The 144179-nt window shown below is 43.2% G+C and overlaps 4 protein-coding genes across 13 annotated transcripts; 2 read left to right on the top strand and 2 right to left on the bottom strand.

Annotated features, from left to right (window-relative positions):
* Positions 1-52868: 52868 nt before the first annotated feature.
* On the bottom strand, positions 52869-70356 carry LOC106577449 (inhibitor of growth protein 2). Of its 8 annotated transcripts, none has more exons than XM_045701266.1 (4): positions 70040-70356; positions 63491-63674; positions 59158-59266; positions 52871-54107 (listed from the first exon to the last, which is right to left on the bottom strand). In XM_045701266.1, the coding sequence occupies exons 3-4, from the start codon at positions 59165-59167 to the stop codon at positions 53401-53403; spliced, it is 717 nt and encodes a 238-aa protein (XP_045557222.1). In that variant the 5' UTR covers positions 59168-59266; positions 63491-63674; positions 70040-70356; the 3' UTR covers positions 52871-53400. The 8 variants fall into 8 exon arrangements, with proteins under 8 accessions (XP_014010905.1, XP_045557222.1, XP_014010909.1 ...); XM_014155433.2 differs by lacking the exon at positions 59158-59266 and adding an exon at positions 54487-54550 and having other exon boundaries at positions 52872-54107; XM_045701265.1 differs by lacking the exon at positions 63491-63674 and adding an exon at positions 54487-54550 and having other exon boundaries at positions 52873-54107.
* An 8699-nt stretch (positions 70357-79055) lies between these two features.
* On the top strand, positions 79056-81606 carry LOC106577451 (uncharacterized). Its single transcript, XM_014155437.2, has 7 exons — positions 79056-79198; positions 79467-79645; positions 79877-79987; positions 80166-80219; positions 80412-80573; positions 80934-81059; positions 81256-81606. Exons 1-7 carry the CDS (start codon positions 79192-79194, stop codon positions 81289-81291), a joined length of 675 nt encoding a protein of 224 aa, XP_014010912.1. The 5' UTR covers positions 79056-79191; the 3' UTR covers positions 81292-81606.
* slx1b (SLX1 homolog B, structure-specific endonuclease subunit) lies at positions 81594-91137 on the bottom strand. Of its 2 annotated transcripts, XM_014155436.2 has the most exons (5): positions 90378-91133; positions 90216-90267; positions 84140-84460; positions 82193-82405; positions 81594-82022 (listed from the first exon to the last, which is right to left on the bottom strand). In XM_014155436.2, exons 1-5 carry the CDS (start codon positions 90548-90550, stop codon positions 81993-81995), a joined length of 789 nt encoding a protein of 262 aa, XP_014010911.1. In that variant the 5' UTR covers positions 90551-91133; the 3' UTR covers positions 81594-81992. The 2 variants fall into 2 exon arrangements, with proteins under 2 accessions (XP_014010911.1, XP_045557219.1); XM_045701263.1 differs by lacking the exon at positions 90216-90267 and having other exon boundaries at positions 90378-91137.
* Positions 91138-91568: 431 nt separating this feature from the next.
* zgc:112271 (BolA-like protein 2) lies at positions 91569-93827 on the top strand. 2 transcript variants are annotated; one of them, XM_014155411.2, is made up of 3 exons: positions 91569-91743; positions 93056-93153; positions 93267-93827. In XM_014155411.2, the coding sequence occupies exons 1-3, from the start codon at positions 91681-91683 to the stop codon at positions 93364-93366; spliced, it is 261 nt and encodes an 86-aa protein (XP_014010886.1). In that variant the 5' UTR covers positions 91569-91680; the 3' UTR covers positions 93367-93827.
* The last annotated feature ends 50352 nt before the right edge of the window (positions 93828-144179 follow it).

Raw genomic sequence — 144179 nt, 5'->3', positions numbered from 1 at the left:
GGACAGCTTTTTTCCATCTACGTAACATTGCAAAAATCAGAAACTTTCTGTCCAAAAATGACGCAGAAAAATTCATCCATGCCTTTGTTACTTCTAGGTTGTACTACTACAATGCTCTACTTTCCGGCTACCCGGATAAAGCACTAAATAAACTTCAGCTAGTGCTAAATACGGCTGCTAGAATCCTGACTAGAACCAAAAAACTTGATCATATTACTCCAGTGTTAGCCTCCCTACACTGGCTTCCTGTTAAGGCAAGGGCTGATTTCAAGGTTTTACTGCTAACCTATAAAGCATTACAAAGGCTTGCTCCTACCTATCTTTCCGATTTGGTCCTGCCGTACATACCTACACGTACGCTACGGTCACAAGACGCGGGCCTCCTATTGCTATACTCGGCCTTATCTCGGGATGGTAAGTTGCTGGTTGGAGATATCCCTCCAGTGGTGTGGGGGATGTTCCTTTGGCAAAGTAGGTGGGGTTATATCCTACCTGTTTGGCCCTGTCCGGGGGTTTCATCGGATGGGGCCACAGTGTCTCCTGACCCCTCCTGTCTCAGCCTCCAGTATTTATGCTGCAGTAGTTTATGTGTCGGGGGCCTAGGGTCAGTCTGTCACATCTGGAGTAGTTTTGTATTTTCTGGTGTCCTGTGTGAATTTAAATATGCTCTCTCTAATTCTCTTTCTTTCTTACTCTCTCTCTCGGAGGACCTGAGCCCTAGGACCATGCCTCAGGACGACCTGGCTTGATGACTCCTTGCTGTCCCCAGTTCACCTGGCCGTGCTGCTGCTCCAGTTCAAACTGTTCTGCCTGCGGCTATGGAACCCTGACCTGTTCACCGGATGTGCTACCTGTCCCAGACCTGCTGTTTTCAACTCTCTAGAGACAGCAGGAGCGGTAGAGATACTCTCAAAGATCGGCTATGAAAAAGCCAACTGACACTTACTCTTGTGTTACTGACTTGTTGCACCCTCGACAACTACTTTGATTATTATTATTTGACCATGCTGGTCATTTATGAACACTTGGCCATGTGCTGTTATAATCTCCACCCGGCACAGCCAGAAGAGGACTGGCCACCCTTCATAGCCTGGTTCCTCTCTAGGTTTCTTCCTAGGTTTTGGCCTTTCTAGGGAGTTTTTCCTAGCCACCGTGCTTCTACACCTGCATTGCTTGCTGTTTGGGGTTTTAGGCTGGGTCTCTGTACTGAGATATCAGCTGATGTAAGAAGGGCTATATAAATACATTTGATTTGATGATCTACAGGAGATTTACTTCAACTACAGCGTTAAACATTTGTTTGCAATTTTGCATACCGCATCAAGCAATTTAATTGTAACTGTTTGAAGTTTGTTCCCGTTTTGAAAAGCTAATAATCCACTTTGTTGTTAATACATATTTATTATACCAATATCATTAGAATCATTATAGAGCTCTGGGGGCTCTGAGACTTGTGATACATAGGTTCATCAGAGTTTATTATTGAACAATAAAATAGTTTAAATATCTTCCCTGTTCATATGATTTCTGTTCTTGCATGCAGCAAACATTCAGCATCATGGAATTTAGGAACCACTTTCCATATCTTTTGCAGCCTAGTATCTAGCACCGATCATGCCCCAACGCATGCGGCTCACCTAATCTAACAACCTTTCCAAAATTGAAGAACCATAGCACAAACCTTGCAAGATCATTTAACCTATGTATCACAAGTCTCAGAGCCCCCAGTAATCTATAATGAATCTAATGATATTGGTATCAAATCTGTATTAATATCAGTATCATCCTTATGGATCATTCTCATAACTCGTCCTCAGGTCTCTAACCGCCACATAACACGCAAGCATGAGGTTGGACACGCAGAACCGTGATTCCATGACATGCGGGCACGAGTGATTATTCACGGCTTAAATTACAGCCGATAAATGAGAGGCAGACACTCCGCTCCCAGTGACGCTCACGAGGAACAAGCCCGGCCCTCGTGGGGGCTTCCGCCAGGGACATCAGCGGAATGGAAAGGGGCCCTGACACAGGGATGTCCAGCAGGGCTTGGACGGTCTGGGCGACCCGAGACAGACCCTCACCATCCAGGATCAGCTGGGTGGGACACAGGGTGTCCTGGGGTGGGGGGGGAGGCAGAGATCACACACTGTGCCGAGCGTGCACGTTAATGCTCCTTGGTTGGGGTCTGAGCAGATTATTTGTTGCGATTGCAAACATAATAAAATGGTGGTCCGATAGTCCAGGATTATGAGGAAAAACATTAAGATCCACAACATTTATTCCATGGGACAAAACTAGGTCCAGAGTATGACTGTGGCAGTGAGTAGGTCCAGAGACATGTTGGACAAAACCCACTGAGTCGATGATGGCTCCGAAAGCCTTTTGGAGTGGGTCTGTGGACTTTTCCATGTGAATATTAAAGTCACCAAGAATTTGAATATGATCTGCGATGACTACAAGGTCCGATAGGAATTCAGGGAACTCAGTGAGGAACGCTGCATATGGCCCAGGAGGCCTGTAAACAGTAGCTATAAAAAGTGATTGAGTGGGCTGCATAGATTTCATGACTAGAAGCTCAAAAGACGAAAACGTAGGTTTTTTTTTTGTAAATTGAAATTTGCTATCGTAAATGTTAGCAACACCTCCGCCTTTGCGGGATGCGCGGGGGATATGGTCACTAGTGTAACCAGGGAGTGAGGCCTCATTTAACACAGTAAATTCATCAGGCTTAAGCCATGTTTCAGTCAGGCCAATCACATCAAGATTATGATCAGTGATTAGTTAATTGACTATAACTGCCTTTGAAGTGAGGGATCTAACATTAAGTAGTCCTATTTTGAGATGTGAGGTATCACAATCTCTTTCAATAATGGCAGGGATGGAGGAGGTCTTTATACTAGTGAGATTGCTAATGCGAACACCGCCATCTTTAATTTTGCCCAACCTAGGTCGAGGCACAGACACGGTCTCAATGGGGATAGCTGAGCTGACTACACTGACTGTGCTAGTGGCAGACTCCACTAAGCTGGCAGGCTGGCTAACAGCCTGCTGCCTGGCCTGCACCCTATTTCATTGTGGAGCTAGAGGAGTTAGAGCCCTGTCTATCTTCGTAGATAAGATGAGAGCACCCCTCCAGCTAGGATGGAGTCCGTAGATGTCACCATGACCAAGACTCATGAACAATGTCAAACTCCGAAACTTGTTAGACGACACTGGACAAGCCCATACCCATCCTGGAGTTCAAAGTGCTCTTCCTCCTTTACCTTTACTTGTGAGTTAGTATTTGATTAACTCATTTGCTCAAATATTGCTCTAAAACCACCAATGTGGATATACACTCAGTGGCCAGTTTATTTGGTACACCCATCTAGTACCGTGTCTCCCCACCTTTACCTCCAGAACAGCCTGCATTCTCTGGGGAAAGGGTTCTACAAGGTGTGGCATTCAAATGTTTTAAGGGACCTAATGTATGCCAGGAAAACATTCCCCACATCATTACACCACTGCCACCAGCCTGTACCATTGACACCAGACAGGATGTTTACAGGCCTCCTGGGCAGTAGTCATGGCAGAACCTTGTAGTCATGGCAGATAATATTCAGAGTTTTGGTGACTTTAATATTCACATGGAAAAGTCCACAGACCCACTCCAAAAGGCTTTCGGAGCCATCCTCGACTCAGTGGGTGTTGTCCAACATTTCTCCGGACATACACATTGCCACAGTCATACCCTGGATCTAATTATTTCCCGTGTGATGAATATTGTGGATCTTGAAGTTTTTCCTCAATCCTGGACTATCGGACCACCATTTCATTATGTTTGCAATTGCAACAAATAATCTGCTCAGACCCCAACCAAGGATCCAAAAGCCATGCTATAAATTCTCTGACAACCCAAAGACTCCTAGATGCCCTTCCGGACTCCCTTCTCCTACCCAAGGATGTCGGGGTACAAATATCGGTTAACCACCTAACTGAGGATCTGAATTTAACTTGTGTAATACCCTAGATGCAGTCGCACACCTAAAATAAAAATCATTTTTCACAAGAAATTAGCTCCCTGGTGTACAGAAAATACCTGAACCCTGAAGCAAGCTTCCAGAAAATTGGAACGGAAATGGAGTTCCACCGTCTTTCGACTAGCTTGGAAAGACAGTACCATGCAATATCGAAGAGTCCTCACTGCTGCTCGATCATCCTATTTTTCCAACCTTATTTGTGGATTATTTTGATACTGTCACAAAGCTAACTAAAAAGCAGCATTCACCAAGAGAGGATGGCATTCACTTCACCATTGATGAATTCATGACTTCTTCGATGAAAAGATCATGATCATTAGAAAGCAAATTACAGACTCCTCTTTGAATCTGCGTATATCTCCAATACTCAGTTGTCCTGAGTCTGCACAGAACTGCCAGGACCTTGGATCAATGGAGACACTTCAGTTTTTTCATCCTGTATCACTTGACGCGTTCATGGAAATAATCATGGCCTCCAAACCTTCAAGCTGCATACTGGACCCTATTCCAACTAAACTACTGAAAGTGCTACTTCCTGTGCTTGGCCCTCCTATGTTGAACATAATAAACGGCTCCCTATCCTCTAGATGTGTACCAAATTCACTAAAAGTGGCAGTAATAAAGCCTCACTTGAAAAAGACAAACCTTGTCCCGGAAAATGTAAAAAACTATCGGCCTATATCGAATCTCCCATTCCTCTCAAAAAAAATGAAAAAGCTATTGCGTAGCAACTCACTGCCTTCCTGAAGACAAATAATGTATTCGAAACACTTCAATCTGGTTTTAGACCCCAACATAGCACTGAGACTGCACTTGTGAAGGTTACCTTTAATGCCGTCAGACCAAGGCTCTGGATCTGTCCTTGTACTCCTAGACCTTAGTGCTTCTTTTGACACCATCGATCACCACATTCTTTTGGAGAGATTGGAAATCCTAATTGGTCTGCATGGACAAGTTCTTGCCTGGTTTAGATCTTATCTGTAGGAAAGATATCAGTTTGTCTCTGTGGATGGTTTGTCCTCTGACAAATCAATTGTAAGTTTTGGCGTTCCCCAAGGTTACATTTTAGGACCATTATTGTTTTCACTATATATTATACCTTTTGGTGATGTCATTCGGAAACACATTGTCAACTTGCAATGCTATGCGGACGACACACCGCTTTACATTTCGATGAAACATGGTGAAGCCCCAAAATTGTCTAACCTGGAAGCCTGTGTTTCAGACATAAGGAAGTGGATGGCAGCAAATGTTTTACTTTCAAACTCGGACAAAACAGATGCTAGTTCTAGGTCCCAAGAAACAAAGAGATCTGCTGTTGGATCTGGAAATTAATCTTGATGGTTGTAGTCGTCTCAAATAAAACTGTGAAGGACCTCAGCATTACTCTGAACCCTGATCTCTCTTTTGACGAACATGTAAATAATATTTAAAGGACAGCTTTTTTCCATCTTCGTAACATTGCAAAAATCAGAAACGTTTTGTCCAAAAATTATGCAGAAAAGCTAATCCATACTTTTGTTACTTCTAGATTAAACTACTGCAATGCTCTACTCTCCAGCTACCCAGATAAAGCACTAAATAAACTTCAGTTAGTGCTAAACACGGCTGCTAGAATCTTGACTACAACCCCAAAAAGGTATCATATGTTACTCCAGTGCTAGCCTCTCTACACTGGCTTCCTGTTAAGGCTAGGGTTAATTTCAAGGTTTTACTGCTAGCCTACAATGCATTACATTTGCTTGCTTCTACCTATCGCTCCAATTTGGTCCTGCCGTACATACCTACACGTACTCTACGGTCACAAGACACAGGGCTACTTATTGTTCCTAGAATTTCTAAGCAAACAGCTGGAGGCTTTCTCCTATAGAGCTCCATTTTAATGGAATGGTCTGCCTATCCATGTGAGAGAGACAGACTCGGTCTCGACCTTTACAGTGGTTCCTCTATTAAAAGTTATGAGCTTATGCTATGACTGTTTGTGGTAGATGGTGGCATTCTGTCATTTCACCACACTATCACAAGGGGGAGTTAGAACGCTGATCTAACTGTAGTCTAAACTGTGGTAAGTAACCTCTATGGGCTAGGCGGGACGTAATCGTCCCACCTACGCAACAGCCAGTGTAATCCCGTGGCGCGATTTTCAAATACCTTAAAAATCCTATTACTTAAATTTTTCAAACATATGACTATTTTACAGCTATTTAAAGACAAGACTCTCGTTAATCTAACCACACTGTCCGATTTCAAAAAGGCTTTACAATGAAAGCAAAACAATAGATTATGTCAGCAGAGTACCCAGCCAGAAATAATCAGACACCCATTTTTCAAGCCAGCATATAATGTCACAAAAACCCAGAAGACAGCTAAATGCAGCACTAACCTTTGATGATCTTCATCAGATGACACACCTAGGACATTATGTTATACAATACATGCATGTTTTGTTCAATCAAGTTCATATTTATATCAAAAACCAGCTTTTTACATTAGCATGTGACGTTCAGAACTAGCATACCCCCCGCAAACTTCCGGGGAATTTACTAACAATTTACTAAATTACTCACGATAAACGTTCACAAAAAGCATAACAATTATTTTAAGAATTATAGATACAGAACTCCTCTATGCACTCGATATGTTCGATTTTAAAATAGCTTTTTGGTGAAAGCACATTTTGCAATATTCTAAGTACATAGCCCAGCTATCACGGGCTAGCTATTTAGACACCCGGCAAGTTTAGCCTTCACCAAAACAGAGGTGAAGGCTAAACAGGTTAACCTGTTAGGGCTAGGGGGCAGCATTGACACGGCTGGATAAAAAACATACCCGATTTAATCTGGTTACCACTCCTACCCAGTAACTAGAATATGCATATACTTATTACATATGGATAGAAAACACCCTACATTTTCTAAAACTGTTTGAATGGTGTCTGTGAGTATAACAGAACTCAAATGGCAGGTCAAAACCTGAGAGATTCCTTTACAGGAAGTGGCCTGTCTGACCATTTGTTGAACTTCTTTTCCATCTCTATCATTTACTAAGGATCTCTGCTCTAACGTGACACTTCCCACGTCGTCCATAGGCGCTCAGAGCCCGGGAAAAAACAGAATGTCGTCATTCCAGCCCCAGGCTGAAACACATTATCGCCTTTCTCAAGTGGCCGATCAAGGGACACTGGCTTATGCGCGTGACCCCGACCGCCCCCGCCTTTGGGATTTTTTCCTCTGTTTGCCGAAAAGGAGATTCCCTGTCGGAATATTATCGCTTTTCTACAAGAAAAATGTCGTAAAAATTGATTTTAAACAGCAGTTGACATGCTTCGAAGTACGGTAATGGAATATTTAGAATTTTTTTGTCACGAATTGCGCCATGCGCGCGACCCTTCTTTACCATTTCGGATAGTGTCTGGAACGCTCGAACAAAACGCCGCTATTCGGATATAACGATGGATTATTTTGGACCAAACCAACATTTGTTATTGAAGTAGCAGTCCTGGGAGTGCATTCTGACGAAGACAACAAAAGGTAATCAAACTTTTATAATAGTAAATATGATTATGGTGAGTGCTAAACTTGCCGGGTGTCTAAATAGCTAGCCCGTGATAGCTGGGCTATGTACTTAGAATATTGCAAAATGTGCTTTCACCAAAAAGCTATTTTAAAATCGGACATATCGAGTGCATAGAGGAGGTCTGTATCTATAATTCTTAAAATAATTGTTATGCTTTTTGTGAACGTTTATCGTGAGTAATTTAGTAAAATGTTAGCGAATTCCCCGGAAGTTTGCTAGTTCTGAACGTCACATGCTAATGTAAAAAGCTGGTTTTTGATATAAATATGAACTTGATTGAACAAAACATGCATGTATTGTATAACATAATGTCCTAGGGTTGTCATCTGATGAAGATCATCAAAGGTGAGTGCTGCATTTAGCTGTCTTCTGGGTTTTGGTGACATTATATGCTGGCTTGAAAAATGGGTGTCTGATTATTTCTGGCTTGGTACTCTGCTGACATAATCTAATGTTTTGCTTTCGTTGTAAAGCCTTTTTGAAATCGGACAGTGTGGTTAGATTAACGAGAGTCTTGTCTTTAAATGGCTGTAAAATAGTCATATGTTTGAGAAATTGAAGTAATAGGATTTTTAAGGTTTTGAAAATCGCGCCACAGGATAGCAGTGGCTGTTACGTAGGTGGGATGAATTCGTCCCGCCTAGCCTAGAGAGGTTAATGGAGCCGTTTTTAGTCTGAGAGTCTCTCCTCTGGCATTAGAGTCCTGCATCAGGCAACAACAACAAAAACTGTCGGTGGTCCTGGAGTTGACCTCTTGCATCTAGACGTTCCGCTAGCGGAACGCCTCACCAAATATCCAATGGAAGAACGTGGCGCGAAATATAAATACCTCAAATGCAATAATTTCAATTTTTCAACCATATGACTATTTTACACCATTTGAAAGATAAGACTCTCATTAATCCAACCACATTGTCCGATTTCAAAAAGGCATTACAGCGAAAGCAAAACATTAGATTATGTTAGGAGAGTACACAGCCAGAAATAATCACACAGCCATTTTCAAAGCAAGCATATATGTCACAAAAACCCAAAACACAGCTAAATGCAGCACTAACCTTTGATGATCTTCATCAGATGACACTCCTAGGACATTATGTTATACAATACATGCATGTTTTGTTCAATCAAGTTCATATTTATATCAAAAAACAGCTTTTTACATTAGCATGTGATGTTCAGAACTAGCATTCCCACCCAAAACTTTTACAAAGTTTTTTTTACTAAATTACTCATCATTAACGTTGACAAAATATATAACAATTATTTTAAGAATTATAGATACAGAACTCCTTTATGCAATCGCTATGTCAGATTTTAAAATAGCTTTTCGGCGAAAGCACATTTTGCAATATTCTGAGTACATAGCTCAGCCATCACCAGGCTAGCTATTCAGTCACCCGCCAACTTCGGGGCTCACTAAACTCAGAATTACTATTAGAAAAATTGTATTACCTTTGCTGTTCTTCGTCAGAATGCACTCCCAGGACTGCTACTTCCACAACAAATGTTGTTTTTGTTCCAAATAATCCATAGTTATGTCCAAATACCCCCGTTTTGTTCGTGCGTTCAGGTCAATATCCAAAGGGTAACGCGTGAGCGCATTTCCAGCCAAAAAATTCAAAATGTTCCATTACCGTACTTAGAAGCATGTCAAACGCTGTTTAAAATCAATTTTTATGATATTTTTCTCGTAAAATAGCGATAATATTCCAACCGGACAATGCTGTATTCATTCAAAAGAAAAAATGGCGTGATCTCGTGACCGCGCATCTCCAATCTCTTTGTCACCAGGCAGTCCACTGACAAACTGTGCTCCTGTTATCTGCCCAGAGACAGGAGACGCCTCAATCTGGTTTCTGAAGGCTTTAGAGAGCCAATGGAAGCCTTAGAAAGTGTCACGTATCAGCTCAGATACTGTAGTTTTGATAGAGAAGCAACAGAAGGACTACAAATTCGCAGACAGGCCACTTCAGGTTTTTGCCTGCCATATGAGTTCCGTTATACTCACAGACACCATTCAAACAGTTTTAGAAACTTCAGAGTGTTTTCTATCCAAATCTACTAATAATATGCATATTCTCGTTTCTGGGCAAGAGTAGTAACCAGTTTAAATCGGGTACGTTTTTTATTCGGCCGTGAAAATACTGCCCCCTATCCCAGACAGGTTTTAAGAGAGAACTTGGGTAAATACAATGGGGGAATTTCACTTGACATGTGGACTGACGATTTTCCCAAAAGTAGGCACGTTGGGCTTCTGGTTTCTCTCCCTATAAAAACAGAAATAAATACTTAAAAATAACAAACTGGCTTTATTTACAAATGAATAAGAATATCTCTGACCCAAATGTATTACTTGGGCCTCGGGCCGACTCTGGTTTGAGTTATCTGGAAGATGATTACACGGGCTGCTTTATATAATTAACATTTCATCATTTATTTATTTTTCCATATTTTCTCATTGTTTCTGTGATCAAAAAATACAATTAACTTTTAAATTAAATTCTTTAAGAGTCCTGTTTAAGCAGTATTTTAATATTTTAGTATTTTGATACTTTGTGCAAGGAAATTGATCAGCATTAAAAAAAACTTTGTGGATGGGGCCTCGCGAGTGGCGCAGTGGGCTAAGTCACTGCGCGTTGCTACAGATGTTGGTTTGATACCCATGCCGGCTGCGTCCGGGAGACCCATGAGACAACGCACAATTGGCCCAGCATCATCCGGGTTAGGGGAGGGTTTGGCTGGCTTGGCGGTGGGCTTTTGGTATTTCTCCCTCTAAAAACAGGGAGAGAAAACAAGCGTAGCAGGATGTGAATTCTGCAAACAACGTTTCTAGGATGGGCTATTAGCAGGACAATATACTTTTTCCTTTTATTCAGATTACAACCGCTCACTTTCAGTTATTTTAAAACAAAATCATCTCCAAAATATCGTTATTTTTTAAACAAGGACTTGAAAATTAGATCGTGAACTCTGCAAACAATGTTTCCAGTCCGAGAATGAGAATGGTAAATGACTGTAATTAATACATTCATTCAATACATTGGAATACAAAATAAGCCATCCATCCACCCATTATGGGCTATTAGCAGGACAATAGACTCTTGCCAAGAGGGTAGGGGGAGAATTTGATGCCAAACAAATTTGATCAGGTTTAAATCAGGAGACTTACAAGGTATACTGTAGGTTTACCGTAGGTGTTGTAGGTCTTTTATTTATTTTGGTGCTACCCGTTCCAGGGCTTCTTCATGTGGCTTCTTCATCAACATCTTTATGCTTTCATTAATAAAATAATGATAAAAATACTCTTGCCAGCTTTGATCCATGCCTGGGACTGCAGGACACACATTTCTTTGTTTGTCAGACGAATCATTGGGTTGAAACTACAGAACAGTACAAAATAAGAGAACACACATGGTTAATCTTCTGAAAAAATATAATATATATATTGGTCATATTGGTTATGGCTCCCGAGTGGTGCAGTGGTCTAAGGCACTGCATCTCAGTGCAAGAGGAATCTCTACAGTCCCTGGTTCAAATCCAGGCTGTATCACATCCGGCTGTGATTGGGAGTCCAATAGGGCGGCGCACAATTGGCCCAGCGTCATCTGGGTTTCGCCGGGGTAGGCCGTCAATGTAAATAAGAATTTGTTCTTAACTGACTTGCCTAGTTAAATAAAGGTTACATTTAAAAATAAATGTGCAATTTTGTAATGTCTTTTTGTTTGGTAAATGGTTTTGTAAATATGAATTCACATTTGTGGTGCCACTAAATAAACAATAATTATTTAAATCAATATTGTCAATATTGGTATTATTAATAAAATGTTTTTTCATAATGGAGGGAGGGTGGACAGGGAGATAAAAAATGAATCCCAAAAGGTTCTTTGCGGAACCATTATAAAGGGGGCTTCGAATAACTTTTTTCAAGGGTTCTTCGAAGAACTTATAGGGGTTCCCCACAGTTTCAATTTGAAGAACCCCTTAAAGGATACTCCAGGAACATTTTCTTTTTAGAGTGTAGGAGTAAATGTCAGTTGGCTTTTCATAGCGAGCATTCAGAGGTCAAGCAAGTGCTTGAGAGAGAGAAAAAATATCAAAACACACACAGTAATGCGTGTTAATGAGTTCAGAGAGCCGATCTGTTATCCAATGATTCGTTTAATAGCCCGGCTACTGTGTGAAAATCCCCCCAAAAAAGCAATAGCCTACCCGTGTGTGGTCAACTATTTCAACACCATTTCGCGCTGCTCTGAGACATGCAAGACTACCTAAATAACATATACATTTTAAAACCATTTTTTTATTAACCCTGCATTATAATTGTATAAAAGCCCCTTAGATATTCATTTAGAATCCTCTAAATTGAATTAGATCTACTACTGTACAAAGACATTTTATGGATGTGCCAGTATTTTCATTTAAAGATTCCGGTAAAGAAATGTGTATGTGGAGGGGTAACTTTCTTCACCAGTTCTCTTACCATTTTGTACAATTGTGTGATTAGCCTACCAGTTGGTGTAACTAATGTTAATTCTCTTGAGAGGAATTTTGCTCTTCACTATCACAATATTAAAAACTTGCAAATGCATTCATGAATTAAATCGCTTTAGCCAACATGTTGCGGTTCATCTGATGAAGGTTTGACTCGATCTTTTAGCCCAGGACGATAGTAAGATACACTACAAGAAAGGGTCGGAAGGCCATCTAACAAGTGCAGATCAGAGGGCCATCAAGTGAAACAGACCAATGAAGCATGGGTAAACGGCGAGAGTATCTATGACTCTCTAAGGACTCGGTAGGGTAGGGGGCCCATGCCCTCCGTTTCTCCCATCCCTTTGCGCGGGGTTCTGGGCCGGGAGGGTTGGGAGGGTGGCTTCGGCTCTCGCCCTAGCTCGGATCCCCACATCTCCATGTCGCCTGGGTTGCGCCAAACCGGCTCCATCCCCCCTTTCCCCGTTAGACACGGCCGCATGACGCACCCCCTTTCCTCGTTAGGCACAGCCGCATGTCGCACCCACAATATCAAGGTGCACATGGGCCTATTTATAGTGAATATGAATTTTAAGGGCAGAAATTATTAAATATTAAAGCATTAGAGTTTTAAGAATTGTGTGTGTTCAATTATTTGTGTCATTTAAAGCATATTGAAGTTAGAAGCAATAGGATTTGTAGCCTACTCCCGACCGGTCACGTTGTACAGCGCCATCATTTCCTAATGGAAACACTGAGGATTTCGTTTTTCATCTTCATTAAGATCCATTTCTTAAAATCAATCCCATATACTATGTTCTTACAAAAAAGGTTTTAAATTCTCTAGTACAGCCAATATTAAAGACTATCAAATGCTTCTCAAACTAGCACTAACTAGCATTAATGGCAACAATGGCTGACAATTAAATAACGTACCACAATAACGTGCCCGCAAGGTGTGCTGCAGTATGACGCAAGTTTTACATGAAGAATTACTGTAAGTCTTTACTAATTACTCTCTTCAGTAGGTTCTATGATTGAGTATAGTCTGGCCCAGGGGTGCAAAGGTGAACGGAATGGCACTGGAGCGACGAATCGCCCTTGCTTGTCTGCCTGTGGCTATGGAACCCTGACCTGTTCACAGGATGTGCTACCTTGTCCAGGACCTGCTGTTTTTGACTCTCTCTCTCCCGCACCTGCTGTCTCGACCTCTGATTCACCCTGCTGGTTATCTATGAACATTTGAACATCTTGAAGAATAATCTGGCCTTAATGGCCATGTATAGTGCCTTGCGAAAGTATTCACCCCCCTTGGCATTTTTACTATTTTGTTTTGTTACAACCTGGAATTAAAATGGATTTTTGGGGGGTTTGTAACATTTGATTTACACAACATGCCTACCACTTTGAAGATGCAAAATATTTTTTATAGTGAAACAAACTAGAAATAAGACAAAAAAACCCTGAAAACTTGAGTTTGCATAACTATTCACCCCCCCAAGTCAATTATTTGTATAGCCACCTTTATCATCAATTACAGCTGCAAGTCTCTTGGGGTATGTCTCTATAAGCTTGGCACATCTAGCCACTGATATTCCTGCCCATTCTTCAAGGCAAAACTGCTCCAGCTCCTTCAAGTAGTAAAGGAATTACAAAAGTCTGAAATAGCGATAAAATTCATCACTTACCTTTGATGATCTTCATATGGTTGCAGTCACAAGAGTCCCAGCTACACAATAAATGTTCATTTTGTTTGATAAAGTCCCTTTTTATATCCCAAAAACTCTGTTTTGTTGGCATGTTTTGTTCAGTAATCCACAGGCTCAAAGGCGGTCAAATCATGCAGACGAATACATCCTAATAGTACCGGTAAAGTTCATTGAAACATGTCAAACGATGTGTATAATTAATCCTCAGGTTGTCAATTGTCTAAATAATCGATAATATTTAAACCGGACAATAGCGTATTCAAATGAATGGAAAAACAACGAAGGGCGCGCAATCGGTCACGCACGCAAACCAGCTCTGCGTTCTTCCTCAGTCCACTGAGAGAAAGGTCTCATTCTTCTTCATTTTTCAGAAAACCTGCAAATCCTGAAAGCCTGAAACAATGTCTAAAGACTGTTGACATCTAGTGGAAGCCATAGGAAGTGCAATCTGGGTCCTAACCCATTAGAAACTCTGTAGGCATTCAATTGAAAAGTACCCATATCAAAGAATCCCACTTCCTGGATGGATTTTCCTCAGGTTTTTGCCTGCCATATCAGCTCTGTTATACTCACAGACATTATTTTAACAGTTTTGGAGACTTTAGACTGTTTTCTATCCAAATCTACCAATACATGCATATCCTAGCTTCTGGGCCTGAGTAACAGGCAGTTTACTTTGGGCACGCTACTCATCCAGATGTCGAAATACTGCCCCCTGGCCATAAGAAGTTTTAAGTAACGATGGACTGTTGTTTCTCTTTGCTTATTTGAGCTGTTCTTGGCATAATATGGACTTGGTCTTTTACCAAATAGGGCTATCTTCTGTAAACCATCCCTACCTTCTCACAACACAACTGATTGGCTCAAATACATTAAGAAGGAAAGAAATTCCACAAATTAACTTTTAAGAAGGTACACCTGTTAATTGAAAGGCATTCCAGGTGACTACCTCATGAAAAGGTTTGAGAGAATGCCAAGAGTGTGCAAAGCGGTCATCAAGGAAAAGGATGGCTACTTCAAAGAATCTCAAATATGAAATATATTTTGATTTAACACTTTTTTGGTTACTACATGTCTCCAATTGTGCTATTTCATAGTTTTGATGTCTTCACTATTATTCTAAAATGTAAAAATAAAATAAAATAAAGAAAAACCATTGAATGAGTAGGTGTGTCCAAACCTTTGACTGGTACTGTATATATTGTATATTGCAAATATGGTACAAATCAGGGGTGCAAAGCTCTTGGAGACTCACCCAGAAAGACTCACAGCTGTAATTGCTGCCAAAGGTGATTCTAACATGTATAGTGAATACTTATGTAAATTAGATATTTCTATATTTCATTTTCAATACATTTGAAAAAAAAATGTAAAAACATGTTTTCACTTTGTTGTTATGGGGTATTGTCTGTAGCTGGGTGAGATGATAAAAAACTATAATTTAATCCATTTGGAATTCAGGCTGTTAGAAAACAAAATGATGAATAAGTTAAGGGGTATGAACACTTTCTGAAGGCACTGTATATCTGCAAGAAAGTGATAAATGAGCGACTCTTTGAAAGGGGGTCTTTTTTTTTTTTTTTATCGCTATCATGCTGTAATCGTCAGTTTCTCAGACCAAATCTTCATTCTTGCTTAAACAAAGCAATCTGATCATGCTCCAGTAAAAAACACCCTACAGGGAATGCAAAATAATGGCTTCTGAAAAGCACCTATACATTGTCCAATCAACATCCACATATTGATTTCATTCTTTGGATCTTTATTCAAACACAAACACACTTGGAATAAAATGCTCTTTCAGTGTCTTGTTGCAGGTTGTGCAATGTTCAAAAATGTGTGAGAGATTAGCATTAATGTGTGTTTATTAATTGTGGGGTCAAGTCTGGATAGTTGTACAAATGCAAATAGCTGAGATTGGATATTTCAGCACCATGGACAGCAGCCATATCGGAATAGCGAGATCTGTCATTCAGCACCACATGACAGTAGACAGCGGCCATCTCATGTGAAGTTGGCACTGGGGAAATCCCATGTAATGAGAAACGAGGCCTAGGAGGCAAAAAGACTGAAGGAGAAGACTCCCACAGGAACTCTGTGCTAAACTGTTCTGCCATATTCATTTCAAATGTTACATCTTTCGATTTGTAAATAATAGGGAATACATCTGCAAATAATTGAAACTGACTTATCAAACTACACTGTACAGCTTTAGTGTGTCAGTGCATCATAGGTACAACTGTTAGCAATTCCGTTCTCAAATGTCTGTTTAATGTGAGAAACAAAATGAAAAACAACTGTTAGACTATTTCAATGCGGACTGTCATGCATTTTTACTATTACCAACAAGACAACGAAGTGATGGTCTTTATGCGCCATGGAGAATTATAATGGATACTTTCCCAACACCAAAAGTTCCCACGCTGAGCGATATTGTTTACTACACTATTATGCATACAATCCAAGTCATACGTTTATTGTCATTCATGCTCTTATATACTCACATACTCACATTCTATTTTGTGCCAAACATTGCCTACAACTCAATTCTAAGTGCTGCATATTGGACAACTCCAGTCATTGGTCATTCGCGACTTTATGTCATTCCTGTTTATCTCTAGAACATCCCGTTTATCTATAGCGCTGCATTTCTTCCCCAGCTTACCATGGATAGGGTTTGATGCATTCCGGAGTTCACTTATGGTCCCACAAAGGTCATCTTGGAGATATTCATTTTAGCATAATGTAAATGCCTGTGCATAATGTGCATAAAAAAAGCATAATTATTTTCATTCTCTTCAAAGGAATTCTGTAGAAGCAGCCTTTATTTTCAGACTCTGCAGGCCTGCTGGGAGGAAACATATTAGAATAAACATGTAAGATTCATCCCACAAAAACATAAACAACAGAAAGAGTTTTATTTCAAGACAGTTTAGAGAAGTTGGTCATAAGAGTTCTTAATATCACTTGCAAATTGTGAGGCATGAACAGTTGTGAAATGTTGCTAGATGCCCTTCTGAAAGCGCATGATATGGTATTTCGTGGCACGGTCTCACACCTTACCTCATCTTGCAGAAGAAGCTCATGGTCCACTATCTGCTGCTCCAGAATCAAGGCCAGGTCCCGCCCCATGTCACCACGGAGCACATGATCGACTGGCTGGTGTCTCAGGGCAAAAAAATCCCTTAGGGAGAGGTGAGTACCACGTCAGCACTCACCTTCACTGCCATTCCCTGCCACCAGCAACACTCCAGGAGGTGTGGGTAAAATAAACAACAGAACAATCGGAAGCCATGAAAGTTGAATTGCTCTGTGTTTTATTTGAAGGGTGTGAAAGGAAACCCTGGAGGAGGGGAACGACCTCGCTCGTCTGGCAAGAGAATGAGAGTTAGAGACATAAGAGTGAGCTCTTTACTAGCCTTTCAACAACTAGTTAGTACAGCAGAATAGATCTGTTGTGAAATTACACTAATGGGACTTCCTGTTTCCTACGGCAGGCCTGGGACGTAAACACTTGCCTAAAAATGATGAACATAGAGCACGAGGCTTTCTGCAAACTCCGCCGTTCCATGCACACCAACTCGCCAGCTTACGTGAGTTCCATGTACTGACCTGCATATGACTTGATTCATTTATCTACACATCTGGAACTATGCAGAAACAGACTAAGAAAGTGTTCTCTGTGAGCACATTGCACATCGTTTAGCTTTGTCTTCTTCTTTTTGTTGATTTCAGTGACCCTAAGGTCCACAGCATCGTGGAGAGAGCTGTGAGGAGCAATCTGGGCGAGCAGTCCAATGAACCCCGTAGCAACCTGCTCAGCCCATCCCAGGTGGTGGTGGAGGTGGTGCCCAGGCTCCTCCTGGCTTCAGCCAGAGGAAGGTCATTCAGAGCACCCATTCCTAATAAGCGGGATGGCCATGGACATGGTGGCGGCCAAAGTGGAGAAGCTTTCCTGCATGTTAAAGGACCCTTCCCCTCACATCCCTTTCTCCCGGGCTGCTGCTTTTGAATCTGTGCAGTCGATCCTCGGGAGAATTAGTCAGTCCTTCTCCACGGATGACCTCCAGGGCCCTTTTTATATGAGATCTGTCTGCGCCTTTGTGGCGGAAGCGGTGCAGAGATGCTTCCAGCCCCCTGCAGCCACCCTACCAGTCCCCCCTATCCTCGCGGTGGCCGTCTCCACCACACTACAGGTGCCTGTTGTGTTGACATCTTGGTGCCTTGTAGTAGTAGAGCTCATCAGGATTGTTGTTGTCACCCATAACACAGAGGCAGACCCGGCTTCTTCCCACCTGGAGGTTGTGGACATCACCCCTAAAACAGAGGCAGACCAGGCTTCTTCCCACCTGGAGGTTGTTGACATCACCGCTAACACAGAGGCAGATCCAGCTTCTTCACACCTTGAGGTTGTGAACATCACCCGTATCAGAGAGGCAGATTCGGCTTCTTTCCACCTGAATGTTGTGGACAACACCCCTAATACAGAGGCAGAGCCTATCTCTTCCCTCTTGGAGGTTGTGGACGTCATACCTGAAGAAAGGACTCTCACGATTGCTGTCTTCGCCACTCTGCCAGCTGACATCCAAGCAGGTGGGTAACACTTATAGAGAGCACTCTGACAGGTGCCATTTGTCATGACATCTTAGTAGAACCTTTCAGCTGGCCAGTGTTTAGAACCTACGGTTTGCATTTCTTTACATTCTGTACCTATTTTTTCCCTTTCCACAGGTTGTTGCTGTGGTCATCTCGGATGTCACCCCACACGTCACGTCACCAAGGATGTGACACTGGATGTTCCATGCAGAGCTTGGAAAGGGGTAGTCCAGCGATTTTTTTTGCAGGCTTTGGAGGGCAGTGTGCTGCTGCGCCTGCCACAAGGAAGAGGAGGAACAATATTAATTATTCATCAGACCTTCAGAAATGGGATTGAACCATAGACCATTAAATTATTTGCATTACAATTGGATTCAATTCTGCTTTTCTTCCGTGTAGTACTTAATTTCAGAACTTTTCTATAAACTTTCACTTTGCAAGTGTGGAGTAGGTTGTGTAAATAAGTGGGAAACAACCAAATTTTAATGCTTTTAATAATTTACTTCCTACATTAAATTTATTTTGTATTATTTGAGAACCAAAAAACGGAGGGCGCTCAATCAACATTGAGGTGCAACCACAAACTTTAATCACCATTGAAAAGGAAAAAGCGCAACTCTTGCTCACCATAAAAAAAATGCATTGTTTTATTCAAGCAACGTTAAAAGATTAACGTTTCGGCCTAGTCTATGACGATATGCAAGTTGTGTTAGCCAAGTAAAAGGGTGACCCAGACTCACCCTTGTTCTTGCAGACAGTGAAAAATTATGATTAAGTAAATGGGACTTTTCAATTCTTGAATAAAATCTTTAATGAACATGAATTGAAATACAATTGACTTGAGGATCAGAGCAGGCAGGCTGACTGGCTAGCCTTGAAGGCCCTCTGACTCTGTGTGGTTCATCTCAGCCAAGAGGTTGTGTGGGTTGTCTTTCTCTCTGTGGGTGTGAATCACTATGACCTCTCCCTCTGCCTGCCCATTGGCTGATTGATCAGAAGCCTTCTGCTCTTTCTTGCTCACATGAACAGGAGGAATGGCCTATTGGGTAACCTCCTCCTCTCCTCTATCTAACGCCTCTTCCACCTCCTCTTCCTGGCTGTGTTTGACTGAGGTCACTCGTTCTCTCTCCCTGGGTGTTGGATAGTTCCTCCTCCTCTGTGTCTTTGTGAGTTTGGAGGGAGTTATCCTTTTCCGGCTCCCTCTTTAAGGGTGTGCACCTTAATCTCTTTCGGTGTGTTGAGGGGTTCAGTGGTTTTGGAGGGAGTCTGAAATTTGATCTTTAGCGATGAGTGTGTTTGAATATGAATGAGCAGCAGTGTTGTGATGTGTCCTATCCCCCACTTGCAGGGTGATCTTCCTTGGCCTCATCACATGTCTCAGTGGCTCCTCCTACTTTTTCATCATCGCAGTCATTACATTTTAGGAGGGAGGGGGACACCACCATGGGACAGCCCACACTCATCAAAAAAATATATACTTTATTGCCAATCAGAAATGACTTACTTAGTCCTCTTCATCCCAGGTGGGAGATAAGGCCCCAAAAAGGCCTCAGTTAATGGTTGAAAATAACTTATTTCAGTGCCAAATAGTTACACTGAGTGTATAAAATATTAAGAACACCTGCTCTTTCCATGACATATACTGACCAGGTGAATCCAGGTTAAAGCTATAATCCCTTATGGATGTCACTAGTTAAATCCACTTAAATCAGTATAGATAAAGAGGAGGAGACAGGTTTAAAAAAAATATTGTAAGGCTTGAGACAATTGAGACATGGATTGTATGTGTGCCATTCAGAGGGTGAATGGGCAAGACAAAATATTTATGTGCCTTTCAACAGGGCATGGTAGTAGGTGCCAGGGGTACCAGTTTGTGTCAAGAACTGCAACGCTGTTGTTGTTTTTTTACACTCAACAGTTTCCCGTGTGTATCAAGAATGGTCCACCACTCAAAAGATATACAGCCAACTTGACACAACTGTGGGAAGCATTGGAGTCAACATGAGCCAGCATCCCTGTGAATGTTTTGTACACTCAGTACATCAATAGTATTAGTACCATGTTCTTGCCGTATCCTGCTCCAGCTTCCTGTAAAGCTGGAGCAGACTGCGAGGCAGGGGGAGGTGTAGGTGATGCCGTTGTCTGAAAACACAGGGTCCCACTCCCCAGCCAAGCAGGAGCAGTCACTGTTATACTCTGACAACACGCTGCCATCTTACACCAGGGGACCTGGGGGACAGAAAGAATGGCTGGCAATAATGATGTTTAAATAATTGTTGCTGAACTATCATTGACATAGGCACAGTGACAAAACAGCCAGGAATCCTGGCTCAGTAACAACCATACTGTGTATTCCCACAAGAGGGAGCCCTGGCACAAGCCCATGTGTGTTTTGGTCTAACTCTCCCTCGAACTCACTGATCAAACCTTTTGTTTTTATCAACCCACCAACCAACCAATCCGATGCATTTTTACCCATTGTAGGACACGGTCAGACCAGCCACCTGAACGTTGTCACACTTAGTGCCAGACTGCAGCGGGAGGAGGAGGTAGGCCATGAAGGAGGTGACGAAAGACAGCTGGGCTCCAGACACAACGCCAAGCGTATACCTCTTCATCAGTAGACCTCCCAGGAAAATCCCCACCGCACCCACGGGCAGGTTCAACTCACCTGGAAAAGTTATACTCACACATCTAAAGTGCTACCAGTGTGCTGGAGATTCATTTCCACTCATGTTCAACAAACCTACAGGGGATGGGAGAGAAACAATAAATAGTATTTCATGCCATTCAACATTAATGCTGAGGAGGGAACATTTCAGTTGGAGCATGTCCAGGTTTCTATGGCTTCGTTGAGACAGGCAGCCCAATTCTGTTATTTTTTTGAGTAATTGGTCTTTTGACCAGTCAGATATGCTCTGAAAAAGAGCTGATGCGAAAATATCTAATGTGATTGGTCAAAAGACCAATTAGTGGAAAAATATCATAATTGGGCTGCCTGTCTAAATGCATCCCTTGTCTCTCTGTTTCCTCACATCGATTACAGAGGGCTAAAAAGGATTGCGATCAAGAATCGTTACCCCCTACCCGATGTCCGCCGCCTTGGAGTTGGCCCTAGGAGCCCAATTCTTCACCAAACTGGACCTCCGCAATGCTTAAAATCTGATGAGAAACAGGGAGTGGTCATTGAGTATTTAGTCATGACCTTCAGGATATCGAACTCACTGGCAGTCTTTCAAGCATTGATCAATGACACTCTTAGGGATATGTTGAATCGGTTCGTCTTTGTTTACCTCGACGACATCCTGATCTTCTCCAAAAACCCTTCCGGGAACACATATGGCCCTGTCCCACCTCACTCAAGCAGGTTTTTGCTGGAATCCCGAGGCTGCCAGGGCGACCATAGAGCTCAAGTGACGTTTCACCTCCGGACCCATCCTCGTTCATCCTGATCCTACTCGTCCCTTTGTGGTAGAGGTGGACGCCTCGGACACCGGAGCTGGGGTGGTCCTTTCACAGCGGAACGAGGAGGACAAGAAACTGCACCCATGCGCCTTTCTCTCCAAGCGGTTCTCGCCAGCAGAACACAACTACGATGTAGGCAACCGGGAGCTCTTGGCAGTTAAGTGGGCCCTTGAGGGGTGGAGACACTGGTTGGAACCACTGCTTCATCTTCTGGTCTCTTCTCTGCACCTGGGTCCAACTTTACCACGTCACAGTTAAAGCATCTCTTAATCCCTTCTCTTAACATGTATGGCCCCAAAACATAATCAAGCAACTGACCAATTACGCAAGACTTTAGTTCTAAGTTAACTGAGATGAATCAACAACTGGATACATTTCTTTATTTCTAAAGTGAAACTGTCATCCGCATTGGAGTATCTCTACAAGTACAAGTTTATCCAGTATTTCAGTTGTTTTACCAACCCATGAAGAAGTGTGGCAGTCCTGTGAGGAGGGATCCTACAGCCATGAGGAAACAGGCCATAGCAATGAGCCTGGGCCGGTGCAGCTTCGCCCCAAAATGGCTGACCACAGCCAGGAAGAGCAGGTTACCTGCAAGAAAACACAACACTACAGTAGGCAGGAATCGCAAATTATAAATGCTGTTTTTATTTAAATTAAAATGGCATATCAGTTTGGATACTAGGCTGCAACAACATAGCAGCACATAAAACAATGTTAGGGGTTTAACAGTAGAGTCATGGACAAACGCCAGTCAATCAATTAATAGGAAGAACTACAAAACTGGACAGTATTGAAAGCAGACTCCGATTGAACCACAAAACAAATGGACCATACTGTAGTCTGTATCTGTTTTTTACTACATTAATTCTCAAGCAACTCAATGTTATTGTTGATACCCATCTCAAAGCTGCCGTCTATGAGTCCGATGAGAGAGCTGGACAGGTCAAAGTGTTTCTCTGAGTGATGGCACTCTTCATGCAGGTCCCTGACAGAGCTTTGGTGAAGGAGGCAAACGACAGGGCCACGATGAACTGCTGACAAACACGAGAGAACATTAGTGTGTGTTTGTCGGTGTGTATGTGCATGCGTGGATGCGTGTGCAGACAAAGTTCATGTGTAGCTGAGGTGGCCTGCAATAGTAAAAAGAACGGACACAAGTTTACGTCTGCAAAGTTCTGCCGCTTTCTTTATCCTGAAGAATGTTTTTTTTCTCTTGTTCAATTGTCTATTTTCTTGTTAGTACTTTTAAAATATTCACATCAAACAAGTGCACACTTTAAATTACACAACATAAATGCACTTTACCTACAGCAGGATTAAAAAATGTTCCACAAATAACCCTGTCTTCGTGTATGATTTAGACAAAATCCAGTACAAGTAAGCTACTCAGTAAACATAAGGTAAACTCACCCCATTCCATAAAAATGTGCGCAATCGCGACATTCAAATGAGGCTGCAAAGAAAACTAATGAGACTGTAGCGACTGTGTTGACTTCAAAATCTGGGGTGTGAAGTACGTTTCTATTCAAGCGTTGATCGACATGGTAATGGCTCTATAGTATTGGAGAAAGTTGAAAAAAACAGACCCTCCGTTACATCGTGACGTGTCATGCAGTAACGTACAGCACGCGTAAAGAAACTATTTCTCTCTTACAATCTCTCTCCACCAGGTGTAGCACTTCTCTCATCGTTTAAAAACAAGAAATTGACAGTGACGGGGGTAAAGGGGGATACCCAGTAATTTTTTGTGTCGTCAATGCAAGCTATCATGACTCTCAAAAGACAATGTTTACTTCTGAAGATCACTTTAGCACCGCCCTAAAAACCCGATTCAAATTCGACACAAACCTTCAAATAGTTATGTAATGACAAATTATATAAACTCTTTATAGTGTTTTATTTACATTTTAGAGGCGATAAGGTGATAAGTTGAACAGATCTAGTGAAAAGATGCAGTTTTCCCACACGACATCTCTCCTTCTCACTATCACGCATTTGTTTCGCTCCCCCACCCGCCATTTTTAAAAAGACCCGACGGAGCTCATTGCCTTCGTGAATTATGCAGAAACGGGCAGCGTAGAGGTCATGTCATTAATTTTGTTGGAAATTGTGCTTTACAATGGTATTGACATTACAGTTGATCTGGAAGTATTATGTTTTTGGGGCGCTAAGGCGATGTACAAAAGTGAGTGAGTTTACGTTAGTCTCTATGACTCGTAAATCATTTTTTTACCTCAGCTAGCATCCAAGCTAACATATACTCTCACTCAATGTAAATCACGTTCTTCTTTCACTCAGTTCGGCACAAAGCCAAACAAAACCTTTCCTAACGTGATATCTTGACAAAGTTGTTAAATAGCATGTTATTACATATTCTGTATATATTTGAACGTTTGGAAGTTCTATTACATACCTGTAATAGTAAAAAGAACAGACACAAGTTTACCTCTGAAAAGTGCTGATGCTATCCTTATTCTGCAGAATGGTGCGAGCTTGGCCAGAACTTTCTGTTTCTCCTGCTACAACAGTGCAACAGCGCCATCTATTGGCCTGATGGGCTGCTAACTCTAAAGTATGAAGAAAATACAATTTAGATTAATTAAGACAAATACATAAACAAATTGGGGGAAAATAAATAATAAATGGGTGTCTGTTTTTAGTGACTTTGTTTTCAACCCATTACACATGCACAATTGTACATGTGCATTTTAAAGCATTATTAAGAACCTTGAGTGTGGAACTGCAGAGGTGTTTGGTGGCCTGCTTGTCAGGGACACAGCTCCTGTTGGCTGGTCAGCTTCACTCTGTCCTCTGCTGAGTCACCCATCCTATCCAGTCAGATACGCAAAAAACCACATGAATTTCACATGTGAACACGGGAAGTGTTCCAAAAACATGTTTTCATGTAATCTTATGTGAAGATAATGTCATAACATGTTAAACAACATGTGATTGCGTTAAACTACACATGTAAAAACGTCATCACGTTGTGTTCCAAAACATGTTTTCACATGATTTCACATAAAATGTAAGTTGAAATCATGTGATTTTCAAATTGTGAAATCATGTGGTTTTTCTGTAAGGGCAGGAATATAAGATGCATTTTGATGTTATGTTTGATGTTACATGATCTTGAAAATGCAATGTTCTTTGAGGTTCTTCAATGTTCCTTTCCATGTATTTTCCATTTTACTTTCCCTCAGTCCTTTTCACTTTCCTTGGCAAAACAAGCTCTGTCTCTGTCAAGACTAATTCAGAGCCACTATGAATTGAAAGGAGCTTCTGGCGGATTTTAAACCATTCAACAATTAGTTTTATAATGAAGAGTAGACCCAACTAAACACCCTTGATTCTTTACAACACACATTGAATGCCAAAATCTCAAATTTGGATTGATTTCCACCAGTGTAAGGTCCATTGCTCATGTTTCTTGGCCCAAGGAAGTCTCTTCTTATTATTGGTGTCCGTCCTTTAGTAGTGTTTTCAATGGAGCAATTTGACCATGAAGGCCTGATTTACGCAGTCTCCTCTGAACAGTGCATGTTGAGATGTGTATTTTTCTTGAACTCTGTGAAGCATTTATTTGGGCTGCAATCTGAGGTGCAGTTAACTATACTGAACTTATCATCTGCAGTGGAGGTAACTCTGGGTCTTCCTTTCCTGTGGTAGTCCTCATGAGAGACAGTTTCATCATAGAGCTTCATGGTTTTTGCAACTGCACTAGAAGAAACTTTCAAAGTTCTTGAAATTTTCCAAATTGACTGACCTTCATGTCTTAAGTAACGATGAACTGTTGTTTCTCTTTGCTTATTTGAGCTGTTCTTGACATAATATGGACTTGGTCTTTTACCAAATAGGGCTATCTTCTGTCAACCATCCCTACCTTCTCACAACACAACTGATTGGCTCAAATGCATTAACAAGGAAAGAAATTCCACAAATTAACTTTTAAGAAGCCACTTTCTACCACTCTAAACTCCAAGCATCTGCCTCTAACCCTAGGAAGCTCTTTGCTACCTTCTCCTCCCTCCTTAATCCTCCTCCCCCTCCCCCCCCCTCCTCCCTCTCTGCGGATGACTTCGTCAACCATTTTGAAAAGAAGGTTGACGACATCCGATCCTCGTTTGCTAAGTCAAACGACACTGCTGGTCCTGCTCACACTGCCCTACCCTGTGCTTTGACCTCTTTCTCCCCTCTCTCTCCAGATGAACTCTCGCGTCTTGTGACGGCCGGCCGCCCAACAACCTGCCCACTTGACCCTATCCCCTCCTCTCTTCTCCAGACCATTTCCGGAGACCTTCTCCCCTACCTCACCTCGCTCATCAACGCATCCTTGACCGCTGGCTACGTCCCTTCCGTCTTCAAGAGAGCGAGAGTTGCACCCCTTCTGAAAAAAACCTACACTCGATCCCTCCGATGTCAACAACTACAGGCCAGTATCCCTTCTTTCCTTTCTCTCCAAAACTCTTGAACGCGCCGTGCTTGGCCAGCTCTCTTGCTATCTCTCTCAGAATGACCTTCTTGATCCTAATCAGTCAGGTTTCAAGACTGGGCATTCAACTGAGACTGCTCTTCTCTGTGTCACGGAGGCTCTCCGCACTGCTAAAGCTAACTCTCTCTCCTCTGCTCTCATCCTTCTAGACCTATCTGCTGCCTTTGATACCGTGAACCATCAGATCCTCCTCTCCACCCTCTCCGAGCTGGGCATCTCCGGCACCGCGCACGCTTGGATTGCGTCCTACCTGACAGGTCGCTCCTACCAGGTGGCGTGGCGAGAATCTGTCTCCGCACCACGTGCTCTCACCACTGGTGTCCCCCAGGGCTCTGTTCTTGGCCCACTCCTATTCTCGCTATACACCAAGTCACTTGGCTCTGTCATATCCTCACATGGTCTCTCATATCATTGCTATGCAGACGACACACAATTAATCTTCTCCTTTCCCCCTTCTGACAACCAGGTGGCGAATCGCATCTCTGCATGTCTGGCAGACATATCAGTGTGGATGACGGATCACCACCTGAAGCTGAACCTCGGCAAGACGGAGCTGCTCTTCCTCCCGGGGAAGGACTGCCCGTTCCATGATCTCGCCATCACGGTTGACAACTCCCTTGTGTCCTCCTCCCAGAGTGCTAAGAGCCTTGGCGTGACCCTGGACAACACCCTGTCGTTCTCCACCAACATCAAGGCGGTGACCCGATCCTGTAGGTTCATGCTCTACAACATTCGCAGAGTACGACCCTGCCTCACACAGGAAGCGGCGCAGGTCCTAATCCAGGCACTTGTCATCTCCCGTCTGGATTACTGCAACTCGCTGTTGGCTGGGCTCCCTGCCTGTGCCATTAAACCCCTACAACTCATCCAGAACGCCGCAGCCCGTCTGGTGTTCAACCTTCCCAAGTTCTCTCACGTCACCCCGCTCCTCCGCTCTCTCCACTGGCTTCCAGTCGAAGCTCGCATCCGCTACAAGACCATGGTGCTTGCCTACGGAGCTGTGAGGGGAACGGCACCTCCGTACCTTCAGGCTCTGATCAGGCCCTACACCCAAACAAGGGCACTCCGTTCATCCACCTCTGGCCTGCTCGCCTCCCTACCTCTGAGGAAGCACAGTTCCCGCTCAGCCCAGTCAAAACTGTTCGCTGCTCTGGCACCCCAATGGTGGAACAAGCTCCCTCACGACGCCAGGACAGCGGAGTCAATCACCACCTTCCGGAGACACCTGAAACCCCACCTCTTCAAGGAATACCTGGGATAGGATAAAGTAATCCTTCTAACCCCCCCCCTTAAAAGATTTAGATGCACTATTGTAAAGTGGTTGTTCCACTGGATATTATAGGTGAATGCACCAATTTGTAAGTCGCTCTGGATAAGAGCGTCTGCTAAATGACTAAAATGTAAATGTAAATGTAAGAAGGTAAACCTGTTAATTGAAATGCTTTCCAGGTGACTACCTCATGAAAAGGTTTGAGAGAATGCCAAGAGTGTGCAAAGCAGTCATCAAGGAAAAGGGTGACTACTTTGAAGAATCTGAAATATAAAATATATTTTGATTTGTTTATTACATTTATTTGTTATACCACACTACCACCAGGTGGATACCACTGGAACGTCCTGCCCCAGAACTCACACGCGCCACATTCCGACCAAGGGCCCTGTTCGCGAACAGCCAGGTGGCCCCCGTACTGCCCTTGGGCCCCGTGTGAGTTTGGGTATGGATTCTAAAAACGCCCCCTGTAGGAACACTACCTTCCCTTTGATGTGGATATTGTGTGTGTTCTGTATACACCCCGTGTCCTCCGGGTCAAACTGTCACTCCTTCACTAAATCCCCAATGAGCACATGTGGGACAGTATGTGTGTGCACAGCCTTTGCAGATATATTTCTTACACCTGCGGCACACAGTATGTGTTTTACAGTCCTTTGGTGGGCAGATCTGACATATCTTCCTCTTACTTGCCCCAGCTGGGGCAGTGGCTAGGGCAGCTGGCTCCTCAGGTTGATCATGAGATCTAGCCCTGTGAACAGCTTTCACAAGTGCTGCAGATGCTTCTGTGCGGGGGAGATGCTCCCTTCTTTCAATGAATGGAGTTACAAGTGCCTTTCCCAGCTGCTCCAGGAACACCCTCCTCTTGTTCCGCTTACGAGGCATCCAGCTAGAGTTGATCTCTCTCCATATGACAAAGGCATTGTAGGAGGAAACATCAATAATGTTATGGAAGATGACCAGGGGCCAGCGGGCAGTCTTCCTTCTGCAGCTGTACGTTCCAATCACCTTATCTAGGTTGTCCACACCTCCTTTGTTGCAGTTGTAGTCTAGGATGATGGCTGGCTTCCTGTCCTGGTGATTGCTAATTTCAGCCTCTGTGTGCTGTGTGCTCAGAAGTAACACATTCTTGTTTTTCTTGGGGAGGTAGGAAACTAGAGTGGTGGTGGGCATGAAGGCAAATGTTGATGAGCAGCAGTATACCAGCAGCATACCACCCTGCATCCCACTGCTGGCTTGCTTCTGAAGCTAAGCAGGGTTGGTCCTGGTCAGTCCCTGGATGGGAGACCTGATGCTGCTGCAAGTGGTGTTGGAGGGCCAGTAGGAGGCACTCTTTCCTCTGGTCTAAAAAATATCCCAATGCCCCAGGGCAGTGACACTTTTTCTAGCTTGCTGGGCATGTACTGCCGGGAAGGACAACGACCTTTGGCAAGAAGAGATTAGAATCATCGGTAATTATTAGTATCGGTGTCGGCAGAAGCAGTCACAGACATCAGTGGTGAAAATCACTTTTATTATATATATTAAATCAAATGTATAAAGCCCTTCTTACATCGGCTGATATTACATCAACTGATGTCTCATAATGGTGCACAGAAACCCAGCCTAAAACCCCAAACAGCAAGCAATGCAGGCGTAGAAGCCCGGTGGCTAGGAAAACTCCCTAGAAAGGACAGAACCTAGGAAGAACCCTAGATATACCTAGATATACTACCTCTGAATGGAACCAGATGCTCATCCACTGTCACGTTAGGCCCTGGGTTGTAGAGGACTGGCAGCCGCTCGACCCACTTGTCCCAGACCTCTCTTATGGCTGCCTGTTTGTCCATCGCACGTCTTGCCGGTCTCGACTCACGGTCATCAAATCGTAGCAGTCTTGAGTAAGTGTGAAAGCGCTTGAGTGGCATCGTGGCACGGAAAATGGCCCTTCCACTCTCTGCATCCCATAGACTAGCTGCAGCCTCACCTCGGGACCTGTATAGACCTACTAAGATTAGCAGCCCTATGTAGGCATGCATGTCAGTCTCATCCATCCCTTTCCAGCTGTCTCCATATTTTCGAAACCCCTCCAGATTTGTCATGTCCAGGATGATTTTCTCTATTGCTGGTGTGATGAACAGGTAGAATGTTGAGACGATGTCATGGGCATGGGAAACGGCATATGTTGTGGGTCCTGGGGTCATCTCCATGACCTTATGTTCTGCCATCCTTTCCTATGATATGCTACCTAGGACCATTTGATTTTGACGTTTTTTGATAGGAAGGTCTCTCTTTCAGCTTGAGGGATATCGTCTTCTTCTTCTGAAGATGATGCATCATGCTCTGGGTTGTATTCCTCCCCATCTTCATCTTCTGACACATCCTCCACTTCCTCTTCAGAATCAGAGTAGTCTTGCTGGACATTTGAAAATATCTGTTCTAGAACCTGTTCAGCAGTGAAACGCACAGTCATGACTTCAGCCCCTTGGAGAAGACCACATGTACGGACATGTACGGACGTGTACCCATGACAATATTAGTATCTTGTCTTTCCTTCAGCTTACATGGATACATGACTAAAGGCAACAGTTCACTTTTGTACTACTGGTGTCAGTCTGGACATGTACGGACGTGTACCCATGACAATATTAGTACCTTGTCTTTCCTACATTTTACATGGATACATGAATAAAGGCAACAGTTCACTTTTGTACTACTGGGGTCAGTCTAGGACTGGTCATCACATTTCAAGTTCAATAATATCATAGAGGGGATTTTTTTCACTGCTCCACATGTCTGGACATGTACGGACGTGTAGTTCACTTGTGTACTACTGGGGTCAGTCTAGGACAGGTCATCGCATTTTCAAGTTGAATAATATCATGGAGGGGATTGGTTTCACTGATTCATGTGTCTGGACATGTACGGACGTGTACGGACGTGTACCGATGACCCGAGGACAGCGGGAGGGTTGATCCCAGTGGCGGATCATTTTGACCCAGGGACAGCGGGAGGGTTTTGAACACAAGGGCGGGTCATTTTGACCCAAGGACAGTGGAGGGGTTGATCACAGTGGTGGGTCAACATGACCTGAGGACAGCAGGAGGGTTAAACGGCTATTTGAGTTCCATGAAATTTCAGCACCCCCCAGTGGTGACAATTGGAACGCTCTGATTCAGAAACTGAGGACATCCCAATCCCTGGGATGTGGACTGTGTGTGTTTGGGTATTGATCCCCGGTTAAAGACAGTCTCACTGCCTCCTTCTCAAAACTGATCCAACAATACAAAAATAAAATAACACTTGGTTCAACACAGTGTCGGGTGAGCATCATGCACATCGTGAGCAACTTCACCTCGGTGTGCTTGTTCATGTGCTTTCTCATCATCTCCATCTAATGTTCCTCTCATGTCCTGTTTTATCCGGCCTAGGTAATGGTCGCTGCAATTATCTGGTGCATGGGTGGTGTTGCATTGAGAGTAAGTTTCCGTTTCTAAGTTTTTGTGTCTGATGCAGCAAATTAAATAGGTGTCATGGATAACAACATAGTTCATTGCTGCTGGTTACAGCACAGACAAGGGTTGCTAGATGAGAGTGGAATAACTGCGGATGACAGTGGAAATCGGCGAGCTACAACACAGGACCTGTGATATGAAACACAGCCACCCATTTTCCCCGATCGCTATTCTCTTCTCTCTCAACCTCTCTCTGTAACCAGACCTTATGCCACTGAATCACTCTGGCAATTGCTAGATTTATTGCATTCATCACAAATCCCCGTCTCATGGAGTGAATTGGGAAAGTTGCTTGGCAAGACTGACTAATTAAATGTGTATCTGTCAAGGGAGATATATTCTATATTTCCCTCCCAGTGTAAACACTAACTTCCGCCTGTCACTACAATTTGTACATTAATGCAGATTGCTACTGCTCCTCTGTAAATCAGGGGAGTGTAACGACTATACTATGTGGGATATGAAACACTGTGCGGTATGTCTTGCATAGTAATGACGGGGTAGATGGCGGGGTTACGAGGGAGGAGAGGACAGGAGGTCTGCTTCGGTTATCCGATGGGTTTGGTGAGAACGTGGAGCAAGGTGTTGTCAGAGTGACTGACTGGGCAGAGTTTGCTGTGCCGAGGAATGGTTTCCCCGGCTTAACTTTCTTTACTTCATTTGCCGTATGACTTGTTGTACTACACCATGAGACGGTTTGCTGAGGAAGCTGTTCGTAAATACAGGGATGTGACGGGAGAGGAGCTCTCAGTGACACGCACTCTCGAGGTTAGTTCCTCATGTGGTCCCGGTGACCCTCGTCTAGACATCTAGATATTGAGGGCTCTAACTGGTGTAGCCTCCTTCCGAACCTTTCGGCGTCGGCTGAGACCAGCTTCCAATATGACATGCGTGCCTTCCTGGAGTCTTTGGACATGGATACGAACTGTACCTGGGCTATGGGGTTGCTGTAATGTACACTGTGGTGCTGTTGTTTCTTTTTGTTTTCTTCTTGGTTTTGTTCTTATTCTCATTCTTCTCAACTGATCCTTGCTCCGACGCTTGCGTCCCACCTACTCAACAGCCAGTGTAATCCCGTGGTGCGTTATTCAAATTCCTCAAAAATGCAAAAACTTCAATTTTTCAAACATATGACTATTTTACACCATTTTAAAGACAAGACTCTCGTTAATCTAACCACACTGTCCGATTTCAAAAAGGCTTTACAACGAAAGCAAAACATTAGATTATGTCAGCAGAGTACCCAGCCAGAAATAATCAGACACCCATTTTTCAAGCTAGCATATAATGTCACATAAACCCAAACCACAGCTAAATGTAGCACTAACCTTTGATGATCTTCATCAGATGACAACCCTAGGACATTATGTTATACAATACATGCATGTTTTGTTCAAACAAGTTCATATTTATATCAAAAACCAGCTTTTTACATTAGCATGTGACTAGCATGTGACTAGCATTCCCACCGAACACTGCCGGTGAATTTACTAAATTACTCACGATAAACGTTCACAAAAAGCATAACAATTATTTTAAGAATTATAGATACAGAGCTCCTCTATGCACTCGATATGTCCGATTTTAAAATAGCTTTTCGGTGAAAGCACATTTTGCAATATTCTCAGTAGATAGCCCGGCATCACAGGGCTAGCTATTTAGACACCCAGCAAGTTTAGCACTCACCAAAGTCAGATTTACTATAAGAAAAATTTTATTACCTTTGCTGTCTTCGTCAGAATGCACTCCCAGGACTTCTACTTCAATTTACAAATGTTGGTTTGGTTCAAAATAATCCATAGTTATATCCAAATAGCGGCGTTTTGTTCGTGCGTTCTAGACACTATCCGAAGTGTAAATAAGGGTGACGAGCATGGCGCAATTCGTGACAAAAGATTTCTAAATATTCCATTACCGTACTTCGAAGCATGTCAACCGCTGTTTAAAATCAATTTTTATGCCATTTTTCTCGTAAAAAAGCGATAATATTCCGACCGGGAATCTGCGTTTAGGTAAAAAGAGGAAAGAAAACAAAGCATTCGGTCGACGCGGGCACGCGCCTGAGTCTCACAGTACTGTAACCAGCCACTACCCAAACGCGCTACTTTGTTTCAACCAGAGCCTGCAAAGCCACGATTCAGCTTTTTGCCGCCTTCTGAGAACCCATTGGAGCCGTAGGAAGTGTCACGTAACAGCAGAGATCCTTTGTAATGGATAGAGATGGCAAAGAAGGCCAAGAAATGGTCAGACAGGGTCCTTCCTGTACAGAATCTTCTCAGGTTTTGGCCTGCCAAATGAGTTCTGTTATACTCACAGACACCATTCAAACAGTTTTAGAACCTTTGGAGTGTTTTCTATCCAAAGCTAATAATTATATGCATATTCTAGTTTCTGGGCAGGAGTAATAATCAGATTAAATCGGGTACGTTTTTTATCCGGGTGTGAAAATATTGCCCCCTATCCATAACAGGTTCAAATCAATTTTTATGCCATTTTTCTCATAAAAAAGCGATAATATTCCGACCGGGAATCTGCGTTTAGGTAAACAGACGAAATAAAATAAAGCATGGGGTCGACTCGGGCACGCACCTAAGCCCATAGTACTCTGATCGGCCACTTGCCAAACACGATAAAGTGTTTCAGCCAGAGGCTGCCTCGATATCGTTCAGCTTTTTCCCGGGCTCTGAGAGCCTATGGGAGCCGTAGGAAGTGTCACGTTATAGCAAAGATCCTCAGTCTTCAATAAAAAGAGCCAAGATGAAACACAACTTGTCAGACAGGCCACTTCCTGCATGGAATCTTCTCAGGTTTTGGCCTGCCATATGAGTTCTGTTATACTCACAGACACCATTCAAACAGTTTTAGAAACTTTAGGGTGTTTTCTATCCAAAGCCAATAATTATATGCATATTCTAGTTACTGGGCAGGAGTAGTAACCAGATTAAATCGGGTATGTTTTTTATCCGGCCGTGTCAATACTGCCCCCTAGCCCTAACAGGTTAATGTGTGCCATTTGTATGTAGATATATCAAATCAAATGTATTTATATAGCCCTTCTTACATCAGCTGATATCTCAAAGTGCTGTACAGAAACCCAGCCTAAAACCCCAAACAGCAAGCAATGCAGGTGTAGAAGCACAGTGGCTAGGAACAACTCCCTAGGAAGGCCAAAACCTAGGAAGAAACCTAGAGAGGAACCAGGCTATTAGGGGTGGCCAGCCCTCTTCTGGCTGTGCCGGGTGGAGATTATAACAGCACATGGACAAGATGTTCAAATGTTCATAAATGACCAGCATGGTCAAATAATAATATTCACAGTTGTCGAGGGTATAACAAGTCAGCACCTCAAGAGTAAATGTCAGTTGGCTTTTCATAGCCGATCATTGAGAGTATCTCTACCGCTCCTGCTGTCTCTAGAGAGTTGAAAACAGCAGGTCTGGGACAGGTAGCATGTCCGGTGAACAGGTCAGGGTTCCATAGCCGCAGGCAGAACAGTTGAAACTGGAGCAGCAGCACGGCCAGGTGGACTGGGGACAGCAAGGAGTCATCATGTCAGGTAGTCCTGAGGCATGGTCCTAGGGCTCAGGTCCTCCGAGAGAGAGAAAGAGAGAATTAGAGAGAGCATACTTAAATTGACACAGGACACCGGATAAGACAGGAGAAATACTCCAGATATAACAGACTGACCCTAGCCCCCCGACACATAAACTACTGCAGACTAAATACAGGAGGCTGAGACAGGAGGGGTCAGGAGACACTGTGGCCCCATCCGACGATACCCCCGGACAGGGCCAAACAGGAAGGATACAACCCCACTCACTTTGCCAAAGCACAGGCCCCACACCACTAGAGGGATATCGTCAACCACCAACTTACCATCCTGAGACAAGGCCGAGTATAGCCCACAAAGATCTCTGCCACGGCACAACCCAAGGGGGGGGCAACCCAGACAGGAAGACCACGTCAGTGACTCAACCCACTCAAGTGACGCACCCCTCCTAGGGACGGCATGGAAGAACACCAATAAGCCAGTGACTCAGCCCCTGTAATAGGGTTAGAGGCAAAGAATCCCAGTGGAGAGAGGGGAACCAGCCAGGCAGAGACAGCAAGGGCGGTTCGTTGCTCCAGAGCCTTTCCGTTCACCTTCACACTCCTGGGCCAGACTACACTCAATCATAGGACCCACTGAAGAGATGAGTCTTCAGTAAAGACTTAAAGGTTGAGACCGAGTCTGCATCTCTCACATGGGTAGGCAGACTATTCCATAAAAATGGAGCTCTATAGGAGAAAGCCCTGCCTCCAGCTGTTTATTAGAAATTCTAGGGACAATTAGGAGGCCCGCGTCTTGTGACCATAGCGTACGTGTAGGTATGTACGGCAGGACCAAATCGGAAAAATAGGTAGGAGCAAACCCATGTAATGCTTTGTAGGTTAGCAGTAAAACCTTGAAATCAGACCTTGCCTTAACAGGAAGCCAGTGTAGGGAGGCTAACACTGGAGTAATATGATCAAATTTTTTGGTTCTAGTCAGGATTCTAGCAGCCGTATTTAGCACTAACTGAAGTTTATTTAGTGCTTTATCCGGGTAGCCGGAAAGTAGAGCATTGCAGTAGTCCAACCTAGAAGTAACAAAAGCATGGATTAATTTTTCTGCATCATTTGTGGACAGAAAGTTTCTGATTTTTGCAATGTTACGTAGATGGAAAAAAGCTGCCCTTGAAACAGTCTTGATATGTTCTTCAAAAGAGAGATCAGGGTCCAGAGTCACGCCGAGGTCCTTCACAGTTTTATTTGAGACGACTGTACAACCATCAAGATTAATTGTCAGATTTAACAGAAGATCTCTTTGTTTCTTGGGACCTAGAACAAGCATCTCTGTTTTGTCCGAGTTTAAAAGTAGAACATTTGCAGCCATCCACTTCCTTATGTCTGAAACACAGGCTTCTAGCGAGAGCAATTTTGGAGCTTCACCATGTTTCATTGAAATGTACAGCTGTCATCCGCATAGCAGTGAAATTTAACATTATGTTTTCGAATATACACTTCAATCCACACTGCAAACTGGGCCTTCTAGTGTATTTCTCTGCATTCAATAACAAGGTTCGGATGAAATAAACTGATAGACGTTTCACTTAGTGCTTAGTGTTCTTGTTATCATTCATGGCCAGTGACCGTGCATACTGATAAGTTCCAGCTCACGCCTGATTACCCAAATGGTACTTTGCTAGTGTGACACTGTTTATCATGTGAGAGATGGAGAGATTAGAACTGAGGGGTTGTATCACTTGGCCACAGTCCACATTACATAAGCCTTTGTGGGGAGCTCATGCAGAAGGGAAGGAACATATGAGATGCTTGTATATAAAACGCCTGAACGGGGATGTGCGCTACACTGTGGCAGTGCACAAGAGTAGTCAGCTTGAAAGGAAGGGTGATTGTAGTGGCAAGTTACGGAGAGAACACTTATTTATCTCTGAAGCACACATTCTCCTCTCACACTCTCACAACCCCTGGTTTGACTGCATGTCTATTTCATTAAATTTTCCATCACAAACATATTGGATTCAGAAACCGGAAACTATTCATTCTGCTCCTCATATTCCACCGCCGACTCCACTGATAGTCTTGATAGTATACCAACTCAGGAGACGTATCTAGAGGAAGATGATGTGTGTGGTGGGTGTCACTAATCAACTGCAATAACTTTATTCATTGCTTAGCATGGTGGTACCCGTGCCTTCCTTTGCATGTTTTCGTTCCTATTACGTCGGTGAATTGAGCTTCAGTCCCTCTTTATCCCTCTCCCTATCTCTGTCTCCCTTTAGTGTTCTGCTCTAATTGTCAAAAGTATGACACGCCTGTAGTTCGCTATAAGTTCGGATCCTTCGCCATTGCCATGGCTGCGTTGTTCTTACTTTCTGGGTGAGATGGGTTCTTAAATTCTTTCTCTCCTCATGATTCTCTCCCATTTCTGGTGGGCTGCTGCTGCCATCTGCCTGGTGGGCTGCTGCATTTACCCATTCTTCAAGAATGAGTGTCTGGACACAGTCTACCACTGCCCTAGCTGCAACGCTTCTCTGGTTGTAATAAAGAAGTGAAGTGCAGCAGCCATATGACCCGGACACCTGTACGGTTTCATATGAAACCTAAACCTGTGAATGTGTTTTTCTATGTTCCTATTCATATTCTTTTCTGTTGAACATGTGTCAATATTCACATAGATACCACAAGTTGATGCACGACACACACATCTATATCGCTGTGACAAGTGAGAAAACACAGAGGGGGATTGCACGATCACACAGGAGCCTATTCTGCTATTTGTACGATTGTTCCCTTGTTGTGTCCAGTGTATTTTTCAGTTCGAAAAATGAATAAACAAAAGACAAAAAAGAAAACGTGTTACATAACAATTCATTCGAAGGAGACGTAGGGTCTATCCTGGAGGGACTGCTGTTGACATTGTTTTAATTTCTTCTAAAGCGCAGGGTCAGGTGAATTGCTGATGCAGCTCCTGAGAACGGGCTGTAACCACAACACACGACACACTCAGGGTTCCTTGAAAATTATAATAATAGTCACACCAATTAACCTGTTAGGGCTAGGGGGCAGTATTGACACGGCTGGATAAAAAACGTACCCGATTTAATCTGGTTACTACTCCTTCCCAGTAACTAGAATATGCATATAATTATTGGCTTTGGATAGAAAACACCCTAAAGTTTCTAAAACTGTTTGAATGGTGTCTGTGAGTATAACAGAACTCATATGGCAGGCAAAAACCTGAGAAGATTTCATGCAGGAAGTGGCCTGTCTGACAAGGTGTCGTTCTTCTTGTCTCTGTTTATTGAAGAGTGAGGATCTTAGCTGTCCCGTGACACTTCCTACGGCTGCCATAGGTTCTCAGAAGGCGGCAAAACGCTGAATCGTGGCTTTGCAGGCTCTGGCTGAAACAAAGTAGCGCGTTTGGGTAGTGGCTGGTTACAGTACTGTGAGACTCAGGCTCGTGCCCGCGTCGACCGAAAGCTTTGTTTTCTTTCCTCTGTTTAGCTAAATGGACATTCCCGGTCGGAATATTATCGCTTTTTTTACGAGAAAAATGGCATAAAAATGGATTTTAAACAGCGGTTGGCATGCTTCGAAGTACGGTAATGGAATATTTAGATTTTTTTTGTCACGAATTGCGCCATGCGCACAACCCTGATTTACCATTTTGGATAGTGTCTGGGACGCACGAACAAAACGCCGCTATTCGGATATAACGATGGATTATTTTGGACCAAACCAACATTTGTTATTGAAGTAGCAGTCCTGGGAGTGCATTCTGACGAAGACAACAAAAGGTAATCAAACTTTTATAATAGTAAATCTGATATTGGTGAGTGCTAAACTTGCCGGGTGTCTAAATAGCTAGCCCATGATGGCTGGGCTATGTACTTAGAATATTGCAAAATGTGCTTTCACCAAAAAGCTATTTTAAAATCGGACATATCGAGTGCATAGAGGAGTTCTGTATCTATAATTCTTAAAATAATTGTTATGCTTTTTGTGAACGTTTATCGTGAGTAATTTAGTAAATTGTTAGTGAATTCGCCGGAAGTTTGCGGGGGGTATGCTAGTTCTGAACGTCACATGCTAATGTAAAAAGCTGGTTTTTGATATAAATATGAACTTGATTGAACAAAACATGCATGTATTGTATAACATAATGTCCTAGGGTTGTCATCTGATGAAGATCATCAAAGGTTAGTGCTGCATTTAGCTGTCTTCTGGGTTTTTGTGACATTATATGCTAGCTTGAAAAATGGGTGTATGATTATTTCTGGCTTGGTACTCTGCTGACATAATCTAATGTTTTGCTTTCGTTGTAAAGCCTTTTTGAAATCGGACAGTGTGGTTAGATTAACGAGAGTCTTGTCTTTAAATAGCTGTAAAATAGTCATATGTTTGAGAAATTGAAGTAATAGCATTTCAAAGGTTTTGAAAATCGCGCCACAGGATTCAACTGGCTGGTACGTATGTGGGACGAATTCGTCCCGCCTGCCCCAGAGAGGTTAACTAAGGCCTTCGGTGGCCTGCAGGCTGACAGCCGTAGGGCGTGCAATTTGGGTGCATTCCAGCTCTTCGCTCCCCTTGTTTCTCAGCGCAGGTGGTGGCGTCAGAGAGGCTGGAGTTCCTTACATGAAGCTGGATTGTGAATTGTAAGGGTTGATGCTTCTGCTCATGTAGTCTCGAGTTGAGGGGGGTATAGTCACTGCCTCCGGGATGTGTTTCTGAACATCAACCAGGATTCTTTCGTGCTTCCCCTTTAGGACGGTCGAAGTCAGCACCATGGTCACCACGTACATGATGTAGATTATGATGTTGAACACAGTGATAGCGCACTCCATGTTATGCGCATTGCTGATCAGAGGTTGGTACAGTCACGGAAATGAACAGCTCAATGTTCATCATAATGAGGCATGCCAGCATGGTCCTGGTGCTCTTGGTGGACTCCGGACCCCTGTAGGAGCCCTCGGAGTCATCCATTTTCCATTTGCTCTTGGAGGCGAAGGAGCTGAGCGCTATGCTCACGACCAAGCCAAGGCACCCAAGCATGATGAGGGCTATCATCGAGTGGATGTAAGCATACTTATAGTCCGGTCTGCCCTCGGAAGGAGGCAATGGTGTGGAGTCTGCGTCCAGCCTGCCCTTGGTCCTCGTTCCATGCTTGTTGTTGATGAAGTACAGAATGTTGTTGGGCATGGTCAGAATCCCCACATTGAGAGAGGTGATGACAGCGATGGAGGCTCCCAGCTTGCCCTGAAACGGGCCGCGCTCAGGATGGTGCCATTAGGGACGGCTGACATTCTGCTGTTAAACAAATCCTTGCTCGTGGATATCAGAGACTCGAAGAATCCCATGCTCGTTTTTTTGCGATTCATATCTGTCGTAGGGGATCCTTGGGTTTCCCCCCTTTCTGGTTTGTCCTTACTTACTTCCTCACGTTTCGACACTAGGAGTACCTTAACGGTGCCACTTTTTGGTTATCACAAAGGGATCCGGTTATCACAGCAACCTAACAATCCTAGAACATTTAAAACAATGAAGCTCCAAGACCCTGTGATCGAGTTCCGAGGCTCAGGTGGTGCGCTGTGTGCGAAGGCTCCGGCCATGGAGCGGGACTGGACGCCGTGCCTGTACTGGGCATCGGCGCAGAGGAAGGCTCCGGCCATGGAGCGGGAATGGACGCCGTGCCTGGACTGGGCATCGGCGCAGTGGAAGGCTCCAGCTATGGCACCGGCACTGGAAGCTCTGGACTGTGAACCGTCGCTGGAAGCTCTGAACTGTGAACCGTTGCTGGAGGTTCCGGGCTGTAGACCGTCGCTGGATGCTCTGGACTGTGAGCTGGCACAGGACGTACCAGGCTGGGGAGGCGCACTGAAGGCTTGGTGCGTGTAGCCGGCACAGGTTTCATCGGACTGAAGACATGCTCTTCAGGGCGAGTGCAGGGAGCCAGCACAGGATGTACCGGGCTGGGGAGGCGCACTGGAGGCCTGGTGCGTGGAGCCGGCACAGGTTTCACCGGACTGATGACACGCTCTTCAGGGCGAATGCGGGGAGCTGGCACAGGACATACCGGGCTGGAGAGGCGCACTGGAGGCCTGGTGCGTGGAGCCGGCACAGGTTTCACTGGACTGATGACACGCTCCTCAGGGCGAGTGCGGGGAGCCGGCACAGGACATACCGGGCTGGGAAGGCGCACTGGAGGCCTGGTGTGTGGAGCCGGCACAGGTTTCACCGGACTCTTCAGGGCGAGTGCGGGGAGCCGGCACAGGACGTACCGGGCTGAGGAGACGCTCTTCAGGGTGAATGCGTTGCAGAATACACCTAACCAACATCTCTCTCCGATCTCCCTCCTCACACTGCGCCATAGACTCCCTGACGGTCTCTGGCTCTCTCCTCGGCTCGAGCGACCGCCCCTTGTGCCCCCCCCAAAAAAATCTTGGGGTTTCTGTGGCCGCAGACGCCGACGTCGTCGCTGTCCTCCTATGCTCCAGCTCTCCTTTTCCTCCAGGGCACGCTGCTTGGTCCTGGCGTGGTGGGATATTCTGTCACGTTTGTCTTATACATAATGGGCGGACCAAGGCGCAGCGTGAGTAGAGTTCCACATATTTATTACAGTGAAACTAAAAACAACAAAGAATAAACGTACGTGCCATACATAAAGCACATAAGCACTAAACGAAACAATATCATTTACATTTACGTCATTTAGCAGATGCTCTTATCCAGAGCGACTTACAAATTGGTGCATTCACCTTATGATATCCAGTGGAACAACCACTTTAAAATAGTACATCTATATTTTTTTTTTTGGGGGGGGGGTAGAAGGATTACTTTATCCTATCCCAGGTATTCCTTAAAGAGGTGGGGTTTCAGGTGTCTCCGGAAGGTGGTGATTGACTCCGCTGTCCTGGCGTCGTGAGGGAGCTTGTTCCACCATTGGGGTGCAAGAGCAGCGAACAGTTTTGACTGGGCTGAGCGGGAACTGTGCTTCCGCAGAGGTAGGGAGGCCAGCAGGCCAGAGGTGGATGAACGCAGTGCCCTTCTTTGGGTGTAGGGACTGATCAGAGCCTGAAGGTACGGAGGTGCCGTTCCCCTCACAGCTCCGTAGGCAAGCACCATGGTCTTGTAGCAGATGCGAGCTTCAACTGGAAGCCAGTGGAGTGTGCGGAGGAGCGGGGTGATGTGAGAGAACTTGGGAAGGTTGAACACCAGACGGGCTGCGGCGTTCTGGATGAGTTGTAGGGGTTTAATGGCACGGGCAGGGAGCCCCGCCAACAGCGAGTTGCAGTAATCAGACGGGAGATGACAAGTGCCTGGATTAGGACCTGCGCCGCTTCCTGTGTAAGGCAGGGTCGTACTCTGCGAATGTTGTAGAGCATGAACCTACAGGATCGGATCACCGCCTTGATGTTAGCGGAGAACGACAGGGTGTTGTCCAGGGTCACGCCAAGGTTCTTAGCACTCTGGGAGGAGGACACAATGGAGATGTCAACCGTGATGGCGAGATCATGGAACGGGCAGTCCTTCCCCGGGAGGAAGAGCAGCTCCGTCTTGCCGAGGTTCAGCTTCAGGTGGTGATCCGTCATCCACACTGATATGTCTGCCAGACATGCAGAGATGCGATTCGCCACCTGGTTATCAGAAGGGGGAAAGGAGAAGATTAATTGTGTGTTGTCTGCGTAGCAATGATAGGAGAGACCATGTGAGGATATGACAGAGCCAAGTGACTTGGTGTATAGCGAGAATAGGAGAGGGCCTAGAACTGAGCCCTGGGGGACACCAGTGGTGAGAGCACGTGGTGCGGAGACGGATTCTCGCCACGCCACCTGGTAGGAGCGACCTGTCAGGTAGGACGCAATCCAAGAGTGAGCCGTGCCGGAGATGCCCAACTCGGAGAGGGTGGAGAGGAGGATCTGATGGTTCACAGTATCAAAGGCAGCAGATAGGTCTAGAAGGATGAGAGCAGAGGAGAGAGAGTTAGCTTTAGCAGTGCGGAGAGCCTCCGTGACACAGAGAAGAGCAGTCCCAGTTGAATGACCAGTCTTGAAACCTGACTGATTTGGATCAAGAAGGTCATTCTGAGAGAGATAGCAAGAGAGCTGGCCAAGGACAGCACGTTCAAGAGTTTTGGAGAGAAAAGAAAGAAGGGATACTGGTCTGTAGTTGTTGACATCGGAGGGATCGAATGTAGGTTTTTTGAGAAGGGTTGCAACTCTCGCTCTCTTGAAGATGAAAGGGACGTAGCCAGCGGTCAAGGATGAGTTGATGAGGTAAGGGGGAAGGTCTCCAGAAATGGTCTGGAGAAGAGAGGAGAGGATAGGGTCAAGCGGGCAGGTTGTTGGGCGGCCGGCCCTCACAAGTCGCAAGATTTCATCTGGAGAAAGAGGGGAGAAAGAGGTCAAAGCATAGGGTAGGGCAATGCGAGCAGGACCAGCGGTGTCGTTTGACTTAACAAACGAGGATCGGATGTCGTCAACCTTCTTTTCAAAATGGTTGACGAAGTCATCCGCAGAGAGGGAGGAGGGGGGGAGGATTCAGGAGGGAGGAGAAGGTGACAAAGAGCTTCCTAGGGTTTGAGGCAGATGCTTGGAATTTAGAGTGGTAGAAAGTGGCTTTAGCAGCAGAAACAGAGGAAGGAAATGTAGAGAGGAGGGAGTGAAAAGATGCCAGGTCCGCAGGGAGGCTAGTTTTCCTCCATTTCCGCTCGGCTGTCTGGAGCCCTGTTCTGTGAGCTCGCAATGAGTCGTCAAGCCATGGAGCAGGAGCGGAGGACCGAGCCGGCCGGGAGGATAGGGGACATAGAGAGTCAAAGGATGCAGAAAGGGAGGAGAGGAGGGTTGAGGAGGCAGAATCAGGAGATTGGTTGGAGAAGGATTGAGCAGAGGGAAGAGATGATAGGATGGAAGAGGAGAGAGTAGCAGGAGAGAGAGAGCGAAGGTTGCGACGGCGCAATACCATCTGAGTAGGGGCAGAGTGAGTAGTGTTGGAGGAGAGCGAGAGGGAAAAGGATACAAGGTAGTGGTCGGAGACTTGGAGGGGAGTTGCAATGAGATTAGTAGAAGAACAGCATCTAGTATAGATGAGGTCAAGCGTATTGCCTGCCTTGTGAGTAGGGGGGGACGGTGAGAGGGTGAGGTCAAAAGAGGAGAGGAATGGAAAGAAGGAGGCAGAGAGAAATGAGTCAAAGGTAGATGTAGGGAGGTTAAAGTCACCCAGAATTGTGAGGGGTGAGCCATCCTCAGGAAAGGAACTTATCAAGGCGTCAAGCTCATTGATGAACTCTCCAAGGGAACCTGGAGGGCGATAAATGATAAGGATGTTAAGCTTGAATGGGCTAGTGACTGTGACAGCATGGAATTCAAAGGAGGAGATAGACAGATGGGTCAGGGGAGAAAGAGAGAATGTCCACTTGGGAGAGATGAGGATTCCAGTGCCACCACCCCGCTGACCAGATGCTTTCGGGGTATGCGAGAACACGTGGTCAGACGAGGAGAGAGCAGTAGGAGTAGCAGTGTTTTCTGTGGTAATCCATGTTTCCGTCAGTGCCAAGAAGTCGAGGGACTGGAGGGTAGCATAGGCTGAGATGAACTCTGCCTTGTTGGCCGCAGACCGGCAGTTCCAGAGGCAGCCGGAGACCTGGAACTCCACGTGGGTTGTGCGCGCTGGGACCACCAGGTTAGAGTGGCAGCGGCCATGCGGTGTGAAGCGTTTGTATGGCCTGTGCAGAGAGGAGAGGACAGGGATAGACAGACACATAGTTGACAGGCTACAGGAGAGGCTACGCTAATGCAAAGGAGATTGGAATGAAAATTAACTAAACAACTGGAGAAGCGAGAGAGCAGGGCCTCCCTCACTAACCATTCACTGAAACTCAAATATAACTTTTCCAACTTCACTTTCGAAATTATAATTGATGTAAACTACAGTGGTTCAATGTTTCCAGGAATAGGCTCAAACTTAGTTTATTCAGCTAGATAACTTGGTACAGTATTCTTCCGTGAAACCCACCCAGTGCACCGTATCCTATGACGCCGTAGCTAACTAGCATCCAAATAACACACGGTTAGCACCAATACTTGGTTACAACAAACTACCAATGGATCATTCGTGTCCGTGTCTAGTTCCTTTCATAACGCAGAAGTAATTAAACGTTGGCTAGCTAACACAAAGTCAGTCCTGCTAGCTACACAAATAGACTACACAACTCGAAAGTTCAGAAAGTTAAGCTTATGTTGCAAAAATCTTATTGACTAAAAATGATACAGTACTGCTAGCTGGTAGAGTTGGCTAGCTAGCAGTAGCTGCGTTTACCTTTATCTTTGATATAAAGACAACTATGAAGCTAGCTAACATTACACTAATCAAATCGTTCCGTTGTAATGTATTTAGTTTCTACAGTACTGCTAGGTGGTAAAGTTGGCTAGCTAGCAGTGGCTGTGGTGTTGTGGTGTTGACGCCGTTTGGAAAACGGCGTCGCTGCGTCGCTTCGAACGAATACAGCGGCTAGCTAACCTTGTTAGTTTCTCAAAGTTAGTTTCTCAAAGCTACACCTTTAGCTACACCTTTATGCTTGATACAAAGACAGCACAACGCAGGTGGGAAAAGGACCACACTAAGTATGATCCCCAATTAGAGGCAATGATCATCAGCTGCCTCCAATTGGGAACCATACTCACACCAACATAGAAAATAAAAACTAGAACCCCCTAGTCACGCCCTGACCTAAAACACCATAGAGAACCCCGAGGGCTCTCTATGGTCAGGGCGTGACACTGCGGTTCTGTCTGGGGGTGTGCAGTGGGTAGAGGTACCTAAGGCTGTGGGACCTGTCCTCCTGGGTCAACGATCAGACCCTCACCTACAACGTCCACAACGTGAGGAGGGACAACACAGAGGAGGTCCTCCCCATGAGGAAACACCAACAGTAGGTTTTATCAAGAATATAGTATTTACTGTACTATTTTTCTGTATTGTTAATGTTTAAATAATATTGGTATTAGTATTTTCTGTGTTGTTTAAGTAGTACTGTGTATTTTTAAATATTCTTATTTTTGTTTCCGTTTTAGCATGTAATTGGGGACATCTCAATACTCTAAATGTATATCCTCCTCTCATCTCCTCTCCTTCATATTCACTGTTCTATTTACATGGCATAGACGAGATGTGTAGATACCTACTGGGAATTTGCTTCTCCTGCCCTGCCTTTCACATCAATGCAGTTGAAGGCGATGACAAGGAGGAAGGCAGCCACTTTAGACAATTAAGTTGTGCCCCAGGTATCTGCTTTGACGTCTTGATCTTTCCAGGGTCTCTGTCTCCCTCTGGTGACAGCTACGAGGTGTGCAGATCCCTACGGCTCTACACGGTGCAGGTCTGGAACCTGGCCAGGTCAAGGTTCACAGGGTGGCCAGTCAGAGTGGATTACGGTCTCCATGGCAACACCGACATGGCCTTGGCCCATGATATGAAGCTGTACATCCTGACAGACAGAGGGACAGCCACCTTCACTGACACCCCTTCACCCATATTCCAGGTCATCAACTAATTTATCAATTTGCCTGGTATCCATATTGAATCCACTCTGCTCTACACTGTTGTTTCACTTCATGGATTGAAGTCACCTCATTAGTTGACAGTAGTGTACCTGTAGTGAAATATGTGCTCTACATTTGTGACTGCCTAGGTTCGAGCTCAGGTCTCCTGCATGCAACGAGACTATGTTAACCCATTGAGCTAAAGCCTAGTCATTAAGCTTCTGTCACACTTGACTCCATAGACTCTGCTGGTCTATGACCTGTTCAAGAGAAGCTAGCTTAAGAGACAGTCTGGTCTTTACATCATCCCCTGTCCCCGACACAAATAAAGGCTCCTGGTCGAACAGCTACTCCTGGGCTTGTCTGAGACAAGGTGAGAGAGAGTCGGTTACTTGAAACAAGCACCAGCTAACTTAGTCCACTACCTGAAACACCACACTCCAAAAACAGTCCCTCGGAGTCAGTTACTTCAGAGCAATAATACCCTCTAGCATTCTTGCACAGAGGGTATTATTAATTCTTGCACAGCTCAACAATGTTGTGTTCATTGTTGCCCCTAATACGGTTTTCCCCATTGCTGTGAACCGGTTTTGGGATGTGGAAGGCTAACACTTTTTTTAAAACACTTATATTGTCATAACCTATTTTATTTGGACTGTTGGGTGTTATAGGGACCATCTGGTAGTGTGGGACCTAGAGTATGGGTATATCAAAGTGTCCAGCAGCACCGTCAGAGACAGGCAGTCCCGGATACTACCATCATTAAGGAGACCACAGGTAACAAAACCAGAGACTCTACCAGAAAAGTAGTGCAAGCTAAGCTATCTGTCCAAAAATCCAGCATAACTTGTTTTCAGTGTTACTATTTTATTACCTTGCTATTACCCTGTAGTCTAATGCTCTCAATAATTCTGAACACTCCAGTGTTGTAGCTGTAACAATATACACATTTATATTGCCCTGTGGATTACTATTAACCCTAGCTCAGGTGATGCCCTGGGAAGGAAGGACAGAGAGCCACTCTGCTAAGAAGAGGAGGACGAAAAGGGAGGCGCAAAAGGAGCAGCGCAGGTTGGACAGGGAGACATACAACTCCATAGACCAATACCTCCTCGGTGGGGACCAACAGGTAAAGTGTTTGTGTGTGCGCCATGTCTACTATTTTACTTGTGTGCTCTGAATATGTGGCTGGCTCTACAGAGTTTAACTAACCTATGTGATGTCTCTCCATCCCTCTGATCTCCTCTCTACCCCTCTCTATCAACTGGTGGTGTGTTCCTATTTCTCCCACCACCTCAATGTGTTCAGCGTGAAGTCCCAGGAACACCTCCATATCCTGGAGGCCAGGACGTCCTTGCTGACCCGCCACATCATCGCCCTCACTCACCCTGGGGGACATCTGGTCCTGGACAACTACAGCCAGGCTCAACATACACCCTACCTCACCCTCTGGGACCTGCAGAAAGGCACAGTATGTACAGTATCAAGCCAGATTCAAATAACTTTATTGTCCATCTGTGATCACTGTCGACACAATTGTCCATATATGTACACAAGCTACATTATTTGATCTCTCCCCACCCAATTTGTTTTAAATTATTGCATTTTTTAAACTTCTGAAGATAAGGAAATGATTGAAGAATGAGCCTGGAGTCTGTTGTGTGGCGATCACAGATGATGCCAGCAGAGTCGCCTTTGGGGTCACACAAGACTATCTCTGGCTACAGGAGCCTGAGGCTAGGAGTGTCCAACCAGATTTATATCCCTGAGAGAGGAGCAACATCCATTCTACTAGCAGGTAGGACAGAGATTACTTTGGAGTTTCATGCCATTTTTGCCTTTTTAGAGAAATGTGATGATTAGGTTTATGTGCACACATATGGTGCCTTTGGAAAGTATTGACACCCTTTATTTTTTCCACATTTGGTTGTATTACAGCCTGAATTTAAATTTCATTTAAAAAAAAATTACTGGCCTGAACACAATACCCATAATGTAAAAGTGGAATTATGTATTTTTTTCCAATTAATTCCAATCAATTGAGTTAATGTTTTCAACCCCTTTGTTATGGCAAGCCGAAATAAGTTCAGGAGGAGTAAAAATGTGCTTAACAATTTACATAATAAGTTGCATGGACTCTATTCTTAATTCCATTCCTTTACTTAGATTTGTGTGTATTGTTGTGAAATTGTTAGATATTACTGCACAGTTGGAGCTAGAAACACAAGCATTTCGCTACAGCCGCAATAACATCTCCTAAACATATGTATGCGACCAATAAAATTTGATTTGACATTAGTTGCATGGACTCACTGTGTGCAATAATAGTGTTTAACATGATTTTCATATAACTTCCTAATTTCTGTACCCCACATATACAATTATCTGTAAGGTCCCTCAGTCAAGCAGTGAATTTCAACCACAAAGATCAGGGAGGTTTTCCAATGCCTCGCAAAGAAGGGTGAAGTTATTAATTACACTTTGGATGGTGTATCAATACACCCAGTCACTACAAAGATACAGGCGTCCTTCATAACTCAGTTGCCGGAGAGGAAGGAAGCAGCTCAAGGATTTCACCGTGAGGCCTATGGTGACTTTAAAACAGTTATAGAGTTCATTGGCTGTGATAGAAAAATTAGGATGTATCAACATTGTAGTTACACCACAATACTAACTAAATTGACAGAGTGAAAAGAAGGAAGCCTGTACAGAATAAAAAGATTCCAAAACATGAATCTTGTTTACAACAAGGCACTAAAGTAATACTGCAAAGAATGTGGCAAAGCAATTAACTTTTGGTCATGAATACAAAGTGTTATGTTAGGGGCAAAACCAATACAACGCATTACTGAATACCACTACATATTCAAGCATAGTGGTGTCTGCATCTTGTCATGAGTATGCTTGTAATTGTTAAGGACTGGGGAGTTTTTCAGGATAAAAAAAATAAATGGAATGGCGCTAAACCCAGGAAAAACGTGGTTCAGTCTGATTTCTGCCAGACATTGGGAGATGAATTCACATTTCAGCATGACAATAATCTAAAACAGTAGGCAAAATCTACACTGGAGTTGCTTACCAAGAAGATTGTGAATGTTCCTGAGTGACCCAGTTACAGTTTTGGCTTAAATCTACCTGAAAATCGATGGCAAGACCTGAAAATGGTTGCCTAGCAATGATCATCAATTTATCAGATCTTAAAGAATGTTTTAAAGAATAATGGGCACGTTGCACAATCCAAGTGTGGAAAGCTATTAGAGACTAACTCAGAAATACCCACAGCTGTAATCACTGCCAAATGTGCTTCTACCAAGTATTGACTCAGGGGTGTAAATACTTATGTAAATGAGAGATTATTATAAAAAAAAATTTAATCGCTAAAATTTCTAAAAACATGTTTTCATTGTCATTATGGGGTATTGTGTTGAGATGGGTCAGAAATCGATTTCATCCATTTTGAATTCACGCTGTAACAATAAAATGTGGAAAAAGTCAATGGGTATTAATACTTTCTGAAGCCACGCTCACAGACAAGTGATAGTAACATGTGTGTTAGGTAAAAGTTGAGGGAGTTACAATTTGTTTATTTACTGAGTGCCACTAGTGTGTGACACCCAGGTGATAGTAAAGTGACAATTCATGGCATTTGTGTGTTGATTGTTCACACAGGTGAGCTGATCCTATTTGCCAGCCTGATGAGATCTACCAGTCTCTAAATCTAAACCAACCAACAAAATGTATGAAACAACACACCACTGAGTATGGACCTGCCGCTATGAAACGCAAAGCATGTAAGTTAGGTCAGTGAGAAAAGCTAAATCTAAGAGCCATTGTATGTCCTCTAGCTGTGCATATTCTGCATGTTTGGAGACCTTGAGGAACTCCTTGATTTCAGGCAACGACTCACTGAATCTCCCTAAAAATGTACCTCGGCTCAGCCACCTCGGCTCAGTGTGCTACGCTTCCGTCTCTCCTAAGTGAGCGCGAAATAGCCTCCGCTGTAGGCTTCTTGCTCAAATAGAACACAATCTTCATCGCAACATCCATCACCTCTTTCATGTTTAACATCTTCCTGCACAAAGCTTGCGGATGAATTACGCAATAATAACTAAAAGTTCGGGAAATAATAATCTCGTTTGCACAATGTAACGAACCCACTAATGCGGCCTACCATAGCGGGTGCCCCATTGGTAGTAATGGAGACAAGCTTACAAAAGGGCAGTTGGAATTTGTTAGCAAACTCCATAAAAGATGGAAAAATATCTTCGCCCCTTGTATGTCCTTGACTGTTGAACATTAAAACAAAGAGATTATAGGCATCGATTTGTGTGGCTGAATTTTAGTTAAAAGTATAATCTCACAATCGACTGGCAAGCACTCCACGATCGACCAGTAGATCACGATCGACTGGTTGGGCACCCCTGCTATAGGACCTGGAGGTCTGCAACATCCTGTCTGTCCTCTTCCCTGATACCCACGTCCAGTAGTAGCGAGGATGAAGACAAATTGGACAGCCAGAGACGCATGTAGGAGTGGAGTTTGTTTTGGGGAACTTTATTTCTTTGTGATACTCATGTTATTTATGAGTATTTGGAAATATCTTTACTTACTGAAACACTTCAGTTTAACAATATGACCTGAAAAGCAGAAGAATGGAATGTAAAATGTATATTTCAAGAAAAAGGATTCAAGTCAAATTTTATTGGTCGCATACACTTACTTAGCAGATGTTATTGCGGGTGTAGCGAAACCGATATAAAAGTAATAAATTGGTTCCCCTCTCACCAGTATAACTTTGTTTTAATGGATATACAGAAAACGTAGACTGTCTCCACAAATATGAAATCCCATTCCAGACAGACCATCACTTTTTAGCAAATTAGAGTGCTGCACCTGTGGATGGTCAATTGAAATGACAGTTGGGAAATCATAAAATAACCTAAAATATGAAATTCGTGTGAAATCCCAACTCAGATGAACACTTCACAGAAACAGCGCAAACTACCCCTCTCTCAGCCATACAAAATAAAAAACATTGCACAACCAGCTATTTAGCCCCGCCATGAATCGAGACGCACTGATTTGGGACAGACTTATTTAAAACACATAAGAAATTAAAAGCTTACTCAACTAAGAAAAATGGGCCAAACATAATGTATACATTTTTTACAAAAAGGACATCATTCATTCAGATACATTACATCAAATCAACATTTCCAAATTGGCTAGTAAGCCAAAATTTGCTTTTCGAGTTAACCTGTTAGGGCTAGGGGGCAGTATTGACACGGCTGGATAAAAAACGTACCCGATTTAATCTGGTTACTACTCCTGCCCAGTAACTAGAATATGCATATAATTATTGGCTTTGGATAGAAAACACCCTAAAGTTTCTAAAACTGTTTGAATGGTGTCTGAGTATAACAGAACTCATATGGCAGGCAAAAACCTGAGAAGATTTCATGCAGGAAGTGGCCTGTCTGACAAGGTGTCGTTCTTCTTGTCTCTGTTTATTGAAGAGTGAGGATCTTAGCTGTCCCGTGACACTTCCTACGGCTGCCATAGGTTCTCAGAAGGCGGCAAAATGTTGAATCATGGCTTTGCAGGCTCTGGCTGAAACAAAGTAGCGCGTTTGGGTAGTGGCTGGTTACAGTACTGTGAGACTCAGGCTCGTGCCCGCGTCGACCGAAAGCTTTGTTTTCTTTCCTCTGTTTAGCTAAATGGACATTCCCGGTCGGAATATTATCGCTTTTTTACGAGAAAAATGGCATAAAAATGGATTTTAAACAGCGGTTGACATGCTTAGAAGTACGGTAATGGAATATTTAGATTTTTTTTGTCACGAATTGCGCCATGCGCGCGACCCTGATTTACCATTTCGGATAGTGTCTGGGACGCACGAACAAAACGCCGCTACATTTACATTTAAGTCATTTAGCAGACGCTCTTATCCAGAGCGACTTACAAATTGGTGCATTCACCTTATAATATCCAGTGGAACAACCACTTTACAATAGTGCATCTAAATCTTTTAAGGGGGGTTAGAAGGATTACTTTATCCTATCCCAGGTATTCCTTAAAGAGGTGGGGTTTCAGGTGTCTCCGGAAGGTGGTGATTGACTCCGCTATTCGGATATAACGATGGATTATTTTGGACCAAACCAACATTTGTTATTGAAGTAGCAGTCCTGGGAGTGCATTCTGACGAAGACAACAAAAGGTAATCAAACTTTTGTAATAGTAAATCTGATATTGGTGAGTGCTAAACTTGCCGGGTGTCTAAATAGCTAGCCCGTGATGGCTGGGCTATGTACTTAGAATATTGCAAAATGTGCTTTCACCAAAAAGCTATTTTAAAATCGGACATGTCGAGTGCATAGAGGAGTTCTGTATCTATAATTCTTAAAATAATTATGCTTTTTGTGAACGTTTATCGTGAGTAATTTAGTAAATTGTTAGTGAATTCGCCGGAAGTTTGCGGGGGGTATGCTAGTTCTGAACGTGACATGCTAATGTAAAAAGCTGGTTTTTGATACAAATATGAACTTGATTGAACAAAACATGCATGTATTGTATAACAATGTCCTAGGGTTGTCATCTGATGAAGATCATCAAAGGTTAGTGCTGCATTTAGCTGTCTTCTGGGTTTTTGTGACATTATATGCTAGCTTGAAAAATGGGTGTCTGATTATTTCTGGCTTGGTACTCTGCTGACAATCTAATGTTTTGCTTTCGTTGTAAAGCCTTTTTGAAATCGGACAGTGTGGTTAGATTAACGAGAGTCTTGTCTTTAAATAGCTGTAAAATAGTCATATGTTTGAGAAATTGAAGTAATAGCATTTCAAAGGTTTTGAAAATCGCACCACAGGATTCAACTGGCTGTTACGTAGGTGGGACGAATTCGTCCCGCCTAGCCCAGAGAGGTTAAGTAACACAGGATACAGACAGAAGATGGCAGCTTAGGCGGAGGATCCTTACAGTCAACATCGGACTTCGCAAAACAACATTTAGGCTTCAGTGTGAGTCGCCAGTATTGTATCAGCACCAGTTCAGTATTGGTCAAGTCCTTTACTCAGAGTAAGCGCTGCTGGAAATAGTGTTCGCTTGCTCTCAGAACTTTACATTTCGTCATCCCTTGAATGAATCACTTTGGTAAACTCAACGCTCAGTTCAACAATGTTCCGAGAGGAAAGGGACAACGGACGGAGGACTTGTAACTACTACCTGGACCTCCGGTCCTTTTTGTTCTTGTCCAGGTTTTTGTCCATAGTCTTTTCGTTGTCCCCTCTGCACTTGGGACAGAACCACTTCCCCTTGGGCTTGTAGGTGAGCCCCACGCAGGAGAAGTGGAACCACTCGATGGGGCACGCGTCGTTATCGCAGCCGATCATCTCGCCGTATGACACCTGCTCGCACAGGCAGTAGGTGGGCTCATTGGGGTCGATGGTGAACTCCACGGGCGAGGAGTCGCGCTCCTGCTTGGCCTTGCGCTTCTTCTTCTTGGCCGACTTGGACCTTTTCTCCCGCGGCTGCAGGGGCAGCTCATCCGCCGGGTCGTCCATCACCGCTCCATTCCCCGAGGTGTGGTGGGAGTCACGGCTCTCACTGTTGCGCTGGCGTCTCGGCCGGCGTGCAGAGGAACGCTCGGCAGGGGTGGACACCGCCGCCTCCTGGACAGAACTGGAGCGCCGCTCGGTGATGACCCGCTCACTGATCTCGCTGGGCTCCTGGAGGCAGAGGGAGTCCATCTGGCGGGAACGGTTCTCTACCAGCTCAGTCATCTGGGTAACCACATGGATCTTCTCGTCGCCGAGCTCCTGGCTACTGATGAGGGCCCGCTGCAGCTGGATCTGAAGCCTCTTACGCTGTGCCGCATCCTGCTCGCCCTGGTAACGCTCGTAGACATCGTCAACCTCCTTCAGGACCTCTGCAAAGCACACAGAATAAGAAAAAAGTTGTCAGGATGGGTGTCTCCTGCATTTGTTTAGTTACTGAGTAGAATAATCATGAGGGATTAAATAATATGACACTAGCAGTCAGTGGGCAGGGAAAATGTAAGTGCTCATTAAGGACCCTGGTAGGAACAGGGGAAAAATGCATGATAAATTTGGTGAGCACAATTTTATGCATGTATAAAATAGCTACTGCAAAACTCTGGGAGCACTGGAAATCCCCTAATAGCAATCTGACAAACGAGTAATGAGCTGGAAAATGTGTGCCGGTGTCCTAGCTAGCAGCCTCAATGGCTGTGGGCACGGCCTGTAGGAAGTCACGTGTAGGCTTGGGCTGTATCCAGATTTTCATACCATCATTCTGTTCTTCTGCCATCCTGGGAAATACGGTATTACCAGCATAGAACACAAGGGGGCACTAAAATAAAAAATAAATAAAAAAACATTGGCCGTATATTACCAGAATGCTAACAAAATTAGCACAAGTAATTGCGAAATCACATACAAGCGAAAAATGATTAATTCCAAAGACAGGTAAATCCAGCTCATAGAAGCATAGCTAGTAGCTACCGAATGTCATTTTCGGTGAGTGTGGACATTTACAAGTGAAAAAGACAAATTGTCCAAATGAATAAAGTTGTGATTCATGGTTTTCTGATGGAAGCAGAGGGGAGAAGAATGGAGAGAGAAAAAAACACTAGTAGGAAGCATAGTGGGGGAAAAAAAGAAAAAAAAGGCAGCCGTACAGATAAAGAGCTGTTGGTGAGTAAACATATACTTTTGAATAGCATACAAGTGCAACATCAGTTCATGTGCGTCGCACAACAGACATTTAAGTGATAATGCCAGAGAAGCCGGTGTCTAGATGAAATATTGGCACGGGTGTTAAGTTGAGGGCCGGCAAGCAGTGCCAATATATCCTCCAAACACCGGCTTCTCGGGCATGATCACACACACGGTTACCAACATATTAAAATCATGATGACATTTTCATTTAAAACGTTAAATTTGATTAATTTATTCATACCATTTCATCCTTCCACAAGACATAGTCCCAACTAGGGTTGCACATTTTGGGGAATAATCAGAGGTGGAAACTTTGTAAATTAATATTAATACCATTTAAATGTAGATTTTTTTTTTTGCATTGGATATATTTACCATATCATATGGAGACAGAAACAAACCTTTAACCTTATCAGTAGACATAATTGCAAATAATTAAATCCTTCCAATAGAAATAAAATCAAATTTAATTTAATTAAAATGTGTCGACTCCTCACATGGGATGATTTCACTGAACAAAAGGGAATATTGAATGATCCATCGCATCTCCCAAAAACATTTTCAACATACATCTGTAAAATGATAGTCTATAAACTAAAGCTTTGGTTGTCTTCCTCTCAGGCGTCCATGTCTTCTCCCTGGACCTCCTCACTGTCCACCTCTTGAATATCATATTCTGAGACCTCATCTTCACTGTCACTTTACAACCTTGTTGAGGATGGCTCATTGTCAGGCTCAAAAAGCCTCAAATTTGCCCGGATGGCCACCAATTTTTTAACCCTTGTATTGGTCAGCTTGTTGCGTGCTTTGGTGTGTGTGTTCTCAAACAAGGACCAGATGCGCTGTGAGGCAACTGATGTTGGTGAGATTTGGAGGATGATGGAGGCATCAAGGGAAAGAGCCTCAGATCCACAAAAACCCTTCCACCAGGTGGCTGATGAGATATGTTGGCACGACTGCCATATTGCATCTCCATCCCAAAGCCCTTGCTTAGAAGTGTACTTCGCCAGACTGCCAAGAACCCTGTCCTCATCCAGGCCAAGGTGGCGAGACAGTAGTGATGACGCCATAGGCCTTGTTGATCTCTGCGTCAGACAGGATGCTCTTGCCAGCATACTTGGGGTCCAACATGTATGCTGCGGCGTGTATGGGCTTCAGGCAGAAGTCTTCACTTTTTGATGTATTTCAGAAGTGCAGTTTCCTCTGCTTGGAGCAACAGTGAAGTGGGCAGGGCAGTACGGATTTCTTCTCTTCCATCTGCAAGCAGAGTCTGAACATCAGACAGGATGGCATTGTCTTCCTCAATCCGTGCAATGGCTACTGCAATAGGTTTCAGCAGTTTCCGGAGACTGTCAAACATGATAACATCACCCCAACAAGCGTTGCTGGGCAGCTTCAATGCGGTGCACTTATTCTTCTCACTTTGCTTGGTGAGGTAGATTGCTGCGAGAACTTGATGACCCTTCACATACCTAAACATTTCCTTGGCCCTCTTATAGTGTGTATCCATTGTTTTCAGTGCCATGTTGTCCTTGAGGAGCAGATTGAATGCATGAGCAGCACAGCCAATGGGTGTGATGTGAGGGTAGAACTTCTCCACTTTAGACCAAGCAGCCTTCATGTTCACAGCATTGTCTGTCACCAATACAAATACCTTCTGTGGTCCAAGGTCATTGATGACTGTCTTCAGCTCATCTGCAATGTAGAGACAGCGTGTCTGTTGTCCCTCTTGTCTGTGCTCTTGTAGAATACTGGTTGAGGGGTGGAGATACAATGAGGGAAAAAAGTACTTGATCCCCTGCTGATTTTGTACGTTTGCCCACTGACAGAAATTATCAGTCTATAATTTTAATGGTAGGTTTATTTGAACAGTGAGAGACAGAATATCAAAGAAATCCAGAAAAAACATGTCAAAAATGTTATAAATTGATTTGCATTTTAATGAGGGAAATAAGTATTTCACCCCTCTGCAAAACATAACTTAGTACTTTGTGATTGCCAACAAGGGTTTTGCCACCGAGGGCAGACATTTCTTGTAGTTGACCACCAGGTTTGCACACATCTCAGGAGGGATTTTGTCCCACTCCTCTTTGCAGATCTTCTCCAAATCATTAAGGTTGAGGGTGACGTTTGGCAACTCGAACCTTCAGCTCCTTCCACAGATTTTCTATGGGATTAAGGTCTGGAGACTGGCTAGGCCACTCCAGGACCTTAATGTGCTTCTTCTTGAGCCACTCCTTTGTTGCCTTGGCCGTGTGTTTTGGGTCATTGTCATGCTGCAATACCCATCCACAACCCATTTTCAATGCCCTGGCTGAGGGAAGGAGGTTCTCACCCAAGATTTGACGGTACATGACCCTGTCCATCGTCCCTTTGATGCGGTGAAGTCGTCCTGTCCCCTTAGCAGAAAAACACCCCCAAAGCATAATGTTTCCACCTCCATGGTTGACGTTGGGGATGGTGTTCTTGGAGTCATAGGCAGCATTCCTCCTCCTCCAAACACGGCGAGTTGAGTTGATGCCAAAGAGCTCCATTTTGGTCTCATCTGACCACAACATTTTCACCGTTGTCCTCAATCATTCAGATGCTCATTGGCAAACTTCAGACGGGCATGTATATGTGCTTTCTTGAGCAGGGGACCTTGCGGGCGCTGCAGGATTTCAGTCCTTCACGGCGTAGTGTGTTACCAACTGTTTTCTTGGTGACTATGGTCCCAGCTGCCTTGAGATCATTGACAAGTTCCTCCCGTGTAGTTCTGGGCTGATTCCTCACCGTACTCATGATCATTGCAACTCCACGAGGTGAGATCTTGCATGGAGCCCCAGGCCGAGGGAGATTGACAGTTCTTTTGTTTCTTCCATTTGCGAATAATCGCACCAACTGTTGTCACCTTCTCACCAAGCTGCTTGGTGATGGTCTTGTAGCCCATTCCAGCTTTGTGTAGGTCTACAATCTTGTCCCTGACATCCTTGGAGAGCTCTTTGGTCTTGGCCATGGTGGAGAGTTTGGAATCTGATTGATTGATTGCTTCTGTGGACAGGTGTCTCTTATACAGGTCACAAACTGAGATTAGGAGCACTCCCTTTAAGAGTGTGCTCCTAATCTTGGCTCGTTACCTGTATAAAAGACACCTGGGAGCCAGAAATCTTTCAGATTGAGAGGGGGTCAAATACTTATTTCCCTCATTAAAATGCAAATCAATTTATAACATTTTTGACATGCGTTTTTGTTGTTCTGTCTCTCACTGTTCAAATAAACCTACCATTAAAATTATAGAGTGATAATTTCTTTGTCACGGGGCAAACGTACAAAATCAGCAGGGGATCAAATACTTTTCCCCCCCTCACTGTATAGTTAATTATTCCTTGCCCACGAACATTCGACCACCCATCAGAGATGATTGCAATATAGGTCTGCTTTCTCTATGATTTGCTTGACCTTCACTTGAACTCTGAACTCTGCATCCAGCAAATGATTAGATAAAGCATGTCTGGTTGGAGCAGTGCATACTGGGCAAAGTCCATTCAGAAATCTCTTCCAATACACGTTGCCTGTGAGCATCTGAGGTGAACCAGTTGCATACACAGCTCGAGCAAGACATTCAACATTTCTCTATGTTCCTCCATTGATTCAACAAAAACTTCTGATTCCAGGAGGACCATGAGCTGTTGCTATTGATAATGTGCCCGATTCATCATTTTCCCCTCGAATAGAAGTAGAGGGACTTTTGTCAGAGGTTGCTTGTTGTGAGCGCCGAGGGAACTTCATGCACTTGGCCAGATGATTCTGCATCTTTGTTGCATTCTTCACATATGATTTGGCACAGTATTTTCCCATGTACACAGCTTTTCCTTCTACATTAGCTGCAGTGAAATGTCTCCACACATCAGATGGTGCCCTTGGCACTATCCTGTAAAGATTATAATTTTTGGGGGTAAAAAATAAAAATACAATTCCATGTACAGATAAATAGTTAAGCAGTTATACAATTCCTCTGTAAGAAATGTTTTAAAATGAAACGTATGGAAACAGGTGAATTAACACTCAGCAGGCTCAAGCAAGCTAAAACCCACATGGTAGCAACAACTAACTAGCAGAAATTGTTAAGTTAGAAATGATTTAAATACACTTTGCTGTAGTCTACTATTTACTATTTTTTATTTCAATCATGTCACAAAAAAATAAAAAATAAAAAAAAAAAAAAAAATCACCCCACCCAGTATTGTAATCAAAACTTACCAGAAAGCATGTAGTCCTTGGCTCAGACAGTGTAGTGGTGTGGGCTCAATAGAATCTCATTAGTGTGCAAGATCTTGAGAATCAGCTGTACACGTGATGGAAGAATGCACTGCACATGTAATGGAAGAATGCATTGTTGCATGCAGAGGGTTGCAATTCCATTGAATTGGGGATAGTTTAACCAAAATATCCCACAATACCTAAGATTGCCTTGTGTATCCCACAAAAAAAAGGTTCCCTGTTATAAACTAACTTTTATGATGAATTTAAGCAAAAATTCCCAAAGTTCCCAGGATTAACTTCCCATGGAAAACTTCCGTAAAAATGGAAATTTACTGGAAAGTTTCTGATCCTTTGCAACCATAGTCCTGACACGAATCTAGGGTTTCTACCCAAGTCAGCTGGTCATTTGTTCTATCGATTGGTAGAGAAGTGACACAGTCGTTCAGTTCTTTTGTATCCACGGACGCGACCCAGTCGTTCGTTCTAAATGTTCTTTTGCCACACTGGCTGGCAACGTTCTTATCCCTTGTTTGCTTGCTAGCCAGCTAACTCAGTCACGTCAAAATTTGCAGCCAGAATAACAGAAAAGTAGCTGCGTTTGCATAAACTTTTCTAGCGTCATTTGGATACATCCATAACAATGAGCTAATGAAGCAAGAAAATGGCATAGAAAATGTGCTCACTCGTCAGGGCACTAGCCAACAACATCACCTCAGCTGAAGCTGGAAAGACTGCAAACTAGCTGCACTTCGTTTTGTTTGACATTTTTTCAATGACATTTCTTATATATAAAAATGATGCCAGCTGATTCATGATTTTGACTTGCTGAGAAACGCTGCCTGCCTCGTCCTGACATATTCATTACTATGTGACTGCTGGAGATCGAATTTGAATACTAAAACAATGTTGTAAATGTTGGAGAGACAGACAAGGTTTATACAATACAAAAGAAACGTGAGAATGTCTTGATACTTTTTATAATGGTCACGTTCGTAAATTGCTTGGCTGGGCTGATGAGACAGTGGATTGCACAGTCAGATGGAACAGAGTAAATAGGCATTTTTACATCATAGATTTAGCTGGTGGTAACTTGTGGAATAGACACCGGCTGGAATGCGGTTTTAACCTCTTTGGCCTAGGGGGCAGAAATTTGACATCTGGATGACAAGCATGCCCAAAGTAAACTGCCTGTTACTCAGGCCCAGAAGCTAGAATATGCATATAATTGGTAGATTTGGATAGAAAACACTAACTCTAAAGTTTCTAAAAAAACTTAAAATAATGTCTGCGAGTATAACAGAACTGATATGGCAGGCAAAAACCCCAAGGACAAACCATCCAGAAAAAGAGAATTCAGCCCACCACAGATTCCAAATGGCTGTCATTTTTAATATGAAGGGAAAACCTCCGATTGCAGTTTCTAGGGCTTCCACTAGATGTCAAGAATTTCAGGCTGGTTTTTGGAAAAATTTGCTAGAATTTGAAGTTTTTCTAAGTGGCTCCTATTTTGGCTGCAGTGTTTTCACACGTGTGGATGAGAGCGCATACTTGTTCATCTCCGGTAAAGACAATAACAATTCTCCGTCTTAAATTTGATCGTTTATTTACGTATTAGGGTACCTGAGGTTTGATTATAAACGATGTTTGACTTGTTTGGAGAAGTTTATAGGTAACGTTTGGGATTCATTTTGAAGGAGGAAAACCGGTGGATTATTGAATGAAGCGCGCCAGCTAAATTGAGTTTATGGTTATAAAGAAGGACTTTATCGAACAAAAGGACCAATTGTGATGTAGCTGGAACCTTTTGGAGTGCCAACAGAAGAAGATCTTCAGAGGTAAGGCATTTATTTTATCGCTATTTCTGACTTTCGTGGCGCACCTGCCTGGTTGGAAAATGTTTTTAATGCTTTTGTGTGCTGGGCACTGTCCTCAGATAATCGCATGGTGTGCTTTCGCCGTAAAGCCTTTTTGAAATCAAACAGCGGCTGGATTAACAAGAAGTTAAGCTTTATTCTGATGTATCACACCTGTATTTTCATGAATGTTAAATATGACTATTTCTGTAATTTCAGTTTCGCGCTCTGCAATTTCACCGGAAGTTGTCGAAATGGGACGCTAGCATCCCACTGATGCGCAAGAAGTTAACCAATCAGCATTCAGGATTAGGCCCACCCGTTGTATAAACAATGCTATGGACTCAACAGCTCCCGCATTCTCCAGTTAAATATTTACAAACAAAACTGGTTCAACTGTTCTGGGAAACTACGGTAAGCTTCATAATGTAAAATTATGTGACAGGTAAAATGAAGAACAGAATCTACTTTCTCTCTTAACGTATTGCACAAGTTGACAGGTGTAAAACTTAACTAGCCACAAAAATTCACATTTATTGAAATGTTAAAATATAGGTTGACAGTATTTCCCTTAATTAAAATATTTAAAAAATAAAAAATGAGGTAAAAAAAGACTGCAGTTTTGAAACTGCAGTCGACTATGGTACTTTGGACGCAGTAATTTCGTTTGGAAAGTATTCAGACCCCTTGACTTTTTCCACACTTTATTACGTTAGTCTTTTTTTTTTTTTATTCCACCAATCATGTTTTCAAATGTATTAAAAAAACAAAAACAGAAATAACTGATATAACTAAGTATTCGGACCCTTTGCTAGGAGACTTGAAATTGAGCTCAGGTGCATCCTGTTTCCATTGATCATCCTTAGGATGTTTCTACAACTTGATTGGAGTCCACCTGTGGTAATTTCAATTGATTGGACATGATTTGGAAATGCACACACCTGTCTATATAAGGTCCCACAGTTGACCGTGCATGTCAGCGCACAAACCAAACCATGAGGCCGAAGGAATTGTCCTTAGAGCTCCGAGACAGGATTGTGTCAAGGCACAAATCAGTGGAAGGGTACAACAACAACAAAAAAATGTCTGCAGCACTGAAGGTCCCCAAGAACTTAGTGGCCTCCATTCTTAAATGGAAGAAATGTGGAACCACCAAGACTCTTCATAGAGCTGTCCGCCCGGCAAACGGGGAAGAAGGGCCTTAGGAAGGTAACTAAGAACCCGATGGTCACTGACCGAGCTCTAAAGTTCCTCTGTGGAGATGAGAACCTTCCAGAAGGACAACCATCTCTGCAGCACTCCACCAAATCAGGCCTTTATGGTAGAGTGGCCAGACGGAAACCACTCCTCAGTAGAAAGGCACATGACAGCCCGCTTGGAGTTTGCCAAAACGCACTTAAAGGACTCTCTTGAATTCTTAGGCCTGCATGCCATCCGTGACATCTGGAGGAAACCTGGCACCATCCCTATGGTGAAGCATGATGGTGGAAAAATCAAGCTGTGGGGATGTTTTTCAGCAGCCGGAACTGGGAGACTAGTCAGGACTGAGGGAAAGATGAACAGAGCAAAGTATAGCAAGATCCTTATAGCAAGATCCTCCAGAGCGCTCAGGACCTCAGCCTGGGGCAAAGGTTCACATTCCAACAGTATAACAACCCTAAGCACACAGCCAATACAATGGAGGAGTGACTTCGGGACAAGTCTCTGAATGTCCTCGAGTGGCACAGCCAGAGACCGGACTTGAACCCGATCTAACATTTCTGGAGAGACCTGAATATAGCTGTGTAGCAATGCTCCCCATCCAACCTGACAGAGCTGGAGAGGATCTGCAGAGAAGAATGGAAGAAACTCCCCAAATACAGGTGTGCCAAGCTTGTAGCATCATATCCAAGGCTGTAATCGCTGCCAAAGGTGCTTCAACAAAAAAATAAAATCCTGTGTTTGCTTTGTCATTACTGGGTAGTGTTTAGAATAAGGAAGAAAAACAATTTAATTAATTTCAGGGTAAGGCTGCAATGTAACAAAATCTGAAAAAAGTCAAGGGGTCTGAATACTTTCCGAATGCACCAGCCACCCTAGTCAGACTATTCTCTCTGTTACCGCATTCCGGTACCAGAGCGCCAAGTCTAGGTCCAAAAGGATTAACAGCTTCTACTCCCAAGCCATAAGACTTCTGAACAGCTAATCAAATGGCTACGCAGACTATTTGCATTGACCCCCCCCCCATTTTTACACTGCTGCTACGCTGTTTATTATCTATGCATAGTCACTAGGGATGCACTGATTGAAATTTTGGCCCGATATTTTCCTTGCAAAAAAAAACAAAAAACAAAACCGATACCAGATATTTTACATTTTTGCGGCCTTAAGCACTCTAGTACAGTTAAATAGTTGAAACACACACACCAAAAAGTTAGTTGGCATTTACATTTGTCCCCAATACCAGTAAAACATCAAAACCTATTTCTTTCACTTACTTGCCGTTTCGTTCATTTGTCCAGTCTCAACCAGGATATCATGTCAAGCGGTGAAGTTTCAGCTCTGTCTGTGGCATCTCCGTCTGTGGCCTCTCGTCATCGGTGTGCGTTTCCATCTTGTCCAGCTGTGTCTAACATTTCACGTAAACCCTGTTTGTCTGCATCGAAATAGCGGTCCTTGTACCTAGCATCAAGCATGGTGGCAACACAGTAGAGGCTCAGAGAGAATGCCACCGAATCGCTTGTTCACAGCCTATAGTTGATTACTTTTCCAAATGAACAAAAATGCCAACACAGACCGTCGGGTTGAGCAGGCGTTTCAATGCCATGACAGGGTATCACGTCTGCTGAAGACGCAGTTGAGCTTATTTCTCGAGTCAGTTGTTCGAATGGAGCTAAGAGTGTTCATGTTTCAAACGTGATATTGAAATGTTAGCAGCGGAATGAGAACCAGCACATTCTTGAGCATGCAATATGGTTTTCCTCAGTATGAAATCCTCGTCGACCCACTGTGCTGTCAGACTCAATGCTCATGGGGCTGACGTCGCTGGTCCAAATGTCAGTCATGAAGCAATAGCAAGTAGCTCATGCATGCGAGTTTCAACAATACTGTATAACTCCGGTAGGGCAACATCTGAAAAATAGCACCTACTTGGTAGTGTGTACCGGTGCTCGACCCGTCGGCGAAAGCCAACATCATCCACAAAAGAGAACGGTTGATTGTCAAGGGCAATGAATTTTATTATCTTGGCGTTAGTCGATTTCGCCTTAGTTGTATTGCTGAAATGTTCTTACTCTTTCAAATGACTGCTCGATCCACACAGCAGGCAATTGTGGGCTAGGTTAGGAATGCTGTGTTGCATGGGTAGCGCTATATCAACCTACACCACTGTTCAACAGTTTGGGGTCACTTAGAAATGTCCTTGTTTTTTAAAGAAATGCACATTTTTTCCCCCATTAAAATATCAAATTGATCAGAAATAGTGTAGACATTGTAAATGTTGTAAATGACTATTTTAGCTGGGAACAGCTGATTTATGGAATATCTACATAGGCGTACAGAGGCCCATTATCAGCAACCATCACGGTCTGTGTTCCAATGGCACATTGTGTTAGCTAATCCAAGTTTATCACTTTAAAAGGCTAATTGATCATTAGAAAACCCTTTTGCAATTATGTTAGCACAGCTGAAAACTGTTCTGATTAAAGATGCAATAAAAAACTGGCCTTTAGACTAGTTGAGTATCTGGAGCATCAGAATTTGTGGGTTTGATTACAGGCTCAAAATGGCCAGAAACAAAGTACTTTCTAATGAAACTAGTCAGTCTATTCTTGTTCTGAGAAATGAAGGCCATTCCATGTGGGAATTGTGTCCTGAACGCACGAACAAAACGCCGCTATTTGGATATAACTATGGATTATTTGGAACCAAACAAACATTTGTTGTTGAAGTAGAAGTCCTGGGAGTGCATTCTGACGAAGAACAGCAAAGGTAATCAAATTTTTCTTATAGTAAATCTGAGTTTGGTGAGTGTCAAAATAGCTAGCCTGTGATGGCCGGGCTACGTACTCAGAATATTGCAAAATGTGCTTTCACCGAAAAGCTATTTTAAAATCGGACACCGCGATTGCATAAAGGAGTTCTGTATCTATAATTCTTAAAATAATTATGTTTTTTGTGAACATTTATCGTGAGTAATTTAATAAATTCACCGGAAGTGTTCGGTGGGAATGCTAGTTCTGAACGTCACATGCTAATGTAAAAAGCTGGTTGATATAAATATGAACTTGATTGAACAAAACATGCATGTATTGTATAACATAATGTCCTAAGATTGTCATCTGATGAAAATCATCAAAGGTTAGTGCTGCATTTAGCTGTGGTTTGGGTTTATGTGACATTATATGCTAGCTTGAAAAATGGGTGTCTGATTATTTCTGGCTGGGTACTCTCCTGACATAATCTAATGTTTTGCTTTCGTTGTAAAGCCTTTTTGAAATTGGACAGTGTGGTTAGATTAACGAGAGTCTTGTCTTAAATGGTGTAAAATAGTCATATGTTTGAAAAATCCGAAAACTTCCATTTTCGAGGAGTTTGTATTTCGCGCCACGCCCTATCATTGGATATTGGAGCGGTGTTCCGCTAGCGGAACGTCTAGATGTAAGAGGTTAATATTTTATCAACGTTTATGACGAGTATTTTTATAAATTGTAGTGCTGATTCACCGGCAGTTTTGGGGGAAATACATTTTCTGAACGTCACGCGCCAATGTAAAAATGTTTTGGGATATAAATATGAACTTGATAGAACAAAAAAATGCATGTATTGTCTAACAATGTCCTAGGAGTGACATCTGATGAAGATTGTCAAAGGTTAGTGCATAATTTTAGCTGGTTTTCTGCTTTTGGTGACGCCTGTCTTTGAATTGACAAAATGGCTGTGTAATTTTTTGTAAATGTACTGTCCTAACATAATCGAACTTTATGCTTTCGCCGTAAAGCCTCTTTGAAATCGGACAATGTGGTTAGATTAAGGAGATGTTTATCTTTCAAATGGTGTAAAATAGTTGATTGTTTGAGAAATTGAAATTATTAGATTTTTGCTGTTTCGAATTTCGCGCCGCTATCTTGCAAGCAATCCCGTTAGATGAGAGGAAGGGGTCCCAGAGGTTAGGCACGCCAACACTTTTAGTAATAATCGGCCAATTCCACTACCGATAGTCAGCATCCCTAACTAACACGTGCAGTGTTAAGGGCTTGTAAGTATGCATTTCACTGTAATGTCTGTTGTATTCGGCACATGCGACACATTTTATTTGAATTTAAATGACTATGAAGTGGCAGCTGCAGAGATGAACTGCGCATGGGTTTTGAAAGTAGACTAATTTGAGAAGGCCCAATTAATTTCAACAGTTTACATTTGAATTTTACTTAATTCTACCTAGAACAAGTGGCTTTGTGTTAGAGCCCATTTCTTCCTATTCAGTAAGAGGTAGGACTACATAATTGACAAAACTAGAGTGTACTATCCATTGATTTTGTCAGCCAATTCCTTCAGTCACCATGCACTCCTTAAATATCAGTGAATATGAAGTGCTTGATGTGTTAAGTTAAAACCAGGGCTTGAATTGAAGGGGTGAGGGTATTGTGGCTTTTGTTAAAGAAAATGACTAAAAGCATAGACCTACCCTTTTTTAGCTAAGTATTTGATAAGAAAAATATATATGGACCTGATTATATAAAGCGATCTATAACAACGCTTTATACTAGAAACAAGCTGTAAAATGCCGGGAAAAGACTATGCATATGGGATATTGGTTAGTCTATGACATTCAGAGGCTGTGCTACAACCTTCTATAGCCAAGGAGACCATTTTTTTTTTTAACTTTGCTTGGAAACTAATGTGTGATTCTGTCACTATCAATTGATGTTTGACATTTCAACAGGCTATTGAACAAAATACTAACTCCAAATCAGTCAGGAGCAAGCCTAAGGAGAAACAAAAATGTATTTAGGAAATAAATTGTGTAGCATTCGTGACACGCTACAGGCTGGCAGGAGTGCTCAGCATTAACAGCAGTTCAACAACATGCCTATAAAAATGACAATTTTAGGCTATATAAAATGAAAAAGAAATAATAATTATGAAAAAGAAATGCCTTAGGCTATACAGTGCCTTTTGAATTCACTTTTAGAAACTTGAGTTTGGCCAGTCTTTGGTTTGAGGATCATGCGCTGTTTGTTAAATTTAGCCTAGCAGATGCTATTATATTCCCATGCCCCAATCAGTCAACACAAATCTATTTTGTAACAACAATATCATGGAATAAAGTGAAAAAGAGTTTCCCAAATAAAAAAAGTTACAAGTGCATATAGGTCTACCTGATGACATGCGGCTGCTGTGTTAAAGAAATACCTTTTTCTCGATTTCATTGATGATCAGATACTTCAGATGTGGTTTTAAAAGATTGCTTGTCTCCAGTCATGTAAAACGACATCGAATTGCATGAAATGTGTTTATAAAAAGGCTAATTATTCTCGGAATACAAATAAGATATCCATTATAATAAAAACACTGCATGAATATCTTTTCACCCCTACCATTGTCTAGGGTGGTCAGTGACTCTGCAACCTTCTTTGTCAAGGCTGGTCTGTCCTAGGAGTGAGGATAAACGGTAGGCATGTTCTCTGCTATTTTTTTATTATTATTTTGGGTATATGGGAGGGTCACTTGTCTTTTTTCAAGCGTTCAGGGAGGGTCGGGTAAAAATGTATTTTACTCTAGGGAAGGCCATTATTATTTTTTTCCCAAAAGTCCGATTTTCTCCAGGTATCCCTCATCACAAATAACACAGTCCCTAACTTAAAAATGACTCATGGGGTACGACAGTTGAACAAAGCTCATCAGAACCCAAAAAATAAACTTGTTTTACTCCAATGGTTTGTAAATAAAATGTAAACAAATGCTATATAGCCTCAAAACATGGTTAAAACTATAATTGTGATATCAGGTATGGTCAATCCTTGCATCCATAGCCATCAATGAATTTGATAGTGATTACATTTCTCCAGCACCATCCTTTAGCTTTTTAACAAACAAGGTGTGGGGAGGCTGATTTTTTTTATAGTTTCTACTGCTGATTTAACAATCCCTTGAAAACGGCACGCAGTTGTCAATGGTTTTAGTGGAGCTGGGGATCTCCTTGCCCCCCACAGCAGCCAAATCGAATGCTCTGCACCGTATTGTGACGTTTTATTGAACGACCGACTCGCGTCATAAGGAATTCCCCTCGACCACACACACAAATTGGGGGAAACCAAGTTTTTTTTTTTTTTTACATTGACTCCTGCTGTAAAAGAGCTAACTTTGTTGTCGATGTTTAGTTATACAGAAATAACAAAACATGCCGAAAAGCTGCTGTGTTTGTTGTTCAATGTACCTACAATTCACAATGCTCCCACATAAGGAAACAGAGCCAGCGAGAAGAGCCCTGTGGCTTCAGACTATTCGGCATGGGAGAGTGGGAAATGTAGGGAATCCAAGGAGGATACATGTAGCTATGTGTGTGGAACACATTTAATCACAGGCAATACATTTGACTTGTTTAGTATAGTCCGTTTAACGCCACTCACTACTTGTCGCTGTATAATCCATTTGTGTTGTTGCTTGTCTTAGCTAGCTTAATGTTACGGACAGAAGCTAGCTAGCACTCACGTGGCTGCTAGCACCCTCATGAAAAGGGGCATGAGGGAAGCCTTGAAATAGGTTTTTCTAAGTAGTGAGAACACTCAGGAGCAAGCAAAGTTGAAATAAAATCTTGAGACATGTACTTAAATCTAGTTTTGTCATTGACTAAAACAAGCAGACAAGAAAATTAGGTTTGAAAAAGGTAAAGTTTTTGCTGCTAGCCAATTGGGTAAACTAGGTTACCACAGGTTGTTTTCCCCACAGGTGTGCGGGGTGTTCTAATAGCCGATTCAGGAAGTGACAAAACTTTCCGCCTGAACAGGCAATAATGTCTATCTGCACACTGCGGTTACTACATGCCGCACCCACTGCCATTGTGGATGCTAGCGCTGTCTCTGGCCCACACTCCAGTACCGTAGGCGGTAGTAATGCACCAACATTGGATGCCAACTGCCGAAAGAACACCACCAAAGGAGGATGCTGCTAGTTTGCTTGGGGACAACGGTACAGTATCCTCCACTCCCACCTGACGAGCACTGCTTTCCCAGTTTTGCTAACGTTACAGCGAGGAAAGTAGTTAGCTATGGTTGCCAACCCAACCTTCGTATGGCACTACTGGGCTGTGATTACCATAGGCATAAAAGGTTTGCAGTGTGGTTAAGTTTTTAATCCGATTTTTATAGAGAAATAGTACAAATAGGCAGGCTTAGCCAGTCTGAGTTCTAGAAAGTGGCCCGATGCTTACAAAAAAAATCCCAGTCCGAGTCCAAATTCCCAGTTGTCTTGAACGTACTAGTTTCGGAAATCACCGAGTTCCCTGTTGTTTTGAACGCGGCACTGGCAAAATTCTCGTACATGGCATATTTTCATCACCAGCGTTAAGAGCGGATTGCAATAACGACCATTTCGTTTTTTCTTTCTGTTAACAGTTAACGTTACTGTTACACTACGAATTTTATATTTGTTAGTAGGCAACACTATCAACAATAAATCAACATCCCTTGTAAAATAAATATAAAACGAATGCAGATAACAGGTTTGCCAACTCGAAAGAAAGCCGTTAAACGCCACAACACCCCTCTTGTCAAAATGGCTGATCCTCTGTAACTATATCAAGCCAACTCGGACCTGACACCGGGACATGTTGAGGATAACAAATTGAAGGCATACATCGTACTCGAAAGACTAAACTATCTATATTTCAGCACATAAAAAAAAAAACTTGCTTTCAATGCTAACTAGTGTGTGGAACATTAACTAAAGTGGATCGGGAATTTGCCAATCCAGCACACCCAGTTTTGGTAATTGTATCGTCAAACTCGCAAATCTCAGCACTAAAACAACGAGAGGAAAAACAATACCTTGATACTTTGAGTCAATTTCTCGCAGCAGAGAGACGTTTCTTTGTATATCCAAAGGCATGGACTCAACACATTCCAAATAATCCTCCACATAGCTGACCAGTTGTGACTTTTCCACGTTTGGATAGTGATGACCTAACATTGTTCCACCGATGCATTGAGACAATCAAGAAAACTTGTAAATAGATTTGAGATAATGCATTTTGTATGGTTTCTAATGGTTTTCTTGCGCCAGTATTGTTGCTTACTATATTCACTGGTCAGTTCACTTCAAACAGAACTGCACACAGTGCGCATGAGCACGGTGTATTCCTTTTATGGCAATGCACAGCGTTTTCGCATTTTACTTGACGGGGGGGATGGGCCATTCTTATTTCCAGCGTTTGGATTGGCTGTGAATAAAATAAAGGCCTCCTTTATTATTATGAACTTTTCCCGGGAAAGTAAACCATTAACTATTTTTAACACCATTGTTTTTTTTTAAATCATACTATTTTGGTCGACCGGTAAAATAGTTGTTCACTCCAAGTGAACGTCTGGAGGAAACCTGGTATCATCCCTACGGTGAAGCATGGTGGTGGCAGCATCATGCTGTAGAGATGGTTTTCAGTGGCAGGGACTGGGAGACTAGACAGGATCGAGGAAAAGATGAATGGAGCAAAGTACAGAGGGATCCTTGATGAAAACCTGCTCCTGAGCGCTCAGCACCTCAGACTGGGGTGGTTCACCTTCCAACAGGACAGGCCGTAATCGCTGCCAAAGATGCTTCAACAAAGTACATCTTTCAAACAAGATATTCAATGTCTGACAGGAAACCCCAAAAGCAATCATATTAAAATCAAATCAAATTGTATCGGTCACATGCGCCAAATACAACAGGTGTAGACTTTACTGTGAAATGCTTAGTTATGAGCCTATTACCAACAGTGCAGATTTAAAAAGTAGGACAAATATTTGCTAAATAAAAAAGTAAGTAACACAATAAAAACAATAACGAGGCTATATACAATGAGTACCACTACAGAGTCAATGTGCAGGGGTACGTGGTAATTGAGGTAATACAGTATGATCATGTGGGTAGGGGTAAAAGTGACTAAGCAATCAGGATATATAATAAACAGAGTAGCAGCAGTGTATGTGAAAGTGTGAATGTGTGTGGCGTCAATATGCATGTGTATGTAGTGTGTCATTGTAGAGTGTGTGGGTAGAGTCTATTGAGTGTGCATAGAGCCAGTGCAAGGGAGTTCGTGCAAAACAATTAAGAGAAATAAATATCAAATCGGGTCAATATAAATTGTCCGGGTAGCCATTTGGTTAACTGTTCAGCAGTCTTATGGCTTGGGGGTAGAAGCTGTTCAGGTGCCTTTTGTTCACAGACTTGGCACTCCGATACCTCTTGCAGTGCGGTAGCAGAGAAAACACTCTATGACTTGGATGGATAGAGTCTTTGAAAATTTCTAGGGCAGGGCTCTTCAACCCTGTTCCTGGAGAGCTACTGTCCTGTAGAATTTCAGTCCAACCCTAATCGAGCGCACCTGATTCTATCAGTTAACTGGTTGACAAGCTGAATCAGGTTAGTTACAGTTGGGGTTGGAGTGAAAGCTACAGGGGGTAGCTTTCCAGGAACAAGGTTGGAGACCCATGTTCTAGGGCCTGTCACGTCTGCTCCCGCTCTTCCCTCCCCCTGGCGCTTGAGGACGCCAGGTTGCCCTGCATCACGCACTCCTGCCATCCATCACGTACACCTCATCACGCGCATCAGTGATATTGGACTCATTCATCACATATTTGTCAGTTCCCTTGCTCTGTTCCCCGCTGCTGCATTAATTGTTTTTTGTCTTTGTATTAGTTTGCTGACGCTGTTCCTGTCTCGTTCCATGTCCGTTATACATTTACATTACATTTTAGTCATTTAGCAGACGCTCTTATCCAGAGCGACTTACAGTAGTGAATGCATACATTTCATACATTTAATTTCATGCTTTTTTTTTTGTACTGGCCCCCCCGTGGGAATTGAACCCACAACCCTGGCGTTGCAAACACCATGCTCTACCAACTGAGCCACAGGGAAGCCCACATGATCCTTCTAACAGAGAGTCGTAACCCCATCTGATGGCTAAACAAACACCAAGCTGAGGGTTGGTTGTGTGAACTTGGAACAAAACAATAGGGTTGAAAGAAGATCTGTCCAGTTTGTGAACCTATATATACACTGCTCAAAAAAATAAAGGGAACACTTAAACAACACATCCTAGATCTGAATGAAATAAATAATCTTATTAAACGCTTTTTTCTTTACATAGTTAAATGTGCTGACAACAAAATCACACAAAAATTATCAATGGAAATCCAATTTATCAACCCACGGAGGTCTGGATTTGGAGTCACACTCAAAATTAAAGTGGAAAAACACACTACAGGCTGATCCAACTTTGATGTAATGTCCTTAAAACAAGTCAAAATGAGGCTCAGTAGTGTGTGTGGCCTCCACGTGCCTGTATGACCTCCCTACAACGCCTGGGCATGCTCCTGATGAGGTGGCGGATGGTCTCCTGAGGGATCTCCTCCCAGACCTGGACTAAAGCATCCGCCAACTCCTGGACAGTCTGTGGTGCAACGTGGCGTTGGTGGATGGAGCGAGACATGATGTCCCAGATGTGCTCAATTGAATTCAGGTCTGGGGAACGGACGGGCCAGTCCATAGCATCAATGCCTTCCTCTTGCAGGAACTACCTGACACACTCCAGCCACATGAGGTCTAGCATTGTCTTGCATTAGGAGGAACCCAGGGCCAACCGCACCAGCATATGGTCTCACAAGGGGTCTGAGGATCTCATCTCGGTACCTAATGGCAGTCAGGCTACCTCTGGCGAGCACATGGAGGGCTGTGCGGCCCCCCAAAGAAATGCCACCCCACACCATGACTGACCCACCGCCAAACCGGTCATGCTGGAGGATGTTGCAGGCAGCAGAACGTTCTCCACGGCGTCTCCAGACTCTGTCACGTCTGTCACGTGCTCAGTGTGAACCTGCTTTCATCTGTGAAGAGCACAGGGCACCAGTGGCGAATTTGCCAATCTTGGTGTTCTCTGGCAAATGCCAAACGTCCTGCACGGTGTTGGGCTGTAAGCACAACCCCCACCTGTGGACGTCGGGCCCTCATACCACCCTCATGGAGTCTGTTTCTGACTGTTTGAGCAGACACATGCACATTTGTGGCCTGCTGGTGGTCATTTTGCAGGGCTCTGGCAGTGCTCCTCCTGCTCCTCCTTGCACAAAGGCGGAGGTAGCGGTCCTGCTGCTGGGTTGTTGCCCTCCTACGGCCTCCTCCACGTCTCCTGATGTACTGGCTTGTCTCCTGGTAGCGCCTCCATGCTCTGGACACTACGCTGACAGACACAGCAAACCTTCTTGCCACAGCTCGCATTGATGTGCCATCCTGGATGAGTTCCACTACCTGAGCCACTTGTGTGGGTTGTAGACTCCGTCTCATGCTACCACTAGAGTGAAAGCACTAACAGCATTCAAAAGTGACCAAAACATCAGCCAGGAAGCATAGGAACTGAGAAGTGGTCTGTGGTCACCCCCTGCAGAACCACTCCTTTATTGGGGGTGTCTTGCTTATTGCCTATAATTTCCACCTGTTGTCTATTCCATTTGCACAACAGCATGTGACATTTATTGTCAATCAGTGTTGCTTCCTAAGTGGACAGTTTGCTTTCACAGAAGTGTGATTGACTTGGAGTTACATTGTGTTGTTTAAGTGTTCCCTTTATTTTTTTGAGCAGTATATTAAATGTTTTACTCCCCGTGCCTGCTTCATCTCTCCAGCGTCAACTCGTGACAGGGCCTTCCTCTGACATCACCTGGAATAGAGGTCCTGGATGGCAGGGAGTTTGAACCCAGTGATGTACTGGGCCATACGCACTACCCTCTGTAGCACCCTGCGGTCGAATGCCGAGCAGTTACCATACCAAGGATGATGTAGCCAGTCAAGATGCTCTCAATGGTTCAGCTGAATAACTTTGAGGATTTGAGGGTCCATGGCAAATCTTCTCAGCATCCTGAGGGGAAGAGGTGTTGTCGTGCCCTCTTCACGACTGTGTTTGGAACAGGATTTTTTTATTTTACCTTTTATTTAACTAGGCAAGTCAGTTAAGAACAAATTCTTATTTTCAATGACGGCCTAGGAACATTGGGTTAACTGCCTTGTTCAGGGGCAGAACAACAGATTTGTACCTTGTCAGCTCAGGGATTCGATCTTGCAACCTTTCAGTTACTAGTCCAACGCTCTAACCACTAAGCTACGCTGCCGCCCCAGGATAGGTCTTTAGTGCCGCTCTACTACAGACCCGTCAATATGAAGGGGATGTGTTCAGCCCTCCGTTTCCTGTAGTCCATGATAAGTTCCTTTGTCTTGCTCACATTGAGGGAGAGGTTGTTGTCCTGGCACCACACTGCCAGGTCTCTGACCTCCTCCCTATAGGTTGTCTATAATCATTTCTACCACGTCATGCCGTCGGCAAACTTGATGATGTTGGAGTTGTGCGCGGCCACGCAGTCGTGAGTGATGAGGAGTACAGGAGGTGACTGAGCACACACCCCTGAGGGGCCCCGTGTTTAGGGTCAGTGTGGCAGATGTGTTGTTGCCTACCCTCACCACCTGGGGGCAGCCCATCAGGAAGCCCAGGATCCTGTTGCAGAGGGAGGTGTTCAGTCCCAGGGTCCTTAGCTTAGTGATGAGCTTGGAAGGCACAATGGTGTTGAACGCTGAGATGTAGTCAATGAACAGCACTCTCACGTAGGTGTTCCTTTTGTACAGGTGGGAAAGTGCAGTGTGGAGTGCAATTGAGATTTTGTCATCTGTGGATCTGTTGGGGCGGTATGTGAATTGGAGTGGATCCAGGGTTTCTGGGATGATGGTGTTGATGTGATCCATGACCAGCCTTTCAAAGCATTTCATGGCTACAGATGTGATTGCTACAGGAAAGTAGTCATTTAGACAGGTTGCATTGGTGTTCTTAGGCACAGCGAATATGGTGGTTTGTTGGAAACATACGTGCACTACCATTCAAAAGTTTGGCGTCACTTAGAAATGTCCTTGTTTTTGAAAGAAAAGCAAATTTTTTTGTCCATTAAAATAACATCAAATTGATCAGAAATACAGTGTAGACATTGTTAATGTTGTAAATGACTACTGTAGCTGGAAACGGCTGATTTTTAAAGGAATATCTACATAGGCGTACAGAGGCCCATTATCAGCAACCATCACTCCTGTGTTCCAATGGAAAGTTGTGTTAGCTAATCCAAGTTTATTGTTTTAAAAGGCTAATTGATCATTAGAAAACCCATTTGCAATTATATTAGCACAGCTGAAAACTGTTGTCCTGATTAAAGAAGCAACAAAACTGGCCTTCTTTAGACTAGTTGAGTATCTGGAGAGTCAGCATTTGTTGGTTTGATTACAGGCTCAAAATGGCCAGAAACAAAGGACTTTTTTCTGAAACTTGTCAGTCTATTCTTGTTCTGAGAAATGGCTATTCCATGCGAGAAATTGCCAACAAACTGAAGATATCGTGCAACGCTGTGTACTACTCTCTTCACAGAACAGCGCAAACTGGCTCCAACCATAATAGAAAGAGGAGTGGGAGGCCCTGGTGCACAACTGAGCAAGAGGACAAGTACATTAGAGTGTCTAGTTTGAGAAACAGACGCCTCACAAGTCCTCAACTGGAAGCTTCATTAAATATTACCCGCAAAACACCAGTCTCAACGTCAACAGTGAAGAGGCGACTCCAGTCTGCGATATGGCTTTTTCTTTGCAACTCTGCCTAGAAGGCCAGCATCCCGGAGTCACATCTTCACTGTTGATGTTGAGACTGGTGTTTTGCGGGTACTATTTCATGAAGCTGCCAGTTGAGGACTTGTGAGGTGTCTGTTTATCAGAGCGTACTGTAAGTTAAGAAAGAGTAGGTTGTTAAGTTTGATAGTTATGATAACAATAATGATACTAGTAAATCATAATTCCCCCCTCGAGGAATATATTTCAGGATGTAGAAGACATCCCCCCCAAGAAGTCACAGCATGTCACATCAGCATCCAGCTTTGCAGGAGTTTGATGTATGAATTGTGTATGTAGTATAAAAACTGTAGGAAATAGGTCCCAAAAAGTGTCAAGAATAATAAACAAGAAAAAGTATGAGCAATAACAATAGTGTGCTTTGCATGCTACAAGCACAGAAATAATAATACGTTTTCATATGTTATAAGAGAAAAAATATAATATACTGAATAACCAGCATCTTACCATCAAAACTAACACCCCACAGTTGTTTGAGAAATCTTGCTTTGGTAGGCCATGTGGTGTGAACAAGGTACAATTTTCAATAAAGGAATGACAATCAAATGGTACAGTTCAGTGGAATAATTTAAAGGAATATCTAACCTGAACATCATCCACACCAAAAGTCCTCCAAGTTCCAGGGGACAAGATCCGAGCAATGTTTCTGTCAACACAATGTATGTGAAAGTAAAGAAAAAGTACAATGCAACAGCTTTTTATACTTCAGCATGCATAACAGTTTTGAACACAGTTGGAACTGAATTAGCCCAAGTATTTTTCACAACATGTATGGGTATTGCTGGACTAGAACATTTATTTTCGACTGCAAACACACCATTTCTCACATCATTGCACTCACATGCCAAAAATCTTTCAAAGCAATGTGCATGCTTTCTTTGTAAATGTGTTTAAGTTTTTCTTATTTAACTTCAGTTTGCAATGTAGACAAGTTACAATTACTTTTCTTGACTTGCCATGTATGTTGGGACCAGGTGATTTCATTATTGTATATACTATGTGTAGGCTGTGTAGACTCACTATGTGTAACTAAGGGAATGGCATTAACAATACACATTTAGAGCCAGCCAAACACAGCAAGGCATACATTGAAGAAACACAGAAAATCAACGATCAAATCGATTGCATAACATTTAAACCTAGGCTTACTGCTCAAGTTGGCACATTTTTCCAAATAAGATTCCTCATTGTGAGCAATTAGCTAGCTCACGTGCAAATGGGTGCTAATTAACGCTATGCTAACATCGGTGCGGTAGTTGGTCATATAAAAATATACCACTGCACTGGTATAACATGAATATTACAAAGTACATTATGCATAATGACAGTCTCACTTCCATGGTTTATATTTTTATCCATGTAGGTTCGATTAAGATTTGCTTTTGTTGACGTTGATACCTTCGACGTTTACCTCAACTTGGGTGACCTTGAAGGAGACGGGAAGGGTTCGGGTTTAGCGCATTTGACTCCACCCACATTGAGTCCAGCCCGACGTTTGACTCTGCCCACATTGAGCCCGGCCCCGAACTGCACGCTGCAGTCAGGGGCTTCTCACAGGTCCTGATACAGGCTGCTCTCGTTGCTATCTCTGTCACACTGGCTGCCTACTGCTGCAAGGTGGTCTACTGTTGCTGCCCAGCTGCCAGAATGGTCAGTGTCAATAGAAATATAACATAAAGAATAGACACCATCATTCATGGAAAATAAAAGTTTGGTTGGAGTTTAAAACAACAGACTAGACCAGGTCGAAGTTTTAGTTTTGACTGCAGGCCCACAAATACTAGGCCTATGGTGTGTCTGAGCTGACTGGCCTATATTCCAATCATTTAAAATCAACTATCTGCATTAGAAGTTACTGTAGGACTATGTTATTACAACATGCTGATTATAACTTTTTATTTGAGCCTGTGATTTCCCTCTTTAATCGGGTGATCACAGTCCAAGTTCCTCCTGCTTAGCAATTAAGAAATATACAGTAATAAACTCAGTAAAAAAAGAAAAGGCCCTTTTTCAGGACCCTGTCTTTCAAAGATAATTTGTAAAAATCCAAATAACTTCACAGATCTTCATTGTAAAGGATTTAAAAACACTGTTTCCCATGCTTGTTCAATGAACCATAAACAATTAATGAACATGCACCTGTGGAACGGTCGTTAAGACACTAACAGCTTACAGATGGTAGGCAATTAAGGTCACAGTTATGAAAACTTAGGACCCTAAAGAGGCCTTTCTACTGACTCTGAAAAACACCAAAAGAAAGATGCCCAGGGTCCCTGCTCATCTGCGTGAACGTGCCTTAGGCATGCTGCAAGGAGGCATGAGGACTGCATATGTGGTCAGGGCAATAAATTGCAATGTCCGTACTGTGAGACACCTAAGACAGCGCTACAGGGAGACAGGATGGACAGCTGATCGTCCTTGCAGTGGCAGACCATGTGTAACACCTGCACAGGATCGGTACATCCGAACATCACACCTGCGGGACAGGTACAGGATGGCAACAACAACTGCCAGGAACGCACAAGGATGGCAACAACAACACCAGGAACGCACAATCCCTCCAGCAGTACTCAGACTGTCCGCAATAGGCTGAGAGAGGCTGGACTGAGGGCTTGTAGGCCTGTTGTAAGGCAGGTCCTCACCAGACATCACCGGCAACAACGTCGCCTATGGGCACAAACCCACCGTCGCAGGACAGTACTTAATGCAACTAATCAACCAGCAGAAACATGTATTTTTTTCCCCATTGACTGAAATATTGTATATGCCTGTACAGTATATGTCATTTCTGATTGCTAAGAGTAATATTGTGTTTCTTTTTGTAATAATTTTTTATTTATTTTTAAAAGAAATTGTATTGAGTTAACTTTTATGTTCTGTTATATTGCCAAATGTCCAAACTAGCCACGGTGTTTCTACATCTGAATTGCTTGCTGTTTGGGGTTTTAGGCTGGGTTTCTGTATAGCACCTTTTTTTTTTACATCGGCTGATGTAAATCGGGCTTTATAAATTAATTTCATTGATTGATTAATGTGCGACTCAAAACATACTGGTATTCTAGTAATAAGATGTATGATTATGGAATACAATTTCTGAAAATTGGTTAGCCTATGTGCATATACCACAACTTCGGAATGTAGGATCAAATTTCTCTCACTAGAGGGCAGACATTATGGAAAATAAAAGTTTACTGGGCGTTTACTCGTCTCATTTTATGTACTACATTCAAATCCAAAACGTAGGCTGTTTATTAAATAGGCTGTAGGATATCTCTGCAGCAACTCTGGGGAAATGGAAGGTAAATTGTTTTCGTATTGCATTTGTTTAGTTTAATTCAACCTACTAGGCTGCATAATTCCTTCAAAATGTCCGGATAATGTGGTCTACAAATGTAATTTCCAAACAAACGAAAACTAACCCTAAGAAATAACTTGGTTTATTTTTGTCCAATTCTGGATGGCTACCTTGGCCTATTGCCTAGAAGTTATGGTTATGTATAGGCTAAAACAGTTAGGGGTCTGTTTTCCATATTGGCATATGGGTTTCCATCCTCTATCCCGACGAAGTTGTTGCTGAAACTGGGGTTATTGCGGACTCACCCGCCAATTCACAACCTGCCGGCGACGTGAATGAAGAGAGAGGTTCCCTCTTCGATGTTACATTTCTGGACCGCGACTTTCCAGGTGCTGAGACCGAGACCCCGACCCGCAAGACCTACCAGGAGTTCCAGCCCAAAGCACTGGGGGTGTGTGAGTCTATTTTTGCGGAAGGCAAATCTAAGAAACAACTAAATCCTCATCAATTCCCTACAGAATAAGGCTATTTTACTAAACTACTGATATTGTATTCCATTGTTAATTGGTTCTCAATGACTTAACTTGATATAATAACGTTAAAATGCAAACATAAAACTGTTCTTCCTACTGCATTTATTCTGTAGGAATCTTGACTTTGTGGATATTTCTTCTCATCATAGGTCTCTCAGATCACTTTGGGTGTGTTTGTGCTCAACTCAGTTTATGTCAGTGTAGCCAACCGATTGGATCAGAGAAATGAAGAAGTAACCAGGGCGATAGGCTCCCTGTCTGTGAGTAGGATACTTCTCTATGCATGTCCTTGGCCGCTTATTAGGTTTATCAGTATGGTAAATAAATTCATGCTATTATTGAACAAGTGAAGAAAGCTATGATTTGTTCTTGTTTTTCCTTGCTATATCTTGACATGAAATGGGTGATTTTCAGCTAACTGTGCTGTGCTCTCTGTAGGCGATAGTGGCGGGAAGTGTGGCCATAGCAGCCCAGAGTCTTCATGTTCCCACAGTGAGTCATCATAGTCGGAACCCAGATCTGTTTGTGCTGTTTTGCCTACTCCTACAGTCAGTTGGCAAGAGAGCACAAACAGATCTGTAACCAGATCTGTGCTAAATTATCATATTTTCTAACTTAGATTACCCATTGCATTATATCTGGAAGACAAAAACATCTATTGTCTCATTTTCCTCGTCCTTTCAGCTGAAGGCGTGTCTGGGGACACAGCTAGCTACCTGCCTTATGGCCATGTTCAACGTGGTCGTCGTAGGAGGAAAGCTGTCTGACACCCACTTAGTGCCAGACTGCTGGCTTTTCACTGATTACAACAACACACATCATCACATCACCTGCGACAAGCTGATGGTGAGTCCCATAGAAATAGTGTTAGAACACAGACTATAAAGTATACTGTATATAAGGCCTATATAATGTATCTGTCCCAAGATCAACTATTTCAGCTGAATCTCAGTGAAAAGATTTGGGGAAGTTCTGGGGAAACTATTGTCTTGTACAGCTCAGAGACTTAGTAGTTGGTAGCAATCAGAACATCTGTATGTGTCAATCAAAGGTTGAAAGTTTGTTGATGGAATACATGAATATTAAAACACAATACAAATAGTGCTGTAGATGGTTAGAAAAGTAAACATAGCAACAGAATGGTAGCGTCATTCACTCATACCTCAAACTCTGTTTCTGTGTCTGCTATCGCCCACACCTACCCAGAATTCGGTGTATCCATTCTATGTCGAGTGGTTCCTCGTGCACGCAACTCTCCTCGGCATCTCTGTCACCCTGACTATCTACAGCTGCAAGCTGCTCCGCTTCTGCTCCCCTGCAGCACCCAGCAGGGTAAGAGTTCATTTCAAGAGCATGAGAATTTGAACACATGCCAAATGGTTTGACCAGATGCATGTTCCATACTCACATGCTCTCGTACACTTCACTGAAGCTATTTGATCACATACACAATGTATTTACAGTTTAGCTGCTATGTTTAATCTGAGAATGCTTTCATGGATGTTTAATCATGTTTTCTTTCTTAAAGCCTGTGGTCACTGCATATACTAGCCCTGCTCAGTGACAAGAGATGAGGTACATAGAAAGGAACCTAAAGCCATCATGAAGAGACACTGATGGGTCTATCTAGCCATGCACTTTTTTCAAATCTATTTGTCACTATGTTTTCTGTCTTGCACATACACTTGATGTTGATGATATGTCATATTATATGGTTGCCTTTTTTATGATATAGTTTTGTTATTTTGTTGTGTGTTCTGATGATAGAGTATGTCTGTTTAGATCTATATGGTCTCAGGTGCTATTTTAGTGATGGTTTTAAGGATTGAAACTTTGTGGGTACATCATATTGAAATAAACACTTCCTCAGGGGCAAAAACTTGTGCTTTCCTTGGCTCCAAAAGAAAGCATCTATGTTTTATTGGCTGTACATACAATACATATAGGTTTTACACACATTTAAAACTGCCTTATTCATGATTGTTTTTTAGTTAACAGATTCAATCTAAAAAGGGTTCAGATGCTGCATTAAAAACATTTTTCACACCAGATCAGCATGATTTTTGTGCAAACATTAAATCTTCTGACGGATCAATCAATTGATCAACCCTTTGCTGTTGCAGGAAAGTCCATTCAAGAGTAACTTGCTAGTCATTGATCTACTGTATTTCATCCTATCTTCGCAGTCTTTTCTCTGTGCAGTCATGGTGACTCGGTAGCAGTTCAAAGTTCATATTAGGAAGGTTCTGACTGATCACATTCAGATTAGATCTGCAGTTCATCTGTCCAATGGTTCTGTGAAACAACACCGATGCATTATTACAAGTCATATAACAGAAGTATCACAGATGCCTTAGGCCTTCATCCTAATATTTTTACTGTTAGTTATTGAGGCAAGTCTGAATTAATAAGTAAAATACAAAACACTGACAATCATAATTCCTACATTTGAATCCCCCACTTACTTGGGATGAGGATGTGTTCTCCTCCAGGTCTCCGTAACAGCCTTTCTTGTGGCGAATCAGACTCCCCCACAGTACTGAGCGACGGCAACCGGGACACTCCCCCTCCACAGGAAGGAGATGTGCGGCCTCACCCGTCAGAAAGTGTTTGGCTAAGCAAATCAGGTGGCTGGTCATGTGACATAAGGGATGGAGGCAGGTCATCTTATCTGCAGACTGAAAGGATTAAATTAATCAAGGTCCTGATGAGCAGTCAACTAGCTAAATGAGATGTTTTGATGCAGGGTTGGAACAAAACTCTGCGTCTTCAATGCTCTCCAGGACCAGAATTCGTGGCCACTGTACAGCTTTACTATACTGCTCAAAAAAATAAAGGGAACACTTAAACAACACATCCTAGATCTGAATGAAAGAAATAATCTTATTAAATACTTTTTTCTTTACATAGTTGAATGTGCTGACAACAAAATCACACAAAAATAATCAATGGAAATCCAATGTATCAACCCATGGAGGTCTGGATTTGGAGTCACACTCAAAATTAAAGTGGAAAACCACACTACAGGCTGATCCAACTTTGATGTAATGTCCTTAAAACAAGTCAAAATGAGGCTCAGTAGTGTGTGTGGCCTCCACGTGCCTGTATGACCTCCCTACAACGCCTGGGCATGCTCCTGATGAGGTGGCGGATGGTCTCCTGAGGGATCTCCTCCCAGACCTGGACTAAAGCATCCGCCAACTCCTGGACAGTCTGTGGTGCAACGTGGCGTTGGTGGATGGAGCGAGACATGATGTCCCAGATGTGCTCAATTGGATTCAGGTCTGGGGAACGGGCGGGCCAGTCCATAGCATCAATGCCTTCCTCTTGCAGGAACTGCTGACGCACTCCAGCCACATGAGGTCTAGCATTGTCTTGCATTAGGAGGAACCCAGGGCCAACCGCACCAGCATATGGTCTCACAAGGGGTCTGAGGATCTCATCTCGGTACCTAATGGCAGTCAGGCTACCTCTGGCGAGCACTGTGCGGCCCCCCCCCAAAGAAATGCCACTCCACACCATGACTGACCCACCGCCAAACCGGTCATGCTGGAGGATGTTGCAGGCAGCAGACCGTTCTCCACGGCGTCTCCAGACTCTGTCACGTCTGTCACATGCTCAGTTTGAACCTGCTTTCATCTGTGAAGAGCACAGGGCGCCAGTGGCGAATTTGCCAATCTTGGTGTTCTCTGGCAAATGCCAAACGTCCTGCACGGTGTTGGGCTGTAAGCACAACCCCCACCTGTGGACGTCGGGCCCTCATACCACCCTCATGGCGTCTGTTTCTGACCGTTTGAGCAGACACATGCACATTTGTGGCCTGCTGGAGGTCATTTTGCAGGGCTCTGGCAGTGCTTCTCCTGCTCCTCCTTGCACAAAGGCGGAGGTAGCGGTCCTAATGCTGGGTTGTTGCCCTCCTACGGCCTCCTCCACGTCTCCTGATGTACTGGCCTGTCTCCTGGTAGCGCCTCCATGCTCTGGACACTACGCTGACAGACACAGCAAACCTTCTTGCCACAGCTCGCATTGATGTGCCATCCTGGATGAGCTGCACTACCTGAGCCCCTTGTGTGGGTTGTAGACTCCGTCTCATGCTACCACTAGAGTGAAAGCACCGCCAGCATTCAAAAGTGACCAAAACATCAGCCAGGAAGCATAGGAACTGAGAAGTGGTCTGTGGTCCCCACCTGCAGAACCACTCCTTTATTGGGGGTGTCTTGCTAATTGCCTATAATTTCCACCTGTTGTCTATTCCATTTGCACAACAGCATGTGAAATTTATTGTCAATCAGTGTTGCTTCCTAAGTGGACAGTTTGATTTCACAGAAGTGTGATTGACTTGGAGTTACATTGTGTTGTTTAAGTGTTCCCTTTATTTTTTTGAGCAGTGTATAAAGCGCCACTAGCTTTACCTTAACAGTCCCCTGACAAAGGAGGCATATAGCTGCACCATTCTCTTGTTCCTCTTCCACATCCTTCGGTTTCTGTTTCCTGGCCCTGATGCTGCCGAAGGCCAAAGGGACGTGCAGCGGCGGCTGAAGGCCAGGCTCAAAGTCCATCCTGTACTCCTGCTTGAGCCAGCGGGTGGTGAGGGGCAGGCGGCTCCACGGCATCACCCGCAACATATTGGACACCACACGCCAGTGGAACTTCAGGCTGGATTCCTTCTTTGAGCGCCGGGTGACGTGGGACAGGCGTCGGGAGGAGTGGGGGTTCTGCCATGCCCACTCAAACTATTGATGGAAGGAAGGAGAAGACAGAGGTTAGGTCTTGAAACATCAATCTGGTGGGGAAGTGACACATATGGGGGGGGTGTAACTAAGGTTGTTGAATTGAAAGTTACACGGAACCCAAACCGGCTGTGCGCGTGCGCCATCGTGCATAAATGTATTTTGTACCCCCACAACAAACGCGATCACGACACGCAGGTTCAAATATCAAAACAAACTCTGAACCAATTACATTAATTTGGGGACAGGTCGAAAATAATTAAACATTTATGGCAATTTAGCAAGTTAGCTTGCACTTGCTAGCTAATTTGTCCTATTTAGCTAGCTTGCTGTTGCTAACTAATTTGTCCTGGGATATAAACATTGAGTTGTTATTTTACCTGAAATGCACAAGGTCCTCTACTCCGCCAATTAATCCACACATAAAACGGTAAACCGAATCGTTTCTAGTCATCTCTCTCCCTTCCAGGCCTGTTCTTCTCGACTTTATATTGCGATTGGCAACTTTCATAAATTAGGTGCATTACCGCCACTGACCTCGTTTGTCTTTCAGTCACCCACGTGGGTATAACCAATGAGGAGATGGCTGTGTAATATTAGGTTGCTTCTTGTGTAAATATTTTCCGTCTGGATTTTACTGATTTGTATAACACACCGACTGCGTAATAGCATCACTACTGCATATAATTTTTACACAGCTAGGCAACTATACTGATGCAGGTATCTTTTGCAGATGGTCGCATGCGGTTGGACACATGGAGGAGAATCATTTTCGCAGTTTCCTCAAAACAGTGTCTTTTTGACACAACTGCTGACAGCTACAGGGACATAAACACAAAAAATGCTGCTTGGAGACAGGTGTCCCCGATAGTAGGATTGCCAGGTCAGTTTAGTAGTGAGCTAGTGCTAGATGTGGCTAGTTAAAAAAAGTCAGTTAAGAACATATTCTTATTTTCAATGACGGCCTAGGAACAGTGGGTTAACTGCGTTGTTCAGGGGCAGAACGACAGATTTTTAACATTAGCTAGCTAGCTAACCTAGCCAATGAGGTGTGTGTGTGAAAGAAATAGTCATATAAATTATGCTAGTTACTATAACTGATAACTTTCCCAAATAATCATGTTTGAAAGAGTGTGTGTTTGTCAGATAAATAGTAATATAAATGGTAGATACTACTGTACCACTGATAATTTGGTCAGATAACCATGTGTGTGTCTGTGTGCACAGTAGGTGACATGTCCATGATAGCTATCTAATAACTATAGTTATGCTAGGTAATGGTTTGGCTTATGTTCATGTCTATGTAAAAGAAGACTGTAGGAGGAAGTGGAGAGAACTCAGGGACAGGTATCAGAGAGAGAGAGAAGGGCAGAGAGAAAAGAAGAGGTCTGGGTCAGCAGCTTCAGGCCAGCAGCCTTGGCACTTCTGCCACATTCTTTATTTTCTGGATCCATTTATTGTGCCTAGGGCAACGAGTGGCAATTTAACAGTCAGACCCTCTACTACGTCATCCACAAGTGTTGTCGCCACCGGTGCATCAAGACCCTCAACGTCATCTACAAGTGCGACCATCGCCAGATCCACTCAACTCATTTCAGCAGAGGCTCCTCCAAGCCATCGAGTGGGATGTTGCCCAACTTGATGCTCACATGAAGGAGGATGAAGAGACCCTCTTTGCCTTGAGCCTGGTGGCAACACTGAAGAGGCTGCCTCAGCAAAGAAAAGCAGCCGTCAAGGTTAAAATGTATCAGCTGCTTTTCGAAGCCGAGTTCAATGGTACGTTTTTTTTCTCTCTACATCACAGGTAGTGTCATAAGTGTTGCGACAGTGAAGTAAAGTAGGTAATTTTTTACAGTATACTCATGTAGGCTAATTGGTATTTCAGATCAAAGTATTAATATGAGGCAAATGTATAGCTGTTGTTTCTGGGTTACAAAATATCCTAAAACAACAGTTTGCTGTCTAAATATTTGCCTGTCATATACATCTTTTGATCTGAAATACAAATTCCATGAGTAAACAGCAAGTATTACCAACTTTACCACACTGTTCCAATATTTACGCCACTAACTACACTATACAAGCAGTATTTAGTTAACATAATATAACACCATAAAAGGTGAGATTTATGTTAAGCTTGTATGTGTTGTTTTTTTCTTCCCTTCCATAGATGGAGTCAATTTAGCAAACCAGCTCACAGGAAGGACAGGAAGAGGAGTTGTCTGGTTGTTGTTTTGACCTCCCTCATTGTACCTTTCTTTTCACACACGGCAGTTCCGTTTAAATTCAGTCAATTCATAAAGTAATTTGTTTATAAAGTCTTAGGATAGCATTCCTTATTAGTGTTACATAGATTTCTGAATTGACAGAATTGAAAATCATACACTGGAGAATTCACAGATGCTCTTGTTGGTCTCTTACAAGACTAAAGGTGAATATATTTATTTCATTTAAAACCACTTGAAAACCAGGGTGTTGAAACTCAACTGGTCCATGACATCCAGGGGCCATTTGTTTGTTTAGCTGTGTTATGGCTACATATTATTTTCTTTTTTTCAGAGACAGAGACACACACACACACACACACACACACACACCTCTCCTCCAGTCCACTCTGTTCCTCAGATCTCCAGTGCCCTGCCCTCTCTCTCTTTATGGCCACGTCTGAAGTTCCCCTACTACGTCTAGGCTTTATGAGTAGTGCCTGTATCGCACATACACACCTCTTTCAATAGTTGTATTTTTTAAAACATTTTTACAACATACATACATACCGGTCATGTTCTTTCCTGTACTTTAATACTTATTAAATTATGTTTTCATTGTCAGTTGTTTATTAATATCTCATTTAGACTTAATCTGCTTATTTCTTCCCTACACATTTGCAGATCTAAGACAAGATGAAAGTAAAAACACATTCTCTTCCACCTGTATTTTGCCTGGCCAGTGAACATGGTGGTAAACTGTACTATTTGTATGGACCCTAGGTTACCCTTTCCCTTTGTTATCATGTCGCATAACCTTAATTAGTGCTCCCGCTCACCTGATGTACCATGCCAGGTGTGTATAATACTGGCGTTAATGGGAGAGGGAAGGGGTTAAGGTGTGATCTTTACTCCCAAATTTCACTTAAATATAACTTCCAATGAAGAGAGACAATGATACATGAAGTAATCTGGGGGAAAAAATTCAATTTTATGGACAACGGTGGATGGTTCTTAAAATAACCTTTGTGTTAGGGGGCTCTTAAAAGAGCTGTTTCACTCCATGGCATACTGCTGGCGAATGGAAGTCACCTGCTGGCGAATGGAAGTAGGTGGTCAGTTTCTCCCTCACCTGTGCGCCTGTCTGGGGGCGTTGTTGGCACCTTTCCTGGTGACATCAGGTAGGTAACCATTTGGCGTGCCCATCTCCATTCAGAGCGGCTCCTGGAATGACCGCTGCAGGTAGTTGTGGAGAACACATGTGGTCTTCACGCAGGCATCGACATTTGAGGGGCTGAGACCAAGCACTCTCCGATACATTCTCCACCGGGCTGCCAGAATCCCAAAGGCGCATTCAACAACTAACCTTGCCCTGGACAGTCGTTTGTTAAAGATCCTTACAGACTTTGGCAATGGCAGCTGGCGTCCAGCGTATGGCCTCATGAGGTTGGGTCTCAAAGGGAAGGCCTCGTCGCCGACGAAGACGTGGGGAACAAGTCCCAGGTCTTCAGCCCCAGGGAGTGATGCAGGTGGTGGAATCTCCAGGGTGCCATCCTGAAGTGCCTGGCCGAAGGCAGAGTCCCAGAGGGTCCCGCCATCACTTCCCTTGCCGTAAGCACCAACATCGACAACACGGAAACAGTAGGCGGCATCTACTACAGCCAAGAGTACAACTGAATATGTACCCTTGTAGTTGTAGAATTGCGAACCCGAGCACGGTGGAGCCTGGATTACTACATGTTTCCTGGCAATGGAGCCAAGACAGTTGGGGAAATTCTACCTCTCCAGGAACTCGGCAGCGATGCCCCTCCAGTCTTCCTCCTTGGGGAGAGACATGTATTCACCAACCAGACAGTCCCAAATGGCTTGTGCCACAGAGGGGACAATACCTGCCACCGTGGACCGTCCAACTCGGAAGCTGAATCCAATGGTCCTGTAGGAGTCCCGTCGCCAAGAATCTAAAATATAATTCAAAATAATTATCAATATTGTGTGTAACTTGAATTCCCCCCACATATTATAGCTACTCATATAGCTACCTCATTACTGTTTATTATGCTCTACTAATTATATTGTAATACTCATCAACCATCAGTAACAATGCCTTGAAACAGTACAATTCAGTCTATATCAATAAACTGTAGCCCAGGCCAACTCTACTCTTAGAAAGAATGGTACTATCTACTTAAAAGGGTTCTCCGGCTGTCCCCATAGGAGAACCCTTTTTGTTTCCAGGTAGAACCCTTTTGGTTCCAAGTAGAACCCTATTGGGTCCCCAAAGGGTTATACCTGGAACCAAAAAGTGTTATCCTATGGGGAAAGCAGAAGGACACCTTTAGAACCTTTTTCTCTAAGAGTGAATGCAAGTCCAATAAGAACGTAATGAATGACTAACTGTCTTGAACAACAATGGGTCCTGGAGAAGACTAGCCTACCTTCATCAGAGCAGAAGGCACCCCAACTTTCTTTTCATTTGGTAACATTGCACAATTAAAAAAGGATTATAAACCAACTTTGGGAAAAGTTATAGTCCTAATGAACATTCTGTAAAAGTACATCTGATGTCAAATAGGGACTATTAACTAGAGAGCCCTTTAGCTAGCTAGGTTGCACATAAAAGCAATATATCAAATATCAATCAATTATGGTATCAAAGGCTTTAAAAATGTACTAGAATTTAGCTTACCGGAGACAAATAGCCAGGTGTTCATCTGGGCTGATGGACTCCTGGTAGTTGGTATCCATCCGGGCTATCCTGGCTCCAACCATCTAGAGCAGATGATCGAACTGGCTTCGGTCCAGACGAAAGTAACTTCGGAATTCCTCTCCAAACAGTCGAAGCTCTTGAATGAGATGGTGGAACTCCCCTACCTGCTTTCGGGACTTTAACCATCTCTGGACCCACACAGAACGGCGCTTTCAGCGGGGCTGGTCCTGGCCCAACAGCGCGATCAAGACCACCTTCCTCAACGTTGGTCTCATTGTTGAATGAGCCTACTCTGCTATCTTGACTATTTATTATTGCATTTTGCTCCAAAACTGCATTTGAGGGAATTATATGATAGGCTCTCTCTCACAATTAATTTGTGGATGTCATCGAATAAATAATATACTTGGCAAATAAATTAATAAAAAATTTAAAGAAATTCTACAGCCAAACTGTTTGAATTATGTTATCCCACATTGTTTTTACTGGATATGTGTGCAATAAAAATTCAACATTCACATTTTGCTACTTTCTGACAAGTCAATGCATACAATTTGATGCATACTTCCAAAAATCCAAAGTATGCACCACACAGAACGCAAACGCAGCGTTCCATTGGAAATTAATGTAGTTCTGGTGTATCAAAATGCAAACGCAGTCGGTGTGTTCGAAGCGTAAACCAATGCGAAGATGGGAGAGGCAGGACTTGCAGCGCGATCTGCGTCAGAAATAGGAATTACTTCTACGCTCGAGCGCAATTACTGAATAACATCGATTTCTACATTTCGCGACGCAAGCGGTGTGGTCAGCCTATTAGGCTAAAGAGAAGCAGTTCCTACTGACTTACCCTCAAAGCAGCTATGTCAGAGGGGAAGCCATGAATGATGAGAACCATCTCCCTGGAGAAGGTACAAGGACAAAATCCACACGATGCACAAGGTCTCTCAAAAACTGTAGAAATGGCAATAAGCCATACAACATATTATTTTTCATTAGTTCTGTTAGTTACCAAGGTCCCCTTCCACTGGTCCTCTTGGCTCCACCACGGTGTCGCCCTGCGTTGTGCTGTCCTATACGACGCTCTGGATTCACAGTGAAACCAATGTAGATGCGACCCTTGAATTTGGGATTGGTGCAATACAGCATGTACACCCCGAATAAACTCTCTACCTCCAAGACCATAGTAGATGTACATGAAATGATCAAGTCACCAAACTAAAATCCATATGTAGAGTTATGTGTCAATAACAAGCAAGTTAGTGTCATAAATCTCACGTGTACGATCTTTGCAACCTGTCCTGTGTTAGCTAACAGTTAGCTAGCCAGCCAGCTATGTTAGCTAGCTAGTCTGACTTCTACCTGGTTACAAAAGGAACTTAAACCTGATGTGAGTAGTATGGTAATATATCGTTTTACTCCAGCATTATGAAATACATGCACATTCATTTAATTAATTTCCCCCTAACCGATACTAGTTCTGCGTGAGAAAAATGTACTGTAAACAAGAGAAGAAGAAGCAAAGCGAGAGCATTTACTCCACCTCAAATCTGTCCATGTGAGGTAACCCCGTTTTGTATTTAGGTCTATGATAGTGTCGAATTACTTGAGGCTTATTTGACTAATAGAAGTTTCGTAATGTTCACGCTGTTACAGACGTACTGATATAAGTGGATACAAGTGGCAACTTTGAGAAAAACGACTTATTGGTGATCTCGCCTGCCTTCCATCTTGGAGGACATGTATTTCCACTGTTAGAGCGGTCACTCGACTATCTTCTCAATATAATAGATCATCTTTGTTTTAACAAAACGTTTGCTGTGTTTTCAAATTTAAAAGAGGTTCAAGCTAATGCCTGACACAACATAGTTCAAAGCACACATTATACTAACAGTTTATACATATAAAAATGTGAATTTACGAGAAAAATACCACAATTTTGTATCTTTGGTCACGTGAGAAGGTATAGTTACAAACTATTTATTAAGTAATATATTTATTCAGGCAAGAAATTAAACAAGATCGTAAAATAAGGACCCCCACATCTCCCAATTAATTGGTCACTCCGAGATGGTCCAATTCTAGCGCTCATTGGTGTAAAAATATTCTTCCCGCCCTAGTAGTATCTGGTTGGTTAGAAGTTCTGACTCCATAGTTGCGATTGGATACTTTCACATTTCCTGAGTATCTAATTCCGCCTCTCAATACATACGTGGTAGTGGACCCTCCCTTTCGCTTCGTCATCTTGTTTACAAAATAACCTACCGTAAGGTTTTGGATCATAAAGCGACAACAAAAGTATTGTTTCCAAAAGTATGTCTGTTACAACAGATCACATCCGTGACAAACTAATCAAGGAGATCGGAGCGGTGCATGTGGTATGTATCCCTATTCCCCAATGAATGAACACGGATGCTATGCATCATAGGCTGCGTTTACACAGGGAGTTCAATTCTGATCTTTTTTTGACTAATTGGTCTTTTGACTAATCACATCACCTCTGAAAATCTGATGTGAAAAGATCTGGGTGTTAAACAACAAAGCAGGATCAATGAGTTAGCCAGCTAAACAACCAGAAATAAATATAGATTTTCTGCTTAATTAAGAAACTTAGATATGTGGTTTTGGTTGCTGGACCATTAGAACATGCCCTTTTCAAGCTTATATTTCTAAGAATAAAAAGTTATTTTAGAATATTTTGGCAAGTTAGCAGGCTAAGTCATTGATCCTGCTTTGTAGTATACCCCTATGCCACGGGTGGGCAAACTTTTTGGCTCGGGCCACATCGGGATTTTGAAATTCACCGGAGGGGTGCATTTTTTGGGGACCAATTGTTTGTTAAAATCAATGTACGTGGACCTCCCGAGTGGCGCAGTGGTCTAAGGCGTCACTACAGACCCGGGTTCGATCCCAGGCTGTGTCACAGCTGGCCGTGACTGGGAGACCCATGAGGCGTCGTCTGAGTTAGGAGAGGGTTTGGCACGCTGACGTGGTTGCCAGATGTACGGTGTTTCCTCTGACACATTGGTGCGGTTTCCGGGTTAAGCGGGCATTGTGTCAAGAAGCAGTGCGGCCTGGTTGGGTCGTGTTTCACAGGAGGCACGGCTCTCGACCTTTGCCTCTCCCGAGTCCGTACGGGAGTTGCACTGATGGGACAAGACTGTAACTATTAATTGGATACCACGAAATTGGGGAGAAAAAAGGTGTTAAAAAAAAATCTAAAATTGCCCTATGCTGTGATTGATTGGTGAAAAAACAATTCGTGTAACAGAATTTAGTCCCACTGTAGCTCAGTTGGTAGAGCATGGCGCTTGCAACGCCAGGGTTGTGGGTTCGATTCCCACGGGGGGCCAGTATTTAAAATGCACTCTACTGTAAGTCGCTCTGGATAAGAGCGTCTGCTAAATGACTAAAATGTAAAATGTAAAGAATTGGGCTGATTTTGGTCATTTTGTATTTGTACGTTTACACTGCTACTGGAGAGCTACTGGGTGTGCAGGCTTTTGTTCTAGCTCTGCTCTTGCCTGAGTCTACTAATCAATTGCTCATGATCAGAACCTTAGTTGAGTCTTGCGTGTTAGTACAGAACTGGAGCAAAACCATTCACACCCGGGAGGTGCGTTGGCCACTCCTGAGCTATGGTGTGACACACCCCACCAATGACCTGTTCTACCGGCTTTATTTTCACAGGAAGTTGAAGACACATCCCCTAACAGATGTGCTGCCAGCTTCAAAGTTCTAATAGTGTCTCCCCAGTTTGAGGGGAAACCACTGCTGGCGAGACACAGGTTGGCACAGTGGGCAGGTAGAGCTGATATGGGTTATGAGCTAACTGAATGGATATGTGGAGTAGACTGTAGTTGACTCTTGTTTCTGATTTTTGGTTTGTTTGGTTTGTCAGGATTGTGAACACCTGCTTGGCTGAAGAGCTGAAAGAGATCCACGCCTTTGAACAGAAGACGCTGACACCAGAACAGTGGGAGAAACAGAAAGCACAGTGATGAAGACACACACTTTGACCATATTTACTTCACAACTTATTATGTGTAAATAAGCAACACTTGCTCACACAATGTTGACTTTCTGACCTAACATATATTTCATTTCAGTCAATAATGCAGACTGAAATTAAGTATTAAACATGATGGCAAAACAATTCCTTAATGATTGAATGAGTGTACTGAAACTTCACTTTCAGTTTTTGTTGTGGAGGTATGTGATTATTACTGACATTACACCAAATTGTTATTAGGAATGGAACAACGAATAACACGGAACAGGCAGAAAAACTCAAATGAAATCTTATCACTTAAATAAATCATTACTGTGTTTGTTCAGTCGTAACAATGAATGACTTGACTCAAGGAAATGGCTTTCAGATTCGAGAGCCCCAAATAAAATGATTTATGTGAGATCAAGTGTGTAAATGAATAAAATGGGCTGGTACAGCTTTGAGTAGTGATTACATGACTCGTCTGTTGTACAAAGCTCTCTTTCCAAGGAATAGATAGTGTGCATGTGCACTGATGTCTATTGAAGCTTCAGATAAAGCTAGACACCACACAACCATCAGAGAGATGGAGATTTCACAGTAGAGGTGGCGACCTGCTTTGAAGCTTTTATAGTTGTGGTTGGTTATCAAGTAGTCCAATTCTGAAGCGTCTTCAATTATCACTGGCTCTTCATTTGTAGCGAGTCAGTTAAATTATATTTTTTCTCATCAATCTACACACATTACCCCATAATGACAAAGCGAAACACAGGTTTTTAGAAATGTTAGCACATTTATTCAAATTTAAACAGAAATACCTTATTTACATAAGTATTCAGACCCTTTGCTATGATTATCTAAATTGAGCTCAGCTGCATGCTGTGTCCATTGATCATCCTTGAGATGTTTCTACAACTTGATTGGAATCCGCCTGTGGTAAATTCAATTGATTGGACATGATTTGGAAAGGCACACACCTGTCTGTCCCACAGTTGACAGTGCATGTCAGCACAAAAACCAAACCATGAGGTCGAAGGAATTGTCCGTAGAGCTCCGAGACAGGATTGTGTCGAGGCACAGATCTGGAGAAGGGTACCAACACATTTCTGCAGCATTGAAGGTCCCCAAGAACACAGCGGCCTCCATCATTCTTAATGAAAGAAGTTTGGAACCACCAAGATCTGCAGAGAAGAATGGGAGAAACTCCCCAAATACAGGTGTGCCAAGCTTGTAGCGTCATACCCAAGAAGACTCAAGGCTGTAATCGATGCCAAAGGTGCTTCAACAAAGTAGTGAGTAAATGTTCTGAATACTTATGTAAATGTCATTTAATTAGTTTATTTTTAATACATTTGCAAAAATGCCTAAACCTGTTTTTGCTTTGTCATTATGGGGCATTGTGTGCAGATTGAGGATTTTTTTTATATTTTTTTTATATCCATTTTAGAATACATGTGGAAAAGGCAAGGGGTCTGAATACTTTCTAAATGCACAATTTTTTTTTTTATACAATCAACAGTTCCAGAACGCAATGCCCTTGTGTTAGGGTGCAGACATAACAGGAGTCTATGACAAGCAGTTTATCACAGAACAGAGCATAAACCTTATAACAGCTCACCCTAATTCTGCCACAACAATTCCTGCTTTGATGACATGGAAACCATGGCATCAAATTATATATCTGAGATATTGTCAGACAGAACTTAAAACCTTCTGGTTTCTAGGAAATTGGCATTTTACAGAAAAAGGTGTGATATCAATGGAACTCCTTAAAGGTAACTTAATAATAATCTAAGGAAAAGGGCGGTTCATAGGGATCGGGGTCATTTTGATAACAGTAGGCACTATCGTCTCCAATAGGGAAATCTGGATCCCAAATAAAGGGTGAGGCAGTGGCTAGATCCGTCAGGTCATTGAAGTTCACTTCTGTGGTCATGACCATCTGGTGGGGAGGAGATACTGATGTTTCACACAATCTCCTCATCAAAATCATCAGGCATGAGAACAGACAGAAGGATAGAAAAAGGAATCCGACCAGTACCAGGAGACATTGCAACACAAGAGTTCCAATGTTCCCCAGGTTAGTTTTCACCCATGCAAAGAGATCACAACTCCCCTCGTTATCTCGCTTTGCCATAGTAGCAACAACCTTTCTAATAGTGGCAACTGCCTCAGCAACACCAATAGAGAGGTTTGGAATGTAAGTACAGCATTCTTGACCCCCCCCCCTTCTTTTTTTGCAGGGCCAGCCACAATGGTCCTCTTATACAAGTGGGAGAAAGGGTGACTTGTGGGTTCTTGGGTAGCACGCACAGCAGGAACAACATAGGCAGCATAGCATGAGCCTGACCAGTTTATTGGCAGATAATAGTAGGCTTTCCCGCCACACACCTACATTGTCTACTTCCTCAGTAAGTGGAACTTTCTTAAGTTTATAACGTACTCCCAATGACCATGTTAGGGTAGAATGTTCCATTTCTCAACAGTAACGGTAAGGTTATTGTAGACAGAAAGGTTATACTTTCAGTGACTTTCCCCCAACTGGGGACCGGTTCCATTAGCTATATAACACAAATATCCATATCCTGGGGGAAAGTAGGCCAGGGTGATCGGTTGCTTGGGCAGAGAGGTAGCATTATTAAAATCAAATATTCTCATATAAAACACCTCATCCTCCACCCAATCAAGATCTCGGTCTCTCCTTTTGTCCACATCAATATTTCATAAGCACTGAGGGGTATTGCTAATAATGGCATAGTCTCAGCACTGTCTGGTAATAATCCACAAACCCAACAATCAGATACATTCTGTAGTACAGAGACATTAGTAGCTAATTGTAAGAAAGGGTTTGAACAGAGGAAAAGCTTAATGGCCATGTCCTCTTTTTCTTTTCAGGTCAGCGGGGTCATCAGAGTCCAGGTCGGTTTTCTCTACTTCTGAGCTCCCCCCTGTGAAAACCGGTCAATGCTGGAGCAGAGAGGTTGGGGAGAGGTTACTAGCACGTTCACCCGCCTCTGGCTTTGAGTCTGCTACCACCCAGAGGATGCCCACAGCCACAATAGCTGCTAGTCCCAGGCTGAGCAGAGTTCCCCTACTTGGTCGCAGGAGTAACATATCCTTCTGGCTCTGCTACCTTCTTTCTTACTTGGGAGGCGTGGATCCAGGTGTCTTTTCCCAAGCACTTTACCACTGTTGGGGTGGTGAGGGCGATCTGATGTGGTCCATTTCCACCTAGGTTTTAAAAGGTTCTTTACCTCTATCGTGCCTCTTGACTATTATCCAGGCTGGAGATAGTGATGGGGACGGCCGTCTGGGGGAGTTTTGGGAAGCAGAGAAGCATACTTCAGAAAATGTATTTTGTGTGCCCTTTAAGGTGCATCTTTGTTAACCCATAAAGAACCTACTAAACTCATAGAAAAACCACACATAAAATAAATCAGACATGGTATTAACCACTACAAATATTCATAACAGGTGGGCTGCGTGTGTATGCTGGCGTGTGTGTGTGGTAAAACGTAGGGAAAAATCAAACAAATGGCCAGGATTTACTTAATTTGGGAGTTCCCTTAACAGCCCGATCCGGGTACCCTTATACTTTATAGTACTGCAGAATTTCACTAACTGCTCTTCCAAAGCACCTGCCTCAGGAAGCATTTCAAAGGGAGAGATACAGAATCATTTTTAAACTCATCAGAATATTGGGTAGTGGACATTCCATCAGTCCTGGAAGAGAAAATAAACAAGTAATTAGAATTCACTATGCTATATCTTAATAAGTCCTAAAAATGCAATATTCGGTACTACTAGGCCTATGCTATTTACCTCCCTTACTTTTTCAATCGAGCTTACTGCATTTTGGGCAGGAAGCCTTGATAAAACCATGCGTATACATAATCATACTGGAGACACATCAGATAATACAGGGTACCATTAAGCGAAATGGACACCTACTAAAGTAAACAATTCCAGAGCTCCTTTCACTTGCAATATTATTGTCTAGACCAGTTGCATTGACGTATGGCTTGCGTTCTGTACTTTCCTTGGGACATCAACAAAATATAAAACCTGTTGTTTAACAAATCTGCTAGGGCCTGCAAAGAATTGGTGCTGGTTTAGTCTTGGAACTACTTACTTTAATTTTGGACAGTGTTCCACTTAATGGAAACATATTTTTTTTCTTTCTTTTAAAATTACCTTCTTACTTAATTAAATTACCGGTGTTATTCAAACGCTATCGAAATAGTATTTGGAAATCATCATGTCAGGTTGACAAAATCTGTATCCTTTTCAATTATTCATACCTCCGTTCCAAATTGTCCTCTGTCCCTTACAGCCTATTTGAGTTCACAACACCAAGGACACATCTTACCTTTGACCCAAACTCCAGATGTGCCGGGGAGAGAGGAATGGAGACCTCAAATGTAATATCAGTCCCAAGCTTGATCCCTCTGTTCCCATAGGAAACGCAAACAATAAAAGGTAGATGCTGTCACTCGTATTCGTTGTGTAACCTTGGATTGATTCCTTAGCTTCAGATTACTAAAATATTATATTATTAGAGTGCTCTGTCCATAATGAGTCTGGAACTTGAGACAGAATAAACTGAGGGACAGACTCAATTTCCCACTCCGTCTCGAGGAGTGGTTCAATTTGCCCACTCACGAGTACAATAAATCGTAGTGTTTAGTGTTCTTAGCAAGTCTCTTTCCAGTAAATGAAATGGTTGGGTGGGTGAAATACATACAGTACCAGTCAAAGTCACGTGGAATGCATTTCAATTAACAGTTGTGTTTCTTTCCTTCTTAATGCGTTTGAGCCAATCAGTTGTGTTTTGACAAGGTAGGGGGTATACAGAAGATAGCCCTATTTGGTAAAAGACCAAGTCCATATTATGGAAAACACAGCTCAAATAAGCAAAGAGAAACGACAGTCCATCATTACTTTAAGACATAAAGGTCAGTCAATTTAAAAAAAATTGAACATTTCTTCAAGTGCAGTCGTAAAAACCATCAAGTGCTATGATGAAACTGGCTCTCAAGAGGGCCGCCACAGGAAAGGAAGACCCAGAGTTACCTCTGCTGCAGAGGATAAGTTCATTAGAGTTACCAGCCTCAGAAATTGCAGCCCAAATAAATGCTTCACAGAGTTCAAGTAACAGACACATCTCAACATCAACTGTTCAGAGGAGACTGTGTGAATCAGGCCTTCATGGTCGAATTGCTGCAAAGAAACCACTACTAAAGGACACCAATAAGAAGAAGAGACTTGCTTGGGCCAAGAAACACGAGCAATGGACATTAGACTGGTGGAAATCTGTCCTTTGGTCTGATGAGTCCCAATTGGAGATTTTTGGTTCCAACCGCTGTCTTTGTGAGATGCGGCGTAGGTGAACGGATGATCTCCGCATGTGTGGTTCCCACTGTGAAGCATGGAGGAGGAGGTGTGATGGTGTGGGGGTGCTTTGCTGGTGACACTGTCTGTGGTTTATTTAGAATTCAAGGCACACTTAACCAGCATGGCTACCACAGCATTCTGCAGTGATACCATCCCATCCGGTTTGCGCTTAGTATGACAATAATTTGTTTTTCAACAGGACAATGACCCAACACACCTCCAGGCTGTGTAAGGGCTATTTGACCAAGAAGGAGAGTGATGGAGTGCTGCATCAGATGACCTGGCCTCCACAATCACCCAACCTCAACCCAATTGAGATGGTTTGGGATGAGTTGGACCACAGAGTGAAGAAAAAGCAGCCCACAAGTGCTTATCAACTTCTTCAAGACTGTTGGAAAAGCATTCCAGGTGAAGCTGGTAGAGAATGCCAAGAGTGTGCAAAGCTGTCATCAAGGCAAAGGGTGGCTACTTTGAAGAATATTTATATATAAAATAATCTTCTACATTTACTGGGCATGCGTTTTGTTTCAAAATGTACTACTGGGGTGGAGGGAAGTGTTTAGTTTTATTGGTTAGGGGTAGGCCAAGTCCAGTTCCTTTACCAAAAGTGGATGTAGCAGCACCCGTATCTACCAACATAGGAATTTATTTTCCCTGTATTTTTACCATAAGGTTTGGGCCAGATTGGTCTACTTTTACTTGTGGGCATTGCTGTATTAAAGATGTTTCCCCTGAGGGGCGTCTGTATTCTGAGCCATCTCCTCTCCTCTGTGGTTCCAACCTCTTTGGACACTCATTTCTCCAGTGGCCGGGGTTGTGATAATAGAAGCAGCCTCCATCTCCATTCCAACTCTATCACTATCCCCCCTGGCTGCTCTGCTGTCACCACCCCTGCCACGACTGCGACCATGGCCCCCAGGTTGAAAAGCACCTGCTGTGTAAAACTGTAGCTGAGCTGCCTGTAAGCGACTGTCAGTTTTGGTGGATTTATTTTTAATAGCTTCCATGCAATACTTCGATGAACTAGAGGAGGAGGTGGAGGAAAATCTGAGGGACATTGTAATTTTAGGTTTTCCAGTAGAGGATACAAAACCACTGGTGGTGGGGGTTGAGGCTGTGTCACAACTAGACTGGTAGCTACCTTCAGCAGAATAAACATATTTGTTTGTTCGTTTTAACTTTGACTGACGTTAGCTAACGTAAGCTAGCTCATGTTACCAAATAAAGAGTATCTAGCCATCTATTCCACCCTTATCTGGAAAACACTGATACTAAAAATAGAATTGTCGATATAGCTTACTCACTCTGTGTGTTGCTAGCAATGATGAATGCGTCTAAATTGTATATGGTTGGTTCTCAGTTGGCTAGCAATCTTGTGATGCTAGTTAGCTAACAGCAAGCTGACAATATTGAAATGTCCATGTTAGGTATGCTTAGCTAGCCAGTCTAATAGAGATCAATACAATTAGTGGGGTGGTTAAATTGTGTATTTTGTTGTAGGTGATACAGAATCTGATTCCATCAACATACGCTTCCAACACCTAGCTCTGCACAAAGTAATGGTATAAATTGGCCAAAATATTTACAAGCTGATGGCTAAGATTTACAGTAAGCATGGTATAAACATGAATTGGGTAGTGTTTGTATGGTTTGTTATGGGGTTACAGGTGGTTAGAGGTAGCTTGAGGACCAGAGTATGTTCCAGACCATGTAATCTAGTCTACCCCTGTTCTGTTTTGACATATTCTTTTTGTTAAACTCAGGTTATTTGCAGTCATTCCAGTGCCCTGCTGAAAAGCTCCCCAAATCGGGGGTATTTTGGGTACACAAGCATGAGGGAGTGGACACACCTTGCGGTGACATAGCACAACAAGATTTTGGAACAGAAACCAGCAAAGGACACTGAAAAGTATAAAATAAAGACTACAACAGTAATGACACAACCACCTCATTATTCTCTGCAGATTCTCAAAACGCAATACAAAGACATGTCTGCATAATTTCCCTGCAAAGGGCTACTATTGACAAGATTGGTCTGTCAAAGTGAATGGGCTGGGGGAAGGTTTACAGTAAGTACTTTGAGATGAAGAAGGGTTTTTTGGTTGTGCAGGGATGTGCGTAGACAGTAAACGTATTGTTGTGTATGAGAGCGATTGAGGTGCCATTTCTCCTCAATCTCCAATACACAACAATTCCTACTATGTAAGAACTGCCTTCCTAAGACTTTTCTCACCTTTAGCTCCCCAGCCCATTCACTTTGTTGACTGATTTTTCCCTCTGATAAGCAGCTCCCACTGTGCCCTCATTGTCTCTAATCAATATGCTAGACGGCCTCATGAGCTTCATGAAATGGGTTTCCATGGTCGAGCAGCCGCTCACAAGCCTAAGATCACCATGCACAATGCCAAGAGTCAGCTGGAGTCGTGTAAAGCTCTCCGCCATTGGACTCCAGAGCAGTGGAAACGCGTTCTCTGGAGTGATGAATCACGCTTCACAATCTGGCAGTCCGACAGGTGAACTGTAAAGTTTGGTGGAGGAGGAATAATGTTCTGGGGCTGTTTTTCATGATTTGGGAAATCTTAACTTTACAGCATACAATGACAATCTAGAGTTTTCTGTGCTTCCAACTTTGTGGCAACAGTTTGGGTAAGGCCCTCTCCTGTTTCAGCATGACAATGCCCCTGTGCACAAAGCAAGGTTCATACAGAAATGGTTTATCGAGATCTGTGTGGAAGAACTTGACTGGCCTGCACAGTTTATTGAACACCATTGGGATGAATTGAAACACCAACTGGGAGCCAGGCCTAAAAGCCCAACATCAGTGCCTGACCTCACTAATGCTCGTGGCTGAATGGAAGCAAGTCCCTGCAGCAATGTTCCAATATCTAGGGGAAAGCCTTCTCAGAAGAGTGGAGTCTGTTATAGCAGCAAAGGGGGGGACCAACTCCATATTCATGCCCATGATTTTGGAATGAGATGTTCAACGAGCAGGTGTGCACAAACTTTTGGTCTTGATGTGTACCTTTACCAACAAAGGCGTATTGCCCTACATCCCTTCCACAAAAGTGTACAATGCTAAGACCACAACCCTGTCTTTCCAGGAGATGTGCAGTACCAGCAAATCTTCTGCAAGAGGTCCAAACAGTTGATGGTTAAGAAGTTAAATGGAACTCTGATTCAAATCCTCTTCGCTATATTCCCTGTTGAAACATGTATGGTTGAATGTCACCATGTAGCTAATAGACGCTCCGTCGTCAAATTCATGTTGATGAGAGGAATCACTTGAAGCCATTGGGTCTGGTCAGTTCTTTCAGTTTGCCCAAAGGATTGTTCTTTCTGTCCGCCTCCTTTTCAAAAAAGCCCAACTTGGGGGAGGGACGGGGCCCAGAGCACCACCCAACACAAGCTGTAGTCTTTCAGAGACTGGAAAAAATGTGTCTGCTTGTAAAATTACTAATGAATTTGCCAAGAACAACATCGTGAAAGACGTCCAATGGCTCTATTGAACAAGGACAACCATACAAAAATTCTGCGATCAGTATGACATAGAACCTTCGCAAAATGCAACAAAGCAGGACTACATGTATTTTTAGGTTCCCCCCCATCAAAACACTGGACGCTGTCATAGTCCTTACAAAATTGAATGTGTTCCTGAAATCTTCTCGCAAGTTTGTAGCAAATTGGCTGTATATAACTCCATCCGCTGTGCCCTCAACCGGCCTTTGCTGGACGTCGGAGCAGATGTTTCTACTTACCCTGGCCTGCTAACTTTAAACGCCGTGTCTCCCCCGTGCTATCATAGTAGCGACTACCCCGCGGCTTCCCTGTTCCATCTATTGCTGTTCACTGGACCCTATGATCACTTGGCTACATAGCTGATGCCTGCTGGACTGTTCATTAATCATGGTATTCCATTTTGTTTATTTTTTGTTTATCTGTCGGCCTCGAACTCATGCCCTGTGTGTAGTTAACCGACCCTCTCTGCCCATTCATCACCATTTTACCTGTTGTTGTTGTCTTAGCCTTTGTTGTCATAGCTAGCTCTCCCAATCAACACCTGTGATTTGCTTTATGCCTCGCTTTAATGTCTCTCTCAAATGTCAATATGCCTTGTACACTGTTGTATAGGATAGTTATCATTGTTTTAGTTTACTGCGGAGCCTCTAGTCCCACTCAACATGCCTCAGATACCTCCTTTGTCCCACCTCCCACACATGCGGTGACCTCACCCAGCATACCTAGCCCGTCCAGAGATACAACCTCTCTTATCATCACTCAGTGCCTGGGCTTACCTCCACTGTACCCGCACCCCACCATACCCCTGTCTGTACATTATGCCCTGAATCTATTCTACCACGCCCAGAAATCTGCTCCTTTTATTCTCTGTCCCCAACGCACTTGACGACCAGTTTTGATAGCCTTTAGCCGTACCCTCATCCTACTCCTCCTCTGTTCCTCGGGTGATGTGGAGGTTAACCAAGGCCCTGCGTGCCCCCAGGTACTCTCATTTGTTGACTTCTGTAACCGAAAAAGCCTTGGTTTCAGCATGTTAACATCAGAAGCCTCCTCCCTAAGTTTGTTTTACTCACTGCTTTAGCACACTCCGCCAACCCTGATGTCCTTGCCGTGTGTGAATCCTGGCTTAGGAAGGCCACCAAAAATTCTGAGATTTCCATACCCATCTACAACATTTTCCGTCAAGATAGAACTGCCAAAGGGGGAGGAGTTGCAATCTACTGCAGAGATAGCTTGCAAAGATCTGTCATACTGTCCAGGTCTATGCCCAAACAGTTCGAGCTTCTAATTTTAGAAATGTATTAATCTCTCCAGAAATAAGTCTCTCACTGTTGCTGCTTGTTATAGACCCCCCTCCGCTCCCAGCTGTGCTCTGGACACCATATGCGAAATGATTGCCCCTCCAAACTATTTTGAGTTCCTTCTGTTAGATGACCTAAACTGGGATATGCTTAACACCCCGGCAGTCCTACAATCTAAGCCAGATGCCCTCAATCTCACACAAATGATCAAGGAACCCACCAGGTACAACCCTTCATCCGTACACATGGGCACCCTCATAGATATTATCCTGACCAACCTGCCCTCCAAATACACCTCTGATGTTTTCAATCAGGATCTCAGCGATCATTGCCTGCATCCGCTATGGATCCGTGGTCAAACGACCACCCCTCATCAAATCAAATCAAATCAAATTTATTTATATAGCCCTTCGTACATCAGCTGATATCTCAAAGTGCTGTACAGAAACCCATCCTAAAACCCCAAACAGCAAGCAATGCATGTGAAAGAAGCACAGTGGCTAGGAAAAACTCCCTAGGAAAAACTCCCTATAAAGGCCAAAACCTAGGAAGAAACCTAGAGAGGAACCAGGCTATGAGGGGTGGCCAGTCCTATTCTGGCTGTGCCGGGTGGATATTATAACAGAACATGGTCAAGATGTTAAAATGTTAAAATGTTCATAAATGACCAGCATGGTCAAATAATAATAATCATAGTAGTTGTCGAGGGTGCAACAAGCACGTCCAGTGAACAGGTCAGGGTTCCATAGCAGAACAGTTGAAACTGGAGCAGCAGCACGGCCAGGTGGACTGGGGACAGCAAGTAGTCATCATGCCAGGTAGTCCTGAGGCATGGTCCTAGGGCTCAGGTCCTCCGAGAGAAAGAAAGAAAGAGAGAAAGAGAGAATTAGAGAGCATATTTAAATTCACACAGGACACCGGATATCATCACTGTCAAACGCTCCCTAAAACACTTCTGCCAGCAGGCCTTTCTAATAGACCTGGCCTGGGTATCCTGGAAGGATTTTGACCTCATCCCGTCAGTCGAGGATGCCTGGTCATTCTTTAAAAGTAATTTCCTCACCATCTTAACCTGTCTGGGCAAGGGGGCAGTATTTTCACGGCCGGATAAAAAACGTACCCGATTTAAACTGGTTACTACTCTTGCCCAGAAACGAGAATATGCATATTAGTAGTAGATTTGGATAGAAAACACTCGGAAGTTTCTAAAACTGTTTGAATGGTGTCTGTGAGTATAACAGAACTCATATGGCAGGCAAAAACCTGAGAAAATTCCATGCAGGAAGTGGCCTGTTTGTGAATTTGTAGTTCTTCCTTTGCTTCTCTATCGAAACTACAGTGCCCGTGGGGTTATGTGACACTTTCTAAGGCGTCCATTGGCTCTCTAAAGCCTTCAGAAAGCGGATTGACGCGTCTCCTGTCTCCGGGCAGATAACAGCAGCACAGTTTGTCAGTGAACTGCCTGGTGACAGAGAGACTGGAGATGCGCGTTCACGAGACCTCGCCATTTTTTCTCTTCCTTTTTGAATGAATACAGCATTGTCCGGTTGGAATATTATCGCTATTTTACGAGAAAAATACCATAAAAATTGATTTTAAACAGCGTTTGACATGTTTCTAAGTACGGTAAAGGAACATTTTGATATGTTTTGTCTCGAAATGCGCTCGCGCGTTACCCTTTGGATAGTGACCTGAACGCACAAACAAAACGGGGGTATTTGCACATAACTATGGATTATTTGGAACAAAAACAACATTTGTTGTGGAAGTAGCAGTCCTGGGAGTGCATTCTGACGAAGAACAGCAAAGGTAATCCAATTTTTCTAATACTAATTCTGAGTTTAGTGAGCCCCGAACTTGGCGGGTGTCAAATTAGCTAGCCGTGATGGCTGAGAAATGTACTCAGAATATTGCAAAATGTGCAATATTCGCCGAAAAGCTATTTTAAAATTTGACATAGCGATTGTATAAAGGAGTTCTGTATCTATAATTCTTAAAATAACTCTTGTGTATTTTGTCAACATTTATCATGAGTAATTTAGTAAATTCACCGGAAGTTTTCGGTGGGAATAAAATTTCTGAACATCACATGCCAATGTAAAAAGCTGTTTTTTGATATAAATATGAACTTGATTGAACCACACATGCATGTATTGTATAACATAATGTCAGTGTCATCTGATGAAGATCATCAAAGGTTAGTGCTGCATTTAGCTGTGGTTTGGGTTTTTGTGACATATATGCTTGCTTGAAAAATGTCTGTGTGGTTATATGTGTCTATGTACTCTCCTAACATAATCTAATGTTTTGCTTCCACTGTAAAGCCTTTTTGAAATCGGACAATGTGGTTAGATTAACGAGAGTCTTATCTTTCAAATGATGTAAAATAGCCGTATGTTTGAAATATTGAAATTATTGCATTTTTGAGGTATTTGTATTTCGCACCACGCGATTCCACTGGCTGTTGAATAGAGCGGGACGCTAACGTCCCACCTAGCCCATAGAAGTTAAATAAGCATGCCCCTTTTAAAAAATTTAGAACAAAGAACAGATATAGCCCTTGGTTCACTCCAGACCTGACTGCCCTTGACCAGCACAAAAACATCCTGTGGTGGACTGCACTAGCATTGCATAGTCCCCGCGATATGCACATTTTCAGGGAAGTTAGGAACCAATACACGCAGTCAGTCAAGATAGCAAAGGCTAGCTTTTTCAAACAGAAATTTGCATCCTGTAGCTCCAAAAAGTTTTGGGACACAGTAAAGTCCATGGAGAATAAGAGCACCTCCTCCCATCTGCCCACTGCATTGATGCTAGGTAACACTGTCACCACCGACAAATCCACGATAATCAAGAATTTCAGTTAGCATTAATAAGCATTTCTCTACTGCTGGCCATGCTTTCCTCCTGGCTACCCCAACCCCGGCCAACAGCTCCACACCCCCCGCAGCTACTTGCCCAAGCCTCCCCAGCTTCTCCTTCACCCAAATCCAGATAGCAGATGTTCTGAAAGAGCTGCAAAACCTGGACCCGTACAAATCAGCTGGGCTAGACAATCTGGACCCTCTCTTTCTAAAATTATCCATTGCCATTTTTTCAACCCCTATTACCAGTCTGTTCAACCTCTCTTTCGTATTGTCCCAGATCCCTAAAGATTGGAAAGCTGCCGCGGTCATCCCCCTCTTCCAAGGGGGTGACACTCTAGACCCAAACTGTTACAGACCTATATCCATCCTGCCCTGCCTTTCGAAAGTCTTCGAAAGCCAAGTTAATAAACAGATCACTGACCATTTCGAATCCCACCGCACCCTCTCCGCTGTGCAATCCGGTTTTCGAGCTGGTCACGGGTGCACCTCAGCCACGCTCAAGGTCCTAAACGATATCATAACCGCCATCGATAAAAGACAGTAGTGTGCAGCCGTCTGCCTCGCCTGGTTCACCAACTACTTCTCAGGCAGAGTTCAGTGTGTCAAATCGGAGGGCCTGTTGTCTGGACCTCTGGCAGTCTCTATGGGGGTACCACAGGGTTCAATTCTCGGGCCGACTCTCTTCTCTGTATATATCAACGATGTCGCTCTTGCTACAGGTGATTCCCTGATCCACTTCTCTGCAGACTACACCATTCTGTATACATCTGGCCCTTCTTTGGACACTGTGTTAACTAACCTCCAAACGAGCTTCAATGCCATACAACATTCCTTCCGTGGCCTCCAACTGCTCTTAAACGCTAGTAAAACCAAACGCATGAATTTCAACTGTTCGCTGCCCGCACCCGCCCACCCGACTAGCATCAATACTCTGGACTGTTCTGACTTAAAACATGTGGACAACTACAAATACCTAGGTGTCTGGTTAGACTGTAAACTCCTTTCAGACTCACATTAAACATCTCCAATTCAAGATTAAATCTAGAATCGGCTTCCTATTTTGCAACAAAGCCTCCTTCAATTACGCCATCAATCATACCCTCGTAAAACTGGCTATCCTACCGATCCTCGACTTTGGCGATGTCATTTACAAAATAGCGTCCAATACTCTACTCAGGAAACTGGATGCTGTCTATCACAGTGCCATCCATTTTGTCACCAAAGCCCCATATACTACCCACCACTCTGACCTGTATGCTCTCGTTGGTTGGCCCTCGCTTCACTCTCGTCGCCAAACCCACTGGCTCCAGGTCATCTACAAGTCTCTGCTAGGTAAAGCCCCGCCTTACCTCAGCTCACTGGTCACCATAGCAGCACCCACTTGTAGCACGCGCTCCAGCAGGTATATCTCACTGGTCACCCCCAAAGCCAATTCATCCTTTGGCCGCCTTTCCTTACAGTTCTCTGCTGCAAATGATGGGAAGGAACTGCAAAAATCACTGAAGCTGGAGACTCATATCTCCCTCACTAGCTTTAAGCACCAGCTGTCAGAGCAGCTCACAGATCACTGCACCTGTACATAGCCAATCTCTAAACAGCCCATCCAACTACCTCATCCCCATACTGTATTTATTTATTTATCTTGCTCCTTTGCACCCCAGTATCTCTACTTGCACATTCATCTTCTGCACATCTACCATTCCAGTGTTTAATTGCTGTATTGTAATTACTTCACCACCATGGCCTACTTATTGCCTTAACTCCCTTATCTTACCTAATTTGCACTCAATGTATATAGACTTTTTGTTTTCTTTTTTTATCTACTGTATTATTGACTGTATGTTTTATTTATTCCATGTGTAACTCTGTGTTGTTGTATATGTCGAACTGCTATGCTTTATCTTTGCCAGGTTGCAGTTGCAAATGAGAACTAAAAAATGTATTAATCTGTCAGTGCCACTGACTGACTGGCTAGCGCTTAGCTACAGTGGGGGAAAAAAGTATTTGATCCCCTGCTGATTTTGTACGTTTGCCCACTGACAAAGAAAGGATCAGTCTATAATTTTAATGGTAGGTTTATTTGAACAGTGAGACAGAATAACAACTAAAATATCCAGAAAAAAGCATGTCAAAAATGTTATAAATTGATTTGCATTTTAATGAGGGAAATAAGTATTTGACCCCCTCTCAATCAGAAAGATTTCTGGCTCCCAGGTATCTTTTATACAGGTAACGAGCTGAGATTAGGAGCACACTCTTAAAGGGAGTGCTCCTAACCGCAGCTTGTTACCTGTAAAAAGACACCTGTCCACAGAAGCAATCAATCAATCAGATTCCAAACTCTCCACCATGGCCAAGACCAAAGAGCTCTCCAAGGATGTCAGGGACAAGATCGTAGACCTACACAAGGCTGGAATGGGCTACAAGACCATCGCCAAGCAGCTTGGTGAGAAGGTCACAACATTTGATGCGATTATTCGCAAATGGAAGAAACATAAAAGATCTGTCAATATCCCTCGGCCTGGGGCTCCATGCAAAATCTCACCTCGTGGAGTTGCAATGATCATGAGAACAGTGAGGAATCAGCCCAGAACTACACGGGAGGACCTTGTCAATGATCTCAAGGCAGCTGGAACCATAGTCACCAAGAAAACAATTGGTAACACACTACGTCGTGAAGGACTGAAATCCTGCAGCACCCACAAGGTCCCCCTGCTCAAGAATACATATACATGCACATCTGAAGTTTGCCAATGAACATCTGAATGACTCAGAGGACAACTGGTGAAAGTGTTGTGGTCAGATGAGACCAAAATGGAGCTCTTTGACATCAACTCAACTCGCCGTGTTTGGAGGAGGAGGAATGCTGCCTATGACCCCAAGAACACCATCTCCACCGTCAAACATGGAGTTGGAAACATTATGCTTTGGGGGTGTTTTTCTGCTAAGGGGACAGGACAACTTCACCGCATCATTTGACGATGGACGGGGCCATGTACCATCAAATCTTGGGTGAGAACCTCCTTCCCTCAGCCAGGGCATTGAAAATGGGTCGTGGATGGGAATTCCAGCATGACAATGACCCAAAACACACAGCCAAGGCAACAAAGGAGTGGCTCAAGAAGAAGCACGTTAAGGTCCTGGAGTGGCCTAGCCAGTCTCCAGACCTTAATCCCATAGAAAATCTGTGGCGGAAGCTGAAGGTTCGAGTTGCCAAACGTCAGCTTTAAAACCTTAATGACTTGGAAAAGGTCTGCAAAGAGGAGTGGGACAAAATCCCTCCTGAGATGTGTGCAAACCTGGAGGCCAACTACAAGAAACGTCTGACCTCTGTGATTGCCAACAAGGGTTTTGGCACCAAGTAGTAAGTCATGTTTTGCAGAGGGGTCAAATACTTATTTCCCTCATTAAAATGCAAATCATTTTTGACATGCGTTTTTCTGGATTTTTTGTCTCTCACTGTTAAAATATCCTACTATTAAAATTATAGACTGATCATTTCTTTGTAAGTGGGCAAATGTACAAAATCAGCAGGGGATCAAATACTTTTTCCCCCCACTGTAGCTAGCGTTATCAGATTTTTTTCCATGTGATAGGTAACTAGCTAACTAATGATTTGCCTAAACACTTACTTATTTTTAGGTGAATATGTTGCTGTCTTTTAATATCAATATGCTAGTGTCACGGTTCAGTACCATGTTAGGTAGCCAGCTAACAACAATATGAGTTTGTTGGACACCAAAACAAAACTTCACTTTTGCAGATGGATACCTTTCCCCTACTTGTGGTGTTGGAAGAGTCTGATTTGGCGGAGGATGGATGCATGAACACCCTGGAAATGTGTTTGTGGTGCACTCACTCATAACACACTGAGTGTATCGTCTTCAAGAATGATAAAGTAAGTAAATACATGTATTATTCTCATTAACCTACACATTATTTGTAACAATTAGAGCTTTCATTGCTTTAAGCTAGTAGCTAACTCGTCTTGATCATGTGTTGTTCCTGCTCTCTGTCTAGAAGCAATCGGTTACAAGGCAAAAATTCAGATTCAGGCCAAACTGAGGACAGAGAAAATGTGTACATCAGACAGGTCAAGGCTTCTTGCATGCTTTCCCTACCTGATCTGTAACACCTGTATTTGTGCTTGTCTCCACCCCCCCACCAGGTGTCTCCCATCTTCCCCCATTATCCCCTGTGTATTTATACCTGCGTAATCTGTTTGTCTGTTGCCAGTTCGCCTTGTCCTACCAACGTGTTTCCTGTGATCTAGTTGTTGTTTTCCTTGTCTTCCCAGTTCTGACCTTTCTGCCTGTCCTGAGCCTGCCTGCCTGTCCTGAGCCTGCCTGCCGTCCTGAGCCTGCCTGCCGTCCTGAGCCTGCCTGCCGTCCTGAGCCTGCCTGCCGTCCTGAGCCTGCCTGACGTCCTGTACCTGCCTGACGTCCTGTACCTGCCTGACTCTGATTTGGATTATGACTCTTTGCCTGCCCCTTGTACTATTATAAACTCTGAGACTCGCACTATCCGCCTCCTGTGTCTGCATCTGGGTCTTGCATGGCTTTGAGATAGATGGGTTGTTTTGATGACCCAATTGCTGGGTTGCAGGCATTGGGTCAATAGTTGTGGTGTTTTCTCTAAAAACAGCAAGGTTGGGTTGTTGGTGCAGGGTTATTAAGGTTGGGCTACGGATATTTGACCCAGCCAATGGGTTAATTATTCTGCCACCAGCGTGTGAAGTCCACCAGAATTCTTGCAAGTATTCTAGTGAGACTTACGAGTGGAAAACGGCTAACGTTATTGACAGACTAAGGGTGTTTTGGCTGACTGAAAACGGTACGTAACAAACGTTACGAATTGAGGTTAGGTTGACTTAATTACGGTTCCACTTAAAACCTGTTAGGGCTAGGGGGCAGCATTTGCACGTCTGGATAAAAAAATGTACCCGATTTAATCTGGTTACTAATCCTACCCAGTAACTAGAATATGCATATACTTATTATATATGGATAGAAAACACTCTAAAGTTTCTAAAACTGTTTGAATGGTGTCTGTGAGTATAACAGAACTCATTTGGCAGGCAAAACCCTGAGACATTTTCTGACAGGAAGTGGATACCTGATGTGTTGTATTGCCTTTAAACCTATCCCATTGAAAAACACAGGGGCTGAGGAATATTTTGGCACTTCCTATTGCTTCCACTAGATGTCACCAGCCTTTACAAAGTGTTTTGAGTCTTCTGGAGGGAGATCTGACCGAACAAGAGCCATGGAACGATGATGTCCCATTAGATACCTGGCGCGCGAGTTCATGTTGGGTACCCTCGTTCCAATACGTTATAAAAGAGTATGCATTCGTCCACCTTGAATATTATTCATGTTCTGGTTAAAAAAAGGCCCTAATGATTTATGCTATATCAAATCAAATCAAATGTATTTATTTTATTTTTTTTTAATTTTTTTTTTATATAGCCCTTCGTACATCAGCTGATATTCTCAAAGTGCTGTACAGAAACCCAGCCTAAAACCCCAAACAGCAAGCAAAGCATGTGAAAGAAGCACGGTGGCTAGGAAAAACTCCCTAGGAAAAACTCCCTAGAAAGGCCAAAAACCTAGGAAGAAACCTAGAGAGGAACCAGGCTATGAGGGGTGGCCAGTCCTCTTCTGGCTGTGCAGGGTGGATATTATAACAGAACATGGTCAAAATGTTAAAATGTTCATAAATGACCAGCATGGTCAAATAATAATAATCATAGTAGTTGTCGAGGGTGCAACAAGCACGTCCGGTGAACAGGTCAGGGTTCCATAGCCGCAGGCAGAACAGTTGAAACTGGAGCAGCAGCACGGCCAGGTGGACTGGGGACAGCAAGGAGTCATCATACCAGGTAGTCCTGAGGCATGGTCCTAGGGCTCAGGTCCTCCGAGAGAAAGACAGAAAGAGAGAAAGAGAGAATTAGAGAGAGCATATTTAAATACACACAGGACACCGGATAAGACAAGAGAAATACTCCAGATGTAACAGACTGACCCTAGCCCCCGACACATAAACTACTGCAGCATAAATACTGGAGGCTGAGACAGGAGGGATCAGAAGACACTGTGGCCCCATCCGATAATACCCCGGACAGGGCCAAACAGGCAGGATATAACCCCACCCACTTTGCCAAAGCACAGCCCCCACACCACTAGAGGGATGTCTCCAACCACCAACTTACCGTCCTAAGACAAGGCCGAGTATAGCCCACAACGATCTCCGCCATGGCACAACCCAAGGGGGGGCGCCAACCCAGACAGGAAGACCACGTCAGTGACTCAACCCACTCAAGTGACGCACCCCTCCCATGGACGGCATGGAAGAACACCAGTAGGCCAGTGACTCAGCCTCTGTAAAAGGGTTAGAGGCAGAGAATCCCAGTGGAAAGAGGGGAACCGGCAAGGCAGAGACAGCAAGGGCAGTTCGTTGCTCCAGCCTTTCCGTTCACCCTCACACTCCTGGGCCAGACTATACTTAATCATAGGACCTACTGAAGAGATAAGTCTTCAGTAAAGACTTAAAGGTTGAGACTGAGTCTGCGTCTCTCACATTGGTAGGCAGACCATTCCATAAAAATGGAGCTCTATAGGAGAAAGCCCTACCTCCAGCCGTTTGCTTAGAAATTCTAGGGACAATTAGGAGGCCTGCGTCTTGTGACCGTAGCGTACGTGTAGGTATGTACGGCAGGACCAAATCGGAAAGATAGGTAGGAGCAAGCCCATGTAATGCTTTGTAGGTTAGCAGTAAAACCTTGAAATCAGCCCTTGCCTTAACAGGAAGCCAGTGTAGGGAGGCTAACACTGGAGTAATATGATCACATTTTTTGGTTCTAGTCAGGATTCTAGCAGCCGTATTTAGCACTAACTGAAGTTTATTTAGTGCTTTATCCGGGTAGCCGGAAAGTAGAGCATTGCAGTAGTCCAGCCTAGAAGTAACAAAAGCATGGATTAATTTTTCTGCGTCATTTTTGGACAGAAAATTTCTGATTTTTGCAATGTTACGTAGATGGAAAAAAGCTGTCCTTGAAACAGTCTTGATATGTTCTTCAAAAGAGAGATCAGGGTCCAGAGTAACGCCGAGGTCCTTCACAGTTTTATTTGAGACGACTGTACAACCATCCAGATTAATTGTCAGATTCAACAGAAGATCTCTTTGTTTCTTGGGACCTAGAACAAGCATCTCTGTTTTGTCTGAGTTTAAAAGTAGAAAGTTTGCAGCCATCCACTTCTTTATGTCTGAAACACAGGCTTCTAGCGAGGGCAATTTTGGGGCTTCACCATGTTTCATTGAAATGTACAGCTGTGTGTCGTCTGCATAGCAGTGAAATTTAACATTATGTTTTCGAATGACATCCCCAAGAGGTAAAATATATAGTGAAAACAATAGTGGTCCTAAAACGGAACCTTGAGGAACACCGAAATTTACAATTGATTTGTCAGAGGACAAACCATTCACAGAGACAAACTGATATCTTTCCGACAGATAAGATCTAAACCAGGCCAGAACTTGTCCATGTAGACCAATTTGGGTTTCCAATCTCTCCAAAAGAATGTGGTGATCGATGGTATCAAAAGCGGCACTAAGATCTAGGAGCACGAGGACAGATGCAGAGCCTCGGTCTGACGTCATTAAAAGGTCATTTACCACCTTCACAAGTGCAGTCTCAGTGCTATGATGGGGTCTAAAACCAGACTGAAGCGTTTCGTATACATTGTTTGTCTTCAGGAAGGCAGTCAGTTGCTGTGCAACAGCTTTTTCTAAAATTTTGGAGAGGAATGGAAGATTCGATATAGGCCGATAGTTTTTTATAATTTCTGGATCAAGATTCGGCTTTTTCAAGAGAGGCTTTATTACTGCCACTTTTAGTGAGCTTGGTACACATCCGGTGGATAGAGAGCCGTTTATTATGTTCAACATAGGAGGGCCAAGCACAGGAAGCAGCTCTTTCAGTAGTTTAGTTGGAATAGGGTCCAGTATGCAGCTTGAGGGTTTGGAGGCCATGATTATTTTCATCATTGCGTCAAGAGATATAGTACTAAAACACTTTAGTATCTCCCTTGATCCTAGGTCCTGGCAGAGTTGTGCAGACTCAGGACAATGGAGCTTTGGAGGAATACCCAGATTTAAAGAGGAGTCTGTAATTTGCTTTCTAATGATCATGATCTTTTCCTCAAAGAAGTTCATAAATGTATTACTGCTGAAGTGAAAGCCATCCTCCATTTGCGAAGGCTGCTTTTTAGTTAGCTTTGCGACAGTATCAAAAAGAAATTTCGGATTGTTCTTATTTTCCTCAATTAAGTTGGAAAAATAGGATGATCGAGCAGCAGTAAGGGCTCTTCGATACTGCACGGTACTGTCTTTCCAAGCTAGTCGGAAGACTTCCAGTTTGGTGTGGCGCCATTTCCGTTCCAATTTTCTGGAAGCTTGCTTCAGAGCTCGTGTATTTTCTGTATACCAGGGAGCTAGTTTCTTATGACAGATGTTTTTAGTTTTTAGGGGTGCAACTGCATCTAGGGTATTGCGCAAGGTTAAATTGAGTTCCTCGGTTAGGTGGTTAACTGATTTTTGTCCTCTGACGTCCTTGGGTAGGCAGAGGCAGTCTGGAAGGGCATCAAGGAATCTTTGGGTTGTCTGAGAATTTATAGCACGACTTTTAATGCTCCTTGGTTGGGGTCTGAGCAGATTATTTGTTGCAATTGCAAACGTAATAAAATGGTGGTCCGATAGTCCAGGATTATGAGGAAAAACATTTAGATCCACAACATTTATTCCATGGGACAAAACTAGGCCCAACGTTTGACATGTTTGAACGAACGGAAATATATTTTTCCCCCTCGTTCATGACGAGAAGTCCGGCTGGCTTAGATCATGTGCTAACAAGACGGAGATTTTTGGACATAAATGATGAGCTTTTTTGAACAAAACTACATTCGTTATGGACCTGTGATACTTGGAAGTGACATCTGATGAAGAGAATCAAAGGTAATGGATTATTTACATAGTATTTTCGATTTTAGATCTCCCCAACATGACGTCTAGTCTGTATCGCAACGCGTATTTTTCTGGGCGCAGTGCTCAGATTATTGCAAAGTGTGATTTCCCAGTAAGGTTATTTTTAAATCTGGCAAGTTGATTGCGTTCAAGAGATGTAAATCTATAATTCTTTAAATGACAATATAATATTTTACCAATGTTTTCTAATTTTAATTATTTAATTTATGACGCTGACTTGACTGCCGGTTATTGGAGGGAAACGATTTCCTCAACATCAATGCCATAGTAAAACGCTGTTTTTGGATATAAATATGAACTTGATAGAACTAAAAATGCATGCATTGTCTAACATAATGTCCTAGGAGTGTCATCTGATGGAGATTGTAAAAGGTTAGTGCATCATTTTAGCTGGTTTTATGGTTTTGGTGACCCTGTCTTTGAATTGACAAAACATTACACACAACTCTTGTAAATGTACTGTCCTAACATACTCTAAATTTATGCTTTCGCCGTAAAACCTTTTTGAAATCGTAAAACGTGGTTAGATTAAGGAGATGTTTATCTTTCAAAGGGTGTAAAATAGTTGTATGTTTGAAAAATTTGAATTTTGACATTTATTTGGATTCAAATTTGCCGCTCTTGAAATGCACCTGCTGTTGATGGAGTGCACCACGTAGCCCATAGAGGTTAACCGCTAGCTTGCTAGCAATTTTCTGTGCTCTCTGGCTGTGGTAACGTTAGCTAGCAACCATGCTCGCGATGCGGAATATAACTAAATGTTTTTTTGTCAACATTTGGCTAGCTAACTATGTGTCTAACGGTGGTTGGCTTAGGCTGAAACTTCTTCTGGACTGTCTCGGACACTGTTTTACTCGTTAGCTGGCTAGCTAAGCTACCATAGCTAAATTGTACTTATTCTCCATCTGGGTTAATTTAACTAAGCTATTTGACAGGCTTATCTCATGCTTGCTTGGTGATTTATGGAGTTAGCTAGCATTACTGTATTCGTGTTCAATGGTTTCTGACAGTGGGAGCTTTAGTTGGACTTGTGAAGTTGAGGAGGATGGATGCAAATTATAGTTTACCTTCAATTTGATGTAGCTAATCTTTTACTGTACTTAAATGCAGAGGTCAAGGGCAATTAATTAACAGCTTTGTAAAGATATGCAGAATGAGTGGAACTTGGCCTCTCTGATTCCAAAAGTTTGAGGGTAAGTAAAACAGAAATGCCTTTTTAAGAGTGGGGATAGAGCTTAGTACAACCTTAATGGAAACTTGAAAGACTTCACCAGAGCCTTTTAGAACCATGCAGCCACATTGGCACTAGATACATTGCATACACAGGTACCATAGTTGGCCATTTTAACAAACTTGCTTTATTGGTCATTTGCACAGATATTCCGTCAGTGACCAACCTGATACACATCGCAGGCTGGGAGCAGCACATGGGCACTTAGGGGTAAAATGCCTTGCTCAAGGGCACAACAGCAGTAGGTAGGATACAAAGACATTATTGTAGGTGGTAACCCTCTGGCTGACGGCTCACTCCCTGCAAATTTCCTCGCAGGCAGCTCGGGGTTCGAATATCGGCCTGCCTTTCTAACCTCACGCTTACTGCCGCCCCTATTCATTACGCTCTTTCCTCATTCCCTTGCAATTGTTCAACCCTTCCCTTAATTAAAGACTTTAATTTAGAAATGTGGGTGAAACTATCCCTTAACCTTTCCGTGCGTGAGCTCCAAATCTCTAACGGTTGCCACAGCATGAGTTAAAAAATAAATAATTATGTGCATGATGTCAGAATGCACTCAATGTTCCAAAATGTGATTGTAAGGCAACAGGACAGTTAACCTGCGCTGCCATCAAAACAAGGCAGCCTGATATTTAGTGGTTCTTACTGTAAAAGTTGTGTCATATTGTAGCACACCTTGCGTGCTGCTGCAGAATTCTATGGCACGTTATTTAAGTGTCATCCATTGTTGCCATTAATGCTAGTTAGTGCTAGTTTGACCCCCAGAAGGCATCTTTGAGAAGCATTTGACTTTTTGTAATATTGGCTGTACTAGAGAATTTAAAACCTTTTTTTGTAAGAACATAGTATGTGGGATTGATTTTAAGAAATGTAGCTTAATTAATTTGATTAATATTATGTAGTTCTATTCCAAGATAAATTAAACCCTCAGGGTTTCTGTCAGGAAAATATGGTGCTGTACAACGTGACCTTTATTTAACTAGGCAAGTCAGTTAAGAATAAATTCTTATTTACAATAACGGCATACACTGGCCAAACCTGGACGACGCTGGGCCAATTGTGCGCTGAACTATGGGACTCCCAATCACGGCCGGTTGTGACAAAGCCAACCTAACTAAGAAATACATTTGACGATACAATTCTGCCCCTACCCTCCTTCTTGGCAAGAGTCTATTGTCCTGCTAATAGCTCATAATGGCGCTGTACAACGTGACAGGTGAGGGAGTAGGCTACAGTAAGAGCAAAATAGGTACTACAGTAAGAGCAAAATAATTATAACATTTCCACACCCTAATTGTAGTCTAAACAATACCCAAACGGAGATTCATTGAAAAAATAAAAAATCTCATTAATTTATCAAGACCAGTCCCCATGATTTTCTCAGAGCAGCGCTATCTTGACCTCTGAATGCTGTCTTTTCCCCCTTCCACTTGTCTATTCCATTAATTTTGAGAGTATTTTCCAATAAGCAACAATTTTTTCCCCCTTCATTAGCCTACTTTGTTCCAATATTTCTGTCATGCAGTAATATTTATTCCCATAGTAATTTGTTATGGATCCATAGCTTAATCAACATCTGCATTTTGAAAGAGTATTTTTATCATTATTTTATTAACGAAAGCATAAAGATGCTGATTAAGAAATACATTACTGTACAGTATATGCTATATCCGACATTTTGCGATTGCATGAGGTCGCCCACACGCACTTTAAACATTTGGATAATAAAGCATATTGAACATATAAGCCGCCTGAAAATGTTAATTAGGCTACTGTGCAGTCTGACAGTAAACATGGGAAAGTGCCTAATTCCTTACATAAGGGAGAGCAGGCCATGTCCAGACTTTCTCGGTGACCTCAGGTACTCATTAATTCTGTCTTTAATGCTTTTTCAGGTCACATCAGTCATGGACAGAAACTGAGACACAATATTAATGACAAACACACGGAGGTTCATTGGCAAGCCACATTTGCCTTGGGATCCATCCCAGTTGGTGTTCTGTGTCCACTCATGGTATCTGTCTTCGGTTACACATCCTTGGAATAGCAGAACAGCATAACGGTCCGGACGGCCCTTGCTGTGCCTGGTGAGCAGTTCGTCAAGTTCTGTTGTCAGAAGAGGAGTGGGCATGTCGTCTCTGCGTTATATTGGTATCGAACATGTCACCCTCCCGAGGAGAGGGGGTGACCTTGATAATTTATTGTTAAAACGAGAGGCTGCCTGGATCTTTAATTTAAAGACCCTTGCTCCCTTCAGTCTCAACATAGACTTTGATCTGAAGCCATTCTTGTGATAATTGTGATTTTGCCATTGTAATTGTTTGTTAGATACATTTTAGACTACAAATGCTATGATCGTATGCTATCCATTTGTTTGTCTTTTTGTATGTTCTTTGTATGCCATTTTTTTAAATATTTGAGTTAACCAATGATATTAGGCCATACTTGGCCATGATTACAAACACCTGTGTGTCTCTTGACACTATATAAATGACTCATCTCGCAGTGTTTGATGATACCCTGATGAAGACAGCTTCGCTGACGAAACGTTGGTTATTACATTTTTGCATCTGAGCTCTTAGAGTGTGCGGCTTTCCTTTATTTTCTAGTGTTCTACTCCGCTAGCCAGCACCTCGCCTTTAAAGGTGTGCGTTTCTTTTTTCTAGGGTGAACCGACGACCTGACGAACCCACCACGTATGTTGACTCTGCCTGTTAGAGGTGGAGTTCCAGAGCTCACAGGTGTGCCTGGCATGTATTGTGACTCCATCCCGTTCCTTGCCCTCCAATGCGTCATTGGGGAAGATGGGCAACACCTGGAGAGGGGTGGTGACAATCACAAAGACAGGTGAAACAGATTAGGGTGTGACACCAACACACAAATGCTGCATACACATTTTAAGAATCTAGCAAAACTAACCGCTTTCTTGGCAACCATGTGTTTTTTTTCTGTGAGGCCCTTTTTTTCATCATAGAAATACAAAAGGCCATAATGTCTTATTTCAGCCCAGGTGCAATTTAGATTTTGGCCACTAGATGGCAGCAGTCTATGTGCTGCCCAAATGTGCCTAATTTGTTTATTAATAACATTTCATGTCCAAAACTGTGCAATCTCCTCAAACAATAGCATGGTATTATTTCACTGTAATAGCTTCTGTAAATTGGACAGTGCAGTTAGATTAACAAGAATTTAAGCTTTCTGCCAATATCAGATATGTCTATGTCCTGGGAAATGTTCTTGTTACTTACAACCTCAGGCTAATGTGATTAGCATATGTTAGTGTAACCGTCACGCAGGGGACCCACCGATCCTGAAGAAGTTTTAAGGGTGGAGTTTGGGGCAGGGTGAGGAGTACTGGGAAGGTGTGACTTTCAGGTTACAATAGGTCATAAGTATACAGCAGATAGCCAATTGCCCTCACTTTGATTATGCTATAATAACATACTGTAACACTGTGAGCAGATTAGGGCTTTCAGGAGGAACGGAATATCTACTGGAGACATTTAAAAAAATAAAAAAAAAATACTTGTAGACTTGGGGATTTTGGTCACGGACAGTGCTATTCGCAAACACGATTATCAGAGGCCTGTGTTACACCAACCGCGAAAGCCAAGGAAAATTAACAGGTACAGTAGGCTACAATAGTGTGAAGTAGGCCTAATAATGCTTATATAAATTGACTGCTGGTCTTTACTGTATGCTGCACATGTTTACATTGTATTCCATTTCCAGCAAGATTATTCAAGCGATCAACTCACTAATGGATGAAGATGATGAAAGCTCAGCAAAGGCCATCTGTAATCAGCTGGCATCACGGCACAACATCGACATCGCTCTAATCACAGTCAGAAGACCGTTGAAGAAACGTGCATGGACTTATCGAAAGGCTATGTAAGACATTTTATATATACACTGCAGTTCAAAAGTTTGGGGAAATGTCCAGTTTAAGTCAGAAGTTTACATACACCTTAGCCAAATACGTTTAAACTAAGTTTTTCACAATTCCTGACATTTAATCCTAGTAAAAATTCCCTGTCTTAGGTCAGTTAGGATCACCACTTTATATTACGAATGTGAAATGTCAGAATAATAGTAGCGAGAATGATTTATTTCAGCTATTATTTCTTTCATCACACTCCCAGTGGGTCAGAAGTTTACAGAAGTGAACATACACTCAATTAGTCTTTGGTAGCATTGGCTTTAACTTGGGTCAAACGTTTTGGGTAGCCTTCCACAAGCTTCCCACAATAAGTTGGGGGAATGTTGGCCCATTCCTCCCGACAGAGCTGATGTAACTGAGTCAGGTTTGTAGGCCTACTTGCTCGCACACGCTTTTTCAGTTCTGCCCACAAATTTTCTATAGGATTGAGGTCAGGGCTTTGTGATGGCCACTCCAATTCCTTGACTTTTGTCGTGTCTTTGGCTATGCCGGATTAAGTGATATGACATGCTAACTTATAAAATTCTCTCTGTAATTAATATTACCTGATTAAGCTAATCATGTAAATGTAATTAACTAGAAAGTCGGGGCACCACGGAAGAACGTTTATAGAGCCGTTATCTTCCGAATAAACTCTTAAAATACTTCGTAATATTTTACATCGATAGCAGTCAATATTAACCCTTATCTTATTTTCAGTCTCATAATGAAAGTTGTACATTCTTGGCTATCTTCACGAACCCTGGCTAACAAGTTGAATCAGCAATACAAAATTGGGTTTAATTATTTATTTACTAAATACCTAAACTAATCACACAGAATCACAAATACACAGAATACAAATTATGTCATACAGAAAACGTCCCGGTGGACGGAACCTGTATGAAAGCTGGTTACACAAAGGAAAGGGGGTTGGGCTTGAATGAAAGAGCGGGAAGATTTAGGAACGAAGAAACAGCAGCTATGCTATCGTAAATACATTATCTTATGCATTACTAAATTACCGCCCATTTGGAAAAGGAAAATGCAATAAATATTTACTCTGAGCTGCGCTTCGGTAAATTGGTCGTAGATGCTGGCCGGGTTGGCCAACAGATCTTCCTGTCCTCTGAAGAATGTCTCTGGTGGTAAATTGGATACGTGGTGGTATCTTCGTCCGTCTGTTAGACTGGATCCGTCGTCCGTCCTTTCCTAGCCCCCCATCTACAGCGGCTGCTGCTAACTCAACGGCTAGGAAGTATCACTTCTGTAGTGTTTCATACCATTCGCCACCAAAGCTCACGCCGAGGTTGGCTTAGTTCTGTACTTGACATGTGTGCTTCTAACGTAGAGGCTGCAGACCTCAAGTACTGGAACAACCTGGTTATCTTTTCATCAAAGGCTTATATAGTGGAGAGGGGGAAGGAGGTGTTTCATCGTTTATAACCCCTGTCTCTTCACAGGGGTGGGCCACTGATCAAGCAGGGCACTTATGAAAACCCAAATCTCTCATTTGGAAGCTAAAATTACATTTAATCTCCTAACAAACAATTTCAATATCAAACATTTCAATTGCATAACAATTCCATGTTACTCTGATAACTAGAGGGTGTATACTTTCTCAGGTACCGTTTATGTCGTCCTGTCATCAGTCATAATGTCTCAGATGACAACCGAACTGACATACATACTCATTACGTTCCCAAGCATATTTCCAACTGGTTTTATTACCAAAATATGGTTCCTTTTCCCCATGTGTTTGATGTTCCCAGACTCTCTATATTTAACACAGGCTATTCAAGTCCTTCAGTAGGGTCAGAGAAGGGAAGGGAGAAAGGTATTTATGGGGGGGGGGGTCATAAACCTTACCCACAGGCCAACGTCATGACACTTTGTTGTCCTTAAGCCATTTTGCCACAACTTTGGAAGTATGCTTAGGGTCATTGTCCATTTGGAAGACCCATTTGCGACCAAGCTTTAACTTCGTGACTGATGTCTCGAGATGTTGCTTCAATATATCCACATAATTTTCCTTCCCCGTGATGCCATCTATTTTGTAAAGTGCACCGGTCCCTCCTGCAGCAAAGCACCCCCACAACAGGATGCTGCCACCCCCGTGCTTCACGGTTGGGATGGAGTTCTTCAGCTTACAAGCCTCCCCCTTTTTCCTCCAAACATAACAATAGTCATTATAGCCAAACAGTTCTATTTTTGTTTCATCAGACCAGAGGACATTTCTCCAAAAAGTAAGATCTTTCTCCCCATGTGCAGTTGCAAACCGTAGTCTGGCTTTTTTATGGCGGTTTTGGAGCAGCGGCTTGTTCCTTGCTGAGCGGCCTTTCAGGTTATGTCGATATAGGACTCGTTTTACTGTGGATATAGATACTTTTGTACCTGTTTCCTCCAGCATCTTCACAAGGTCCTTTGCTGTTGTTCTGGGATTGATTTGTGTTCAAAGTACGTTAATCTCTAGGAGACAGAACGCATATCCTTCCTGAGCGGTTTGATGGCTGCGTGGTCCCATGGTGTTTATGCCTGCATACTATTGTTTGTACAGATGAACGTGGTACCTGAAGGCATTTGAAATTGCTCCAAAGGATGAACCAGACGGAGGTCTTTAATTTTTTTTCTGAGGTCTTCGCTGATTTCTTTTGATTTTCCCATGATGTCAAGCAAAGAGGCACTGAGTTTGAAGGTAGGCCTTGAAATGCATCCACAGGTACACCTCCAATTGAATCAAATGATGTCAATTAGCCTAACAGAAGCTTCTAAAGCCATGACTTCATTTTCTGGAATTTTCCAAGCTGTTTAACCTGTCTGGGAACCGTGGGACGTTTGCGTCCCACCCTAGTCAACAGCCAGTGGAATCGCGTCACACGAAATACAAATACCTCATAAATGCTATAACTTCAATTTCTCAAACATATGACTATTTTACACCATTTTATAGATACAGCTCTCCTGAATCGAACCCCGTTGTCCGATTTCAAAAAGGCTTTACAGCCAAAGCAAAACATTAGATTATGTTAGGAGAGTACCCTGTCAAAAATAATCACACTGCCATTTTCAAAGCAACTAGCATGCATCACAAATACCCCAAACACAGCTAAATGCAGCACTAACCTTTGACAATCTTCATCAGATGACACTTCTAGGACATCATGTTACACAATACATGCATTTTTTGTTCGATAAATTCATATTTATATATAAAAACAGCATTTTACATCGGCGCGTGACGTTCAGAAAATATTTTCCCTCAAATGCTTCCGGTGGATCAGCGCTACAATTTACAAAATTACTATTCGAAAACATTGGTAAAATATAATATTGTCATTCAAAGAATTATAGATTAACATCTCTTGAATGCAACCGCATTGCCAGATTTAAAAATAACTTTACTGGGAAATCACACTTTGCAATAAACTAGGTGCTATGCTCAGAAAAATAGGCTAGGCGATACAGGTTAGCGCCATCTTGGAGTCATCTAAAATCAAATATACTATTGTAAATATTCACTTACCTTTGATTATCTTCATCAGAAGGCACTTCCAGGAATCCCAGGTCCATAACAAATGTAGTTTTGTTCGAAAAAGTTAATAATTTATGTCCCAATAGCTCCTTCTTGTTAGTGCGTTCCGAAGGCTACTCATAATGTACTAAGCGCGCGGGACTTGTCCTCACAAATGTGCAAAATGTATTTATGTTCGTTCAAACATGTCAAACGTTGTATAACATAAATCTTTAGGGCCTTTTTCAATCAGAACTTCAATAATATTCAAGGCGGACGATTGCATTGTCTTACTAAACGTTTCGGAACGAAAGAGTACCCACGGGCACGCGCATGATAGTAGTAATGGCCCTCCCTCTATGACAAACTTTCCAGGCCTCTCGTTCGGTCAGTTTTTACCGGAGAAGACTCAAACCACTTTGTAAAGACTGTTGACATCTAGTGGAAGCCTTAGGAAGTGCTAAATGAATCCTAACTCACGGTGTGTTTCATAGGCAAAGTGTTGAAAGTGATTCCACAAATCAGATTTCCACTTCCTGTTAGGATTTGTCTCAGGGTTTTGACTGCCATATGAGTTCTGTTATACTCACAGACACCATTCAAACAGTTTTAGAAACTTCAGAGTATTTTCTATCTAAATCTACTAATTATATGCATATTCTCGTTTCTGGGTAAGAGTAGTAACCAGTTTAAATCGGGTACGTTTTTTATCCGGACGTGAAAATACTGCCCCCTATCCCCAACAAGATAAAGGCACAGTCAACTTAGTGTATGTGAACTTCTGACCCACTAGAATTGTGATACAGTGAATTATAAGTGAAATAATCTGTCTGTAAACAATTGTTGGAAAAATGACTTGTCATGCACAAAGTAGATGTTCTAACAGACTTGCCAAAACTATAGTTTGTTAACAAGACATTTGTGGAGTGGTTGAAAAACGAGTTTTAATGACTCCAACCTAAGTGTATGTAAACTTCCAACTTCAACTGTATACCCTTTGTTTCGAGCAGGTGACATAATCCCCTGTGCGTTGCAGCAATCTACCACACTTAAACAGCTTGTGTCCTTCCTCTGGTGGCCATAACTCCTCAAGTCAATAGAATAACCTTGTGCTTCCAACTGACTCTCCTCCAAACTCAATCAGCGTTGCAATTGTAGCACATTAAATGATTTAAGCCACCAATTTGGTAATCGTGTATGATCAATTTACTTAACAATTCAATAGTGCAACTTGTCTGGACACTGACTCTAAATACTGTTCCTGTGTTGATTAATGACCAATCACTGTTTTCAACTATAATTGTTGATCCATTACTCTTTCATTGTTGATTCATAGATGGTTAATTAATTAATTTGCATTCATAGTATTGCTTGATCATTGATTATTCATCAACACTATTGAATACTTTAATCACTTTCAAACAGTTAACCATTTCACTTCAGTGAACCTTTGGTACAGTAAATAATTTTAAGCTTTTACAAAAATGAGCTCTCAAGTACTAATCAACGCAAAGTATTTATCTTTGTCAGTTTACCAAATTTGTAAACAACCCAATTCACCCCTTCGACATACAGAACCTAATGTGATCAACTTTAATTAAGGCGTTTAGTGAACAACATTAAAGTAATAACACCACCGGTGGTGTCACGACTTCCGCCGAAGTCGGTCCGTCTCCTTGTTTGGGCGGCGTTCGGCGGTCGACGTCACCGGCCTTCTAGCCATCGCCGATCCACTTTTCATTTTCCATTTGTTTTGTTGTTGTCTTACACACCTGGTTTCAATTCCCCAATTACTTGTTCATTATTTAACCCTCTGTTCCCCCATGTTTGTTAGTGAGTGATTGTTTTTATGTAATACGGTCCGTTTATTGTGGGCTTGCTTATTTTGTATTGTATTTGTCTATTTTGAGTAAAATACGTTTATTTACTTATATCTGCTGTACTGCGCCTGACTCCTCTACACCAGCTACACACAGACCAAATTACAGGTGGGTGTATTCAAACAGCCTTGCTCATTAATACTCCCAATGATCAATACATTGCTGTCCAGTGACACGAGCCTACCAGATGAGGTAAATGCCTTTCATGCTTGCGTCGAGGCAAGCAACACTGAAGCATGCATGAGAGCACCAGCTGTTCAAGACGACTGTCTGATCATGCTCTCTGTAGCCGACATGAGCAAGACCTTTAAACAGGTCAACATTCACAAGGCCGCAGGGCCAGACAGATTACCAGGTCATGTACTCAAGGCATGCGCAGACCAACTGGCAAGTGTCTTCATTGACATTTTCAACCTCTCCCTGACCAAGTCTGTAATACCTACATGTTTCAAACAGACCACCATAGTCCCTGTGCCCAAGAAAGTGAAGGTAAACAGCCTAAATGTGTAATGCCTGCACCCACTCCCCCTCTCTGGCGCTCGAGGGCACCAGGCATTCCTTCGTTATGCACACCTGACACCATCATTACGCGCATCACATTGTTGATTGACCCCTCTATCTGTCTGGTCCTCAGTTTTGTTCCCCGTGTCAGCATTATTGTCGTAATGTCATTTTTTTCCCCCTTCCAGACGCTGTTGTTGTTTTGTTTGATGTCCATTTTCCATTAAATATTCTCTCCCTGTACTTGTTTCTCGTCTCCAGCATCCGTCCTTACAGAATGCTGATATCACTATTTGAAGCATCAGGGAGACTTTTTGTTTTTGGTGGTTATGTCGGATCTGGGTGCCGCTGCCGATGGACTCGGAGGTGCCTCAGCTGGCTCTTCAGGCTTCCACGCCTTAGCTGGTTCAAGAGATTACATTTCCTCGTTTGGCTCAGCAAGCTTCCATCCCACGTCATGCATCAGCCGGCCCGTCGGGCTCCCACACCTCAGTCGGCTCATCAGGCTCCCAAGCCTCAGCCGGCTTGTTCAGTGCCCATGCCTCGGACCGGCCCGCTAGGCTCGTCCAGGTGGGATGCTGGGTGGTGCACCTAGAGGGGGGGGTTACTGTCATGCCTGCTTCTGCTCCCCCTCTCTGGCGCTCGAGAGGGCCAGGCTGTTCCCCATGTCAGCATTATTGTTGTAACATTGATTTGTTCCCCTCGTCCAGATGCTGTTCTTGTTTTGTTTATTGTCCGTTTTCCAACAAATGTTCACTCTCTGTACTTGCTTCTCATCTCCAGTGTCGATCCTTACATAAATGATTACCACCCCGTAGCACTCACGTATAGTAGCCATGAAGAGCTTTGAAAGGCTGGTCATGGCTCACATCAACACTATCAGGCCTGAAACCCTAGACCCACTCCAATTCGCATACCGCCCCAACAGATCCACAGATGACGCAATCTCAATTGCACTCCACACTGCCCTTTCCCACCTGGACAAAAGGAACACCTATGTGAGAATGCTATTCATTGACTACAGGTCAGCGTTCAACACTATAGTGCCCGCAAAGATCATCACTAAGCTAAGGACCCTGGGACTTAAACACCTCCCTCTGCAAATGGATCCTGTACTTCCTGATGGGCCACCCCCAGGTGGTAAGGGTAGGCAACAACACATCTGCCACGCTGATCCTCAACACTGGGGCCCCAAGGGGGGGGGAAATGCTTAGTCCTCTCCTGTACTCCCTGTTAACCCACGACGGTGTGGCCAGGCACGACTCCAACACCATTAAGTTTGCTGATGACACAGAAGTGTGACAGCCTATAGGGAGGAGGTCAGAGACCTGGCAGTGTGGTGCCAGGACAACAACCCCTCCCTCAATGTGAGCAAGACAAAGGAGCTGATCGTGGACTAAAGGAAAAGGAGGGCTGAACAGGACCCCATTAACATTGACAGGGCTGAAGTGGAGCGGGTCGAGAGTTTCAAGTTCCTTGGTGTCCTCATCACCAATGAACTATCATTGTCCAAAACACACCAAGAAAATTGTGAAGAGGGCACGACCACACGCTTTTTCCCCCTCAGGAGACTGAAAAGATTTGCCAGATCCTCAAAAAGTTGTACAGCTGCATCGTCGAGAGCATCCTGACCGGTTGCATCACTGCCTGGTATGGCAACTGTTCGGCATCTGACCGTAAGGCACTACAGAGGGTAGTGAGTACGGCCCTGTACTTCACTGGGGCCTAGCTTCCTGACATCCAGGACCTATAAATTAGGATGTGTCCGAGGAAGGCCCAAAAAATTGTCTGACTCCAGTCACCCAAGTCATAGACTGTTCTCTTTGCTACCGCACAGCAAGCGGTACCGGAGCGTCAAGTCTAGGTCCAAAAAGCTCCTTAACAGCTTCTACTCCTAAGCCATAAGACTGCTAAACAATTAATTAAATGGCCACCCGGACTATTTACATTGACCCCCCCTTTTGTTTTTACGCTGCTGCTACTCGCTGTATACTGTCTATGCATAGTCACTTTATAAACTACCTCGACTAACCTCTACCCTCGCACATTGACTCGGTACCGGTACCCCCTGTATATAGCCTCATTATTGTTATGTAATTTTCTTGTGTTCTTTTTTTACTTTTGTTTATTTAGTAAATATTTTCTTAACACTATTTCTTGAACTGCATTGTTGGTTAAGGGCTTGTAAGTTAACATTTCACGGTAAGGTCTACACCTGTTGTATTCGGCGCGTGTGACAAATTATTTGATCTCCTTTTGGTTAGTAAGTTCTCTAATTTATAGGGAGACTCACAGAAGGTGGGCTCTAATGGCCGGACAGTGTCATTGGGACCGCCCCGTTGAGTCTAAGGATTCAGCATATCAATGTTCATATGAGATAAACCTGAGACTTACTCATAAGTGTTCACAGCATGTTTTTCTTGTCCAGAAGTCCATTTCACAATCAATCTAATACATAGCCTGCAGTACAAACAACTGTGTAAAATCAATACATTTTATAAAACTGTGAAATACCCATTATTCTTATTTTATTGCATAGGAAAATCAGAAGAACAATATCACATTGTTTCAGGTTATATCAACATGTCATGGGTCCTTCAGTTTTAACTCTTTAGAATCCACAGCAGCCGTCGACTTCCTTTCTTTAAATGACTATAGTGGCTGTGAACATCCTTGTTTTCTAACAATAATATCTGTGTCAGTATCTCAAAATTAAGTTGCTAGCAATCTGTTGTCGTGTTCGGGTGACTGTTGAAACCGTAAACAGGGTATGCTGTCATTTGACTTTACATTATTATAATTTTTTTAGTTCATTACTCAAAATGACGGCGCTGATGCGGCCATTATTTTTCACTGTGAAAGAGGCTGTATCTATGTTGGTTGATGACATGGATTCAGACACGGCCTTGCACTTTGATAAGCGATGTCTAGGTGAGTGAAATATTAAACAGCAGATATTTGTTTGTTTGAAATGGTCAAACTTGGGGAATAGCTCTTAAATTAGCCAGACCTATGTCATAATAACTTGGTTGGTACAGTCGAGCACATCAGCGGTGGAGCTCGAATGATTGCTCTCTATCTCATGGAAACAGTTGCGATGTTTAACTGTATAGTCAGCTAACTCGCTGTTTATTATCTATGCATAGTCACTTGACTCCTACCTAGATGTAGGAGTCAAGTAAAATTTGATTTGATATCAGGCATGTAATACTCCAAATGGACAACATGTCCACTTGTCACAAAAGTCAGCAAACTATGTCCAAATGGCCCATGTAAGTATTTAAAGTACCAAATCAGGTTGATATGTCCATTCGCCACATATGATCATAGGAAGTAAGGTTCCAAACGCCTAAGTCAGCAAAACATGTCCAAATGGCCCATATAACGTCCAAATGGCACATGTAAGTATTGAAAGTACCAACTCAGGATGTTAGGTTGGTTTGCAACATACAGTGCATTCAGAAAGTATTCAGACCCCTTGACTTTTTCCACATGTTGTTATGTTACAGCCTTTTTCACCCTCATCAATCTACACAAAATACCTCATAATGACAAAGCAAAAACATGTGTTTAGATTTTTTTTGCAAATGTTTTAAAAACAAAAAACATATCACATTTACATAAGTATTCAGACCCTTTACTCAGTACTTTGTTGAAGAACCATTGGCAGCGATTTCAGCCTCGAGCCTTCTTGGGTATGAAGGTACAAGCTTGTAACACCTGTATTTGGGGAGTTTCTCACGTTCTTCTCTGCAGATCCTCTCAAGCTCTATCAGGTTGGATGGGGAGCGTCGCTGCACAGCTATTTTCAGGTCTCTCCAGAGATGTTTGATCGGGTTCAAGCCTGGGCTCTGGCTGGGCAACTCAAGGACATTGACACTTCTCCTTAAGCCACTCCTGCTTTGCAGTATGAAAGTTTGACACTGGCAATATATCATATGTTCAATGGAAACTGTCTAAAAACAATCTATTACAATGGGCATTTACCATCAAGAAATGTACATGCAGTTAAATGGTTTGAACTCATAAAGTCCACTACTGGGACATTGTACATTACACGTACACTCTACCTGTGCTGTCCTTGGACTGTTTTTGAGTGTCCATTGCCAATATACTTATTGTGAGGAATGACACATGTACTGTCCAATTAGCAGCGTATTTTATTGGCAATACACAATTATTATAATTTAAAATTAAGATAAAAACTTTATTTAACCAGGTAGGCTAGATGAGAACAAGTTCTCATTTGCAACTGCGACCTGGCCAAGATAAAGCATAGCAATTCGACACATACAACAACACAGAGTTACACATGGAATAAACAAAACATACAGTCAATAATACAGTACAACAAAAGTCTATATACAGTGAGTGCAAATGAGGTAAGAAGGGAGTTAAGGCAATAAATATGCCATGGTGAAGAAGTAATTACAATATAGCAATTAAACACTGGAATGGTAGATGTGCAGAAGATGAATGTGCAAGTAGAGATACTGGGGTGCAAAGGAGCAAAATAAATAAATACATGCAGTATGGGAATGAGGTAGATAGATGGGCTGTTTACAGATGGGCTATGTACAGGTGCAGTGATCTGTGAGCTGCTCTGACAGCTGGTGCTTAAAGCTAGTGAGGGAGATATGAGTCTGACAGCGATTTTTGCAGTTCGTTCCAGTCATTGGCAGCAGAGAACTGGAAGGAAAGGTGACCAAAGTAGGAATTGGCTTTGGGGGTGACCAGTGAGATATACCTGCTGGAGCACGTGCTACGAGTGGGTGCTGCTTTGTTGACCAGTGAGCTGAGGTAAGGCGGGGCTTTACCTAGCAGAGACTTGTAGATAACCTGTAGCCAGTGGGTTTGGCGACAAGTATGAAGCGAGGGCCAACCAACGAGAGCATACAGGTCGCAGTGGTGGGTAGTGTATGGGGCTTTGGTGACAAAATGGATGGCACTGTGATATACATCATCCAATTTGTTGAGTAGAGTATTGGAGGCTATTTTATAGATGACATCGCCAAAGTCAAGGATCGGTAGGATGGTCAGTTTTACGAGGGTATGTTTGGCAGCATGAGTGAAGAATGCTTTTTGCGCTATAGGAAGCCGATTCTAGACTTAGTTTTGGATTGGAGATGCTTAATGTGAGTCTGGAAGAAGAGTTTACAGTCTAACCAGACACCTAGGTATTTGTAGTTGTCCACCTATTCTAAGTCAGAGCCGTCCAGAGTAGTGATGCTGGACGGATGGGCAGGTGCGGGCAGCGATCGATTTAATAGCATGCATTTAGTTTTACTTGCATTTAAGAGCAGTTGGAGGCCACGGAAGGAAAGCTGTATGGCATTGAAGCTCGTCTGAAGGTTAGTTAACCTCTTACATCTAGATGTGCCGCTAGCGGAACGCCTCGCAAATATCCAATGATGGGGCGTGGCGCGAATTACAAACTCCACAAAAATCCCAAAACTTCAATTTTTCAAACATATAACTATTTTACACCATTTTAAAGACAAGACTCTCCTTTATCTAACCACATTGTCCGATTTCAAAAAGGCTTTACAACGAAAGCAAAACATTAGATTATGTCAGGAGAGTACCCAGCCAGAAATAATCACACACCCATTTTTCAAGCTAGCATATAATGTCACAAAAACCAAATCCACAGCTAAATGCAGCACTAACCTTTGATGATCTTCATCAGATGACACTCCTAGGACATTGTTATACAATACATGCATGTTTTGTTCAATCAAGTTCATATTTATATCAAAAACCAGCTTTTTACATTAGCATGTGATGTTCAGAACTAGCATACCCATCGAACACTTCCGGTGAATTTACTAAATTACTCACGATAAACGTTCACAAAAAACATAACAATTATTTTAAGAATTATAGATACAGAACTCCTTTATGCAATCACGGTGTCCGATTTTAAAATAGCTTTTCGGTGAAAGCACATTTTGCAATATTCTGAGTAGATAGCCCGGCCATCATGGCTAGCTATTTTGACACCCACCAAGTTTGGCACTCACCAAACTCAGATTTACTATAAGAAAAATTGGATTACCTTTGCTGTTCTTCATCAGAATGCACTCCCAGGACTTCTACTTCAACACCCAATGTTGTTTTGGTTCCAAATAATCCATAGTTATATCCAAATTGCTGCGTTTTGTTCTTGCGTTCAAGACACTATCCTAAGGGTGACGCGCCGGCGCATATCGTGACAAAAAAATTCAAAATGTTCCATTACCGTACTTCGAAGCATGTCAAACGCTGTTTAAAATCAATTTTTATGCGATTTTTATTTTATTTTTTCTCGTAAAATAGCCATAATATTCCGACCGGGAGACCTTGTTTTCGTTCAAACACTGAAAGTTGAAAATGGAGTCTTCACATGCACGCGCGGACCCGTGTCATTGTTCTTAGATCGACCACTTTCTAAATGCCCTACTGTTTTTCGCCCAGGGACTGCAGAGTCATCATTCCCCATTCTGGTGCCTTCTGAGAGCCTATGGGAGCCTTAGAAAGTGTCACGTTACAGCAGAGATCCTCTATGTTCCATAAAGAGGCTATAGAAGGACAAGAAATGGTCAGAGGGCACTTCCTGTATGGAATCTTCTCAGGTTTTGGCCTGCCATATGAGTTCTGTTATACTCACAGACACCATTCAAACAGTTTTAGAAACTTTAGGGTGTTTTTTATCCACATCTACTAATTATATGCATATTCTAGTTTCTGGGCAGGAGTAATAACCAGATTAAATCGGGTACGTTTTTTATCCGGCCGTAAAAATACTGCCCCTTATCCTAAACAGGTTAACACAGTGTCCAAAGAGGGGCCAGAAGTATACAGAATGGTGTCGTCTGCGTAGAGGTGGATCAGAGAATCACCAGCAGCAAGAGCGACATCATTGATGTATACAGAGAAGAGAGTCGTTCTGAGAATTGAACCCTGTGGTACCCCCATAGAGACTGCCAGAGGTCCAGACAACAGGCCCTCCGATTTGACACACTGAACTCTCTCTGAGAAGTAGTTGGGGAACCAGGCGAGGCAGTCATTTGAGAAACCAAGGCTGTTGAGTCTGCCGATAAGAATACGATGATTGACAGAGTCGAAAGCCTTGGCCAGGTCGATGAAGACGGCTGCACAGTACTGTCTTTTATCGATGGCGGTTATGATATCGTTTAGGACCTTGAGCGTGGCTGAGGTGCACCCGTGACCAGCTCAGAAACTGGATTGCATATCAGAGAAGGTACGGTGGGATTTGAAATGGTCAGTGATCTGTTTAACTTGGCTTTCGAAGACCTTAGAAAGACAGGGTAGGATAGATATAGGTCGCGGGGGATGACCGCGGCAGCTTTCCAATCTTTAGGGATCTCGGACAATACAAAAGAAAGGTTGAACAGGCTAGTAATAGGGGTTGCAACAATTTCGAAAGATAATTTTAGAAAGAGAGGGTCCAGATTGTCTAGGCCGGCTGATTTGTAGGGGTCCAGATTTTGCAGCTCTTTCAGACATCAGCTATCTGGATTTGGGTGAAGGAGAAATGGTGGGGGCTTGGGCGGATTGCTGTGGAGGGTGCCGGGCAGTTGACCGGGATAGGGGTAGCTAGGTGGAAAGCATGGCCAGCCGTAGAGAAATGCTTATTGAAATTCTCAATTATAGTGGATTTATCAGTGGTAACAGTGTTTCCTAGCCTCAGAGCAGTGGGCAGCTGGGAGGAGGTGCTCTAATTCTCCATGGACTTTAATGCTAGCCTTAGCTTTCCTAACTGCCTGTGTATATTTGTTCCTAACTTCCCTGAAAAGTTGCATATCACGGGGGCTATTCGGTGCTAATGCAGAACGCCATAGGACGTTTTTGTGCTGGTCAAGGGCAGACAGGTCTGGAGTGAACCAAGGACTATATCTCTTCCTAGTTCAAAATGTTTTGAATGGAGCATGCTTATTTAAGACGGTGAGGAAGGCACTATTAAAGAATAACCACGCGTCCTCTACTGACGGGATGAGGTCAATGTCATTCCAGGATACCTCGGCCAGGTCGATTAGAAAGGCCTGCTCGCAGAAGTGTTTTAGGGAGCGTTTGACAGTGATGAGGGTTGGTCATTTGATCGCAGACCCATTACGGATGCAGGCAATGAGGCAGTGATCGCTGAGATCTGAGATACAGCAGAGGTGTATTTGGAGGGCGAGTTAGTTTGGATGATATCTATGAGGGTGCCCGTGTTTACGGATTTGGGGTTGTACCTGGTAGGTTCATTGATAATTTGTGTGAGATTGAGTGCATCAAGCATAGATTGTAGGATGGCCGGGGTGTTAAGCATGTCCCAGTTTAGGTCACCTAGTAGCATGAGCTCAGAAGATAGATGGGGGGCAATCAATTCACATATGGTGTCAAGGGCACAGCTGGGGGCAGAGGGTGGTCTATAGCAAGCGGCAACGGTGAGAGACTTGTTTCTGGAAAGGTGAATTTTTAGAAGTAGAAGTTCGAATAATTTTGGTACAGACCTGGATAGTAAGACAGAACTCTGCAGGCTATCTTTGCAGTAGATTGCAACACCGCCCCCTTTGGCAGTTCTATCTTGGCAGAAAATGTTATAGTTAGGGATGGAGATTTCAGAGTTTTTGGTGGTTTTCCTATTGGCAATGGATACTGTCCAATTGCAGTATAACATTTTCAGACTGGCAATGTATCATATGTGTAATGGACACTGACCTTTAGCAATATATTACAATTTACCAACACAAATTGGACATTGCTGTGATGCCCAATTGTTGGGCTTGTTGAACTCAGAGCTACAGAGCTACAGTGAGGGAAAAAAGTATTTGATCCCCTGCTGATTTTGTACGTTTGCCCACTGACAAAGATATGATCAGTCTATAATTTTAATGGTAGGTTTATTTGAACAATGAAAGACAGAATAACAACAAAAAAATCCAGAAAAACGCATGTCAAAAATGTTATAAAATGATTTGCATTTTAATGAGGGAAATAAGTATTTGACCCCCTCTCAATCAGAATGATTTCTGGCTCCCAAGTGTCTTTTATACAGGTAATGAGCTGAGATTAGGAGCACACTCTTAAAGGGAGTGCTCCTAACCGCAGCTTGTTACCTGTATAAAAGACACCTGTCCACAGAAGCAATCAATCAATCAGATTCCAAACTCTCCACCATGGCCAAGACCAAAGAGCTCTCCAAGGATGTTAGGGACAAGATTGTAGACCTACACAAGGCTGGAATGGGCTACAAGACCATCGCCAAGCAGCTTGGTGAGAAGGTAACAACAGTTGGTGCAATTATTCGCAAATGGAAGAAACACAAAAGAACTGTTAGTCTCACTCGGCCTGGGGCTCCATGCAAGATCTCACCTCGTGGAGTTGCAATCATGAGAACGGTGAGGAATCAGCCCAGAACTACACGGGAGGATCTTGTCAATGATCTCAAGGCAGCTGGGACCATAGTCACCAAGAAAACAATTGGTAACACACTATGCCGTGAAGGAGCTTCCGCAAGGTCCCCCTGCTCAAGAAAGCACATATATATGCCCGTCTGAAGTTTGCCAATGAACATCTGAATGATTCAGAGGACAACTGGTGAAAGTGTTGTGGTCAGATGAGACCAAAATGTAGCTCTTTGGCATCAACTCAACTCGCCGTGTTTGGAGGAGGAGGAATGCTGCCTATGACCCCAAGAATACCATCTCCACCGTCAAACATGGAGGTGGAAACATTATGCTTTGGGGTTTTTTTTCTGCTAATGGGACAAGACAACTTCACCACATCAAATGGACGATGGACGGGGCCATGTACTGTCAAATCTTGGGTGAGAACCTCCTTCCCTCAGCCAGGGCATTGAAAATGGGTCGTGGATGGGAATTCCAGCATGACAATGACCCAAAACACACGACATAGGCAACAAAGGAGTGGCTCAAGAAGAAGCACATTAAGGTCTTGGAGTGACCTAGCCAGTCTCCAGACCTTAATCCCATAGAAAATCTGTGGAAGGAGCTGAAGGTTCGAGTTGCCAAACGTCAGCCTCGAAACCTTAATGACTTGGAGAAGATCTGCAAAGAGGAGTGGGACAAAATCCCTCCTGAGATGTGTGCAAACCTGGTGGCCAACTACAAGAAACATCTGACCTCTGATTGCCAACAAGGGTTTTGCCACCAAGTTCTAAGTCATGTTTTGCAGAGTTGTCAAATACTTATTTCCCTCATTAAAATGCAAATCATTTTACAACATTTTTTACATGTGTTTTTCTGGATTTTTTTGTTGTTATTCTGTCTCTCATTGTTCAAATAAACCTACCATTAAAATTATAGACTGATCATTTATTTGTCAGTGGGCAAATGTACAAAATCAGCAGGGGATCAAATACTTTTTTCCCTCACTGTAGTTGTTTCTCTCCCTCGCTCGTTGGTGTTGATTTCAGCCTGTCAATTTGGTGATGGTAAATCACTGCTTAAATATTTTGGAAATGGACAGTGTCCATTAGACACATGATTTCATACGGCAAATGTTGGCACTAGCAATATATCGTATGTTCAATGGGCATTTACCATCACAACTTGGACATGCAGTTAAAGGGCTTAAACCACTGAAGTCCACTACTTGGGCATGATACAGTACACACACAGTTTATCTGTGCTGTCCTTAGACTGTGTATGATGATTCTGAGCAATGACACATGCACTACCCAATTAGAAACGTATTTTATTGGAAATGTACAAAATGTCGATTAGCTATATATAGTATGAGCCAAACAGACATGGTGTTTCCTGTGCTTCACTCTTAGGTGTTAATTTTAGCTTGCCTGATTCATGATGGTAAATCCCTATGTAAGTATATTGGCAATGGACACCGCCAATTGCAGTATAACATGTTGTCTGGCTCGTTGAACTTGGGATGGCCTATCAGTGATAGTGGTTTCTCTCCCTTGCTCATTGGTGTTGATTTCAGCCAGTCAATTTGGTGACCGTAAATCACTGCCTAAATATATTGGAAATGGACAGTGTCCATTAGACATATGATATATTGTCAGTACCACCATTTGCAGTATGAAATTGACTTGATGGCTGTCCAATTGCAATATGGTACAATGGCATTGGCCATATGATATATTGCAAGTTCATACTTCCCTTTTAGGATATGAAGGGGACCACATACTCTCATAAAGGAATAGAGGTGGCCCTGAACGCGTGGCAAAAGGAATTTTACAAATCGCATGCATGGAAGCGGAGTTGGAGCATAACCTGTAAAACAATGTTATCCTATGTGAGAAACTTGGGTGTGTCAAACTAAATGAACTGCTGCAGGCAGCTAGAATAGCTCTGAGGCTGGTCCACCCCACCCTCCCCCAATGACCCCCATTCAAAAATGTCTCTGTGACCCAGATGCCACAATTTGTCAAAAGCATGTTGAAATCACTACTAGTAGTTAGGTTTCATTCCAGGCACACTTGTTTGCACGGTCGCTGCGGTCAGACCGAGCAAGCTATGGTCAAGTGGGGCACCTCGTTGAATTCGGAATGGCCTAGAGACTATAGTGATGCCATTTGTTTGCCGTTCACTGTTGATTTCAGCCTGTCCATTTGGTGATGGCAAATCCCTGCTTATATACAGTGCATTTGGAGGGTATTCAGACCCTTTAACATTTTCCAAAATGTTTTACGTTACAGCCTTATTCTAAAATTGATTAAATCTTGTTATCCCCTCATCAATCTACACACAATACCCCATAATGACAAAACAAAAGCAGGTTTTAGAAAATTTTGGAAATTTCTTTAAAAAGAAAAATGTAAATATCACATTCACATAAGTATTCAGACCCTTTACTCAGAACTTTGTTGAAGCACCTTTGGCAGCGATTACAGCATTGAGTCTTCTTGGGTCTGACGCTACAAGCTTGGCACACGTGTATTTGGGGAGTTTCTCCCATTCTTCTCTGCAGATCTTCTCAAGCACTGTCAGGTTGGATGGGGAACGTTGCTGCACAGCTATTTTCAGGTCTCTCCAGTGTCATGACTGTCCTGTGAGGATCAGAATTAGTTCAGATCAGACTGATGGGATTGTGACAGTAACCAGGCCTCTCTCTCTCCCACAGAGGGGAGAGGGGGAGCTGCTGGATGGTTGACCGTTCACACTCTGTCGTAAATTAAGCAGGAGAGAACTCTCTCTTTACCCTTTAGTATCAACTAAAGGAATGTCCCTTTGTCTCCAGTGACTTTTGCCCATCCAAAACTCTAACGTCCAAAAAGTGAATAATGGAACAATATTTCTGACAAATGTTTTTTTCTTTCACCTTTAATTAACCAGGTAGGCCAGTTGAGAACAAGTTCTCATTTACAACTGCGACCTGATGGGGAATGGTCAGTGGGGAGATGCAGAAAACTAATGTAATATTGGTTTTCATTTTGTGATATATTAAAAACTGTAACTTGGAAAGGATACCCCCTTTATTTGTCAAGTTTCCATCCAATACGTTGTGTATATATTATGAAAATAGATGAAGGTATTTTTGCTAAGATATGTATGTGATTTTAGTTTTCTGATGAGATAATAGTTTTTGATATCCTTTGCACATTAAGTAGCCACAAACCTGAGTGAGGTCAGCGAGCTTGTCAGCACAATGGAACATCCCTTTTGACCAGGAGTGCATAAAAGTTTGGAAGAGAAATCAACCTTTAGACCAGCAAACATGAAGCGGAGAGCTACACGTTTGAAATGGTTGAAACTTTCATCCTCAACATGAGGTGAAGAAAATGAACTCACCTACCAGACCAGGACACCGCCAGTCTGCAGCTGCACGTGTAAAGTGATTTGGAACTTTGAATATCTACCCGAGGTGGAGAGAGGAGAAGCTCATCTCAGACAATCACTGAGGAATGAACATCCATGGAGACCAGATAACTAAGAAGGACATTGTGGACCTCTTGTGGACAATCAGAGCCTTACATCCACAGGAGACCCCACCAAAACCCTTTCCAAGAAGGTTTGGTTCCGAAAGAGATGAGATAAATGACGAATGAAGGCATTTCACACGTAAATGATTTCTTACTCCAAATGGGAGAATAGTTATACAATGTGTCCACAATAAGTGTCCCTTTTTCTCTCTCTCTCTCTTTTCCCCACCCCTCTTCATTCGTTGTGTATAAACCGCCATATTTTGTCAGTCCACTAGGGACCTTTGTCTCATGTAAGTGTGTCTGTGTATTCTGTGTTATTATTTAGTTAGCTAGTAAATAAATAATTAAACCAATTTTTGTAGTATTGAATAATGAGCAAGACTGGTTAGATCCAAGGTTACGACTAGTCAGAATGATGATGATTTGAGATGACTGTTTATCGATGAAATAGGCAAAGACTTATAGAGTTTAATTGATAACTCTCTAAACAACTTCTTCCGTGGTGCCCCAAATCCTAATGACTTAATTGTTACATGATTAATTTAATCAGGTAACAATTAAACATAGTTAATGGATTAAATAAATAACAGTCATCAGATTAATGAAAGTAAAGTCACGACACCAGAGATGTTCGATCGGGTTCAAGTCTGGGCTCTGGCTGGGCCTTCAAGGACATTCTGAGACTTGTCTTGAAGCCACTGCTCCATTGTCTTGGCTGTGTGCTTAGGGTCGATGTCCTGTTAGAAGGTGAACCTTCGCCCCCAGGCTGAGGTCCTGAGTGCTCTGGAGCAGGTTTTCATCAAGGATCTCTCTGTACTTTGCTCCAGTCATCTTTCCCTCTATCCTGAATAGTCTCCCAGTCCCTGCCACTGAAAAACATCCCCACAGCATGATGCTGCCACCACCATGCTTCACCGTAGGGATGGTGCCAGGTTTCCTCCAGACGTGATGCTTCACATTCAGGCCAAAGCATTCAATCTTGGTTTCATCAGACCAGAGGATCTTGTTTCTCATGGTCTGAGAGTCCTTTAGGTGCCTTTTGGCAAACTCCAAGCGGGCTGCCTTTTACTGAGGAGTGGCTTCCGTCTGGCCACTCTACCATAAAGGCCTCATTGGTGGAGTGCTGCAGAGATGGTTGTCCATCTGAAAGGTTCTCCCATCCCCAAAGAGGAACTCTGGAGCTCAGTCAGAGTGACCATCGGGTTCTTGGTCTAAGGCCCTCTCCCCCGTTTGTTCAGTTTGCCGGGCAGACAGTTCTATGAAGAGTCTTGGTGGTTCCATACTTCTTTCATTTAAGAATGACGGAGGCCACTGTGTTCTTGGGGACCTTCAATGCTGCAGACGTTTTTTGGTACCCTTCCCCAGATCTGTGCCTCGACATAATCCTGTCTCGGAGCTCTACGGACAATTCCTTTTACCTCATTGCTTGGTTTTTGCTCTGAAATGCACTGTCAACTGTGGGACCCTATGTTGACAGGGGTGTGCCTTTCCAAATTATGTCCAAACAATAGAATTTACCACAGGTGCTCCAATCAAGTTGTAGCAACATCTCAAGGATGATCAATGGAAAGGACGCACCTGCACTCAATTTTGAGTCTCATATTAAAGGGTCGGAATACTTATGTAAATAAAATATTTCTGTTTTATAAAGTAGCAAAAATGTCAACAACAAAAAAGTATCTTTCATCATGGGGTATTGTGTATGGATAGACAAGGATGTGTATTTATTTAATACATTTTAGAATTAGGCTGTAATGTAACAAAATGTGAAAAAGTCAAGGGGTCTGAATACTTTCCGAATGCACTGTAAATGACAGTGAAAAGAAGAAAGCTTGTACAGAATACAAATATTCCAAAACATGCATCCTGTTTTCAATAAGGCACTAAAGCAATACTGCAAAACACGTGGCAAAGAATACAAAGCCTTACGTTTGGGGCCAATCCAACACAACATATCACCGAGTACCACTCGTCAAATTTTCAAGCATGGTGGTGGCTGCATCATGTTATAGGTATGCTTGTAGGATAAACATAAACATAATTATAGCTAAGCTCAGGCAAAATCCTAGAGGAAAACCTGGTTCAGTCTGCTTTCCAACAGACACTGGGGGACAAATTCACCTTTCAGCGGGAGAATAACCTAAGACACAAGGCCAAATATACACTGGAGTTGCTTACCAGGACGACATTGAATATTCCTGAGTGGCCTAGTTACAGTTTTGACTTAAAGGAAAAATCCACCCAAGACCACTCATTCTTATAGTTTTTTGTGAACAAATGTTGGATTTTGCCATTATAAGGTTGGTAGAAATTGTGGAAATATTTTGCATCTAATGTAGACTTCAAATACACATTTTTTTCTTTATTTAACTAAGAACACATTCTTGTTCTCAATGACCGCCTAGGAACAGTGGGTTAACTGCCTTGTTCAGGGGCAGAACGACAGAACTCAACCTTATCAGCTCGGGGATTCGATCTTGCAACCGTTCAGTTACTAGTCCAATGCTCTAACCACTAGGCTACCTGCCGTCCCAATGCTCTCTTTCTGGGCTGGCTGGCTAGCAAATGTAGCTACACACAATAATACTGAAGATAATATCAGCATGTGAAGTAGCTAGTTAGCCTAAAACTGCACAACTAATTTAGGAGTCTACAATCTCACGAAGTTCAACCTGCAGATTGATGTGGCTAAGAGAGGAAAGAATCTGACATTTGCAACGGCGGATATACTTTTGAGGAGATGGGGAAACCCCATTGAAATCGTATTAACACCCATTGTGTGTGTTGTCGACGTGCCACGCGGTGCATTCTGGGCAATTTTGGGACAGGGACAAGGCGAGCTCTCCTCCTAAGAGTGAATGAGAGTCAGTTGGGCGCTAGCTCAAAGTCTCAACAGTCGCATAAATTTCATCAACAAGAAGTACAACATTACAAATGTTTTCCGAGATGTGCAATAAGTGACTTGATATCTGTAATATTGTATAGATTTGGAATCATTTACATTACATTTACATTTAAGTCATTTAGCAGACGCTCTTATCCAGAGCGACTTACAAATTGGTAATGATATGATATCCAGTGGAACAACCACTTTACAATAGTGCATCTAAATCTTTTAAGGGGGGGGGGGGGGGTTAGAAGGATTACTTTATCCTATCCCAGGTATTCCTTAAAGAGGTGGGGTTTCAGGTGTCTCCCGAAGGTGGTGATTGACTCCGCTGTCCTGGCGTCGTGAGGGAGCTTGTTCCACCATTGGGGTGCCAGAGCAGCGAACAGTTTTGACTGGGCTGAGCGGGAACTGTGCTTCCTTAGAGGTAGGGAGGCGAGCAGGCCAGATGAGGATGAACGCAGTGCCCTTGTTTGGGTGTAGAGCCTGATTAGAGCCTGAAGGTACGGAGGTGCCGTTCCCCTCACAGCTCCGTAGGCAAGCACCATGGTCTTGTAGCAGATGCGAGCTTCAACTGGAAGCCAGTGGAGAGAGCGGAGGAGCGGGGTGACGTGAGAGAACTTGGGAAGGTTGAACGCCAGACGGGCTGCGGCGTTCTGGATGAGTTGTAGGGGCTTAATGGCACAGGCAGGGAGCCCAGCCAACAGCGAGTTGCAGTAATCCAGACGGGAGATGACAAGTGCCAGGATTAGGACCTGCGCCGCTTCCTGTGTGAGGCAGGGTCGTGCTCTGCGAATGTTGTAGAGCATGAACCTACAGGATCGGGTCACCGCCTTGATGTTAGTGGAGAACGACAGGGTGTTGTCCAGGGTCACGCCAAGGTTCTTAGCACTCTGGGAGGAGGACACAAGGGAGTTGTCAACCGTGATGGCGAGATCATGGAACGGGCAGTCCTTCCCCGGGAGGAAGAGCTGCTCCGTCTTGCCGAGGTTCAGCTTGAGGTGGTGATCCGTCATCCACACTGATATGTCTGCCAGACATGCAGAGATGCAATTCGCCACCTGGTTATCAGAAGAGGGAAAGGAGAAGATTAATTGTGTGCCGTCTGCATAGAAATGATAGGAGAGACCATGTGAGGATATGACAGAGCCAAGTGACTTGGTGTATAGCGAGAATAGGAGAGGGCCTAGAACAGAGCCCTGGGGGACACCAGTGGTGAGAGCACGTGGTGCGGAGACAGATTCTCGCCACGCCACCTGGTAGGAGCGACCTGTCAGGTAGGACGCAATCCAAGCGTGGGCCGCGCCGGAGATGCCCAACTCTGAGAGGGTGGAGAGGAGGATCTGATGGTTCACAGTATCAAAGGCAGCAGATAGGTCTAGAAGGATGAGAGCAGAGGAGAGAGAGTTAGCTTTAGCAGTGCGGAGAGCCTCCGTGACACAGAGAAGAGCAGTCTCAGTTGGATGACCAGTCTTGGAACCTGACTGATTTGGATCAAGAAGGTCATTCTGAGAGAGATAGCAGGAGAGCTGGCCAAGGACGGCACGTTCAAGAGTTTTGGAGAGAAAAGAAAGAAGGGATACTGGTCTGTAGTTGTTGACATCGGAGGGATCGAGTGTAGGTTTTTTCAGAAGGGGTGCAACTCTTGCTCTCTTGAAGACGGAAGGGACGTAGCCAGCGGTCAAGGATGAGTTGATGAGCGAGGTGAGGTAAGGGAGAAGGTCTCCGGAAATGGTCTGGAGAAGAGAGGAGGGGATAGGGTCAAGTGGGCAGGTTGTTGGGCGGCCGGCCGTCACAAGACGTGAGATTTCATCTGGAGAGAGAGGGGAGAAAGAGGTCAAAGCACAGGGTAGGGCAGTGTGAGCAGGACCAGCAG

The sequence above is a fragment of the Salmo salar genome, chromosome ssa18 (genome assembly GCF_905237065.1).
Source record: "Salmo salar chromosome ssa18, Ssal_v3.1, whole genome shotgun sequence".
In the NCBI taxonomy this organism is placed as follows: Eukaryota; Metazoa; Chordata; class Actinopteri; order Salmoniformes; family Salmonidae; genus Salmo; species Salmo salar.
The sequence above is the reverse complement of the archived record's forward strand: the minus strand, read 5'-3'. Positions and strand labels throughout refer to the sequence as shown.

Coding starts and splice junctions, on each gene's coding strand:
- LOC106577449 (XM_014155428.2), bottom strand. CDS start 70,132: ATGTGGAGGATTATTTGGAATGTGTTGAGTCCATGCCTTTGGATATAC. Junction 54,551..70,039: donor AATTGACTCAAAGTATCAAG/GTATTGTTTTTC, acceptor TTTTTATTTTAG/TGCCCCCTTGTGTTCTATGC. Junction 54,108..54,486: donor GGCAGAAGAACAGAATGATG/GTATGAAAATCT, acceptor TGTGCTTTGCAG/AGGTCCTGAAGGAGGTTGAC.
- LOC106577451 (XM_014155437.2), top strand. Junction 80,574..80,933: donor TCACCTGCGACAAGCTGATG/GTGAGTCCCATA, acceptor ACACCTACCCAG/AATTCGGTGTATCCATTCTA. Junction 81,060..81,255: donor CCCCTGCAGCACCCAGCAGG/GTAAGAGTTCAT, acceptor TCTTTCTTAAAG/CCTGTGGTCACTGCATATAC.
- slx1b (XM_014155436.2), bottom strand. CDS start 90,550: ATGGTCTTGGAGGTAGAGAGTTTATTCGGGGTGTACATGCTGTATTGC. Junction 84,461..90,215: donor CTGACATAGCTGCTTTGAGG/GTAAGTCAGTAG, acceptor TTCCATCAATAG/TTTGAGTGGGCATGGCAGAA. Junction 82,023..82,192: donor AGAACACATCCTCATCCCAA/GTAAGTGGGGGA, acceptor GTTGTTTCACAG/AACCATTGGACAGATGAACT.
- zgc:112271 (XM_014155411.2), top strand. CDS start 91,681: ATGTCTGTTACAACAGATCACATCCGTGACAAACTAATCAAGGAGATC. Junction 91,744..93,055: donor AGATCGGAGCGGTGCATGTG/GTATGTATCCCT, acceptor TTATTTTCACAG/GAAGTTGAAGACACATCCCC. Junction 93,154..93,266: donor CCACTGCTGGCGAGACACAG/GTTGGCACAGTG, acceptor TTGGTTTGTCAG/GATTGTGAACACCTGCTTGG.